Source organism: Podarcis bocagei (assembly GCF_964188305.1).
Source record: "Podarcis bocagei genome assembly, chromosome: 6".
Taxonomy (NCBI): Eukaryota; Metazoa; Chordata; class Lepidosauria; order Squamata; family Lacertidae; genus Podarcis; species Podarcis bocagei.
In genome coordinates, this window is record NC_138130.1 from 49,640,054 (window position 1) to 49,757,350 (window position 117,297).

The window sequence follows — 117,297 nt, forward strand, 5'->3', positions numbered from 1 at the left end:
CAACCCCACCAGGAGCAGAGGCAGTAAGATCAAACTCCTTGATGATAATATTAGCTATATGGCATGGTGTAATGTGAGCTGCGCTGTGGGTTAAGCCGCAGAGCCTAGGACTTGCCGATCAGAAGGTCGGCGGTTCGAATCCCCGCGACAGGGTGAGCGCCCGTTGCTCGGTCCCTGCTCCTGCCAACCTAGCAGTTTGAAAGCACGTCAAAGTGCAATTAGATAAATAGGTACCACTCCGGCGGAAAGGTAGACAGCGTTTCCGTGTGCTGCTCTGGTTCGCCACATGACCCGGAAGCTGTACGCCAGCTCCCTCGGCCAATAAAGCGAGATGAGCGCCGCAACCCCAGAGTCGGTCACGACTGGACCTAATGGTCAGGGGTCCCGTTACCTTTACCTTTAATGTGAGGTGCAGCCGTACAGGCTTACTACAGTCAACCTTTTTGGGATAACATAGTAAAACATGTTGCATAGCCCCCAACATTTTGGGAGGGCAATTCAGGGCACCCCCCACACCATCCCACTGCCCCCGTCACTTGCCCTCTTCCTGCTGCCAAGCCCTTCCTCACCTGCCCACGCGCCCCCTACCTTTGTCCGCTGTCCTCCTCTTCCTCCACAGCCTAGGGGGAGAGTCAGGAGATGCTGCAGGGACAAGCATGGCCTACTGGAAGGTTGCACCAGCCTGTGTGGTGTCAGGAGATGGAGCCACGGCAGAAGGAGGAAGAAAAGTGGTGATGGACAGGGTTTTCCTTCTGTTTTTTGGTCCCACACTCTGGTGTGAGCCAACTGACTCGCACCACAGCGCAGAACCTAAAAACACCCATCTTTTGGTCCTGGCATGGCCAGAGCACAGGAGCCAAAATAGGACATTCAGGATGTGGATCAGAAGCCAGGGCAGCTTCTGTCAAGTCTATGATGTCCTGCTTAAATCAGGACACTTGGAGGGTATGATGTTGCTGCTTAGGTAACAGGTGATCTCAATTCATATCCATTTTTGGTTGTGGAAGAGAAGCAATTAATTGGCCCTGGTGGAGAATCTGCAGAAAGACAGAGGAGGTTATATGATCCCTTGATATATTTCCAGACTTCCCAGAAACCTTTGATACTGCTAACCATCAAATCCTTCTGGCTTTCCAGGAAGAGTACCAGTTGGGTTTTCTGGTTTTGCTCTTATACCAATAGGCAGTTCTGTAAGGTAATTTTTGGACCAGCTTTTGCCAACCTGGTGCCCTCCAGATGTCTGGGACTACAATTTCCAGTGTTTCCCATGCACTTGGGCGTTTTATTGCTTGTCTAGGATTCCCTGATTAATGTGCATAGGTTTCTTGGTTTAATCTGTGTTATTAATGTCACTGTGTTTTTTATTAGCTCCATGCTGCACACTGCCTTAAGCATAATTGTGGAAGCCCAAGATAGGAATGTAAAGATAAATAAATAAGCTGAATCCATAACTTCATCTCGCTTCACCCTGCAGCCTCAGCTTTATAAATGGTGAAATGGCTCTGGTGTTTAAGCTCGTGCATATTGTGCTTTGTAAAACACTTCATGTGGTAAATACCGGCCTTGCTAAATGGTGGTGTTTTATTCATTTAATATACAGCAAGGTTGCACACTTTACAGGCCCAGAACAAGAGGCTGATAACTGATGAACAGGTTAGCACACAACTATTTAGGAAAATGAAAGTAATCACAAGCTTAAGGATGGAGTCTTCACTCCAATCCATAATCACTGGACATAATCTTTTACTCTTTAATGACCAAATACTACAGGCATAATAGAATTGCTTTTCAGAGTCCCCCCACACTTCTGACCGGATTAAACTACAACATGCTACTACTACCTTTTTATGTGCTTTACAAGCAATTTCTTACATTCCTGCTATCCCTAGAGAGTAGTTCTTAAATGACTCTGTTTCAGCCTCTGCAGTATTGATCCTGCATTCAATTCCCATATTGAAATTTGCCTCAGATTCATCTATTTAGCTTGGCACTGTCAAAATGCACTGGCAAACATTCTCCAGGGTGGCAGAGAGGAGTCTCCTTTTGAGCTCTGCCTGGGTTTACCAAGAACTGAACCTACATGCATAGCACTTTTTATTATTCTTGGTGAGCTCAGTCCCCTGACATTTGCCCTCATAAACAATGTCCTTAATGACAGAGCTTGTCATTTCAGCTTCAGCAGATATCCTTGCTCTGTCAGTGTGTACTCCCTCCTCTACTGGTGAGTGTTTAACCCTGATTTTAGTGGTGCTAATAAAATATTCCCATTTTACCAGTTCTCAAAATTCAGGCACTGACATAATCCTATATGCCAAATTTACACCAAATCAGTACAATCTTCCTGAAATCTATAGCAATGGATTACTGGATTACTGCAGTGCTCTCCATGTGGAACTTCCCTCACGCTTGATCCAGAAGCTGCAGTTTAGTGCAGAATGCTGCAGCATGATTGCTGACAGAATTGAGGCCTTGTCAGGATATAACACCTGTGCTCAGGGATCCGCACTGGTTGCCTGTATGCTACCAGGCCAGGTTCAAGGTGTTAGTATATAGTAACAACTTTGCAACTTGGGACCACTTTGCCTATAAAATCACCTTACCACATTTGACTGCTTCAATCTGTGGAACTGGCCCTGTTACAGATACCACATAATGCCTGTTCTTCATTTGTAAGAATGCTATCTTTTAGTGTTCTTAGGCTCTTTTCAGTGCCTGCTAATAACATTTTTTTGTTTAGACAAGCCTGCCCAGAAATTTAGAAAGTTGATGTGAGTTTTAATCTGTTTTTAGTTTGTTGTTATTTTAACTTTTTGGAAGTCTTAAAATTATGGTTGTTCATTCTTATTGTTAATTATATTATTTTGGGGTTGTTGTTTTTTGGTTAAGTACTTTGAGGATTGTTGTTGTTTTGCAATCAAGTAGTGCACATGTTATTTTATGAACTAAATACTGTACACAATAGCATACAGTTGTCTGAACACGTTTATTATTTATTTAATGAGTTAGTGAAATGGTCATTTACGCTGCTCTTTAACCAAAAACAAAACAAAACAAAAACTTCCTAGTAAGACAATCCCTGACCTCAGACCTGCATTCTAAAAAGGCATAACACAGAAGAAAACAGGGATGGATTGGGGGGGGGGCAAAACCAGGGCCCAGTCCTTAAAATTACAGTTCTTATCTCCAGCTAGGACAGAACCATGATGGCAGCCTGATGAAATGGCTGCAACTGGGTGACAGTTGAAGGAGGACTAATGGCATCTGGCATCAATAGAGGCAATTACTGCTTCTCTTTTCTCCTTGCACTCTGTAGCCTGATAGAATGGTACCAAACATGTAATCAAACCTCAGTTAGGAGCATAGGCATTAATTTCTAGGAAAGGTGCATCTTTGCCAGAAGGCTGTGTCTGCCTGTTCAACAGCCTTTCCTTAATCAAGAAGAAAAATATACTTGGGTAGATTTTGACCCGTTGTAATGGACAGTCAGGGAGACATGTCCCTACACAGCACATTTCCCCACTTTGAATTCCATTTTGAGGTGGTACATGACCCCAGTCAAGCTTGCAAAAATCTATCATTTGCCCGATAATAAATGTTGGAAATGTAAAGAAGCTGAAGGTACATTCTTTCACCTTTAGTGGACGTGCCCAAGGATTAAGGCTTTCTGGGAGATGATATATAATGAACTGAAAAAGGTATTTAAATATACTTTCTTGAAGAAACCAGAGGCCTTTCTCCTAGGCATAGTCGGCCAACTGGTGCCAAAGAAGGACAGAACTTTTTTTATGTATGCCACAACAGCAGCAAGAATACTCATTGCAAAGTATTGGAAGACACAAGATCTACCCACCCTGGAAGAATGGCAGATGAAGGTGATGGACTACATGGAACTGGCGGAAATGACTGGCAGAATCCGAGACCAGGGAGAAGAGTCGGTGGAAGAAGATTGGAAGAAATTTAAAGACTATCTACAGAAATATTGTAAAATTAATGAATGTTAGAATGACGTTGGATAGAAATTAAGTGGTTTTCAGCTGTAATACTATAAGGGAATATGAAAAATGGATTATTAATAGGCAAAAATTTAACGTTATAATATTTTAAGATTAATGATTAGGATAAATAAAAAGGGTAAGGATTTGCTGAACCAACAAACTGAACTGGAATACAAAAAAGGGAGGCGTGAGGAGGTCCAGGAAATAAGCTAACGGAAAATAAGTAATGGAAAGAATGAGTTGTTTTTAACCATTTTTATTTTGTATTTTTTAAATTATTTTTTTATTTTTACTTTGTAATACTTTGAAAATTTTAATAAATATCTTATGAATTCCATTTTGAAAGATTTTTATACACGCTAAGCTGCCTTCTGTTGTTTTCTTTTAGCGGCATTTTGAGGAGGAAGCTTGAACAGTAAGGGCAGCTTGCTTTGACCAACCTTAAAAGCGCTTGTTCTAAAAGTGCACAGAATATTGGGTAGGATCTAGCCAATGTTCAGTGCTTTTGAATCTCATTATTCAATGGGGAGTTTAAGCAGTGAGCTTAAATATATTCCATGGTAATCAATGGGACTTGGAAGTGTCTCAACTGTGGCTATTGTTAACAGAAATCAGTGCAAAACGAATGCTATTTAAAAGAGGTAGGAATGTGAAAGCGTTTAAAATATTTGGAAGCAACTATAAGCCTTGCGCAGCATGTGGCCACATTGATAACAGCTTGCCAGTGTGGTGTAGTGGTTAAGAGCGGTAGTCACGTAATCTGGGAAACCGGGTTCGTGTCTCCGCTCCTCCACATGCAGCTGCTGGGTGACCTTGGGCTAGTCACACTTCTGTGAAGTCTCTCAGCCCCACTCACCTCACAGAGTGTTTGTTGTGGGGGAGGAAGGGAAAGGAGAATGTTAGCCGCTTTGAGACTCCTGAAGGGGAGTGAAAGGCAGGATATCAAATCCAAACTCTTCTTCTTCTTCTTCTTGTTTTTAAACTTGAAATCTGATTAATAGCCAGTCTAAGTACAGCTATAAATGCACTACCTGCCCAGATTGCACACTTTCCTTGTTAATCGGTAGGGGCCCAATATTAGTTCCCGTTCTCTCTTTTTTGTTTAATTTTCCTAAAATGTTTTAAGGAAATAAACTGAAGGACAAAGTTATGAGACTAAAATATAGGGTTTTTTAAATCACACACCAGGCTCAGCATGCATTCTTTGGTGCTTTATTGCATTTCAAGGAGGCAGACTTAATGAAGGCATATTAAAGCAAAAGGCTATTATCTAGTCCTAGAGATCTCATTGATCTTGGCATCAATTTATTACAAGGGTTCTTGAAATTTAAGCTAATTAGATGAGAGGCCCTGCTCTCTCAGGGTAAACCCCCCCCTTTCTTTTTCTTTTATATTACAATCAAAGGCATAAATATGAAATAAGGGTTATTAGAGAAATTTCATGCCTACTCAAGCAACAAATAATCAGCACTGTCCACTAATGAATTAATAGTGCTACTGAACTGGAATTCCTGGTCTTCAACCCTTTTTGTTCATTCCGCAGTTCATTAGATGCAATTAGCATATATGCAGCACTCCAAAATATTCCTTTTGAGACAAGTGGTTGAACTTGTGCAACTGTGAAAGAGAATATTCTTGACTAGAGATGCCCACCCCAGAGCGATGCAATTTACCAAGGGACAGAGCAGGAGAAGGCAGTGGTGGGTTTTCATAAGCCTCAGCACTGCTTCTTTTCTTGCTGGGGTTGCACCTGGGAATACAATTCCAGAACCGGCAGGAACTGGCCCAATTTGTGACAATTCCACCCAGGATAAAGCCCTGGCAGGAGCTCTGGGAGTGGAAGATGCTGTGTGAGCATCCAGCCCTCTTAGGACAAGCTCTGCGGGTATAATACTGCTTGGTACAGGAATGGAGGGTTAGCACCTTGAAATCCCGTTGATTTCAATGAGAGAGTTAAGCACATCAGTGTGGCCTGATTCTATGCATGTTTCCTCAAAAGTATCATCTGAACTCAAGGGGACTTGAGCAAACATGTGTACGTAAGATGGTATCCTGACAAACATTTAACTTTGGCCGGATGACATCCAATCAGCACAAATTTGTCCTCCTAGTGGTGCAACAAGAAAACTGCTACCACTTTCGCAAGGCTAAGCAGGGTCCAGTATGGTTTCGAACTGGATGGAGGACCACGTGTCGGTATTCCAGCATTTCAGGGGGTTGGACTAGATGACCCTCAGGATCCCTTCCAACTTCACAATGCTATGATTTTAAGCCCTCTCAGATCTCTGGAATGCAGGACAATATTTCAAGCCTACACTGATGTCAGCACGGGTTCTGTTATTCCTTGGGGCATGCACCTGCCATGGAGTGTTAGAAATGGAATGCATTAAGATATATGAAGCACAGAATCCTCCGTAAGTCCAGCCAGCCTGCTGTTCCTAAGGGGCTACGTTGCATTTGCTGACCTTCCAGTCATCATATATGAGGAGTGTTCTTTGCTTCACTTTTGACACTGACTCAGACTTGCCTTGCCATATTTCTTCTACCAGAGAGCTGTCTCAGTCCCCTGGGCTATCATTTACCTTCCAACATTTTGCTCCTTTTTTCCTTTGACTGCAATTTTATGCTTGCTGTGTATGTTAATAAACCTTATTTTTTATTTTTATGATTCTATTTTTCAGTTTTTCAAATTAACAATAATAATAATCAAATACGATGGCATACATAGTTGTTTAGACTTCCCTCCTCCCCTTCCTTGGTTTCCTATAGGAGCATTTGCAAAACTGCATCTCTTCCTTAACTCCTTTTGTTTATTGCTCTTTATACTTCTTCCAAAGCCACCTTTTAACTGCTAGATTTTAAATTAATCCTGCTAATGTATTTAATTGTTTACATTCAAATAATAATAATCCACATATTCACAATAATCCCCCATTCTTTGTTGAAAGTTCTTTCTTCTTGATTTCTTAATCTTCCCATGAGTTTTGCCATTTCTGCATAGTCCATTAACTTTACTTGCCATTCTTCCTTTGTTGGGACAGAACCTTATTTCTTGGTTAACCTGCAAGTTCTGAACTGGGGCAAAGGGGTGGGTGGGGATTCTGACTAATCTTAATTAACACTGCATTAATGCTTTCATCATCTTGTCCAGTAACTAAGGGAATCCACTACATGGAATACATAGGCTTCACACCACCTTAAAACTGTGCTCCTAACACACAGAGGTAGTCCAGGAGGATGCCATCGTCAACAGCATCCAAAGCTTCTGAGAGGACCAGGAGAAGCAACAAGGTTGCACTCTCTGGTTTCCTTCTAAAAAAAGTTTGTACATCCAGGCAACAAAGGCCAACTCAGAGCATCTGCATCTGAACACCCACCCTCTCAATTATCTTGCCCCCCGCCAAGTGTGTATTGGTGACTGGGTGGAAGTTGGCACAAATCTCTGTTTTCAGGATGGTTTTTTTCTCCCCTGGAATGGCCACACCTGCATCCTCACACAACAGGCACCAACCCATAATGTGCTTTCACCACACCCTAGATCTACCCAGTCAAGAGAGCTGCAAAGGTCCACAACCCTGGGCCCCAGTAACTTAAATCAAACTCACAATCAGATAGGATGGCATATCAGACCCTTCAACAGACACTATCAGGGCCAGCCCTCAAATCCACATGGAGACAGGTGATTTCATCCTCAAAGCCCCTTGCAAAGTCATTACAGTGGGCTTCCATTAGCTTTCCATTAGTTTCATCCTCCGCCCCCAGCAACTCATCCACCTTAAACCAATTCCTCTCCTTGCTTTGCTCTGTACCTTTCACACTATGTATGTTAACTTCCAGCCAAGGAGCAAAAAGGATAGGCTGAAACTTTAAAAATTGGTGCTCGTGCTTGCCTTTCTTCTCTTCCGCCCCCTTCCCTTTTTCTTTATGTGTCATGTCTTTTAGACTGGAAACCTGATGCCAGGGACTGTCTTACTACTGAGCTCCAGGATGGAAGAGCACCTTTAATAAAGTGCTTATGTGGGTAAATAAAGCACTTACGTGCTTTGAGACTGTATTATGTCTGAATGCATAGCTGGGAGACCAGGGTTCAAATCCCCACTCAGCCATGAAGCTCACTGGGTGACCTTGGGACAGTTACTGGCTCTCAGCCTAACCTCCATCACAGGGTTGTTGTGAAGATTAAATTAGGAGGAACAGAACTATGGGGTCCTTGGAGAAAAAGGTGGTATAAAACTTAGCAAAACACAAGTTTAGAAATCTTAATCAGAAAGTGCATACAGTGGAACCTCGGGTTGCGAATGTGATCCGTGTGGGAGGCACGTTCGCAACCCGCAGCATTCACAACCCGCAGCGCCGCGTCTGCGCACATGCAGGTTGCTATTCGGGGCTTCTGTGCATGTGCAAAGTGCTATTTAGCACTTCTGCACATGCACAAGTGCCAAAACCCAGAAGTAACCCATTATGGTACTTCCGGGTTTGGCGCGGTGCACAACCCGAAATCGCGTAACCTGAAGCACCTTTAACCCGAGGAACCACTGTATCTAGTCATGATAATAAAGTTTTAACATCCAATATTAGTGTTCTGTTGGGTGTCTATGGTAAAGCCTTGAGTTTCTGAAAGTCAGGAATGAAAAAGAAAGAAAACAGAAGATATGATCTATTTTAGACTCTGCCTCAGATGCATCCCAGGAATAATGGCATGCTTTTTAACTGTTGTACCGATTATGGCTTTCCATATGTACAAAATAAGTCTGTGATACTGTGATCGACAAGGTCTTTGGCTTTACTATGAAGTCTCTTCTCCACATCCTTTATCCAGGTTCTCTTTATTCTGATGTCAAAACAAGCTTCCCCCAGTCAAGAAGGGCAGCCAGCCATCTGGAAAGCTAATGACTCCAATCTCCACTCTGCTAGCTTTCAATATTGTTGGCAGAGAATCAGAACTTCAGTTATCCTTCTGTTCTATAGATTTTTAAAAATGCTTTTAAAAGAGGATTTCAGAACACCATACAAAAGATTCTCAGAATAAAAATCGTATTCAAGTCTGGTATCTAATACACAGGTGTTAATTTTGGCTGTCTTTAGCTGCATTTTATTCCTCCTTCCCTCCAAGGATCTCAGGATGGCATACATGATGCACAACCCATTTTATCCTCACAACCACCATGTAAGGTACGTGAGGCTGAAAGACAATAGCTGACCCAAAGTCACCCAGTGAGCTTCAGGGCTTAGCAGGTATTTGGCCCAGATCCTAGTCTAATACTCTGACCACTACACCATACTGCCTTCACATTTGCATAAGCTAGCACACTTTCCTCCACTGCATCAAAAGATTATCCCCATGTGCCACATGCTGCTGAGGCATGGCCAAGATTAATGGTGGAAGCCCCCCATGAAGACATCTGGGGCAAGAGTAGCACCCATAGGGACCATTAAACACTAAGTGTGCAGCAGTGTTACAGCTCCTGAACTGTCCTCTCTTCCTCCCCAGCATCAATTCCAACACACAAAAATCCTTGAGAGTTCTTCTTCATCTGTTTTCTCCCTCTTCCTGTGTCTTGGCTTGTACATGGGAGCAAGCAGCTGAGACTCATGATAAGGGGGAAACTGTACCAAAGCATCTGTTTGGAAGGGCTGTAGTTCTTTGACACCTCCAGGCAGGGCCAGGAAAATTCACTGTCTGCAATCCTGATGACTTCTTTGACCAGCAAACAGCCCCACACAATCCAAAGGCCACCAGCTGCCAGTGTTCCTGTGCCACTGCTCCCATGGAGGGGACAGCTCTTTGAGGAGTCTCCGGGGTGAGTTAGGGGGCAGACCCATTCAAACACTGCTGGCCCTTGTTCAGTTTAAAGTGTGATCCCAAAACCTGCAGTTGTGAATGGCCCAGTATACATCAGCAGCTAAGACAAGGGAGGTTGTATGAATGCAAATTGGCTTCTGTATCTTGGGTTCGTGTCCAGCTTACCATTGCATTAGTAGAAGCCAGTGCAAGGAGGAAGGTTAACAACAGGAAGATTTAAAGGAACTATTGGAAACTCAAGGCAGTAGAGATATAAGATGATCAGAGCCCCCCTGAACTTGAAGCATGGGGAAGTCCCAATAAAAATTTATAATTTGGCAGAATATTCAGACTATATGATATGTATTTGTATAATTTGGAATATTTAATGTGATTTGATTGGATTGTTAAAATGGAAAATTTATATATATATATATATATATATATATATTTGCTTTCGTAGATTTTCACGGGTACAGGAATGCAGGTTTTGGTGTCTTCGGGTGTCTTCCCGTGTAAGAGTTGGGGTGTCTAGGCGACGTTTCGACGAGGTCTCACTCGTCATCTTCAGGCTGGTGCTTTCGGCTTCTTGTTACTGGAACAGAGCAGGATCTCAGTGTTTGAGTTCCTATAAATACTGTTGAGGGGGTGTGGTGTATAGCCTCCAACGTTCTGGGCAGAGAGGAAGTTCCCAGGTTAGTGTGCCTTTTCTTCTTTTGTTCATTAATTACTTGAGGGATATCTTGAGAGATTTCTTGAGTGATATTCTGAGTACCATTTAGGAGGGTCATTAGGTGTGAATTAGTTGCTAAAGCTTTCGTGTCTTGACCTCTTGAGCTTAGTGCAGTACAGCCATCTTCTCAGAAAAACTCTTCACAAGCTCAAGAGGTCAAGACACGAAAGCTTTAGCAACTAATTCACACCTAATGACCCTCCTAAATGGTACTCAGAATATCACTCAAGAAATCTCTCAAGATATCCCTCAAGTAATTAATGAACAAAAGAAGAAAAGGCACACTAACCTGGGAACTTCCTCTCTGCCCAGAACGTTGGAGGCTATACACCACACCCCCTCAACAGTATTTATAGGAACTCAAACACTGAGATCCTGCTCTGTTCCAGTAACAAGAAGCCGAAAGCACCAGCCTGAAGATGACGAGTGAGACCTCGTCGAAACGTCGCCTAGACACCCCAACTCTTACACGGGAAGACACCCGAAGACACCAAAACCTGCATATATATATATATATATATATATATATATATATATATATATATAGCCAGTGCAAGGATTCCCACTAGCATAATGGGAATCCCCACTCCCCATGTACCCCACACCATTCCCAAATCTGCTCTGGAGGGTTGGGGAAGGCCCAGGGCATATTTAGAAGGCACACAAGGGGAGGAGAGGGGGAGAAGTTTCTCTTGACTAAGGAAAATCCTTGCACTGACAGAACTTTGGCTGTATAACTTTGGCCAGAATGCAACCCTTGGTTATTTTTAGCATGTGGTTTTCTAAGCTAAGGTTGGAGGCAACCTTCATTTTTTTGAGAATCTCATCAGATAATAATTAACAACCAAGGCTGGTCATAGAGATACACAAACCTTTTCAAATTCTGCTTGCCATGCAGCTGCTATAACATCCACATATAACAATGTTGCTCATCTAGCAACTACTATGAAGTGATACAATCAAAATGTATACTGTTATACAAAAAAAACCCCACCGCAAATATAAATTCTGTGTACGTAAGTTGCACAGGCAGCATTTGGGGGGCGCAAAACAAGCAAAAATGTAGAAACAAGTCCTTCTAAAACATCCAAAATTGAAACGAACTCAATGACAACATCACAGTGATGCTGCTGACAGTACAAAGTTCCCTGTCTAACACTGTTGCAGAATTTGAAACTATTATTAACTGATACAGTTAAAATATAAACCGGTATACATAAATACAAGTGTAAATGTTGCAAACATAGCTACATAGGTTGCATTATTGAGGGAGTGGGTGGGCTCAGTGACATACTATTGTTCTCATAGTCTTGGGCTCTTAACACCTTTCTATGGTTAACTTGCTCTGAAATGATGTTGTTGGCATCTACAGTTGTTCCAGCTCTATGGTTCTTTGGTTCTATGATTATGTATTTAACAACTGCCAATATATTATGTGAACTCAGACATTCATTTTACACCTGTCTCCTGATTGCACAGAGGATATATTCTTGCTTTGCTTCACCACAGTCACTTTGCCAATTCTGAATGAGCATTTGAACCCATAAAAGGGGGGGAAATACAGTGATGCACTTTATGATAGGTGGAATAAAGCTGATTCTGTCAGTTCTCATCAAGTTGCTTATCTATTTGTGGCATTTACTAGCAGTTTGAGCTTGGCCTTACTTCTCACTATGCAAAAGAACTTTGAACATACTTAAAAGTAAATCATCACATCATAATAAATTTTGCAAAGAAAGCGGTTATCAATATCTCATTGATGTTGCAAACGATGGCCTTCAAAAGATAAGGAGATCATGCTTTAAAGAAAGATAGGTGGGCCTCTGAAAAGCTGATCCGATTCAAAGGACTGATATTCTGACAGCCAACAGATATCAGGAAGAGGCTCTGAATTTCAGGGTTGTGGGTTCGAGCCCCATTTTGGGCGAAAGATTCCTGCATTGCAGGGGGTTGGACTAGATGACCCTGGTGGTCCCTTCCAACCCTATGATCCTATGATAATAAGAATAGTTGGTGTGGGCGCTCCTCAACCTGCCTACCTGCCTACCAATTATATACCATTGATATATAATTTTATGGAGTAATACCACAAAATTATATATCAGCGGAAAGATAATTCAATAAAGAATGTAATGCAACAAGGTTTGTTCAGTTATCTGTATTCTATCAAAAGATATAGCCAAATAACCAGAAATAGGAGTGTTAAGAGAGCCAAGCATCTTGTTTTGGCTATGATGACTCTTAACACCACTTTTTTCTTTTCTTTTTAGTAATGCCATAAAATTATATATCAATGGAAAGATAATACAGTGGTGCCTTGGGTTACATACGCTTCAGGTTACATACGCTTCAGGTTACAGACTCCGCCAACCCAGAAATAGTACCTCGGGTTAAGAACTTTGCTTCAGGATGAGAACAGAAATCATGCTCCGGTGGCACGGCGACAGCAGGAGGCCCCATCAGCTAAAGTGGTGCTTCAGGTTAAGAACAGTTTCAGGTTAAGAACAGACCTCTGGAACGAATTAAGTACTTAACCCGAGGTACCACTGTATAATGAAGAATGTAATGCAATAACTTTTATGAAGAATTATTTTTTACAACATAAACAAGGAGGGCATTTGTCAGTGTGTTATTAATAATAATAATAAATAAAATGGTGTTATGAGCCATCAGACCTCAGAAATCCACTTTCTCCAAAAGCTTTCCACAATTTTGGCCACTAGTGTACATGAGTGGGAAGAGGCTGGGCTGATCTCGCCAGTTTGGGGACTTCGCCCTCTTCCTTTCCCGAGAAGGACCTGAGAGACCCGCTGTCTGGCCAAGAAAAGCAGCGCCCCGCCCCCTCTCCCGCCCCCTCCCCTTGGGCACCAACCTTCTGCCCTGATTGGCGGCGCCGGCGAGGGGGCGGGGCGTCAGAGAGGGAGACCCAGCTGGGAAGTTCCCAGGGCTGCCGCCGTGGCCGCTTTGCCCGAGTGGAGAAGCCCGGCGCGGGCGCGACGCTGACAGGACGAGAGGCGCGCGAGGAGGCTGGCGGCGCCCGGAGCTGCGAAGGGCACAGAAGCAGCAGCAGCAGCAGCCATGAGCGTCGACTGCGACGTGGTGGTGGTCGGCGCGGGCATCTCAGGTGGGTGAGCTTCCCCGCTCTTTGCCCGCCCGGGTGACCCTTGTGAGGAAACCGGCCTGGCAGTGCTGCGGGAGGCGAGGGCGGGGAAAGGGTCGCGCCCTCTGTCACGGGAGACCGGCTGGGCGCGTTGGGCACGATGGTGGCCCCGCCGGGAAAGGCGTCCGGGGTGAGGCGAGCTCGTGAGAGGAACTTGGTGGCGGAGGCTCCGGAGGCGCCTGGCCCCCGGCGGACAGGGACGCTGGCCCCGCCCCCTGTGAAGTCTGCCCAGGGCCACCCGAGGCTCGGCGTTGGCTGCCTGTCGCGGACGGAGCCGGCTTCTGCTCGGGGTCAGAAGGCTGGTCACGCCGCGCCCCACTCCCTTGGGGCTCGGGGTCCGGAGGAGCCACAGGGGGGTTGTCAGGCAGTTTGGCGACTGCCAGGACGGGGCTCCGCGAGATGGAAGTTCTTGCGAGCCGAGAGAGTACAAGGGGGTTTCGTTTTCGCATTGTTTCGTTGGTTTGTTTCTTGTCCCGCCGCGATCGGTTTTACTCTGGTCTGCCCATCCCCGCCCAGCGCGCTTTGCACCCAGACGGATCATATCAGCAGTGAGAGGAAGGGTTTCGCCAAAGCGGAGAGGACAGGACCTGAGCAGGTGCTAGGCATAGCTTGTTCCGAATAGGATTCCTCGCAAGAAAAGGGAAAAGTTGACAGCTATGGTGCTAGGGAAGACTTTCTCACTATGAGATTCTGTGATCCATTGTGTGTATGTGTTTAAAAGCCTTCACTGAGGGATAACGAAAGCAATACATTGAGTCGCCCCTTTAAAACACACACACAAATTACCAAAACTGTTGACTTGCAGCATTGCTCCCAGGAAAGCTGCTGGCACCTGCTGAGTTCCTCTTCTGTTTCTTTTCCTACCTGAGGCAGACACCTGCATTCTGATATGGAATACGTATATCTCAGCCAAAGGGGTTGGCATTTTTTTGGCCAATCCTACATGTGCCTACTCTCAGAAGTACGTCCCACTCAGTTTGGCAGTAAAGTTATAGTTGATTGGCAGGTCTTGTGCAACACACACACACACAAGACTAGACTCCGTGCATTAAGGAAACTGACAGGAAAATGCACTGGAAAGTGTGAGGTAGCACTTGTTTTGACACAGCCATTGAACAAATCAGAATCAATGCTCTTTAAATAGCTGGTATCATCTAATCCCCATGCAAACAAGTCTGGATGGATGCTCAGTTAACAGGTTGCTTGAAAGCACAGTGCTTACCCCTGTTGCACAGTATGTGCTCCCCAGCTACTGTCTGTTACATTAAAATTAATTCCCTTGGACACTTCAAACACAGGGCGTCTTTTTTTGAGAATAACTTGTGTGCTAGAAATATAACACTGGAAGAACTATAACCCACTTACTTGCCTTATAACAAAGAGACATGCTCCCTGCAGGCGCTAACAGTTCTGTCCTGTTTAACAAGCCTGCACTTGCAGAAATATAATCCAGCTCTTGTATTATATTTTCAAGGATGTTAAAAAATGAATGTCCCAAAGTGAACGCCCATGCCATTCAGACCTTATGTGGTGTTTTATGTTTTTATTGTTTATTTGAGCAGACTGTTCAGCACCCTAAGTGCTTTTACAGAATGGCAGCATGGGCGCTTTCAAAGCAAAAAATATACACATACATAGGAGGAGGAGTCTTTGCTACAGCCTGGAATTGTAAAATTAAGATGACAAAACACATCTATAGAAAAGTAGTATATAAACAGAATAAGGAAGGGCATGAGTCTGTGTACAAATACCAGGAAGTACGCCCTACTGAATTTCAGTACAACTTACTTCAGAGTTTGCATGCACAATTAGGCTACACTCTTGCACACACTTGCCTCAGAAGTAAGTACCTCTTGAATTTTGAAGGGAGGGGCTGCTTTTGAGGAAGTCCTCCTAGCATACGGGTGCAAAGCTTCCTTTATTTAGCTATTTCACTGTCAGACTTTTATTTATTCTTCATTTTTTTCTTCCAGTGCTTTAGATTAGAAAAGAAAGGATGTGTTAGCTAAGGGAGCAAACACACATAGTGCCAGCCTTGTTCCTGTTTTTCAGTAGCAGTTGGCTGTATCATATTGCTTTCTTGGATGCTTGCCACAGCGAGAGCATGTGGAAAACCTTTGATTGACCTCTCTCCAAGCCTCTATCTCAGGAAGCTACCAAAAATCAGACAGAGCCCTTCAGACTGAGAGCAGCATTATTATTCTAAATTAAAGGACAGAGGTCTCTTATTAAATAACAGTGGGAGTGGTGCTTATTTGTAGCTAGAACATGGCTGCTGAATTTGTTTTCAGGGCCCAGATCTCATGTGGAGTAAGAATAAAGATGGTGCCTCTAAGCACCCTAAGAAGGTACAGAGTGCTTTCCACATAGTCCCAATGAATAGCTACAGCCAGCCCCAAAACAACAGGTTTTAAGGCTGTAGGGTTTACAGAGCATAACTTTGAACAATCTGGAGTCACATTCCACTTCATCTGAGATATTAAGCATGCAAATCTCACGGATTGTAATTGGCAACCACACTTAAATGAACATAAAAGGGGGCCTGTTAGATCAGGCCAGTGGCCCATCTAAGTCCATTATCCTGTTCTCAAATTGGCCAGCCAGATGCCCATGGGAAGCCCGCAAGTAGGACCTGAGTGCAGCAGTACCCTCCCCAGCTGTTATTCCCAGCAACTTGTATTTAGAGGCAGTGGAGGTACATAGCCATTGTGGCTAGTAGCTTTATCCTCCATGAATCTGTCTAATCCTCTTCTAAAGAGAGTGCAGTGGTACCTTGGGTTAAGTACAGTGGTATCTCGGGTTAAGTACTTAATTCGTTCCGGGGGTCCGTTCTTAACCTGAAACTGTTCTTAACCTGAAGACCACTTTAGCTAATGGGGCCTCCTACTGCCGCCACGCTGCCAGAGCACAATTTCCGTTCTCATCCTGAAGCAAAGTTCTTAACCCGAGGTACTGTTTCTGGGTTAGCGGAGTCTGTAACCTGAAGCGTATGTAACCTGAGGTACCACTGTATAAGCGCTTCGCTTATTATTTGATTATTGACTTCCTCCCCCACATGGTGCTTGCCATTCCCGCGCCCCCCCCCCCCCAATCTAGTCAAGTGAAGTTCCACACCTACATCAGCAATGTCACACCCACTCATCTGGATAGAATAAGGCAGGATGTGCAAACAAAAAGTACAATATCACACCCTGTTGATGTTGGTAACTTACAGCAGCAGAGTAATGCTTTATTAGAATTAGAAGTCACCTGTTTTGAAGCAGGGTGAGGTCCAAGTTCCATGTTATAATGGGAGATCTGTTGTTGTTTTGTTAAATGCAGCTGGGGGAGCAGGGAATGCTAATTTGATCAGGAAGTGGTGCCGGGGATGGTGGCATTTAACCCTTTTCCAATTTAAATATTGCTCCATGCTGGAGGTGTGGGGGGGATGGGGGAGAAATATAAGTCCCTTATTTTCATGTCTGAATTTTTATTCAAGACAGAGCAAACGCCATGTGTATGTGATATAGATTGGAAGAACAGTTCAGGGGCAAGGGTTAAATACCTCAAGCCCTTTCTATTTATCCCCAATCAGATTAGTACCTCTGCTCTTCCATGAAAAAAAAAGCTTGGGAATCAGCTAATCATGGATCTTTCAGCCTAGCCTGTAGTTTGGCCTTGGGATAAGAATTCAGCCTTCTTTGTCATTTATGTCCCATAATTTCATTATTACTCTATGCTGTATTTTTATGGCAGCAATTATAAGTTCAGTGAACTGATGAAGGTCTTGAGACACACAGTACAAAAGATGGCCCCAGCCGTGAAGACTTGCAATCTAACATCTCAGTCCCTAAGCACATTTCACATGACCCTCCCCATGAACTTGGAGATGAGTATTTCAAATCACTTTTGAACATTCATCCATCAGAAGGGAGTTCCAGATTTGTCAGGGGCCAGAACTAAAAAAGTTTTGTCTTAATTGTTCTTTCCACTACATGGGGTGCAGAGCAATCTTGCCCACTCCCTCCAGCATCCCCATACATATTGGGTTAAGAGAACCAGCTGAGGTGCTTAATTAATAATAGTAAAAAACCCCTTCTCTCCAAGCATTACATATTTCCGAGAGTTCTTATCTGCCTGCTGTACATTTTATTCATGTATTTTGTGTGCTAGTTTGTGTTGGTGCAAGGGAAAATAAATGCATATAGAAAGGAGAATTCCCTGGATGCCAAGATCCAAGTTTGGGGCAAGTATCCTTGGGTGAGAGAACCCAAAAAAGTTTAAAAATCACAAAATGTGTAAAACCTATGCATGCTAATTAGGGTTGTTTTTTTTAAAAAACAACAACAACACAAGGAATCCCCATAAAAATATACAAAAAAAAACAAAAAAAATTACCAGGGATAAGCACCAGGAAATAGGTGCTGCCTATTTATTTATTAAAATACATACATTTATATTGTGCTTTTTGAAAATGAAGTGTTTTGGCCACTCATATCCCTATTACTGGTAACCCTTACAGCATAGTTGGCTATTGTTAGTAACTCTATATTACAGATGGGGGAGGTGAACTAAGAGTGAAGATGTGTGGCTTCCTAAGACCAATTCATGACTGAGGTGAAATCTGAACTAGGTACTTCTGACCTCATAACATTGACCACTAACCACGGATCTTAATAAAATGCATTAACTGGGAACTTGTATTGATCTCTGATGGGATATTGGATGATGGTATTCCTATCATTCATGTATCCCAACTTGAGTTGAGTGGTGGTATTGATTATTTCCACAGTACAAATAAAATGGAGGTGAATACTGGGAAATGTTTCAATAATTTTTCCTAGTTCTGATCCAGCAGCATCAGCTTGAGTCAATGTTATATAGCAGATCAAAGTACAGAGGAAGTTAATACAGGCACTTCCCCGAATAATATTGGCGAAGAAGGATCTGAATGCATTTGTGGGCTGCTTTAATCATGGTCAGGATTCTGTGATCTTGTATTTGTTCTAGGGGTTATAATGGAAGTATGTAAGCAACATCAAAAAGAACCCTGCAGTCAGGTATATCTCTGAGTAAATTTAAGACATAGGAAACTCTAAGCTATGTTCATAATTAGCATCATCTCATTTAGTACAGAGGACTCTGAGTATAGTAGTAAGTGGTTTGTTGCTTGGAACATCAAAAACATGTTGCCAAGACAAGTGGCTTCTCAAATTTGCTGGTAGCAGTGGGAAATGAAAGTGCTTCCTACCATATTTATCTATCAAACATGGCCAAGTAGTTGAGAAGAAAAAAACTGAATCCTATTCCATTTCATAGAATTGCTCATCCAGCTATATCATAATTTTAACTAGTTTTCAAATATATGAAAAACAGAAAATATAGGTGTGCTTTGTGAATTCTGCAATGACAGCAAATATCATATATGCTTTGCAGACAGGCAAAATACTCTTGGGTAGAAAATACAGACTATAGTTCCAGACACATGCTCTAAGCTTGGGAGAAAGCATAGCCATGTCCTTCTTTGATACATGGGAGGGCGGTGGAGGGAGAGAAAGAGAGAGAGAGGAAGGAAGGAAGGAAGGGGAAGAAGCTTCATTTTCTTCCTCATGGAGGTAAGGGAAAGTGACCTAGTTTAGGAACAGAACACACCCCTTATACACTAGCTAGCTCTCATGCATTGCTATGTTTGACTGCAATTTCCCACAATATCAAAGTCATCTTGAGAGAATACCAACAACTTTATTTACTATGCAATTACTTTGTGGGGTAAACATTCTGCCTATGGTCTTTGGGCTGTCCACAGTGTCTGTACATCCTCATGTCTGGTTTATCACTGGGAATTATAATCCCAAAAAGAAAGGGATTTTGACTATTGGTGGCTACCTAAAGATGCATTGGAAAAACAAGTCTAGGCCATGCATTTCAGTAAGCTGCTCTAACAAAATACCATTAAAACACAACTGCATATTGGAAAAGGGAAGAATGGGCAGGAAAGTTTATCCCTGGGGGGATTTTCAAAGTATTATCTGGCCCATATTGGCAGCTCCACATTTTACTTGGCACAGAGATTCCTGTTTGACTAATGAGAGCTGAAGTTAAGATGGGCCATTGCCAGATTTCATTTCTCAGTTGTGTGTAGGAATAATTAGATTCCCCATCGAGGAAGCAGCGAAAGTAAATCATGGCAAAAGTGCATCATTATGGTGGAGCTCTAATGTAATAAAGATACATCAATAATTAGCCTTATTTACCACTAACTGATGTGGACAGTGAATAAGAAAGGAGAAATGTTGGGAAATAAACGCACAAATAAAATGCAAAGACAAGACCATAAAGGGATTTTCTGTGTTTACTGTTCAGCGTTAACTAGCAAGGTGACTGCTCTAATGGGCCAATAACTTTATTTTTAATGCACCACTATAACCATAATCTCATGGAGGATGCTTGTGTTATCATTCTAGCATAAAGCTCATATTCGTGACTTATTTCTTTAGCTGTTCATTACTTTAGCAGTTTTAAAAAAATCTTGCTTAATTAGTAAAGAACTGCACAGGAAAATCATATAAACCACCTTCCTCCATTCTTAGAAGTAGCCATTGATTTTATTTATTTAACAAAATTTATATGCTGCTTGATTGCAGGGAGGCGGCTCAGGGAGTGGAAGGGAGCATGTGCACGCAGTGGCTCCAACAGCCCAGACACATGGAGGGGTCAGGCACCCTACCCCTCCTTCCCTCTCCACAGGCCCAGGGTCAGGGCATGCTCAGGCATCCCTAAGCTGATCCTTCTCCTCGTGGAGAAGGAGGCACTGCTGGCACCCCAGCCCCTAAGGCCTGACCAGGTGCAGCTTGCCTCCCCACGGCTCTGAGTCTCCTCCCACCTGCACAGTGGGAGCCCCAGCAGCCAACACAGTCCTTGGTGGGTTAATCCTCTCCCCTCAAAGCTGGTGGAGAGGAGTGCTACATGATGTTTCAGTGTATATTATACACTCCTTTGGGTTAGTGTCCCCTGCACATCATATATGAATAAGTGTTTTGACTTCCTTCTTGTCGACTTACACCTTGCTACATCTCTACAGGCTTTGACATAAATAAATACATTTAGAACAATTTCTAGCTGAGAGATACCTGCACATATTAAATAGTTATTGTAAGGAGTATTGCAACAACAGCCCAAGTTTCACATGTTTGGATCTGTTGAGTTGGTTCCGGTAGGGAACCTTGCAAATGGAATGCAGTTAACTAACAGTTTACGCATGTTTTTTTAAAAGTAATGCTAAGATAAAGCCCTCAGTCTACAGCTTGTTTACACAAGGGAAGTCAATTTAATGTGAATGGGGTTGCTACAGACCATATTCTGGTCTGCAGCCAAATGGATAGTTTCTACTTAGCACTCACAGTTCTTCACACACTTAGGATTTGTTGTGATGAGAACAAGCAGCTCTTGTAGAATTTTGCTGATGTTTTATTTTGACTTTTAGCTAAATTTGGGGGCAGCTGGGAAGAACTGGCTTGTAATCTTTAGCCTGACATTGGTTTATTTTCCTTTTTATCATACTGGATCGTAGCACAAATTGTATATATCGCTGTGCATCTGTGTTTGGATGCGATGAGATTGAGGGCTTTTTCTAAAAGTAGGTCAGTTCTGGTGCTGAATGTGGCAGTTGCAGTTTAGTGTCTTTGAATCCACTGTAGAATCAAACTGGGATGCAGCCACCCCCCCTTTTTGCAGCACCTCCAAGCTTGAGTTGAGTTGCTATGGAAACGCCTGGGCAAACTGTTCAAGTGGCTATGACTTATTTACCCTGAACAAATAATAAGCAGACTCTACTTTGCTAGGAGCTTGCGAATAAGTCAAATTTATGATATATGTGGTGGCAATGCAACAAGGTGAAGGTTTTTTGGGAAGCAATTTATAATGAACTTAAAAAAGTTTTTAAATATACTTTTCCCAAAAGACCTGAGGCCTTTTTGCTGGGAATTATGGGTAAGGAAATAAAAAATGAAGATAAAAAAATATTTCTCTATGCCACCACAGCCGCAAGAATTATGCTGGCACAAAACTGGAAAACAGAAACTATACCTAACGTAAGTGACTGGCAGGTCAAAATGATTAACTATGCCGAGCTAGATAGATTAACAGGCAGAATACGAGACCAAGACGACCAGAAATTTCAAAAAAATTGGAGTAAATTTTGGAAATATATTGGAACGGATATATAGGAGGAACTGGCGGTATTAGAAAAACTTTATCAGCTAATAATTATAAACTTTAATAAACTAATTACGCAACCCGGGATTTATTTGATACTTACCAAAAGGGTGAAGGGAAGTCAAAGGCTAAGTAGAGCCTAATGTTTATATTATTTTTTTGTATGATTGTACGCTTACTTTTTGTATAGCATGAAAATAGGATGAATAATTTATGTTAAAATGTTTATTTTTGTATTTGTTTGTCCTTTTTTCTTTTTTCTTTTACAAATTCTGAATAAAAATTTACTTGCGAAGTACAAATTTATGATAGTAATGTTTTGTTGTGACTTTTGGGTGGAAAGGCTTAATTTCGTCAGAAAATGCCAAGGTCTATAATAAATTGTAATGGCATGAAGGTTTTTGAAACTAGGACTATGTTTGGAAGACATGAGGGATACAGCTGAGTACTGTTCACCACTCCTGGTGAAGGAAGGAAGGAAGGAAGGAAGGAAGGAAGGAAGGAAGGAAGGAAGAGAGAGAGAGAGAGAGAGAGAGAGAGAGAGAGAGAGAGAAAGAAAGAAAGAAAGAAAGAAAGAAAGAAAGAAAGAAAGAAAGAAAGAAAGAAAGAAAGAAAGAAAGAAATCCCACCGTTCCTCCTGAAGTTACCCAGGGTGGCAAACACACAATTAAAGCATCTAAAATTCCAACACAGTTGCAGACTGAGAGCTATCTGTGCTAAAAGGTCATGTTGAAAGAAGAAGGGGTTGTATTCAGTGCAGTGCTTGCTCCCCCCCCCCCGGTAGTCTACAGCAATGTGCAGCATTGGGAAGCCAGAAGAGCAATGCAACCCCAGCTGCACAGCCCCACTGGCCACTACTGGGAGGGGTAAAGGTAAAATCCACCTCTCTCTGTAGCCAGACTCTACATGGTTGTGAGCTGTCATGTAGTCAGCTCAGAGGATATAGTCACCTGCTGTGTCCAGCTGCATTGGAATACATGGAACTCTGCAAAAGAGAAACACTGTGGCAGGCAAATGAATTTGGAAACAGAAAAGCAGCTGGCAGGGAAAGGATAAAGCCCCATCCACCTCTCTTCCTGATCATCCACTCCTGAAACTGCTTTTTGATTTTAAAGAAACATTACATGCACCTGTTTCTCACGTGTAGCTTGTTCCCCTCCCCATCATAGTTGGAGTCTTTGTTCTCCATGGAAAAGGCAAAGTAGTGTCTTACTACTTGGAGTCTCCAAGAACTAGTGAGATTCTGGAACAGAGAAAAATAAATGGCATAAGGATAGAATTCCAAAATTGCTTGCTTGGTTTTCCTGTTTAGAACTCTGGGTTGTTGTAAGACTGCACTGTGTCACATGAGCCTGAGGTCCTTTCTAGGCTTGTGATGCTAAGCCTTGAGACTAGACATATGGGGCTCCAAAGGGCTTTTCCTTCCTGCCTTTGTGCTAGCTGATAGTACAGAGAGCCAATTGCTGGATTACATATAAGACTGGCAGTACACCTATTTCCTTCCTCAGACTGTTGGGAGCGCTGAGATGTTTTGTGTACTTCCTCCTCACTCATAGTATATTCCTAGCCAATATATAGCTAGTTAACACTTTGCATATCCAGCCATTTTTGTATTTAAGAAGGTTTTTTTGTATTTTGAGGGGTTCTTTGTGCTACTTAGCTCCATCCTCATGCAGTTATACATTTTTAAAAAGGGGGTGGAATTAAACCCAATTTGAGGGTATCCATTTGCACATTGCCCTAAGGGAGAATATGCACCATAAAAGGGGGGGGGGAATAGGGCAGAAATTTGCATTAAATGTGCATTTGCGAATTTTTATGTGTAGGTACAAATTTAGAAATAATTGTTAGAATTTAAATTTAACTGCAGGCAAAACAATTTATTTCACTTTGAGATTACCCCAAAAGAGTTCATTTAATTTGTTTCACACCTCCCGATCAAATGAACTGTTCAATAATTTTGCCCTGCATCATTAGGTCAACCATCTTCAGTTCATGGCCCACAACTGCAGTGTGTGTGTGTTACAAGGTGGCCAGGGGATGGTGGTCTTTTGGGGTTTTTTTCTTCCTTAATCTAAACCCCAAAAGGCAAGCTGGGAGCCCAGCAACAGGTGTTCCCAAACCACAAATGACCTGGGAATTGGAAAATAACCCTGCAGGATTATGTACATTCCTGGTATATAGCCTTTTCTTTTCCCACATTTTCTGGGAATGAAATTGAGGGTACATCATTCTGCCAGGTTGATTCCCACTTTTCAGAGACATCCTGCAGCACAATACATATTGCTTCCCTTTAGGCATCTTGCAACACAATCCTAGAATACCTGCTCTGTAACAAACACCATTGACTTCAGTGGGACATAACTATGACTGCAGTCTTATATACACTTACTTAGGACAAAGTTTAAGTAAATTCAATGGGACTTACTTCTGAGCAGATGTGTGTGTGTGTCTATATCTATCTATCTATCTATCTAGTCTAAGTGGTTTGAATAAAAACATTAACATTCAACAGTTCAAAAAATTCATAAAAACCAGATTAAAACGATATACCAACTGAATGCTACTGTATATCACAAATCAAACTGAGTAGTGTATAAAATGGAAAATAAAAATTAAAAATTAACCGAGTCCAGGAAAGTTTGGGTAAACATAAAAGATTCTAAGATGTGTTTAAAGGTCATTACTGTCTTCACCTCACAGAGTTGTTCTGTTTGCACTTATTCAATAAACTTCCCCTCCCCTCCTACTCCCCCCTCCCTCCATGCACCCCACTTCCCAAATCTCTACTGGGGTTTCCCTGACCCTCTGGAGAAGATGCAGGGGGCTTGAGAGGACAGAGAGGAGAAGAGGTCCTGGCATGAAAGGAGCAACTTTGTTGGAGTCAACCCAGTACTTTTTAATAGTAGAGGAAATAAAATAAAATACTGTTTTGTCTTTGTTTTAGGTCTGTCGGCAGCTAAGTTGTTGTCTGAATCTGGAGTTAATGTTGTGGTTTTAGAGGCTCGTGACAGAGTTGGAGGACGGACTTTCACAGTTAGGGTAAGAAACAAGTAGCCAATAACCATATTTTATGTAAATGTAGCATATGACATTCTTGAAAGAGGGTGCCAATTCTGCAAAAGGTTCTGCTTAATCACAAAGTTGTGTAGAACACATAACTGTGGTTCTAAGTTTGCATGTGTGAATTAGGCCTAATTCTGAGGTGGAGCTTTGTTTGCTGCTATGAAATGTAAGCACTTCCTGGCTCTTCCAGTGTGGACCATCTAGTAGGTTCTGTTATTCCTGCATTTTTCCTCTTTTGACAGAACAAGCAAGTAAACTATGTAGATGTTGGTGGAGCCTACGTGGGACCTACCCAGAACCGAATTCTGCGACTGGCTAAAGAACTTGGCATAGAAACATACAAAGTAAATGTAAAGGAGAGAGTTATCCTGCATACAAATGTAAGAATTACATTTTCTACATCTCCTTTTGGCAGCAGTGTGCACAGGAAAACATTTGATGCATTGTAATATGAAGGACATAGATCTCTTTTCTGTTCGTTTATTGACAGCTGAGTGGAAATGTTTCATATGTATTCTTTTTCTAATACAGTGGTACCTTGGGTTAAGAACTTAATTCGTTCTGGAGGTTCGTTCTTAACCTGAAACTGTTCTTAACCTGAGGTACTACTTTAGCTAATGGTGCCTCCTGCCGCCGCACGATTTCCGTTCTCATCCTGAAGCAAAGTTCTTAACCCGAGGTACTATTTCTGGGTTAGCGGAGTCTGTAACCTAAAGCATCTGTAACCTGAAGCGTCTGTAACTCGAGGTACCACTGTAATAAATTCCCTACTGCATATGGGTGATCCATGAAGCACTGCTGAGTGAAGGCAATTGATCAGGACTTAACAGATTCAGGAACCTGAAGATTTACAGAACAAGTTTTTTTGTTGCCCTCCAACAAAAAAAATCCCCAAGCTCCAAAACACTCATAAGAACATAAGAACTTGCTGTGTCCTGCCAGTGGCCCATCTAGTCCAGTATCCTGTTCTCACAGTAGCCAACCAGATGGCAATGGGAAGCCTGCAAGTGCAATAGGACCCAACTGCAAGAGCACTTTCCCCTCTTGTGCCTTCCAACAACAAGCATTCAGAAGCAGAATGCCTTCAACCATGGAGGCAGAGCATAACCATCCTGACTAGCAGCCACTGGTAGCCTTTACCTCTATAAAACCTCCATGCATTTGTTTAATCCAGGCATAGGCAAACTCGGCCCTCCAGATGTTTTGGGACTACAACTCCCATCATCCCTGACCACTGGTCCTGTTAGCCAGGGATGATGGGAGTTGTAGTCCCAAAAAACATCTGAAAGGCCGAATTTGCCTATGCCTGGTTTAATCCTCTTTTAAAGCCATCTAAGTTGTTCACCATTACTGCCTCCTGCTGTAGCAAATTACATAGATCAACTTTGCTCTGTGTAAAGAACTATTTCCTTTTGTCTGTTCTGAATCCTCCAGCACCCAGCTTCTTTGGACAACCACAGATTTTAGGTGCTATGAGTTCTCGTGTTTCCAACAAAACAAAAATGTCCCATCTTGGTTTCAGAAATTAAAGAGAATGCTTATCAGTGGAGATGCTTTCGGTGGAGGAACTGTCTCCTCATTCCATAAAATAACACAATCTTTTTAAAAATAATAATAATGAATAATTAAATGACAATTACTAATAGCAGCAGAAATCCAGGTTCTCGCTCCTCCAAACATCCACTGAAATAAAAGGGTTGTAACTAGTCACCTAAAACTAGGAGGGGTTGGGGTTGGGAGAAAGAGTGTGTCAGTTTAAATCTTGTTTCCTTATATACACATTGTATTATTGCAAATCAATAACTGGATACAGAAGAACCGAACAAAACCCTGTACTTGCCTGTCTGTGCATCCTTTGCTTTGAGTGTGTTCAACGGGACACAGTGGGACTTACATCTGAAAAAACATGCATGAGTTTCCATAGTTACAAGGCGTGTTCTCCCCCCCCCCAATACACTGTAGACAAAAACAAGTTTTTGGAAGCTCAAATGTCATTTAAAAATAATAAAGCAATAGAGTGTGATAGCCAAAATTGTATGCAATAAAAAATAACTTCTGTCATGCCACCTTGGTTACGTTACATGCTGTTCCCAACCTTCAGACCATAATTCCAGTCACTGGTTTAAGCACAAGTTCACTGTTGAGTTTTAAATCTGAATGCAGAGCACTTAGAAGATACAGCAAAATGTTTATTTCTAACTTTTGAAGAGAAATTGCTTTCTTGATTGATGATGTTTTCCCCCTCCCTCTTGAGTTATATGGGAATGATCATGTTCCTCCATTCCCAGAAGGTGTGTATCTTGTGATTATGAGCTAAGAAAGGGTTGAGGACGTTTCTTACTTGGCTGTGATAACTGGACAAGTTTTCTCTTGTTTCTGTAAATCCAATTGGATTATCTGCTGAGTTACTTTGGATAAAAACTTGCAATAGAGCACTGCCACTCACATTTATCTCCCTGCCACTCTGAGCAGCAACACAGGATTAAATGGGGTGTATCTATAGCCCAAAAGTCTTCTGCAGTTTTCTTATTTGGTTTCCTTACGCTATGTTTATTTAGCTACAACAGTAGTTTTGGTGCCTATTCAAACACTGCATTTCACATCCATGCAATAGGGGAGCAGAGATCTAGAAGGGAGTTCAGTGTTGCAGCATCTGCCTTGCATGCAGAAGGTTCCAGGTTTAATCCTCAGAATCGTCAGGTAGGGCTGGGAATTCTCCCTGCCTGTAATCCTAGAGAGATGCTGCTAACCTGTGAGGACAGTACAGAGCTAAATAGAGCAATAGTCAGACTCTGTATAAGGCAGCTCCCTATGTACCTTATCAGATCCATCCTCCTGGGACCAGCGCTGTAGTGACCCTGCTGTCAGGAGGGTGACTTTGTGGCTCTGCCTCACCACAGTGGTTTTTATGCCATCTAGGGAAACACGGGACATGGAATTAATAGGCAAAGCCCTAATTTGTGCATGCTAGCCTGCTTCTCTACTGAAGTTTAGCAATTGGTAGGATGGGTGGGGCAGGTCTCTGTAGTATAAGAAAGCAACTCTATTTGCTTAGGAGATGAAGTTTTCAATTTTGGGTTTCTGTCCTAAAGACCAAACTGAGCACAGTTTGCAAAGGCAGAACTGTGAGAACAGCTGAAGGAAGAGAAGAAGAAGAAACTCTGTAGGAGATTTTGTTTCTGCAATACCTAGAGGTCAGAATACTCATTCCATAGTAATCATTAACCTTTATTTCTGAGGCAGTTGGACAATGAACTTGAGCTTTGTTTATTGCATTTATTATGTGTTCTTTGATTTCAGTTTGTTGGGGTGGATAAATGGGGTTGTTAGCTGATGCTTTTTGAATATTTGAAACGTCCTTCTAACCTGTGCAGATGAATTATATAGAGCACACTTTTAAATGTTGCTTTTTAGAGCCGTTTCAAGAGCCGTTTCAATCTGATGAGCTACATGGCATGAATGTAAAAGGGTTTACTCAAGCATGAATGCAAATCAGGAAGAGGCTTTATCTTGCCATAGCCTCAATCCAGCTTTTCCAATGTATTTTGCTGACATTCTGGACACACACGCCCATATCACAACTTGGGGACACAAAATTAAATCAATTGGTAGTAGATTCAGCAGCAAAAAATTATGCTCTTCTCACAAGACATGAGAGCATTCATGCAGTCAGCAAAAGGAAATGGCAGACATTAACCCTTTCACGCCCTTGTTCTGATCCCTATAGTCCTAAAGTAAGAAGAGTGGCATTCACTTAAGAATATTCATGAAATCACATAAATGACATATGATGCAGCAATATTTGCATCCAGTTAAATATTTATTGATTAATCTGTATGTAGTGTAAAGGGTTTGTTTTGGGATTGGTCTGGCTTATATTTGAATATTATATTATATTCTCACTAAAAGGAATACATTTCCTTTGATTTTGACTGTGGTATAACAACATGTAGAAAGTTTAATTCCACACACCCACACCCTGGAAATGGACATTACATTTTGGGATCTTCTCTATATGAAAGCTACCTTAACTAGCTTTGCTTATTGGCTGACGTCTTCAGAAAAATCCATCTTTTTCTATACTTTGTGTTTATGGATTTATTTCCAATTTTGTTTGTGGATTGTAACTGATATGGCTGCTATGGAGACCTCAGATCCATGTCAGGAAACAAATTCATTGTTCCATATATTTATTTGTTTCAGGGAAAGTCCTATCCATTCTGTGGTGCATTTCCTCCAGTGTGGAATCCTATCGTATATCTTGATTTTAACAATTTTTGGAGGACAATGGATGAACTGGGAAAAGAGGTATGCTAGAAACAATAAAGGGATACTACGTATCAATATCTGCAATATTTCTAAAAGCTCATGTGGAAAATCATTAGGGCTACATGAAGATAGCATTCAGTAAGAATCCATCAAGAATCAAAGAGAGTTCTTTATACTGTATAGTCATTGTGTAGACATTGAAATCTTCAATTGTGAAATGTATTGGCCAAATGAGTTGGTGTCATCTGGCATGATTAACAACCAAGTGTGTTTTACTTCAGGAAAATAAATTGTGCCAGAGGCACAGACCTGCCTTTCCGGCACTATCCTAATAATGAAATACAGATAGTGGAAATCTCTTGTGTGTTCAGCTTTACTGGCTCTGTTGGATGTGACCCAGCCTAGCTTCACTCTATTTTGCCCAGAAGCAGAGTTAGTGGTATATATTTTGTCCAAGCCAATTTTTCTTCTTTCCTTCCACCTGATAGTTTTTTGCAACAGCAGCAAAGAAGGGCAAAATAAAACAGACGTAGTGTTGGGGTGGGCGGAGCCCAGTGCCTTGAGAGGGATACAAATTGCCCCCTCCTCAGATATCAGGTGGATCATCTGATGGGCAGAGATGGGGCAATGAAGGTCTCTGCCCAGTTGATCTGCATGGATCAGCTGAGAAAAGGAGACTTTGCACCTGAACATCTGCCTTTAAGTGGTGTCTCTCTCTGTGTGTATGTACAAGATGCATGTGCAGCCCCTGGAGAGTTGGTCATGTGCAGCCCCTGGAGGGTTGGTTATGGTTGAATGGGACCCTCAGGCTGAAAAGGATTAGCCCCCACTGGGTACCTGGGTATAAGTCCTATTGGTGCTATCTGAGTAGACATGTATAGGACTGCACTTGAAATCTTAGTGAGTATTAAATGTACATATAGTTAACTTCAACAGCAATGGAAAATATCTACTAATAGCTGTCCTATCTCCAGCTGTTCTGACTGATTGAAACAATGTTCTACTGGTTCTGAATAGAAGAATTCACCTATTTAATTTTATTCCACATGGAATGTTCTGCATCTATGAAGCATGAAACACACGTGTGTGTGTACATATGTATGCGTGCATGCATACACACACACACACAGAGAGAGAGAGAGAGAGAGAGAGAGAGAGAGAGAGAGAGAGAGAGAGAATTGCATTAGCATGCATTTGGGGCTGTGGAGTGAAACTATTGCCTGAATGCCCTTTCGGTGCATGGATGGAAGTTCAGTTTTGACTGTGATGTATGTAGTAAGGAGAGTGACTTATTTCCCCACCTCCCACCTCTGGTCTTCAGATTCCGGCTGATGCTCCCTGGGATGCACCACATGCTGCAGAATGGGACAAAATGACAATGAAAGAATTCATTGACAAACACTGCTGGACCAAGTAGGTGATTTGATTCATTTTGAAAGTTTACCTTAATGTGATACTTGCTTCTTTGCTTGCTGCATGCCATATTCAGGCTACATACATCAAAGCCTTATTCATGTTGCCTCTCTCCTCTAGTCATAGAATAACCAATCACACATATACAGTGTTGCTAGAGAAATACATCTGGGAGCAGATAGTAAAAAATGTAGAATATACTTAAAGTGCGGAACATGCTTGACAGATTGACCTTAAGCATCCATCCTGATTTGCTTGTGCAAAGCTTATGCACAAGTTAGACAATACCTAGCCTTTGCTGAGCATTCATTCTGATTTCTTTGGTGGGCAATTATACAACAATGAGTAGTCATTCTGATTTGTTTTCAGGGTGTTCTCACTTCTTCCCGGTAAACATTGATCCACCTCACACGTTTCAGTGTTTTCCCCATCACTTCCATAAAATCTGGTTTTTTTAAAGTGCATTCATTGCATCAATGAATAATAAACATGAATACTGGAAGATGTATAGAAAACACGTTCCTGATTCTGAAGGTGAAAGGAGGGGCTTTGGGATATGGTATTATAGTACCCATTACCATTCCCTACAGTTTAATGGGTAGTTCCACTTGTTTCCTCACATCTCAATGTATGCAGGCATTGAGAGACAGGAATAGGGAGAACTGTGGTGAACTTCAAGGGAAGACTCCTCACATTGAGGGGTATCTGCACTGTGTGTGGTGGGGCAAAGCCACCCTCCTGCCATTGACGTCATTGCTGCTTATCTTGGCAGGGCCATGGTGAGGTTGGGACTACATGGTTGCACTGGCAGAGCTGCTGGATGACCCCAGCCCAACCCTGTCCAGACAAGGAGCCATGACGCCCCAGCCATGCCATGCCCCACCACACACACCAGTACTGAGGGTTCAAAAGAAAGACTTTTCAACTACATAAATGATGAGCTTAATGAGGCTCCCTTGGAGGGCAGAGCAAACATCACCACTAAATATGAAATACAGTTTTCCCCAAAGCAAATATTAATCATTGACTGCAACCATTGAATAAGTAAGGCTATAGTATGTTGAATCCATAGAATTTGTACATTCATATTGCTTTTGTAGACTAACAGCCTAGTTGGGAGCTACCTCAGATCATCAGCTGGTCAGTTCTGGTCTAGACCAATATTAATATGCTATCTGCAGTTTTAAGGTCTTTGCAATTAACAGAGAATTTGGACAATTTATTTTTAGTGGAAGTGATAACATCTAGGAACGTAATAAAGGCAATAAATTCTGAACAAATCAATAGCACTACAAAATTAATGAACAAAGGAGGAGCTGTCACTCATTCAAATGATCTTTCCTCATCAGATTAAGAAACACTTCACTTTCTTCTATTATTATTTATTAGATTTCTTGCCTATCCTTCACCATAAGGTCCCAGGGCAGGTTATAATGGCAGAAACAATAGAGTTTAAAACAAAAGAAATCCAACAATCAATAATAATATTTTAAAATCCTTACATTAATTTACAATTTTCAGGTAGGCCAAAATAATACTATTCAGTTATCAAAGCCCTGGATAAATAAGTGCATCTTCAATGCATGATAAAAACCAAATAATGATGCTGCTGGAGGCACACCTCTGTTTGGTTGGAATTCCACAGTTTATGGGCTACTCTTATCTCACATTGCCACCCCTCAAGCTTCTGGTAGTGACAGAACTACCAAGAAGGCCAATTAAATAGAATCTTTGTTTGGTTTCCTAATAATAATATATAAAAAAATTGTAGAGAAAAGTACTGTTGATAATAGCAAATTAATATCAATAGCTCTCAATCTTTGTTGTCTCTACCTCTTCATTGTATAAAGAACCACTAGGGATTTTGCTACACTCTTTGTTGATATCAACGTCACTTCGGAGTCACACATGGTCTCTGCTCTCTGGTTCCTGTGGTATGTGAAGCTGTGTGGAGGAACAACCAGGATATTTTCTGTAACCAATGGAGGGCAGGTATGTGAAATCATATATGGATTCTTCCTTGTGAGAAGAATGTGCTGTTGCATCTTCTCTAACTGATGGAGAAAGAGCATTTGGCAAGAACTCAATGTGCTGGAATAAACAAACAGAAGATCATGCTATTTTGGACATTTAGACTTGTGTTGAAATTAGATTAATATTATTTCCTCTCCCACATTCACACATCCCATACTATGGAGGCTTTACTGTGCTATTGTGATAATGATCCAGTTTAGTTTCTATGGTTACTAGCCAGTTACTGTGTTCTTAAGAATTCTGTATCTCATCACCACCACCTCCTGCCCAGAGTCTCTGGTTTAAAAAACATGCACCCAAAGTACAGTACTACTTATTGCCTGACATAATCACAAGGGTCTTTGGGAAGGTCCCTCAATTAGAGCAGAATTTATAAAATAGTTTTTATTATTTCTGAGAACATGAAAGTAATAAAGAGACACTATTTCAAGGAAAACTTTGTCAGGAACACTTCTGTCCCCAGTGAAAGCAATATTTCATAAATTGGAAACTTTATGCTTTCCCTGTGCTCATATCAATTGTGAATTCTCCTGACCTAGAAATGATAGCAAAAGACTGTCTATGATCACCTCTTTCATAATTTTACTAAATGTATTAGAGATACCATATCCCATAGAAGAAAACTAATATACTTTTGTTCAGATATGGTTTTGGTTCAGGGCTGACGCCAGTAGTCAGCCAGGTCACGCACATGTTGAAGATGTTTGCTGATTTTGATTACTTGGGAAATCCAGATTTCAATGTCTTTTTCTCTCAAGCTTAACTAAAGATGGACTACACCATTAAAAAATAATAATAACAACATTGTTATCTTATTTCTCTGATGGTGCTGGTGTTCCCAGGAGAGGAAGTTTGTTGGGGGTTCTGGACAGATAACAGAGAAGATAATGGCACTACTCAAAGGCACTGTGAAACTGGAGAGGCCTGTAATCCACATTGATCACTCAGGTGATAGTGTCATTGTGGAGACACTGAACCATGAGACATATAAGGTAATCCAATAAGAATAAAACATAGTATGCATTTAATAGGGGGCATGTCCGCTATAGCTTTTAAGCCAATGTAATCAGCCCCACCCTTGTGTGTTACTCTGCTTCTCTCAGTACTGAGGAAATCTTTGAAATCTATTTTATTGATCTATTTATGAGAGCTTCATCAGCCTCTGACATTTTCCTGTCCTCGCTGTCACTTCCTTCCTTCCTTTTATATTTATGTCACTGGACTGCCACTACAGTGCTCACTGCTTTTATCCTGTACAAATGTAAATGTCAGAATGATTTAAGTACTGAGTGAACATCTCTCAAAAGTGTGTAACATTTCCTCGTACAAATCTAGATGAAAAGCTTATGCCACGATAAATGTTACTCTTTCAACATTTAACAAAGCAGCGTTAGCCTTTAACTGCCATGGTTGCTCTTCTGGGATATGTGTCTTATGTTTTCCTGTTTACATTTTACAGAGCAAGTACATGATTAGTGCCATCCCACCAGCCTTAACCACAAAGATCCATTTCAAGCCAGAACTACCAACAAAAAGAAACCAGTTAATCCAGCGTATTCCCATGGGCTTTGTTATCAAATGCATGATGTACTACAAAGAAGCCTTTTGGAAGAAGTCGGGTATGTGTGCATCAGTCTGGCACAATTAAGAATTGATTCATTTATATCCCACTTTCTGCTTACAAAAACAGAGTGGACTTTGGCCTTTCAAATTTGAGTAGCACACTGTGCAAGGTCAACATTTTGTGCCCCCCCCCCACCTCTCACTTTCCGTTCTGCTCAATTCACATCATAGTTGCGGCGTTCCCTAGGCTTATCCATCTAATGTAGCAGAACCAGTTAAAGGTAAAGGGACCCCTGACCGTTAAGTCCAGTCGCGGACGACTCTGGGGTTGCGGCAGTCATCTCGCTTTACTGGCCGAGGGAGCCGGCAGCTTCCGGGTCATGTGGCCAGCATGACTAAGTTGCTTCTGGCAAACCAGAGCAGCTCATGGAAACGCCATTTACTTTCCTGTCGGAGTGGTACCTATTTATCTACTTGCACTTGACATGCTTTCGAGCTGCTAGGTGGGCAGGAGCTGGGTCCGAGCAACAGGAGCTCACCCCGTCATGGGGATTCGAATCACCCACCTTCCGATCGGCAAGCCCTAGGCTCAGTGGTTTAGACCACAGCACCACCCAGTTATGCTGCCCTAAATCTGCCTCTGGTAGAGCTCAAGAAAGCTAACAACATTCAAGTAAAACTGTAATAAGGGTGGAGTTATCAAGCATCTAAGTTTCGTCTGTTGGGTACACAAGTTATGTCATCCTGTCAGTATGTACAATCACTAGTGTTGATGCACTTTCCTTCTCTAACTCATATTAATCACAACATAGATATGCAGTGTATTATCTCAGTAACTGTGTTTAATAGAATTATCATTGTATATGACAAGGGGAGACAGGGAGGCATATCAATGAGTTTTTGAATATTGCAATGAGCAAAAATGTTTATTGTAAAGAATTTAAGATTAGAAAGTGCATTCCTTGGAAGTTTGAACAGGAAGATTTATGCAGCACAAGAGTTCTAAATGTGCAATGGCTAACAGGATACTTAATGTTAAAATAAATGTACATTTGTGCCTGGAAATAGTACTCCACACTGAGTATTTCTGGTGGCCATTCTATTTTTCCTTTCAGATTTTTGTGGCTGTGCAATGATTTTGGATGAAGAGGCTCCAATTTCAATCACCTTAGATGATACTAAACCTGATGACTCTGTACCTGCTATTATGGGGTAATGAAGCCTGCATTTATATATTAGATGCAAGAAATATTGACAGAAAGACTTGTGCAAGACCAGCTGGTGTGAAGTTATGGAATGTATGCTAGGTAACATTAGAGAACCCTATAGAAAAATGTATTTATGCCTTGCTATTAGTTCCATCATGCATTTCCTGAGCTCTGTCCTTCATTTCACACACATGCAAACATTATCTTTCAGCACTTGTTGCTGTGCCCACAAATCTCCACATACCACAAGGGAATCTACATCCCATTGCAGGAATCCAGTATTGAAGTTACCAATTTCTGAAGTATAATAATAATAATAATAATAATAATAATTATTATTATTATTATTATTATTATTATTATTATTATTATTATTATTTATTATTATTATTTATACCCCGCCCATCTGGCTGAGTTTCCCCAGCCACTCTGGGCGGCTCCCAATCAGTGTTAAAAACAGTACAGCGTTACATATTAAAAACTAGTTGCATGTAGCTCTTGCATATTGCTGTTCTTTTTTTTACATTTTGGTGGCATGTATTTTTTTCCAGTTGGTACCTTTATGTATGCAATATTGACATGTACTTTCCTCCCTGTTTAGCTTTATCCTTACAAGAAAGGCATTTAGACTAGCAGATCTTAGCAAAGAGGAGAGGTAAGAATAAGCAACTCCTAAACATATCTCTGATTTGTATTCCCTAACAATAATTAATTCTTTATTATTGTATAGTGGTGCATTTTTAAGATGCAGAAGTCAGATTTTTAAGATACATACAATCAAACCTAACTTCATGGTTGTTATGAGATAGCACCTTGGACAAGGTCACCTAACAAGCTGAGCTCTCTCTGGAAGAGGCGAAAGTCTGCTATCTTTGTGTATGAACTTCAGTTTAGTACAAAAAAATGTAGTCTTTTGAGTAAATACACTCACTGGAAGATTTGAGTTGTTCAGTGGTTTTGATAGTTGTTTGAAATCTTATTTTGCTATCCTATTAGTTTCAAAAACCTAGTGATTATGGATTTGGGTGCTTTCACATTTTGTCTATTCCTTTTCCTTCTTCATGTAGGAAGAAAAAAATCTGTGAACTCTATGCAAAAGTCTTTGGATCAGAAGAAGCTTTACATGTAAGGAAGAAGAGCATCTAAAATTGGTGGAGTATTAATTATTACAACTTATGGTTTAGCTATATGAACATTTGAGGTCTGTGTTCATATTATTATTTGTTTCTTAGGTGAAAAGGTAATAGATGACAACTATTTTATCCCTTGCCATCTGAATGAAATCCTTAAATGTAAATATCAGGTGATATCCAGTCATATTCAGAGCAGACCCCTCAGAATCAATAAGGGAAAAATGCAGAATTTCATGCCACAAATTAGGAGATACAGGTGTGTTAAGTAAATTAGCACAATCATTAGGGGGGGGGGAATTGAATGGAAGTTTTCTAGACATAGGGTATGTGATAACAATCTTTTTGAAAATGAATGAAGATCCTTCTATATTATATTAGAATGCAAGACAAAATAAGGTGCTGGAAAACTCCTCTTTTTGTAAAAGCATTCTTTTCTTTTTATTTGGAAATATATATTTTACAGCATGTAATTGATTAATGTAGTGTTCTTTTGTTTATTTTTCCTTGTAAAGCAAAATACAAATCTAACTTGAAAGCAGTGCTTCTGTTATAGGGAAATGTAATTTATCTAATATGACAGCAATCTTGTTAATGGTTTTGATTAATGTGAATGGTTTTGATTAATGTTAATGGGCCTAGGTAAAGGTAAAGGTACCCCTGTCCGTACGAGCCAGTCTTGACAGACTCTGGGGTAGTGCGCTCATCTCACTCTAGAGGCCGGGAGCCGGCGCCATCCGCAGACACTTCCGGGTCACGTGGCCAGCGTGACGAAGCTGCTCTGGCGAGCCAGCACCAGCGCAGCACACGGAACGCCGTTTACCTTCCCGCTATAAAGCGGTACCTTTTTATCTACTTGCACTTTAAGGGTGCTTTCGAACTGCTAGGTGGGCAGGAGCTGGGACCGAAAGACGGGAGTTAACCCCGCCCCGGGGGATTCGAACCACCGACCATACGATTGGCAAGTCCTAGGCACTGTGGTTTTACCCACAGCGCCACCCGCGTCCCTGTTAATGGGCCTATCTTGCATCAAATGAGTGACTAGCAAAAGAAGCTTGATGGCCTTTAATTACTTAGAATCTCAGAGGCAGAAAGAGGCAGGTATCTTTGAGGAATGTTGTTTGGGGATCTGATGCAGGAAGAACCATGTAGTGATAGTCAACTACCTTTTAATCAGAGTTGCTCCATTGATATTTACATAAGAACAAAGCTAGATTAAGTTTATTAATTTCAATAGGACTACCTATGAGCAAAACTTAGTTGGTAAAACTTACTTTTATTTTGGATCTATGTGGAAGCAACCATAATCTCAATGGCAATCATAACAATTTCTATACATCTAAAGATTATCAGAGCTTGTTTGCTTTTTTTATAGACTATCCAAAGCAACCCTGAGAGGTGGAATTATGCTTTCTTAAAACATGTTAACCATTACTCTTAGAACATTGTTTCAAAAGGCAACTGCCATTATTCTTTTGTACTGTTGAAACACTCTGTTTACGAAGCATTGCCTAATCCCTTGTATCCCATCACTGAAATCTTCAGAGGAGTCACTATTAACGACTGCCCATGGCTTGGATGAAAACAGCTCAAATCCACCAAGAGCTGTGCATTCAGCATTGTGGTTCCAATCTTATGAAATTCCCTTTCAGCTGAGGTCAGGCAGGCCCCCTCCCCCATTGAACTTCCAATACCTGTTGAAGACCTTTTTTTTTTGTTCCAAAAGACATTTTAATTGAAGTCTGGTTTTATAGTTGTAGCACATTTTTATATTTTCTGCACTGTATTCCTTGTACACAGTTTAGAGATTATTATAGTTAAGCAGTATATAAATCATTTAAATACCGTATTTTTCGCCCCATAGGACGCACCGGCCCATAGGGCGCACCTAGGTTTTTTGGGGGGGGAATAAAGGGGGGGAATTATTCCCCCCCAGGCGCGGGGCTGGGGCCCGAGCTTCCCCCGACCCCAGCCCCCAGAACAGGCTGCTATCTGCAAGCCTAGGGAGCCCGGCGCGAAGTCGCATCTGTCTTCTCAGGTTTGCGGGTATCTGCCCGAAGCCCGGGGCGCGCTACTCAGCGCACCCTGGGCTTTGGGATGCAGGCAGCTCTCCACAAGCCTTGGGAGACCGGCGGGAACTCCTGCAGGCTCCCAAGGCTTGCGGATAGCTTCCTGAAGCCTGGAGAGCGAGAGGGGTCGGTGCGCACCAACCCCTCTTGCTCTCCAGGCTTCAGCGAAAGCCTGCATTCACGCCATAGGACGCACAAACATTTCCCCTTCATTTTTGGAGGGGGGAAAGTGCGTCCTATAGGGCAAAAAATATGGTAAATAAAAATAAGCCAAATCAATAAAGTTTAGAAAAAAGTAGATTCTGTTCAATACTTATAGGAACAAATTAATGCAGACTTTTCCCATTTGCATGAAGACTCTCACTTCTTCCTGAAGGGGGGAGGAAATTGCAGGGGGGTCACTTCTACCAAGGACCCCACCCCTCGGGTTGAAGAGCATAACCTATGAGTCCATACCATGGGACTGCAACATGTGAAAACAATGCAAGTTCTGGAAATTAAAGTTCTGCTCCATTATTACCATTTCTTCATAGACATACTGCAAGAATAGTCATTTCTCTTACCTACCAATCTTCAAAGCACTCGGCTCTTCGGAGATATGAATCAGGCTTTGTGTTAGAGAAATGCTTGAAAAATCACAGCCTTGTTCATAGCCAGTAACAGTGAAACCCAGCTCAGTCCAAAGTATTGAGTCAGCACTGTGTAGTAGCATAACCTCCTTCTCTGATTTATATGAATTGTATTCCGTTTGTAAATTAACACACCTCCCTGTAATCCAGTAATGGAAACCTGGAAAAATATCCAGCATTTACAATGTAAATTCTGCCATGAATCAATGCCTTAAAAAACAAACAAAAAAACTATGTTTGATTTATTCCTGCAGCCAGTGCATTATGAAGAAAAGAACTGGGGTGCCGAACAATATTCTGGTGGCTGCTATTCAGCCTATTTGCCACCAGGCATTATGTGCCAATATGGAAGGTAAAACTAGCTAATAATATACTCTTGTTTCGTTGTTGCTAGCAGAAATTTGTTGAACTATAAAACCTTCTAGATATGAAGCCTGCTACACTTAGGCATACTAATACACTATCCTAGTGAGAAAAATGCCAGAAAACTGAAGCTATTGCCAGCAGGCAAAATAATAATATGCTGTAAAGCGCTCTGTAAAAGCATAATAATCTATTTTAAGGTTGTAGATAACATGCTCCTGATTTAGGCATCATTGAGGAGAAACAATTCAATTACAGTCATGGGGCTTAACTACAGATTACTAGCAAATATGTGGCTTATGACCTGTGAAGGAGAAGACAGTTGCGGGGGGCAGGGGGGGCAGTTTGGAGATTCCCACCCCCAAAATGGCCCACATATTTCCAGTTCCCTTTGTTTGATTCCTCTTAATAGATGTTGGATATATTTAAACCTCTGGAACTGGGGATTACTAGTGCTGAGGCAAAATGGGAAGGCTGCATTTCATACAGCATTTTTGTTTCTTGTAGAACACATCACCCACTCATTCCCTTGGTAATTTTTTCACTGTGTTAGGTTAGATGGCATGTCACCATTGGCTAGGCAACTGGACCCAATGTTCTCTCCTCCGGCTCTGATCACAATTAGCAGAATATTTGGGCTAGAATGTGGACAGAGATGCACATTTGAATGTGCAACCAAGTCCGCATCCTGCAACAATTAGTACTGCATAATTAGACGTGATAATTGGATGCAGGGCAGAGTTTTACTGCACAATACAAATTGACAATGACGCTGTCAACAGAACAGTCAAGGGTGGCACATTTGGGAAGCAGAGATGCTTTTCCTTTCCATCTGAAACAATAGCCAATTAGGGTAATGGCGTAATCATGAATGGGAGAGAAAAAATGAACAGTGAAATGGAAGGTTCTGTGAGTTTTCCAAACATTTGCACCTTCCCTGAAACAACTTTCCCAGTGTTACTGGCCACCCCAATCTCTGCCAAGCAGTGCATGAGATTTCAAAGAGGGTCTTGGCACTCAACCAGGGTCTATGTTCCTTTGGAGAAAATGAGACACAGTGGAGTCTGCAATGTCTTATATGATTTATTTACACATATTTATACCAGATCTGTAACAATAGCAAAAGTTGAACATCATGAATATTTGATGCTATACTGCCTGCTACTGTTCAGTAGCCTAAAGCTCTTTGCTCTCAGTGCCTACCAAGTGGGACCTATGTGTTGCAATGTTTGTTTTACAGGGTCATTCGTCAGCCGGTAGGTAGGGTCTACTTTGCTGGCACAGAGACAGCTACTCAGTGGAGTGGCTACATGGAAGGTGCAGTGCAAGCTGGAGAGAGAGCTGCCAGAGAGGTAAAGAGAGCCAGAACTCACTGGGCATCTTCATTAAAGACCTAAGTGATATAGCTGTACCAATGAGATTTTGGGTCTTCTTGGTATTCAGATCTCAATGTCACTGTGCTAAAGAGAGAATTCTCAGCAAATCAGAAGGACCAAAGAAGAACAATAGAAACTAACATTCTTTTATAACAATCAGCTGCTAATGAATCCCAGCTATTGTTGTTTAATGTATCCTTGAAATGCCTGAATCAAAGTTTTTATGTACAATAGGATTTTTTCAAACAGAATGCTAATTAAGCCAGAATAGACTTGAATGGTGTGGAGCAGCTGCTTTAATTTAAACAATAGCTCTTAGTAGTCAAATATGCACCATTCAGCTATCGAGTAAACCACTTCAGATGACTCAAATGATAAAGGTATTAGGTGTGTGTCAGTTAACTTCCTTGTGACATCTGAACCTCTTTTGTAAATATGTTGCGGTATTTTTTGTATAGGCTAGATATTGAGGACTTGGACCTATGAATCTTCCTGGCTTGCAGTATTTGTGGGAAGTAAACATGGAACCAATTCGTATCTCACCCCATTGTCCTACTGAATTATGAGTTGCCCTTGTGGTGTGTTTATTTTTCCACATGGTCTGGTTTTGCACCACCAACATACTGGTAATGTTTGATATTCGGATCATTTGGGATGGTCAGACAATGTGGTGCTTACCACATCAGTGGTGTACCTTCTGGGAAGCCAAGAGAGTTAGCATGGAAGTTAAGTGTATGATCTGTCTCTGATCTTAGACATCACTCTTGCAATGTGGGATTCTAGTATGTGGAAACAGTGTCTGAACACCATGTGCAATGCAGGAAATGGCCCTCAGTTGTCTTTATCTCATTTCTGCCTTCATGACTTGCATGGTGATGAAAAGAATTACTGTTAGTGGGATATCATTTTCTGTCTTCCAGATACTGTGCAGTATGGGAAGGATTTCAAAAAATGAAATTTGGGCGACAGAACCAGAATCAAAGGCAAGTATGATTTATCATGCTCTTTTTGTACGGCTGAACACAACATTTCATTGTCTGGCTTATATGACTGCATCACTATAATTTATTGCCATATTATTATGAGGATACTTGATAGAAAAATAGCCATGAACTTAAAATGGAAATCTTGGCCTAGTTTCTAGTATGTGCATTCAAGGTGGGCATATTTAATCAACAGAAGCCCAAACAGCCCTGCAGTCTCCCACTAGAAAAATTGCACATAAATAGTTTCTAGTTAGCTAAGTACGGTGTGAAGTTATTCCTGTGCTTTGCAAGTCTCTTGTTCTGCTCCTCAAACTGCCCATCTCTATCCCATAGTACCTGTCTCCACCTCCACCTCCTGATAGTCTTGTAGTCTCACTCATTTGCTGAGATACCAGATAGGGCTTCTTGTAGCTTTCATCTAGCAAGAGTTAGTTTCTGGCGCCCTGTTTAACTGCATTGTACAGTTGCTTTCTTTGTTGTTGAAATTGCTGTGCTCTAAAAATGACTGCACATTCTACCTAGGATGTCCCAGCTTTCCCAATCACTACCACGTTTTTGGAGAGGAACTTGCCATCTGTCCCAGGCCTCTTGGGGTTCCTTGGATGTTCTGCTTTCCTCACCTCGCTGGCTGCGGCTGGACTTCTTGCCTATAAAAAGGGACTTATCTTCCGAGAATGCTTCTGAAGAAAATGTTTCAATTTCGCCCTTCATGCTGGGTATTGTATTTTTATCGTGGGAACTGTATTTTTATCTGTTGCTTTTATAAGTGGCCTTGAGTGGGTGAGTTTTACCCATAAAGGTTGCCTATAAATATTTTCAATGAACAAATGTTGTTCTTGGAGAGAAGTATCAACACATCAAAAAGAGTTTTAGTGTCCATTTAAAAATCAAGCAGTAGTGAAGCAAAAGTTCTATTTTCTAGTTCAAGCCCCATGTTGGGCAAAAGGATCCTGCATAGCTGGGGAATGGACTAGATGACTCGCATGGTCCCTTCCAACTCCAGAATTCTATGATTCCTCACTTACTTTTATTGATTAAAGTCAGTGGCCTTTTATGCCTTATTCCTTTTGAGAACAAGCCAGAACAGATACTTTGCACATTTCACAATGCTTTTGGGAAAATTCTGTTTGACTTAATTTTTTTTAAAATCTCACAGTGAACAAATCAATGTTAAAAGCTTACTCTAGTGGCTCATTAAACTAGATGTTTATGCTGTCAAGTGCCTGTTGTACTTAGTCTACTGCCATTTAAAATGACAAAACTGTAATTTTGTAAATTTTGCAACTGTAAATGTAGCTATTATAAGATATGAGGTTCAGCAAGGATTTGACTAAAGAGAAATAACTAGCATTAAGTGCAAAAGCAAGGTAATAAAGTTAGCAAGATAGATAATTTAGGATTCCCAAGGCTCTATAAATAAAAGTGGGGTTACAATACGAGATGTGTGTAATTATTATACATGTACTACTTTACAGAAAAAAGTATAGAATCCCTCACTATGTTCTGAACACATAAGATGTTGCTTTGCCATTTTTGAAATAGGAGTAACTTACAAAGCCCTTAATTAAAAATAGGAACTAGGGAAGTAGAGCCACATTTGTGTAGAAAGCTAGACAAAATGTTTCCCTTCTGACACAAACAAATAAAAATAAATCAGCTAAATGAAAATGGGTTGTATTCTGCTAAGCGTCCTTATTTCTCATAACTCTGTGGGATAGCTTAAGTTGACAGACAGTGAATGGAATTAAACTAAGTTTCACAGAGCAGACCCATTGAAATTGATGGGCATGACTGAGTTAGAGCCATTACTTTCAGTTGGTCTGTTCTGAGTAAAACTTAGTTGACTACCCCCCAGAAACTGACTCATGGTCATCTAGTGAGCATGGTGGCTGGACAGGCATTTAAACCCTGTTCTCCTCAGCCTTACACAGTACTCCACGGGTAATCAGTGGCTACTAGCGACAATGGCTATACTCTGCCTCCACCATGATTCCTCTGAATACCAGTTGTTGAAAATCACAGGAAGGGAGGAAGGAACACATATCTTGTGTTCAGGTCCTGTTTGTGGGTTTTCCACAGGCATCTGATTAGCCTCTGTGAGAATATGTTGCTGGACTAGATGGACCACTGCCCTGATCCAGCAGCTTTTTCTTATGTTGTTAATGTCCAATGGTAATGTGACCAATGGTTCCCGGAAAAGACAATTTACTTCAGGTAATGTTATACAGGTATGTAGATAACTGACAATTTGGTGATAAGGGTATCCAAGTCTGTTGGGTGCTCCTCTCATCATTAACTACCTTTGTAAAATGGTAGATACGATTTGTGCCTCTTATCTGTGTAATTTAGTGAAATGTGCCTTTGAACATTCCTTGAATTGCCATTAAAGTATCCATTTAAAACACTCCAGATCATTCAAGCTGTGTCATTTTTATGTCTACTGAAGGGCAATTTGTCTGCTGCAAATTACACCCTCCCTGCAAATGCACATACGCACAGCTTTTAGGAAACATTTCAGAGCTCTGTAAAGGAGGACGTTGTGACAGCTCTAGATGCTAATGACCTCAGTGCAGGGAGAGGGGGAGGGAGGCGTTTGGACAGAAGGGTGAAACTCTCACAAGTGCAGCAATGGGTGCACACAGAATTTTGCTATGCTTGTGGCTCTCTGAATTGAAGCAAGCATGATATGTGCACAACTCTGGGGGAGTTGGGTGCTTGGATTCTTTCTTGGGGGTGGGTGTTTGAGGCCAAATGGCAATGTGGCACTCAGGAATGTCGTGGCACTCAGGAATGCCCCGGCTCTCTCTGAACTCAGCAGGAGCCAGGGCATTCCTCAAAACAATGCTGCTTACCTGTCTTCTCCACCAAGGCCAGGGAAGATGAACATCTATGACACATGCTGGATAGCCTCCCTCTCGACAGTGGAAGTGGTGGGGTGGGTGGAGGACCGCCTCTTGCACTTCTGCCTGAGGTGGGTGCTTCACCTCGACTCTTGGGTGGGCTGGCTTCGGCTCCAAGAATCATTGAAGAGAAGACATGACTTTGTATTCCCAACATTAGTATCCATTTAGAAGTCTCTCTCTTTGGTGCAGAAAGAAGTAAATCAGGTTGAAGCATAGCTGTCAACTTTCCCCCTTTCTTGCGAGGAATCCTATTCGGAATAAGAGAATTTCCCTTTAAAAAAGGGGAAAGTTGACAGCTATGGGTTGAAGTTCCTGTTGTGTGTTGTGGATCCAATGCAGAATGGCCTTTTGCATTGTACAGCCCACTTCTTCTGCAAGTGGATCAGCCTTTCTGGCTTGGGGCATTTAGGGGGAACCTTTTATTGGCTTGCGAAGTGGCTGTATTGTTCTGCAGCTGCTCTCTTCAATCACTTAACATTGCCTTGTGCTGTGTTCCAGAACTTCACACAGAGAAAAGCACTTCTCATGACTGTGGGAGCTGCAAATGGGATTTCGACTAAAAGACTTTCATTAAAATTGGCAGTGCCTTGCTGCTTGCTGACATGATGCTCCTGCTGGAAGCAACATCTTTCTTTTGCTGCAGAATAAATTTATACATCCAATTTCTTTCTACTTTTTGATGTTTCTGACAACCAGCTCAAACTTAACAGAAGTAAACTTAAATCTTTCTGTAAAGTAGATACAGTGAAGAACATGCTGAGCTTTAGCTGCAAGGACAAAACCATTCTTCTCAGAACACTGGGCTGAATCCAAGTACTGTTGCCATAGAACTGCTGTGTGTGAATAAGTGCCCTGAGTCAGAGAAGATGTGACACTATGGATCTGTTGTTTGAAAAGCCAGCAGTATGAGCTGGAACATCTCAATTTCATATTGTTTATCTCTGCGAATAGGGATATAAATAGCCTAGGATTTCTTTCATTAATTCTGTTGACTGGTTCTGTTTTTGCTGAAACCAGGCTATGAACAGGTGTAAACATTACAATTCCAAGGCCATTGCGTAGCATATTGGTTACTGGATTTATAATTGGTTGCAGACCATTGTGTTGCATAGTAAATGATGGCTTTAAAAATACTCTACAGTGACATTTCAGGGCTCCTCACACAGATCAGGATATCAAAGAACTAGAAAAGTTGCAAAAATATTGGCAACCATCAGTAGTAGACAGCATGGTTGGCGAGGGGAATGATGCTCATCTGACCTCTGGTTCATTACAGCCCTGCCTTTTATGGGGAAGGGAGAGGCAGTGGCAAGTTCAGCATGGTGCAAACACACTGCCTGGAACACTGCAATGGTCTGCACCTTGCTGACCTTGCTGCCAGCTCTCCATCCCATTATGTAGCAGTGATGCAACCAACTGGAGGTCAAATGAGTGGCATCACCCCACCATGGCATCTGCTACAAGCATCTAAAACAATCAGGCAGATGTAGCAATTTCTCTAAGAGGAAAAGCTATGATATCCAGGGATCTTTCATTTAGAAAAAGGCAACTTCATGAACTAAACATGCTTGAACTGGGGGAATTATAGTTTTGCAGGAAGGGACTTGCCTCAGCAACAGGTGAGGGAAGGGTCAAATATTCTCACCCGCCACCCGCCACCACCCACCTCTTCTCCACTTTGCATTTCAAGAGCAAGCTGTCAAGCTTTTACAAAATTCTTTGTTACCCAATAGCAGTGCAGACTGGGGTGGGGTGGGAGCTGTCGTACAAAGGGATTGGAAAGCCACCAAGAAGGCTTGTTTCAGACTCTCATAGAGACCAGTACTAAGACTCAGATGCAGGCTTGGCCCATTTGTTTTGCGTATTTACAGACGGGCTGGTGGCATCTGTTCATAGTTCATGTTCCCAGAGTCAGCTTCTTGAAAGGCATGGCTGAGTGTTTACTCTGTCAACACTGTGAAAAGGAGTAGGCAAATCAGTCTGTTCCAGTTCATGCCTCTTTCACATTTGTTGATGCATAAATCTGTCTTGTCCCTTTTCTACAGTCAACCATGTTTGAAATCCACGCTTTTAAAACATTTTAAACACATATTTTTGCACATACACGTTTCTAAACTTATTTTGATAGTCTCTCTCTTTTGAGCAGAGAAATGCACCAGAACATTCTGTAGAAGAGCCAGGGGACAACTTAGCCCCAATCCACACATTAATCTGGGAGGGAAGGGTCAGAATGGTTGCAGGTTTTTCTAGGACACCACTGATTTTTGTGGTGATGATTAAAACTATATATATCCAGCCCAGCTCTCTGAAGGGGAGGCAAATTGTCCTTTCCCTCATCAACTGATGGATAATTTGATGGATGGCGAGAGGATGATACTCATTTCCTTGGCTGATCCATGCAGATCAGCTGAAGAGGTGGGGCTCCGTGCTTCTCTGTGGACATGCCTGTAGACTTGCATGAGTGGTAACATCTACCACTGTCATGTAACCCCTAGCAGGTTGGCCAAGGGTGACAGAAAGAGTTAGTCACCCCTGCCATAAGCAACTATGAGTTAGCCACCCCTGCCATAAGCAACTATGAGAGCCAGTATGGTGTAGTGGTGTAATGAGAGCCAGTGTGGTGTAGTGGTTAAGAGCGGGAGACTCGTAATCTGGTGAACCGGGTTTGCATCTCTGCTCCTCCACATGCAACTGCTGGGTGACCTTGGACTAGTCACACTTCTCTGAAGTCTCTCAGCCCCACTCACCCCACAGAGTGTTTGTTGTGGGGGAGGAAGGGAAAGGAGAATGTTAGCCACTTTGAGACTCCTTAGGGTAGTGATAAAGCGGGATATAAAATCCAAACTCCTCCTCCTCCTCCTCCTCCTCCTCCTCCTCTTCTTCTTCTTCTTCTTCTTCTTCTTCTTCTTCTTCTTCTTCCTCTTCTTCTTCTTCTTCTTAACTAGAAAATATGAGTGATATCCACCTCATACAGTAAACCCATTGATATCCATGGATGTAAATGCATTGGGTATCACCTGTTAGGATTTCTATCTATCGAAGCTGCTCCAGCGAGTGGTACTATGATTGTATAAATCATGTGAGTGTCTGAGAGAGCGTGAGAAAGGAAGTCTGTATTATCTCTTCCTTCTGAGTACTATTGGAAGTTAGTTTCACTTCTGGGTGTGTCACAGGTTTCTGTACTGGTGTTCAGAGAGCACAGACGTACTGATGGAGTCTTCTGTATATAAGACTGTAAATAAAGTAGTTTTAGAACTACGATTGAATCTTTCTTCTGCTATGATATACCAGAAGACTGGCGTGCTCTTTTCAGGAAAGAAGGATCGATTATTACCAGCTACTCTGGACTGAAGGAGATTTACAGCCAGAGAGGGGCACCGAAGAGACACTCCGAAGACTTGGGAAGCTTGCAGCCTTCCCAGGGCATTTTTCCAACATCACACCTTGACCAAATCAATGCACCAATGGAATGCAGGGACTGCCAAAAATTAAAAACAACAAAAGACATTCAGTGTGGCAATGTTTATTCCTTTGAGTTGAACTTTTAAAAAGGTTCACAGCTGCCAGATAAAAATATCTAGAACAGAAAAAGGAACATAATAAGGGACTCAAGACGAGATAGCCACCACAGAGGCACTTAAGAAAACGCCACAATCATGTAAGGCACAAACAAACCATGACTGACTGAATCCATATCTCGATACTGTGATGTTACACTTGTACAAAACAGATACGACGACTAGTACTAGTATGTGATCAAAGGAGAAGAAAGCTCAGCTGCAGGTTAGATCAGTATAATTTATTTAATTTAAAAACCCCTTTTTAAAAACCTGCTTTGAAGATTTTCACTTTTATTTCCACTAGAACAGAAACCATTAATAAGGTTTCAGGGATGAAGGTGCTGGAAGGAATATTATGTTTAATCAATGGGTACATTTATTTAGGGAGAACTGTTAACTTTTAATTGCACTGTGCAAACTTGCCCAGGTCTCCTGCGGATTAGCTCTTCCAGTTTTCAAGCACACACTTTCCTAGTGTGTTGTAATTTTTCCTTTTCTGCGAAGCAAATATTTTATTTCTCCACACTTCAAAATAGGCTTAAACTTTAGAAGCCTGCCTCTGGACACAGTTCTTAAAGCACAGTAATATTCTAGACTAATGTTATGCTAGTTTCAGTTCCATAAACTGAACCTCTTGGGGGAATGGGACTTTCCAGAAGATGAAATCAGCTAGAGGAAGTAGAGTCCATCCCTTTAGGATAAAGTAGAGCCCTTCTCTTTCTGAGAGTGTTAATGAGCATGGAGGACCTTTCTGAAAAGTGAGCCACTATTTAAAAAATCACTGCAGATTTGGACAGGCCAACATCCAAGACGGTGAATGTATTAATTCTCATGTGCATGTGTTTTTGTGGCCAGAATGCATGCATATAAAGATTTTTAAGTGTTAATTTTTGAGTTTGAAAAACTGAAATTTTACTCATGGACAGCTTTTTAGTGTCCCAGCCTTTAGGAGATGCATGCTAAATGTTCTTCAGATATCACAGTATTGCAACTTTTCCTGCACTTCTTCATATCTGCTGCCAGGATATTCCTACCAGAGAAAACTTAGTTAAAATCACTGAAAAAAATATAAGTGTCATGCAGACACCACTGCTCATCCAGGCCCTGCAGAGCAGATCCCCATGCAGATCAGCTGGGGCCAGTACAACTTCAACCCAGTGTGGACATGCAGGGATCAGATCTCAAAGACAGATAAGAGTAGACGTACTTGAAGCTGGCTGCTTATAGGTATGTTAAGTTAATCTCTATGTGAACAGGTCAGCGGTTTTAAAATGTTGGCATTGGTCTTCTCTCCAGCACTTAATAATCTGCTTGATTTCTGCTGATAATTAGAATTCAGGTGTTATCTTGGAACAGGACATCTTGCAGCAAAGATGACATTGTTTCTTTAACAGGGTATTGCCAGAATATTCATCTGACTGGGTGCAGAGAGGGGCCCATTAATGAACTATGCACCAATTCTCACTGCCAAGTACAACAGCTGATTTTTCTGACCCCTTTGACATTTAAAACAGCAATACAATAGTTACAGCTCTGCAGTATATGAACAGATACAATGGCTTTCAAATGCATTGATATAAGGGGCAATTAGTGCACACTTAGCAGCACCTTTTTCTCTTCATTGTCTCCTGGACTCTCTACATTCCTTCCCCTCCAATTTTTGCAACCTTATCTTTAACCTGTAGGGCAGCACCATAGTCATTTACAGAAAAGATACAGTGAAATGTTACCGTGCGCCTCTTATTCAACAGCCTTCATCGACATCAATGGTGCACAGAGTCCTTAGTTCACTATGTCCTAAGTGTCACTTTCCCACAATTTGACATATTGATCTGAGTACTGCAATTGACAGTGGGGCATGCCTCTATGCCAAAATAGTTGAATTCATTATCCACAACACACACATGCACACATGTGCGCGCACACACACACCCCTTCAATAAACAAATGAAGTGATGAATGGATTGTCTGGCTCCCTCGAAAGATGCTGGCATTGTAGCCTGCTGCCCATTCCAGAATTGGGCATGTACACACACACACACACACACACACACACACACACACACCCTTTGGCGATGTGGCTCAACAAGGGCCATCCAAACTGTGGCACTAGGGTGAACTTACAATAAGCACCCTGGTCAAATAAAACACTGACCCAGACATTCATTAAAAAATATTGTAGCCATAGCAGCATACATGCTGTCTTTACTGAATCAGTGAAGTGCAGTTTTAAAATTGTGTCAGATTTCCAATCACATATCGCAGAGAGTCAAGTGGCACTGCACAGAACAAGCACTTACTTAAAAATGTCATCAAACTCCATGCTGTGTTATGTGCCTTACAGTCCTATAATGCCTTTCAGAGGAAGTAATTAAATTCCTAGTGTGAAGGGAAATCTCTGTTATGCCCTTCTTGTAAGCTCCACAGAGGCACCTAGCTAACCAATGGAGGCTGCAGTCCTATATCCACTTAAAAAGGTAAAGATAAAGGACCCCTGACAATTAAGTCCAGTAGTGAATGACTCTAAGGTTGTGGTGCTCATCTCACGTTACTGGCCGAGGGAGCCGACGTTTGTCCGCAGACAGTTTTTCCGGGTCATGTGGCCAGCATAACTAAGCCACTTCTGGCAAAACCAGACCAGTGCATGGAAAAGCTGTTTACCTTCCCAAAGAACCTATTTATCTACTTGCACTTTGACATGCTTTCGAACTGCTAGGTTGGCAGGAGCTGGGACCGAGCAACGGGAGCTCACCCTGTCGCGGGGATTTGAACCACCAACCTTTCGATCGGCAAGCCCTAGGCTCTGTGGTTTAGACCACAGAGTAAATCCCACCAAACTCAGTGGCACTTACTTCTAAGGCTTGCACTACACATTGATAGAGTACAACCTTAGATGGACATTTCATCTGAGGATCCAAGCAAGGCAACCTCTGTGTTCTTTTCCTGTAATGTTGTATGACATCATACACATTTTTGTCCATAAACAAGAAATAGGATGCTAGTTAAAGTATGATGCAAAACAGTCGGTTGTAAGTTAACGAAACACACCTCAAAAGATTAAGACGCTGTCATTTTATGAAGTCTAACACAAACAATTTATGAGGTGACAGCTTAACAGTTTGCATCTTCCTTCTCCCATCTGACCCTGATTTTGGTTCTGAACTCTCAGAGAAGTTTATAAATTCATGAGAATAAAACACGCTGCTCTTAAAGATGTTGGTCCTAGCCTTAGAGGGGGGATTGCAACATGCTGAGTGCCCAGTATTTGGCTTGTAAAACCCTCCTCTTCTCCTTTCCCCACATTATCTTAGGTATGATCAGCATTTATCAGCTCTGAAAGATTAATCACTTGGTAGATAAGAAGGTTGAAGAAAACATCATCCCTGTATTGACCCCAGTTCTTGTTTTCTCCTCAGCTAAAGAGGTGATTGGAGATGGCAGGCACTTTAAATTCTTTGCATGGTGCTGGAGCTTAGTGGTACCCGCACCATGTGTTGGCTTGGGGTTTTCCCATAGCAACCTTTTATACTTTTATACTGTTATTGTAAATTCATGCCCAGAAACCTGTTTCCATTCATGGATTGATGTAGAAGAAAGTTATATTGAAATATGTGGGACATGCTTCCAAGAAATGTTGATGAAAGAACAGAAGTTCAGCAAGTTCAACCTCTTGCCTAAAGGCAGGATCATTCATCCACCAAATCTCATAGGCCAACTTCCAGACCAGAGGTAAGACTTTAATGTGCAACCGATTTCTGTTTCTGAAAAGCAGTTGCATTCTCAGGTTCTGGCTACTGCCCTAAAATTTCCTCTGTACCCACGAGTAAACTGTGGAAAAGTGATCCATTATGAAAAAGGGAAAATATCTTCATAACAGGAGCCCTGGGATATTGTTAACAAACCTGTCTGTCCAAAGAATATAAACAAAAAACATAATACCACCCAAAGGAAGAGGATAGTAAATTCATCAGGCCAAAAGCTAATAAACCTTGGCATTCCATTTTGGTCAAGGGATGTAACTTGGAAGTTGTATAAATACAGTGGTACCTCTGGATGCGAACGGTATCTGTTCCAGAGCCCCGTTCGCATCCTGAAGCGAACGTACCCGTGTCTGCGCATCTGCACAGGTCACGATTTGCCGCTTCTGCACATGCGTGTGACGTCATTTTGAGTGTCTGCGCATGCACGAGTGGCGAAACCCGGAAGTAACATGCTCCGTTACTTCTGGGTCATTGCAGAGTGTAACCTGAAAACGCTCAACCTGAAGCATGTTTAACCCGAGGTATGACTGTATACATATGTAACTCCCAGGGAATCACAATGCCATTAGTAAAAGGTAATCCTAGTTTAGAAAAAAAATGCAAAACAACTCCAAGACTTGGAAATCTTTTTGTAAGAACATGACTCTTCCATAATACCCCAAAAGAAACATCATGTCTGTCCTATAGCTTGTTCCTCTGTCTTTCAAAGTCCTAAGAGATGCTCTCTCAAGTTAAATTGGTGCCTTCAGTTCACAGTGGCACACTGCATAGCCAGAGCACAGAGAAACAGCTTAATTCTTGCCAGAGGCAAGCAACAGACTTCCCAACAGATTGAAATCTGGCATTCTGAAATGCCATTCTAGTTGGCCGTCTTGATTTCATTGGAGCTACTTGAGCAGCAAGATGTTGCAGTTCCATTTTGTGGGTAAAAAATGGGCTTCAAGACCCTTCCCACAGTGTACTTCCTGTGTGCCATCTCATTAGAAACCAAAGCAGAAGCACTTTCACACATAGAAATAATAAATCATTTCAACCTGATGAGGATGTTAATATCAGATAGGAAGTAAACATAGATTTTGGACAACAGTAAGTGTTAGTTCCTACTGCAAATCCAGGAAGTGCAAAAGAAAGCTAGTATCATTTGTATACACTTTTAAAATAATGGATCTTCAAGATGATGCAAGTATGACAAGGTTCTTGAAAGGACCTTTCCCATAGCCTCAGAGGTAGACATGGACTCCATGTTAGTTTTAAGATACCTTTCCATATGATACGGTTTTCAAAATTCAAAATCAAGTATCTATTGCTGAAGCTGGGATCCTGAAAATCATGTTTTAATTTAAAAAATAAGTAGTAGTAGTTAAGTGTCCAGTACTCATATAGAAAAGCTTAGAAATGTTTGGGTGCCTGCATGTTTTTGGAAACCCAAAATCTAAAAGGGAATATCTAGGGAGCTGAACTCTTGTACCATGCACAGTTCTTTGTCCAGCTCAATATTATTTCCTCTCTTTTGCCCACATACTGCCGAAGTTCATGTTGGTCCCTCCCTGTGTGAAGTGCAGCACTGGTTTTCTTTCCTCAGCTACTCACAATGCCAGGCGTTTCTAAATGCTCAGGGTACACGAGTCTTCATAACACTGCAGTGGTCAGATTAAGATGACAGACAGGAATCTTTCACAATTCACAAAACAGCGTCAACAAGTTCCATGTGATAATCATCACAATGCTGTTTTGAGAGGCCATTGGCTGAGAGCAGGCTTTGGCTGTAGAAGCTCCCAGGTTACACCTCCAGCTTAAAGATCTAAGTTGATGGGCATCTACTTAAGAACCAGAACCTGTTGGTAGATATTACCTAGATGGACCAATTTTCTGATTCAGTATATGGCTGCTCCTTGTAGATTATCATCTTTGGTAATTTATTCCCTGATTTGTACAGCCAAAGACATGAGAAAGGAAAAGCAACACTGGAAATGACCCCTAACTAGGATTTGCACCTGTATTTAGCCTGAGTTGATAGGTTCCTTCTTCAGATGGAAGGATGTGTCCATTTTGGTTCTCTCAAGTTTCACATTTTCCCCGTCTTAAATTCAGTTCTCAACATTTTGCAGCAATTTGCCATGTTTTAAGAAATACTCACGAAAATTCACCGGCATGTTAGAGCGAATTTCTCCTAATAAACACAAAAGCTTTACGCAACTTTGGCTAATGTACACTTTTTAACAAACCTATTTCCCCATCTGCATTTTAAATGTTATCTTTTTTTTACTAACATCTTCCTCCTAATACCTGCATTATTGTGAACATTGCTTGATTGGACAAGTGCACCACAAAAATGCAGAGAACTGTGCTCCGATTCACATACTGTTTCGGAAAGTCCAAATCTGAGTGCGTAGTGATTTACACTTTTCCTCCATTCCTAGTTCTTCATAATGCCACAAGTCAAAGGCAGGAAGTGACAAGGGGGAGGGTGTCTAACCAGGAGTCCCAACAGCATCAATGCCCCCCAACCCCCTTGCACACTTTAATCTGGTCCTAGTATTTTTAATGACCAGATTAAGGCTTGGCCATGTAAAATAAAATATTTGCAAACACATAACTCAAGCCTTAAAAATGTGTGTTTTCATTCGTTGGGTTCACTCAGGTGTAACTGCTCTTGCATTCTTAGAGTTAACACATGGTTGAATAGTAGTTTGCCTATGTGTGCTAGAAAATGTGCCATGGAGTGGAATCCCTCAAAAAAAGAGACCCCTTCCAGCTTTTTGACAACCCTTCTCTGCAAAAAAACAAACCCCAAGAACAGAAACCAAAAAGTACTTCTGAAGAAATAGACCCCTAAATTTGTGTAGAATGTTGATCCTGGAATTTATTCTCTCATATAATCTCTTCATTTAATTATCATTCTCCCAAAACATTTGGAGGCAATGGAAATGTTCGATCAACTACTTTTCTCCCACTGTGCAATGATTTTTGCTTTGCCACTGTGGTGAGATCAACATAGTAGTTGATTTTGTAAAAAAGGAAAATGTCATGGCAATACACTGGGCTCCACCAGACCACTTTTAAAAAAATAACCAAAATAATAATAATAACAACAACAGCCCACTTTGTACTGGCCTCAGAAATACATATTGGACCGTTTTGCAAGATAAAGTTTCATAGGAGAAATACATGGGATAATTGTGAATTGCATTCATCGCTACCTGGCAAGAGTAAAATGAACCTGCAAATGCACACAAATCTGCCAATTCTTATTAGATTCACAGATTGATTTTCAGTTTTTCACCAGAAGTCCCCTTTTAAATGTGCAGAGCCCAACTGCAGTCGCTGATGTCAAGAGAGCACAGAAGCCAAAAAACTTGAGGAGTCCAGGTACAGAAGGCAAGTTCCTTTCCCAAAAGGTGGTAGTGATTGGCAGGGCTGGGACATCCTGGATGAAAGAACATTCACTATTAGTGTCAGGCAAATGTGATGTTCTTCTTAGGTGGCAATCTTAGTCACATCTATTTGGGTATAACTAAGAGCCATGGAATTATGCAGGACTTGCTTGTGACAAGGCATGCACAGGTTTCACTGTTAGTTACAGATCCTGTATAAAGCATGTCATGAAATGGTTGATAAAATTAATAATAATGCAGCGCTATTTCACCTTAAAGGAAGAACTGCAAACTTACGAGTGATTCTGGTTCTGACTTCCAAATTTCTGCTTCCGAAATCTTCCCCATTGAGTGCAATATCTAAAAATCAAGATAACATTTACATGGCTTCCTTTTATTTCCAAATAACTTGGTAAAGGCTTCCCAAAAATTATACACTAAATGCACGCCAAGGTTTCAGATCTTTCTGAAATGAGTGGGAGGTGCACAAATTCACACGTAAAGCAAATTTATCAGAAAGGTCCAAGATTTAAGGGCATATCAAAACAAGCTAGGCCAAACATCGCCCCCACAGATGCATAAATCCTGCATCTGCAAACCAAGTAAAGTTTCAACTGGCTTTAAAATGGACGGTTTCCTGGGAATAGTCCAAAATACTACAGGCCTCCCCTAATCTCCAATGTCGAATTTCAAGCTCTCTTTCCAATTTTAAAATGCATTGCATTATTTTAAGCACAGTTACAACCAGAGTATGTGTTCAGCAGTCCGCAGCCATGAGAGATCCAGCTGGTGAGACAGGGCCTGTTCAGTTGTGGCATCCATGTTTTGCAACCCTCTCTCAAGGGAGGCTCCACTTTATTAGAATTCCAGTCCATTTTCCTTTCTTTGGTCACATTTTGGGATTCATTTGACCACCACTACCCTTCCTTCTGTGATTTTATGTACTGACTTTCCCATTTTGGTGGCTTGATTGTTTTTGTTGATTATTTGCTTTTAATGGGTGTCTCTTAAATTGCTTGGCCAAACCGTGGAATACAAATGTTTTAACCAACAAATACAATTGCCCTTTATTCAGACATATCAGCAGTGCAATCCTATATGCCCCTATGAAAGAAAAAACCCCATTGAGTCCAATGGGGCTTACTCCTAGATCCGTGAGTATAGGATTGCAGCCTCACAAGGCCTTGTTACTCAGGGCTCACTGTACCTCTCTGACGGCTCTCTCTCCAGCCTGCACTGCACCTTCCATGTAGCCGCTCCATTCTGAAGCCGTCTCGGTGCCTGCAAAGAAGATTCTCCCAACTGGCTCACGAATTACCCTTTAAAAGAGGCACAGAATATGGAAAGCATGAGGGACCCATTTCTCTAATCGTAAGTCAGACAAGAGCATTCCTAATATCATTCTACCACATCAGCATTGCAACCTATGGCAGATTGCTTCTGGCCCCCTTTTCCAACTTTATGAAATCCTTTCTGAAGAGAGGAAAGGTGACTAGAATTGAGTAACAGTCTTCTGATACAGAAAGTTTTCAAGGCACAGAAATCTGAGTTCACATACAGAGCACCCTTGTTGAGCAAAGGCATTGAATTCCAACACTAATTACGTAATTTGTTAGCTTACTACTTTGATTTATTAGAGACATATTATAAACTCAAGAGTTGTAACTGAATGTTAATCAGAGCTGTTATGTATGCAAGGATGCTCAAGGCTAATGGCACTGATATAAGTATAAAACCTTTGCTTCAGATAATATGCTTAAGATATTTCCAAATAATAAATGCTTTATCTTGAGTGAGGAAGTTACTTTTACTGAACACCTGCAAACTCTCACCAACACTTAGACGTTCTAGTACCCCTTTAATTAAGGATGCACACTTTCACTTTCCTGGGATCTCTTGCATAGGACTGAGCTGTTTGGAGCTAATTAACTCATTAAAGGCATGGTCGCCAATCAACAACAAAACATGAATCTGATTACAGTTTTTATTAACTGCTGAAACAAATGCAACCCTCCTGCCAGTCATCGCGTAATCACAAGCTAGGGAATTGTGTTTCATACGTTATCATCTCCTCAGGTTTCTTACTGTAATGAAACATCCTTGCTTATTGTTAACATACCTTCCAAACTGAGTCATTATCCCTGGTGGGAAATAGGCTGTATAGCACCCCCCAGAATACTGTTCTTCACACCAGTTCTTCTCTTCATAGTGTACTGGCTAGAAAGGCAGAGTTAACAGGGTTAAAAGTAACAGAGGAAGCGTAAAAAAAACAACAGAAAACTTATTTCAGAGATCTGTGAGGAGTACCCAGTGTTTTCTCATGTCACTTCAAAATTTACACATCTATTTACAGCTAAAGCCACTCCAATTTGAAAATACAGGTCAGGTAGCACATTTAAAAGTGTAGGTAAAAATACTTTAAAAGAGAAAAGAAAATGGGTAACACACATAAACTTTAATCCCGCTCTGCCCCGCTGCTTTGTTAAAGGTTTCTTAGAAATGTATTATAATAAGGTACAAAAAATATAGCAAGTGCTTGCTGTTCTCAGTCCATCTTTGAAAAAATTGAAATGCAAAATACATCTTTGAAAACCCTCACGTGGTTGACTGAGATCCACATAATGTGAAATATTCCCAAATACTAACACTCAAAGTCAACCTACTGGTTTTCTGAGGTCATGGATTGTGTGTCCAGCTTCATGGACCATGACCTCAGAAAACTAATCCAAGATGACTAGTCTTATAAATCTTCCAAAAGATGTCCAAGAACTGTCCTGGAGCCCTAGAGGAAGATTTGGTGCCAGAGTACTGTCATACAAAAAAATTACTAGAAATCATCTGCTAAAGGAGGAGAATGCATGAATCCCTGCTAGTTGTATCATGAGAGCTAATCATTAATAAAAACAATATATATTCTCCTCTTACATGCAAGGCTTCCTGGGATCCCAACACCTTTGCATAGAGCTCACAGATCCTTCTTTTCCTATAGCAGAAATACAAGAAAATACATATTACTGAGCTTTTGTTTCTGAAACAAACTATAGTTTGCTCTGAATCTGGATTTTATCACCTCAGTTTTTAAGATTAATATTTACAGGGATTGGGGCTATACATTCTAAAGGCCCTCATAAACATCATGGGCCTGAGCCTGCTAGGGACCACCACCCCACACACAGTCTGCATACAACATCAGCAGCAACAAGGCTAGCCCTGTTGTTGGGCTGCTGGCCTTCTGAGTGAGACTGCCACCTGGGGCAGCTTACTGGAGTGTCACAAACAGGCAGCAAACATTATTGTTGCATTTTTAAAGTGAGGGAGGGGGAAGTGGTGCTTGTGGGATTTTCTGCCTTGGGTACCAAAATGACTCGGCCAGCCTTGGAGACTCTGCCTTTTCTGCTTTTCCTCAGGTAGCAAAATTTCTCTGGATGGCCCTACTGAGTAGCCACATGTGCAAACAGATCCTCTGTGTGCAGTTTGAATAGCTGGGCCTGTATGCATGGAACTCTTCCTTTAAAAGGCTAAAACAAAGCTTTGCCAATTTCCTGTTCATAGGAAGATACAAGCAAATGGAAATGACCCCCTTTCCTTTCCCCACCCAATGGCTGATCAGTGGGATTCTCACTTTTAAAAAATGCATTACAGGCTGCTCTGTGTCACAGTAGTTGCATCGTATCCCCTGTGCTTGCTATGAGCCAGTTTCACAAATGACTCACATAAACGGATTGGGCGCATACTGAAATTGCACAAAGGCAAAGGTGGAATCCATGCATGAAAAGAAGCTTTGATGCATCATTGGTGGGTCTTCTGGACATGTTCCCACATACACAAAGAGTGCTGCAGGAGGAGTTCCCCCATCCCCATGGATGCACAGCGCTCATCACCTGTTGCAAGAACAAGGCTGACTCCAGGCCCACCCTCTCGCACTATGTTGGTATAGATGTTATGACCGTCATTGCATATATCAATTTCTGGACTGGGGAGTTGTAGTAACTACGCACCAAATGAAATACTTTAAACTTAGCAAATATCAAACAGCATTAATTTGGAGACCATTGAAACCATCAAAAACATCATTACTTCCTTGACTCCATTTTGTCCTGGGAGTCAAAACCTATATGAAATATATTTGCAGCAGAATCATTTATTTGTTTATTTACAAAGAATATTTGTATGCTGCCTGCTCATGTAGAAGATGTAAAGCAGTGCACAAGATATACAAGCACAACAAACCACAAAACAATACACCCCCCCAAAAAACCCCAATAAAATGAATGGCTTGTCAAGAAAGTTTAAACAGCTGCATAGACCTGTTAGTGCATAAAGGTCTTTGCTGCTGAGCTTTACATGGGGCAACACTGGGAGTAAGGAGGAGGAACTTGACTAGCAGTGCAACCACCTGGTCTGGCTGTAAGTAAGAAATAATAATAATAATAATAATAAATTTTATTTATATCCCGCCCTCCCCAGCCAAAGCCGGGCTCAGGGCGGCTAACAACAATAAAATAATCAATCAAATAATCACACAATCTAAAAATATTTCATCATAAAAATTAATTAAATCAAATTGATGGCAACCAATTAAGTAGAATTATGTGCAGGTTGCCAGAGGAGGGAGTCAGGCTGCGCCCTGACCAAAGGCCTGGCGGAGGGTTGGTTGAGGCTGGTGGAACAGTGCTCCACTTGCCCTAGTGGGTCAGTCTCCACTGATTCTACCACCATATGAATGAATGAATTTATTATTTCGGTCACAGACCGGTTCCAGCTCACATACAAAATCAGGGAAGTCCATATGGGAATGGAAAGAAAGGAACATCTTGGGCTTCCAGAAACAAAATCCAGAGGTTTATTGTTCATACCTTTCCTCTGCGGTGAGGTGAGTCAATTTTCTGCATTTCCGAGCAAGGATAAAACTAAAATACAATAATATAGAACAGACTCTTACTTCTATCATCATAATAGAATCAATAATAATTATAGTTTAGATTAAGACCATATGATGCCGGTGGTTTTCAAACATGTCATAAAGTCCTCTTTCAAGACTTATGCAGACTTGCATGCAGGTAGCATCTTTCCACGCGGTGTGACAACACAGAAACACCAGCCATCTCACTTTGTCTCTCCTTCTATGACATTGTGGAAAAGGGGAAGAATGGATTTTTCTCATGGAAGCACCCAAGGGCACTTGACACCTGGTTGGCACAGCTTATGCACGGTACACACAGGAAATAAGAAACTCCACACTTGCATGTTACCAAAAAATGTGTGAAAGAATGAGGGACCCATTATTTCTCTTCCCGTACTTTACATAACATATGAAAAGGTATGCAGGTTATAAACTAAATAGGTGCAAACTCAAACATAGTAGACTGAGACAAGAATTCTTCTTCACAGACAGCTTTTTATACCCTACAGGACATATAAAGCCAATGTCCTCTTGATTTTCCATAAAGAATGATGTTCCAACTGTATGGTACAGTTGCTCAAGTCAAGCATGTATGGTACATGCTTAAGTCAAGACACAAATGATACTCTCTTCACATTTCATTTCTGATTCTCTTCCTCTCTTAAAAGACTCAGAAGGTGGCTTTTCAGTATTCCTTACCCAATTATTGCTGGAAAACTTCCATCGGGTTTAGTGTCATCTAGTGTCAAACCAATAGCTGCATCCTCATCTTCAATTATCATGGTGCCACAATAATCTGAAATGGGAGTGAAAAGTGAATCCATGTATCAGTAATCTAGGTAGTTCTAACAACTATGTCACTCTCATGCCTCTAAATAATACATCTTAACAACATCTCTTGACAACAGGGGCACCACAGGAACATTAAATTTAATGCAATGTATATGCAGCAATTTAAAAGTCACAATACACAGCTACTTAAAGTGGTTGGGAGAAACTACATAGTGAAAGGGCCTTTAGAAAGCCCTCCTAGTAGGTCCCAGGAAGAATTATTCCCACCTAGACTAATGTCCCCAAGATCACTTAACTGTGGATATTGATTGATTGATTGATTGATTGATTGTATTTTAGTTATTATTACACTTTCCTCCAATGAGCTCAAGGTGGCATGTGTGGTTCTGCCCCTGTCCATTTCATCTTCACAACAACCCTGTGACATAGACCAGGCTGAGAGAAAGCAACTGGTTCGAGGGTATCCAGTCAGCTTCTTGGCTGAGTGGTCCAGCATTCTAACCACTATACCAATTGGCCTTCTGGGAGATGCCAAGAGTTGAGCCCTAAAAGTGCCATGCACCACCATTATGTCTGGATTTCTAGAAGTTTCTGAGGTTCCTATATTGTACTCTGCAACTGTGTGAGGTAACAGCAGGCTTTAAAAAAGAGAGAGAAATGGATAGTTTTTGGGTGGCTGCCAGATTCTGGGTTACCATGGTAATTCTTCAGGCACAGAGAATATCGACAACTCTTTGCATAAGATCTTGCTCTCCATAGTGCACCACATTAATCATAAAGATAAAAGACGTAACCCCATCTTCAAAGCACCTTCCCCAGGGAGGGTCCAGTATCTTTTCGGCACTATTTGCTCAGGCCTTTTAGACTCCCTTTAAAATGCTGTCTTAGTAAGGGTTATTTTGCTGCCTTTGGTTTTAATATGCATTGTCTCTTCACGGCTGTTCCACCATCTTAATGTTAATGTTTGGTTTAATTGTTAGCTTTAATTGTTTGCTTTTAATTATTAGAATTATTAGTCACTTTGGGATTCAAGAACACACACACTTTATGCATCTATTTCAACATGTGGGTTGGATCCAGACTTCATCCATGCTACTGGAAGGGAATGGTGGTGGAAGACAACTTTCTCCACTTCCTCCCTTCCCCTGAAGTTGCCAGAGGATTGGGGGGACCCTTTGGAACAGCATGGGAGGGAGGGGAGTAATAATAATAATAATAATATCACCTCCCTCCCTACCATGAGCAGTATCAAAAACCTTCAGTGAAGGAACCACAGACAGCAAGATTGTGCCTGTCTAGCTCTCCATCTATGTGTCTGTCTCTCTAAGATGATGCTGAAGAAGACAGGATGAGAACAACATGTAAGGAAAAAGTATACTTTAGGGCAATTCTGCATGTGCCCCTTCCCTTCAATCAGCAAGAAATACCTTTTTTCCTCCAGAATGCTTCCTTGTAGTATACTATGCATTTGATGACTGATCCCATAGGAACCCGGCTGATCAACTGATTCCTCATTGAAGGCAACTGTGGGTTAAAGTGAATCTTCATACAAAGTGCAGGAGGGATGGCACTAATAACATACCGGGCCTTGAAAAGAAATACAAAGAAAAATCAACTCAATCTTCACAGGATACTTGAAACTGCTTGTGTTATTCTAGGTGACTTCCGGTTACATTTCAACGAAAATTTGACTCACAAAAGAGGATACAAATTTCTCATCAGGTTACAGGTCACAGAAATTTAAAGCGACAAGCAATTTTTCCAATGATGACAGAAAGGGACCTTTGAATTTTTCCAAATGGCTGAATAAATTGTTGAAAAGGCTCTTCGCAACACAAAGAACACAAGGGTAGTTTTAGATACCATTTAGATACCCAGGCGTCTCCTGGGAAAACAAAGAGGACAGCAGCCACAAGAAAGGAGTACAGTCACAACAGTCAAGAGAAATAATTAGAAGTAAGAAAGCACAATAGCATAAACTCATTAAGGAACTTGCAACCAGCATGCATTTAAGCTTTACACATTAGTAATTTTCCTTAAATTTTTTTTAAAGGGGACAGAAAGGGGGTAAAAAGGAAGAAATACTTTGGGATTCCTGCTTGCTATTGAATCCAGTGTGTTTTGACTATACACGATTTGGGTTTTATGCACTATCCCCAGAATGTAACTCCCACATGAGTTGACTGTACCAAATCAATTATTGCATAGAGATATGGCAATCAAGCCATGGCTTACACACAGTCTTCTACCCTTCCCTGCTTCCTCAGGGTATGAAGGGAGATTAAATCTTTAATTCCTGGTTTGCAGCAACCTGCTCACAATTTTGTTGTCCAAACCTGGCAAATCATGGTTTGTGCAAACTCTATTTGCTTCTAAACCACAATCCCAAACCATAATTTGATCTGTGTTTGAGATCTGCTTTGTGGGTAAACTATGAGGAAGGAATGAGGAAGGAAAGTTTATCATCTCCTCTCTCACAAACAGAGGAAGGAGAGGGGGAGAAAGTGTACAGGTCCAAGGCATAATTTGTTCATGTTTATAACAGCAAACTGTGGATATTTAACGCAGTCAATTGAACACAGTCGTTTGAACATTTTTGTTTGTTGGGATTCTTCGCCCAACTAACAAATGTCCTTTATATCCTCTTCTCCTTATATGACAAAAAGAGAATCCTTGTACAGTGGTACCTCGGGTTACATACGCTTCAGGTTACATACGCTTCAGGTTACAGACTCCGCTAACCCAGAAATATTACCTCGGGTTAAGAACTTTGCTTCAGGATGAGAACAGAAATCGTGTGGCGGCAGCGGGAGGCCCCATTAGCTAAAGTGGTGCTTCAGGTTAAGAACAGTTTCAGGTTAAGAACAGACCTCCAGAATGAATTAAGTTCTTAACCCGAGGTACCATTGTATATATTAGAACTGTAAGCTTTTAAATCACCTCGTATGCTTCATGATCCAGTGTCTCCACAATGACACTTTCACCAGTCTGATCAATGGAGGTAACAGGCTTCTCTAGTTTAACCAGCTCTCCTAGATAATCCATGATCTTCTCACAAATTTGGCCAGAACCTCCAATGAATTTCCTCTCCTGGAAGATAGAAAAAACACACAACATAGTTCATCAGACCAAATTGGTGGCTTAAAATGATACCCAGATGCAACAGATGAACCACAATAGAACCCCCTTCATATTAATATTTTTATTCTGGATGGGCTACACACCCCCAGCACCTTCACATGTTGAGCATGAAGGTCTAAAGGTGGCTTCTAGCCATGTTTGGAAGCCTCTGTACAGCTAAGAATCCTGTTATCGGGGCTTTCAAGCTAGAAGAGGCTACTAAGCACATTCAGCCCCCTTCAGACCTTCCAAATAAAAATATCAATGTCAGAGATGGTGTGGCCAGTGCATGGAGAACATGGAGGGCAGATTCTGCCCTCTGGAGACATTCAACCCTCACTCAATCAAGCTGAACGTCTGAAATTATTGCCATAATTGTTGAACACAAATAACGGGGGGGGGAGGGGTTCTAGTTCACTATACCTGGCCTCCATTGGTTGTTGAAAATATCCTGGATGTCCCACCGCACTGTTTAACATACCACAGGAACCACAGAGCGGAGACCTCATGGGGCTCAGAGGTAACATCGACATTGACAAACAGAGTAGCAAACCGCCTGGCAGCACTGCATGCAAAGCCAAAAGAGAGAAGGAAAATGTTGAGTCTGGCCTCTCCCCTGCCCCACCTTCATTATAGGTGTGGAGATGAAGGATTCTTGCTGGACAGCTCTTACTGCATGCACAGGGAGGGGTGGCTAATATCTCCATTCTCCCTTTTCATGAAATGGGGGGATCTCAGCTCCAATCATGGTGGGAGGGTGAGATTAGTCTTCCCTCTTCTGAGATGCCTTCCCAGTAAGAACTGGACTACATTCATGTCTGCTGAGTATTTAAAGAAAAACAAGATATGCCACTGTCTCCAGGGCACATCATGAGAGGACAACAAATGGTTAGTTAATTTTTAGGGAGGGAAAGAGGTGTTTTTCCTGCCTCAGGTGCCAAAATAACTTTACCAGACTTGGGTATTAATCACTTTAACATGGGGAGGGGGAATGCTCCACTTTGGCAGTCCTAAGTTCAACAGCTACTGAATGGCTGTGTGTGTGCACGCGCATACATGTACATGTATACATACAGTATGTATATGTGTGTATATATATATGCACACCCACACCCCAGTGGACTGCAGCTAAAGATTTCTATCATAGCTATAAATGCCCTGTTGAATGGTCCTTTGAACTTTTCGTTTACTATTCCACTTGAGACTATCAAATAATTCATGTATTGAAGGGAATATTTTTTTTATTAAAAACCCACAGCTTTATAATTTTAATTCTTTTATAAACCAAGGGAGCCAAGAAAATGTCAAATAAGTGAAAACCAATGAGAAAATATTATTCAAGCAATGTTATTTTTTTCTGATTAGTTCTTTCCAGAAACCAGCATGCCCCATTTGTTCCTACCTGAAAGAGCACACTGTGCTTAAGGAAAGTGTTGGCCTCCAGGGAAGCCTGACATTTTGATCTTTTTGTGCATGATTTTGACAGCAGAGTATTATTTCTAAATGATCAACCACTGAAATAGCAACAGTGCAATTGCATGTTATATTTATCACATGTTTTCACATATAAATCTGTTACTGTTCCTCACCTTCTTGAGATGCTTCAAACAAACAAGGCAATAAATAAGTGACCCAAAAAGGCTGAGAGTTATTTCCATGATATTTGAAAAGCAAAGGAGTGAATTAAATATTTCCCTGGCATATAGACTAATATCCTGTTATGAGAGAACCATAACTGGAAGCAATAGACTAGAGGCGAAAATTTCCCCTTGTTCGTGTTTTGATAATATTTAGTATTTTAAGAAATTAAGAAGAAACCATCTTGGCAAAGGATGGGGACAGGATACCAAAATCCCCCTTAATGTTATAACCACTGTAACCATCAGTGATCTGGACACAGAGTCAGAGGCTACAGGGGCACCAGATGGGGAGTCAGTGGAGGGCTCAGAGCTGATTGCTGAAGATAGGAGGCCCCAGAGAAACTTCCCTATAGTACTCTCATGGGCACCTTCCCCTGACCCTGAAGCACCAGTTGCCTCCCAGTGCACATCACCAGTCCAGCAGCACAGGCAATGCACCAGGAAGGAAACTATGGAACAGGTGAGAAGTGACTGTGCACAGGCCAGAGGGTTGGGTCTTTAAATCAGTAAAGCTCACTCAAGGGAGCGGAACCTGGAGGAAGCAGTCTGGAAACAGAGGCATAAAAGACCCCAGTCCGCTCCCAACCTTTGTTGGAACAAGTTGCTCACTTGGAGCTGTCCATGGTCCAGTTTTGATCTGCCTTGCCTCCTTCTCCATGGAATCTGACATCAGACCAAAGCAGGGCACATAAGTCCTGGTTTCTTTCAATCTACTGTTTCTGGCACAATGTTGGAAGACCCTCCCAAATCTCCCCCATGTCCAAATATTTGTTCAATATTTCAGAAGTGGGTCCTCAGAAGCACCTCTGAGCACACCATGCATCACATGCAGCTCTGTGGGTTTTGTCCTAAGTAACAGGAGTCTTCAATCCTAAATAGGTTAGTGGTACAACACATGCTTTCAATCTGTGGCATGCTTACAATCCTGGGAATATCCAGGTAAGGCTAGAAAAGACTGATATGAGCAACCCTAGAGAGCTGCTGCCAATCAACATAGACCAGGAGTAGCCAACGTTGTGTCCTCCCGATGCTGTTATACTATAACTCCCAACAGCCACAACGATGATGATCCCAATGATCAGGGATGATGGGAGTTGTAATTCAGCAACACTTTGGGCTGGATTGGCTATTCCTGGGGTAGACAATGCTGAGCTAGATGGATCAGTGATATAAACAGCTTCCCATGTTCCTTTGACTTCTGGCTCTCATGTTCCAATCAATCCAGAACTAGTGCTGTGCCAAAATATTTCTCCAGAGTTTTATTTCCCTGTGAAAATTGTCATTTTTCCCTTCCTCATTGTTCAGCATTTCTGTGGGTGTAGGATTTTGAGCATGCCTTATAGTTTAAGAGAGTAGTGGTGTGTGCATCTTTCCAGAAAACATTTATTCACCACTGTGCAGCCTCCCTGGCTGCCCCTGATTCCTGATCTGAAAAGCCCCATGGAATGAGTTATCTTATGATGTGTTCCCCTAGGCTTTAATTGAAGCATGGGTACCTGGGCAGGCTGCAGAGTGCAGACTACTGGTGAGATAATTTGCAGAATAAAAGAAAGGACACTCAAGTCCACCCATTGGCCACCTTGAAAGCAAGGTAAGCACATCAAAAACACTGTACCCTATCCATGAAAATTTCACCAAAATCTACTCTCGGTTTTTATTATTTTTGAATGCAATTTCTTAACACTTGATAGAGAACATTTAAAAAATGAGAGAGAAAATTAGCACAGCACTCATTTAGAACATCAGTGCACACATGCCATGGTAGAGACTGCATGCACGCACTCCATGTCTCTGGAAGGTTTTACTTCCATGCCTTTAGAATTAACTATACAGGGAAACAGATGGCTCCTTCTATTTTATTTGTATGTAGTATGGCCCTTGTGGATTCATCATTTGAAATATGTAAAGTTTATAGGAAATTATCAAACACACATAGCTTTCTGGCTGCATTAGAGCCTGCCAGACCTAACTAGGCACCTAATATATGTCGTGCATCTCATTCCAGCATGCTATGCCATATAAAGGCAAATTTGTTCAATTTGTCAACAGAATGGAAGAAAAATGGAGATTACCCTTCAGCTCCATTGCATCCTAGAGAAGGGAAGCCATTTCAAAAAACATAAATCTTGATCACAAAGGCAGATCAAATGCATAGAAGTACATGAAACATGCACATCGATAGGTTTCTAATAAGAGAGAGAGAAATGAGGTTCACCCAAAGGTCTTTCCTGGGGCTTAATATGAGATAGGACTCGGTTTGTGTAGGAACCATTGGTTTTAATTCATTTTTCTAGACCACATTCCCCTGGAAGCTGAAGAAGAGTGGGAGGTCTCACAACCCTCCTGGCTGAGCATTAACTTAGGAATGCTCACCGCAAAAACAAAAGTGTTAAGTCCTAGAAAAACAAACACAGAAACAGAAAAACAAAAAAGCCTAACACTAAAGCAGGGGCAGTGGGAGAGCAAGATCCACCCCTCCACAAGCCACTTCGACAGGCTGGCAGGGCCACCCATCTGTCAATTACCAGGTATCATATGACACCAGGTAATTTAAAACTTTCATGAAGAACTGGGAGCACCTACTGGGTCAGATAGGGAGACACTGGCAGACCACCTTAGCCCATGGCTTGTAGGCTCCCCACCACTGATGTGTGGTGCTGTCACTGAAGAGTTCTTAGAAATGACCTCTGGTAGAAAATGGGACTAACAAATTGACCAGAGTTGCTAAGAGAAAATAAATGAATCAGCTCCCATATATTTTTTAAAAAATGGGCTGTGGCTTTTCCGATGTTGCTTCGCCATTGTCCATGCTGGCCAAGGCTGCTTGGAGTTGGTACAAAATCATACTTTGTAAACCATGGGTTGCTTAACCCCAATCTATTTCCCTGTTGCTAGTTTTATGGTGGCAGATAACAGTTTAATTTCTAGGAGCATTTGAAGTCCTCTGAATTGCTGTTTGGGGGTTTGGAGTTTTCCACTGCTAGTCTGTTTTGTTTATTTGTTTTTTTACTGTTGCTAAACTCAGCAGAGCTTACATGAGTAGACATGCTGTATGATCACACTGTCAGAGCAATGTAGCCACATTTCCACATGCACATTATTTCACTGTATCTCCCAACTGTGAACACAATTCATCATTCACTATGATAAAGATTAATATTACTGTAGCAAATAGATGGCGTTACTTCTCAACTTAGGATGGAGGTGTTTCCTCTAGGTACTATTGCTATTGAGCTTATCAATATGGAATGTATAAAACTGCATCTCACTTTGTCCAGCACACTTTGTCTATCAATTCTTGCATAGTCATTTTGTCCCATTCCTCTGCATGTGGAGCCTTCCATGGCGCTTCATTGGGAATCTAAGAGAGAAAGAGAGTCACATCTCAAGAAAGAAGCCACAGATCTGTTTAGAAATTATTCACTCTCGTCACTGGCTCCATTGCTTTCTCCACAGGAGCGCCATACTAGTTCACTTCTAGACTACTTAAGACTTTAGAAGCAGAATACTAACAGGATTCTCTAGAAAAATAAACAAAAGAGTTTCATTTATCCATGACACCAAAGAGTTTTTACCTTCTGCAAAGCCCTCTGCTTCCCAGTTTAGTAAAAGAAAATAAAGCCTTTGTGCTATGGGAACATATTCTGCATATCAAACTGCAGTGTTCAATGGGCTGGACAGATTGTCTTTGAAAAATTTAAAATACTATATAGCATATTTTAAATTAATTAAGTCCTGTACTCTTTTTATTGGGTTTCCCCACACAATAACCTATTATTATTAAGTCTGCAATGTTATATACCCTTACTTGGGAATAAGTTCAAAATAGCTCATTGAGAAGGTATGGACACAATGCTATGGATAGAATACTGAGCTGAGCATCATGTGCATAATGGGCACAGGCAGTCACCTCTGGTGCAGCTGCAAGGAAGAGATAAAAAGCATTGTCTCCAATTTCAATTGAACATGGCCTGCCATTATATCCAAAGTAGATAAATGCTGTTTAGTTTGAACTTTGATTTATCCTAACAAGCCAACTTCCAACCCTATCTTATGGACCTTGCTTGTTCAGATAAACCATAATTTAAAAAACTAACTGAACTTCCTAGTCCAGACCTAACATCAAGCTGTGGTTAGGTGAAATGGAAGAGGACACTGGAGGAAGAGAAGGGAGATAGGAGCCTATTCATTTATTGCTAAACGTGAAGACTCATTCTGGGTTTTTGTTTTTTGTTTTGGAATAAGCCATTTAGAACTATGAAATGGATTGGCTTTTATTTGTCTTGCTTTATTTGCGCATTTTTGGAATTAATTCTTATGCTGTTTATAGCTTATATATTTATTTAGTCCTGCATAGTTCAATGAGACCTACAAACAAAGACCTACAAATAAATACTGCATAGGATTGCAGTATTTATTGTTTGTTAATTTTTATTGTATAAATTTATATACCACGATTGTTTTTATTACAAAAAACTCTCAAAGTGGTTATCTTGATTATTTCTTTATCTTGAAATTAGATTTGTATGTCTGCTTCCCTGCAAGTTACTTGACCATTTCTAGATAACAGAAAAATACCAACCCAGCAATGCAGGAAAGGGGTCAAAGGCAAATTTGTAGTGCAAAGAGGTGTGAGAGAGAAAAGAGTATATTCTGGAGCAGGATGGAGAGCTTATGGCAGGGGTCAGCAAACTTTTTCAGCAGCGGGCTGGTCCACCGTCCTTCAGACCATATGGTGGGCCGGACTATATTTTGAAAAATAATAATAATGAACGAATTCCTATGCCCCACAAATAACCCAGATGTGCATTTTAAAGAAAAGCACATATTCTGCTCATTTAAAAAAAACCTGGCAGGCTCCACGAATAACCCAGAGATGCATTTTAAATAAAAGGACACATTCTACTCGTGTAAAAACACACTGATTCCCCAACCGTCCGTGGGCCCATTTTAGAAGGCGATTGGGCCGGATCTGGCCCCCGGGCCTTAGTTTGCCTACCCATGGCTTATGGGCACTGAAGCTCAAATGAAAGGCTTCTGATAGATATCACCAGTAGGACAATAAGCTGGAGTTTACCTCCTTCCCCATTTCATCCATTGTCCTCCACAAATTGTTGTAATCCAAATAGGCAATGGGATTCCACATTGGAGGGAAAGGGCCTTTGAACGGATAAGATTTGCCCTGCAAAACAGAAGAAGCAAGGAAAAAACCCACTCAAATCCATTTGTTTATTTTCCTCTATTTTGATTGAAAAAAAGATGCAATTCAATACAGAGGATCCGTTTTAGAGAACAGATCTCTCAAATGAATATACAAAACAAGTCCTTGAGATTGCCATTAAAAAACACACACATTCTGTCCAAGTTGATGCAAATAACTCTTCTTTGAATCATACATGTAGGCAGCCAACCAGGGCAAGAGCACCTCCTCCACCTTTTTGGCACTTGCAGCTGACACTGGAAGAGGAGGAGAAAGTCCTCCATTACTCAACTGGCCTTCTTGAAACTCCTACAGACCATCTTTGATGAGCTTTCTAAATGGCAATGATAGGCGCAGCTTGGATTTGTATCATACTAGCCAAGCAGTTTCCTAAGATGGAAAACTCTAAGCCAATCCGTACCTTATACCTTAAAGGCCTTTGGGGAAGGGTCATAGCTCCATGGTACAGCACCTGTTTTGCATGCAGAAGGTCCCAGGCTCAATCCCCAGCGTCTCCAGGTAGGGCTGGAAGGGACCTCTGAAATCTCAAAGAGTTGTTGTCAACAATACTTAACTAGATAGACTTCACTTGGTAGAAGGCAGCTTCCTATGCTCCAAACCAACTTATTTACATATCCCCCAAACTTCCCTTTAACATATAGCTCAGCAACACTCTGTCTGTGGCAAAGGTGAAGGAGGGAGGTCTGCCTCTCTGACAGCCCTTGGAAAAGACCCAAGGACTTCCAACTGCTGGCACTGCTGCTGGTGAATGCAGGATGGATGGAGACCTTTGGGCAGGGGGTAAGACAGGAATTCTTCTCCGGTTTGGATGCTAAATCTGAAGCAGAATAATTCAGGAACTCATAACACACATCAGTGAGCTTTGCTGATAGCCTCATTTATTAGTTTAAAATATTCAAGGCATGCACATAAAGGACATAGCATTAGAAATGGACACATTAGCTAAAATCTGTACTGTAAGTCAGTGCAAAAGGATTTAGGCTAAGCTGGCCTCCCTGCTTCCATCAAAACAGCCAAACTGCCACCCGCTTTTGTCTTAATTGGATTGTAGATTATGCCGCTTGTGTGCATGTAATATCAAATTTTAATAAGTATTTGATTAAGTGTCCAGTTAAACTGGCAAATTAATTGAAATGAACTGCTACACAAGCAAGATAATATGATTTTGAATGTTAATAGATTGATCACAACAGGAATCATTTGATAGGAGAGATTTTGTGGATCAGTGTTATGTCTCATTTTATTTAGTGTCTTTAACAATAATCTTTGGTGAAAGGTAGCCAGCATATGTAAAGTGTGCAGCTGTTATAATTCATTGCCTTTGCAGCTATTTCTTTAAGAAAAGCCCCTGAGAGGCTAGAAATATCAACTGTACATACAGCACATAAAAAGCAGATGCATTTTTTTATTAGCTTAAAGTCTTTAGAAATTGAATTCAAAGGAAAGTAGTAAAAGCAAAACCATGGAGACAAGGAATAGCAAACCTGGCCTGCTTGAAAAAGTACACAGTATTGGAAAAGACAAATTGGATGACCTGAAATAATATGTTCTACTTTACTGGAAAAAATACAAGTTCTTGGAACGTCTTACAAGAATTTTATCTGTCTAGCACAGTTTGTGGAATGAAAACCACCTTAGATGCCCCTGTGGGTGATCTATTCCCAGAAATGAGGAGGGGCTGATGAGGTTGAACATCTTAAAATTTTTATTTCATGATGTATGGCTGGACGCGGGTGGCACTGTGGTCTAAACCACTGAGCCTAGGGCTTGCCGATCGGAAGGTCAGCAGTTCGAATCCCCGCGACATGGTGAGCTCCTGTTGCTCGGTCCCAGTGCCTGCCCACCTAGCAGTTCAAAAGCACGTCAAGTGCAAGTAGATAAATAGGTACCGTTCCAGCGGGAAGGTAAACGGTGTTTCTGTGCACAGCTCTGCTAGAAGCGGCTTAGTCATGCTGGCCACATGACCCGGAAGCTGTCTGCGGACAAACGCCAGCTCCCTCGGCCAGTAAAGCGAGATGAGTGCGCAAGCCCAGAGTCGTCTGTGACTGGGCCTAACAGTCAGTGGTACCTTTACCTTTACCTTTACTACCTCTCATATCGTTGTGCCTCTGAATACCTGAGTATCAAGTAGGGAAGCTCTTTCTGATATCTGTTTGGCCACTGTGGGGACAGGATGGGGCTCTGGTCGGATCCTGCATAATTCTTTTTATATGCTCTTATTTTCAGCTTTTAGACAAGGCCTTAGCCCATGTTCCAGTGGCTGGGGAAAACCTGAGAAGGATGACAACATCTTAAGTCATCTTGACTCTAATGTTTATGCTTTAATTAGAACAGGTCTCCAAAGAAAAGTTTGAAAATGAAAAACGAAAGCAATTTCACCCAGTCATTTAAAATCCATTTAAGCTGTTCTACTCTGATCTCTGCACATGGAAATGGCCATTTATTTTGTGGAGCATGTCAAGGATGAGAATAAATCAGAGTATTTAACTCTTACACATGTATTTCCAGCCATAAAAGAGATGCCACAAAATTGAATGTGTTCCAATACAGCAATCACGTACTTTGGGGCTAATTAAGTCTGAATGCTCCAGCTGCTTTGCATATTTTATTCATAAACAAGAAGACAGCAAACAACATTTTAATAAACAGTTCCAGAGCAGGAATGAAAATGAACAAGGCTTGAGAGAGCCTTGCAAAGTTGTAATTCAATGGTTAGAGCCAAGGAAGAAGGTAGGCTATGCACTTTACATAGAGACAGATTTGTGGCTTTGGTTAATATTTTATGGGAACCAAAAGAGGAAGAGAAGAGGAAACTTAGAGAAAATAATAACCTACCCTCTTAATTAAGAAATATATACATGTTTGCAGATAAGATATTCATCACCTGTTGAAGAATACATTTTGAAGTGATTGAGGTGCAGAAGGCAAAAAACCCATATTTTTATTTCAAAAGTCCCCAGACTACCACATGCCCTATTCATATTCATGAAAGTGTATGTAAAATTATATTGCTTTCCTCACCCCACTTCTATGAGCAGCAAGTAATTGCCTGCATTTGGTTTCCTTTGGAGGAGCCCACTGGTGACTTATGCCGTTTTGTGATGTATGAATTTATTTACAACTACATAGGCCACATCTCCAGCACAGAATCATCATAGTCCAACCCTCTGCAAATAAGTTTTCCAAATCTAAATACTGCGACCAGAGTAGCCCATCTTCTCCACACTACAATGGGCTAAGCAAGAACACAGATACACCATACCCAAGCATACCATACCCAGAAGGTCAGTCTTATAAAAACAATTGTGCAGCTGTAACTTATTTGTTGCATTGGAACTAGGTATCTTCCCCCCAATGCTTTGTCGCTTGATTATTTCTCCCCACTAGGATTCCTGTGAGGGCAGAGCAGAATGTGGTTGCGTGAATATCACCATCACAAGCTCCTCCCACTGGATAGGGACCATGACTTCATTAGTTGAGTGACACAAACGTCTTGCCACATACACCCCACTATGTACATTTTAATTATCTGAAGGAGCCTTCTCTGAATAAAAAAATGTGTTGTGTGTGGGGTGGGTGTGAATGAGAGGGAGAGAGAGAATAATCTCTTAAGAAAAATCGCAGTGGACCCTCCTATTTGCCTCCCCTCAGTTGCTTATTCCATAGCATAATAATTATTTTCTAACATACAGTCCATCCTGGTCTGAAATTATTTTGTTAATTGGTATTAGAAGTAATTCATACCCCTTGAATTAAGAAGCACCTCAGTTAGTGAACTTAATCAACTCTCATGTATTCACCATCAGAAAAGAAACAGAAAGATTTTTATACAGTGCTTTTTAATGAGAAAAATAGTACTGGTACCCACCATGAAGTCATTACAGTGAGTGCCACATTTTAACATATGGGGGGAAAGGTGCTGGTTGCATACCCTTGAATACCCCCGGAAAAATGGAACTGGTTTTACATGACCCTCATTAAAACTTTTAAAGATAACGTTGAGGTGAATCCTTTACATTTCTTGCAAAGGCACCCACTAATGTTTTAATCTGAAAGTATGACATCATTCCCATATTGGATCGTCAGACAGGCAGTACTTTTCTCTGTGGGTACACGGGGGTACGCATACCCCTAAACATTTTGTGGATCTTTGAAGTTTTGTCCATTTACTGTATTTATTTTCCCGGATTTGAACTATAAAATGGTGATTTTCTTGAGTCAAAATGAGAGTACCCCTAAACTTTTTTTTTTAAGAAAAAACATTTTGCAGGTATGCAAAATCCTGCAAAACCCTTGTTATTTTTAAAAATAAATAAGGTAATTATTATTCCAGTTATACAGATGTAAAGTAAGCTTAATATGGTGAATGACACTCTCATATCTGAACTAGAAATGAAGCCCACATCTCCTAGGTGCAATCCATTGATTACAATGCCTTGGTGCCAGTTAGCAAACAACACTAGAGCAATAATTTGTCTCATATTTATTGATTAGTACACCAATAAAACATCACTTAAGGGCCAAAACACATAAAGCCAGCCCCATGTAGAATGCTTAACATCCCACACATATCCCATCATGCACTTGCTACATGTCGGTGGGCCTACACGTAGTATTACCAAGCCAGTAATTCCTGGCCTGCTGATGTGGTAATGATGGAGCTTAAATGGTAAATGTACTTAAATGCTCTGGGGTATGCATAGAACATTTACTTAAACAAACATTTTACCTGTAATATGCCATTATGTATGTTATAGTGGTTTTTGCTTGGAAAACATAGACTGGTCATAGTTCTCCTTAATAACTCTTTGCTCCTATCAACATATATTGACCTTTTGGTAGACACTGTTTTGTTTGTTACTTTGAGTGATATTTAGCTTTTGTCATTCCACCTAAAGGAAAGAACTGCTATAACCTAATCTATACTGGATTGTACTCAAGGCAGCAAAGCCTCAGATACCAATTGGCTCGAATGTTCACAAATATTCCAACTGCTCAGAGAACTAAACTGTCAGAATGGAAAGTTGTCTGCCTGCCTGGGATTAAATACTGACCCACAGGTCCTAGGAAGAGAAGTAGTTTTGTGGGCCAGACTAAAAGGAAGGGGAGCCAAGGGACACCAGACCTAGACACAATGGGACTAAGAGAAATGTGCAGGTTAGGCAGTAGAGTAAGAAACAGGAACATGAATGAAAGAGCTATTTGGGGGCAAATGGACGGCTGAACTTCACATTTTGAATTTTGAACTTGCCCACCATATTTGCAGGCTGCTGTTGCTTCTTTGATGCACAAGATCTAGATTCAATATTCCTTCCTTACAGCAAGCATTCTGCTCCAACCACAGGTCTGAACACCCAATGCAAAAGTGAATGACCAGTTCAAACGTGAGTCCATCTGTCTACTTCTACCTTGGGCACATTTGCAATATCTGGGAAGCCAGAGGGTTTATAAACCATTTCCGTTCAAGGATGATCACTATCTGCTCTTATTGCAACTGTAAAAGTTAGTGAGATACTGCCAAATACAATGTAATGTAATAACATGATGATTAATATTTCCGCCCTTATCTGACATACAGGTAAAATGGTCCAGGCGGTCGTCATCATCAACCCTAACCTTTCCCCATTCAAGAAAATGAATCTGAATTTGTAATATAGTAATCATGCTGGCCCATGCTAAATCATTTAGCATTATATGCTGAGATGGCCTTTGAGACATAATTAGAAAGCTATCCAGACATTAAAATCTCCCAGTATAACCAGGTCTGCCACTGGGCATTCATCTAAGAAAAGACCAATTAGGTTTTCTTCCAAGACTCTCTCAGATACAGCAGAGCTGCTACTGGGAAGCTACACTTTCACAGCACTGAGGGGAAGGGACACTTAAAATAATAAGATAAATATTGCTACCCTTTACTGTAAATATCCCAACTAGATTATGCCAGCATGTTTGAACTGCCTGAAATTCTGCATCTAACAGAATTTTGCATATCTCTTTAGAAGGCATTAAACACTTCAAAACCCAGGAAATAACAGCCACCTCATTGCTTAATTCTGCATCTTGAGTATATACCTGATCAAATTCCAACAGGGTATCACTACAGTTAATGATATTATTTAATACTGCAATAACCCATCAAATTATTTTGATTCCACAATCAGATTAGATCACTTGATCCAGTCAAACTCCCAACTTCTTGCAGAAAGAATGATTATACATAACCCCAGTTAGGCTTAAACATTGATCTTTATCCTATTTAGGGATTCCAATAAAGATGTTATGAGCCACCATCCTAATTCCAAAAACATACACATTCAGAAAAAAGTTCTAGTCATACCTTGACATGGTGAATGAGATGTTCTACTTCATTCACTTTATAGGTCTCTAGTCCCAGCTCCTTAGATAGTCGCAAGACACGGTTTTGTGTTGGCCCCACGTATGCCCCTCCCAGGTCCACATATTTGACATGCTTATTCTGGCAGAGAAGGGAACAAAGGAAACATTCTTGGCAAATGGCTATCAGACAAAACTTGTGATTCTCCATTTTTGCCCTCAATTCTGTGCCATGGGATGAAAATATTTTTTAATGTTGATGGAAAAAGAGTTTGTCATATATCACACACACACACACACACACACACACATACACACAATACATACACATATACATACATACACACAATTTCTGCAGCAATGCAGTACATGGGCTGAAGGCTTGTGGTGCAGAAACCTGTTGATGCGAACTGGGTACAAGCCTGGCTAGCATTTTGGTGGGAGACTGCCATGGAACCCTATGTACCACACCTTCCATGATGGAAAGAAAGTTGTGATACAAATGTAATAAAAAACACCATGGGAGAGGAGTTTTCAGCTACCCCACCTCCTGCCGCTGGAAGCCTTGTAAGAAGCTACTGCAAAAGGGGAACTGTGAACAACATCACGGGACTGGGGTTTCTAGGACCAGGAAACAGTGTTAAGACTCTCTTGTTATTTTTGCTGTTTGCCAGGAGGTGTAACACTGTTAATGTAATGTTGCTATACAGTACTGCAATGTTTTTTGGAGTTGCAATATTTGCTATTGTGTTGCTGTTTTATTATGTTATTATGAAATAGTTTGCAATGTTTGATTTTGAAATGCATTATTGTTTTCTTTGTTGTGAGCCAATTTGAGCATCATTTTGTGATGCTTTGTGAATGAATGAATAAAAGAGGTAAGACAGGAATACTTACTCTGACCGTGAATGTTCTGCCTCCAACCCTGTCACGGGCTTCCAGGACCACAACACTCAATCCTGAGTCAAACAGCAACTTGGCTGCTGACAGACCTAAAGAGCAAACAGAAGGATGCATTACGCTGCCTCCACCACGCAAAGTACTCATAGCTACATGAAATAAGAGTCAACCTTGAAAATGGATTTCATTAAATATTTCAGAGGTTTAAACCACCCAGTTACAAAGACTGAATAGTGAAGTGCTCCTTAGCCAGTGTTAAAATGCCATTATGGAATCTGGAATGCTATTGCCATGGATGGACATAGTCAATTGTTCATCAGATGGTGTTCACTTGAGAATACATCATTGTCTCACTCACGTCCTGCTTACAGGCTTTTGCATGGGCATCTCATTGGCCACTGTGAGAACAGAATGCTGGACTATATGGGACCTTGGCCTGATCTTGCAGGCTCTTCTTATGCCCTTATTGTACATAATTCAGGGCAAGGGCTTGGGAAGGTCTTTGGACTCCAATGATGCAGCGTGACAAATGAGAGCACTTCCTAGCTATGCCACCTTTCTTATCCATTTGAAGGAGAATAATCATTCTAATATATTACATGGCAGGAAACTAAAAGCATCTCCCATACCTAACCCTAATAATATTTTCACACATACACAATAATAGGGCACATGCTCTCTGGCATATTTTTTCTTGTTTTATGGTTGATATTTAGCAATATATTGAGAATACCTCTCTCAGCTTCAGTTCCACAAATGGAAGTTAAACATGCAATTTTATGAAGAACAGTGAAGCAATCACATAAAAATATTCTGTGCTGAAGTTCTATGCAGTATCTCACTGCATACTCTCTTAACAGCTTTTATTTTTGTTAGTTCCAGTTCCAGTGCTACAAAATGTTACTTTCTTCATTGCATTACCCTATAGATCCATATTTTGCACAGTAAACCATGGCTTGGCATGATGTCCGAATTTAGCCATTGTGTGCCCTGCGGCAACTCAGCAGCTTTAACTCAAATTTCTCCAAGAGTTGCAGTGGTAGCAAAATTAGTAAAAACAACTAAGAATTGACAAGGATTGATCTTATTTGCACAAAGGGCACTGCAACATTTAGACAGAGGTGAAGCAAGGGAAATGCAGTAAGCCTTCATAAGTAACTATGGCAACCTGCTATAAAATTGCATCCCCTTAAAGACTGGCTTCTAAGGGCTTTTACAATGGAAATTTAATCTGCAAAGACTGCTTCCCTATCACAGAATAATCTGTATTCAAATTACTGTCTGACTGAAATGTCAGCAATCATAATTATTAACCAAGCTCAGATTTTGGCCTGTTGGATTCCTGGTGGTTCATCTTTCATCAATCAGAATTTTAGATTCAATCATTTATCTACCCAAAACACCAGAAAGATAAAATAAGATGAACATTACACGGGTTCTCTCAGTTAGGCTCACCTTTAAAGATGAACTTTGTGCAGTTATAAAATATGAACTGTAAGTGATATTGCTGTATACGAAGGGAACTTGACAGAAGGTTTGGTTAGTGAAGTATATACACATGTGATCTGACAATATCCATTCATTCCCATGGCCAATATTTTCTACAATTTTAACTCAACAATCATCTTCTCCATCCATCCCTTTGATTGGAAGTTTCCTCTCTGCGCCTTTTGCTTGCCCATTTGCCTCCATGGCTTAATGAGCTCCATGGCTCATCCCAAACCAGCTTCTTCTGTTATGCCACAGGGCCTTATTCTTAGCATCTGTGACCTATTGGTGGCTGCAAACTCCTTCACCAACCCCAAACAGGTGGTGAAATGAAGTCAAGGAAGGCATCAAAAGGCATGCTGAATGGCACTTTTAGAAGCAGCTTTCCAAGCATGAGCCCCAAAGACTGGGACATTAATGAATTAGACTAACAACCATTTGCAACAACTAAGATGCTTGATTTTGGGGCCAAGAACAAGCAGTTCCTCTCCCCCCCCCCCTTGGATTAAGAGCCTGTCTGGAATTTCATCTTTCCAAACCATCCAAGGTCAGAGTCACAGAGATGCTTCATACTTTCCAAAGCAGCCTGGGGGGGGGAGGAGAATACAAACCAGTGGTCCTTCCTCTTCCCACGCTTCTTGAGAAGGTCAGAAATGGCTCCCAGGCATCTACCTCTGTAAGGAAATCTGTCTGCTTTCTGTCCCTACATGTGTAATGCATTCACTTCTCCAAGGAAAGGGGAGCACACAGGGACAGCCAAGGAGATGCTAAGCAAGTGTGGGAGGAAGTTCATTTGTGTGTGTGTGTGTCCCCCAGCTTGTTCTGAACATCCAAGTTTTGCCCACAGATAAAAATAGAAGTGTTTTCTAAAAAGCGCAGTCAGACAGTATACAACACTTAAATGTCTCGAAACGTTAAAAGACAGTTTCACGCAGAAGACTTTCCTCCAGATTGTTTTCTCTCCTAAGTACTCTAGAGAACAGCCACTTCAAGCCTAATTTGGAACTCTGAAGTAATTTCACAACTAAATCATACTTAGCAGAATATCGGCTGCTCAAGTGAGACATTAAGAACACCTCTAAAAATTAAGGTGAACTGGGAAGCTACACTCTCACAATTACCACAGTGGTGAAAAGCTTTACATAGTCAAACCACAGAAAGCACAATAATTGATCATCAAATAACCATTGACTGTGGAGCCATTGAGTTTATGTCCAATTAGGTAATGTACCCACTTTAGATATGCACTGGGAAACTAGTTTGTGTTCAGCTACAATTACTGGTACCTGTTTGGTAAGGCTGGTCACAGATATTTTTGCAACTATTCAGAATAGGTCATAGTCAGAGTAGTCGCATTGAAAGTAATGGATAAGAGCAACTAAGGTTAGTTACTTCAATGAGTCCTACTATTAGTAAAGCTTAGTTAAATGCAGCCCAATGTATGTACTCCATATAGGACTGACCTGCTTTAATTAATGAACCTAAGTTAGTTTTGTCCATTAATTTCAATAGGTCTATTCAGAGTATGATTGAGTAGGATGACACCCTGTGTTACTTACTTATGAGGCACCCTCATTAGCATACTTAACAAATGCCGCTTTCGGGAAGTGGATAGGCCAGCCCCATGCAGCTGTTTTTTCTTTGAGTTCAGATCAGTTTAGTCCATGATCAAATCAGACCCTTTTTATTTGCAGGCTAACTTGCAAGTCAAGCACTTTCTTGAAAGCATAAGCACAATAAACTTTGCAGTTCACTAGAATATACAGAGACAAACAAAAAATTATGTGATGCACAATGAAGGAACTAGAGAGGGTAAGCCTCTTTTGTTCACAGCTAGAAAGCAATTTCCCCAAGCTTAGATCTCCTTTCAAAGCCTCAACATTCTGCTTATTGCATTACTTTGCCTGAAACTTGGATTTAATAGCATTGGGGTCATTAGAACAGTCAGCACAATATAAACAATCTGATTACTGAGTTTCAGCTGAGATATTGAACTTGGCATCAAGTACTTTGATCTCTGTTCTTACTCACTGTCAGTCAGCAAAATTCTGTTAATAAGGTAGCACTGAAATTGCTCAACTGAACAGTTTCACACGCCTTTGATTCTTCATTTCGTTTTTTTAACTTTGACAGATTGTTTTGGGGTCGTAAATTATCTCTGTGTTTAACTAAAGTCATGCAGTAGTTGAGAACTCTGGAACAACAGTGTTCTATGTGGACTGTGGTGTTTTTAAGGATACATGGTTTATTTACACATCTAGACAACCTGAGCCTACAATGGAGGGGTTCGCAGCATTAACACCCCAAGAGGGCCTTGCTTCCCCCATAGCTGCAGCCTTGGATGGAAACAGAAATCAGACATCACTCTGTCTCTCTCAGGTCTGGTGTGCTGCTTAAATTCTGTCTCAGATCACTGACAAATTTATATTCATGGCCCAATAAGATGATAAGAATGCAACCGCCCTGTTATAATATTTAAAGATTAATTAGTGGTAATTAGTGGCAATTAATTATCTCACCCAGTTATATCCAGTTTTCTTTCTGGAAGGAAGGAAGGCTGTGGTCTAGGAATACACTGGGAGGTTCATGAATTAGAGAAGTGCTCTCCTGTGAACAGAGTTGGTGCTATTTGAACAAACCCAGCCACCACTCAGTACACAACTCTAACTTTGACAGATTGTTTTGGGGTTCTAAATTGTCTCTGTGTTGAACTAAAGTCATGCAGTAGATGGGAACTCTGGAAAAACAGTGTTCTATGTAGATTGTCCTGGTCAATGTCTATGGCACATTCGGTATTAAGTATGTAGAGTCCATGCAGACATTCAACTGAACATGGTGTATGTTGGAGGCAGAGCCTGTTTTCAATAATAATAATAATAATAATAATAATAATAATAATAATAATAATAATAATAATAATAATAATTATTATTATTATTATTATTATTATTATTATTATTATTATTTATTTCTACCCTGCCCATCTGGCTGAGTTTCCCCAGCCACTCTGAGTGGCTTTCAACAGAACATTAAAAACAGAATAAAACTTCAAACATTAAAAACTTCCCTAAAGAGGGCTGCCTTCAGATGTCTTCTAAAAGTTAGATAGTTGTTTATTTCCTTGATGGGAGGGCGTTCCACAGGGTGGGCACCACTACAGAGATGGCCCACTGCCTGGTTCCCTGTAACCTCACTTCTCGCAGTGAGGGAACCGCCAGAAGGCCCTCGGTGCTGGACCTCAGTGTCTGGACTGAACAAGGGGGGTGGAGACGCTCCTTCAGGTCTACTGGGCTGAGGCCGTTTAGGGCTTTAAAGGTCAGTACCAACACTTTGAATTGTGCTCGGAAACGTACTGGGAGCCAATGTAGGTTTTTCAGGACCAGTGCTATATGGTCTTCACGGCCACTCCCAGTCACCAGTCTAGCTGCCGCATTCTGGATTAGTTGCAGCTTCTGGGTCACCTTCAGAGGTAGCCCCACGTAGAGCGCATTGCAGTAGTCCAAGTGGGAGATAGCCAGAGCATGCACCACTTCGGTGAGACAGTCTGTGGGCAGGTAGGGTCTCAGCCTGCATACCAGATGGAGTTGGTAGACAGCTGCCCTGGACATAGAATTTACCTGCACCTCCATAGACAGCTGTGAGTCCAAATGACTCCCAGGCTGTGCACCTGCTCCCTCAGGGGCACGGTTGCATATCATCTGCATACTGATGAACACCCAGCCCAAACCCCGATGATCTTTCCCAGTGGCTTCATATAGATATTAAAAAGCATGGGGGAGAGGACGAAACCCTGAGGCACCCCACATATGAGAGCCCAGGGGTCTGAACACTCATCCCCCAAAACCACTTTCTGGACACAGCCCAGGAGAAAGGAGCAGAACCACTGTATAAGAGTGTAAACAGTCCAAACATTTGCATAGGTCTAGGGAACACGATATTTAGTGGTAAAGGCCACACAGGTAAAGAAAAAAACTTAAGCCACTTTCTATCTTCACTGCTCAGGGTTACAATATCTAGTTAGTCGTCCCTCAGAGATATTGGAGGGTGAGATGCCCAGAGACAATGCACCATTTTGAGAACACAGCTTTTTCTTCCAAAACAATAAGAAATGTGTTGCCATAAAACCTGAATGTATTCTGTTGCTTCAGGTAATTTGACCTTCATAGCTGTATCAAAAAGAGATTGTGCAAGTTGTCATACTAGATATTTCCTTGGCAGCTACCCAACGCTGAAACCAAATTGTTATTGTAGCATTATGAGCTATTTAGGCAATTACAGCATGTTGCACAAATTGTTTAATCAGCTGCTTCAGAGGCTGCAAACTCTGTAGATTGGATTCAGAGCCTTATCTGAAACTTGATATCATGTATAAAGAGGAAGTGCAGGTGATAGACAAGAATGGGCTTAATGCTGTGCTAGAAAGGAAGGCCTGTGAGGCTCAAATCTAAAAGAACAAGTTACCAGAGATGCTAGACAAACTATGTGCCCATATGAAATAAGAATGCCGTTCACGCCATTTATGGCAGGGATGAATTTGCCACAATCCTCCTCCCCTGGAAAAAGAAGAGAGGTGGTATCTCCCTAGGGGAGGACAATGGTCTGAGGGCAATTTTGCCCAATGGGGAGAGAGGTGGTGACAGGCTATTTAGGCCTACTCCACCTTGCACACTTCCCTCTTGTTTATTCAGCACCCTCCCTCCATTTTGCAGCGTGGGCCTACAGGCTAGTCATCTGTTTTCCAGGGGCGGAGTAGGATTTTTTTTGGAGACTGTAATTGGCTCCTGGTCTTCTCTTTTTTTACTGACCCCACACTGTAGTGGTGTTTCTTAGAGTGGTGTTCCTTCAGTTTGGTTAGTTGGCATGTATTCTGGACAGGTGAGAAGATTTCAGAAAGAACAGAACACGTACCTAAGGCCATGTTGGGTTGTGGGCATCCCTTGGTCACTGTTGTCAGGCATGGCTTGCAGGTGCTGAGGGTGGGGTGCCCTTTGGCCTGGCAGACACAGTGAGGTGAATGCTGGTCAATGGGCCACAGTGTGCCTGTTTGGCTCTTACACTCAAGGTCCAGGCAGCAGGGAGGGAGGAATATTAGGAAACCTCGCTGCATGGACACAATGTGCAGCTGTTAACTTGCCCAGATGATGAGGATAGAAATTGCCCCCTCTATTAATGAACACCTGCCCAAAATTAATTAATTTGATTTGGTTACATTGGCTGAATGTGACTAGTTAATTTGTTTTGCAGATCCGCAAGTTGTTATATTTAGTAAATATAACCTATTTATCCACATTTGGTCGTCTTGACACTTCTTCTTGGTGTGCTGGCAAATTAATATACTGCATAGATATTCTACAGCAGGAATGCTTGATCTGTGCTTTTCACTAAAGGAAATAGTCTTGTACAGCCACATTAGCAGCATTAGTGAAAACACAGCATACTTGCATGAGCTCTCTGAAACTACCAGATACATGAGGTTGTGTGAATTTTCATAGTATGGGTACTTGTGACATCACAGAGATGCCTAAAATTGAATGTTTCTACCAGAATCTGGACATCAGCAATATAAATGGCAATATAATTGGAACTGATGCAAACTGTTGGGTAGCTTATTACCCACAGAGTGATAATTACCGTACCTAGTTTCCATTCCAAGCACTGGAAAGGTTTCCTCACCCACCGGTACCCTTAAGGAAAAGGCAAATTAAGCAGAGATCAAGGGAGCAATCAAAGATACCCCACAGTTCAGAAGCAGTCTGTTACCCATGACCAGTTGGAGGAAGGTGTGTGTGTGTGTGTGTGTGTGTGTGTGTGTGTGTGTGTGTATGCTACCACAATCTCCCTTGTTCTTGTTTCCCATAGAATGAAGCACAGTGGAGACTGTGGTGTTTTTAGGATACATGGTTTATTTACACATATATACAACTGTTTGCAGCATTGACACCCCAAGCAGGCCTTGCTTCCCCCATAGCTGCAACCTTGGATTCAAACAGAAATCAAACATCACACTGTCTCTCTCAGTTCCTAGTGTGCTGCTTAAATTCTGCCTCAAATCACTGATACTCTCTGTTCTCAACTCTGCCTTTGTCCTTCTAACTATCCACGAGTTGATGGAAGGCCCCACTCATATGCCATCTCACACAGAGGCCCTTTCCTTTGCTCCCCTTAATGGCTCATCACCCAGCTGACTGCCTCACCAAGAAGCTAGCCTCACTTATAGTTTAACACTTGCTGGATCCAAGGGTTAGAAGGGTCCTTGTTCCCAATCACAGTGCTCTCTCTCTCTCTGGGGAAGGTGACAAGAACAGTTCATTTTGTTAAAGAAATACTCTTATGAATTATTTGTAAAGAGAATGCAGCAACTAAATCTTTCAAAAATGTTGCCTGGCTACCTTACCTAACAGCACAAAGTGATAATAGTGTGAGGGTGTTTACACAGTGCACAAACATTGTGAAGGCTCTATTTGCTGTATTGAGCAAGTTTAATGTTACCTGGAGTTTTGCCTTCAAAATGCAATGTCAGCCTTTGAACAGTAGCCATTAAAAATGCTGACAGATTTATATTTATGGCCCAATAAGGTGATAAGAATGCAACTGTCCTGTTATAATTTCCCCAAGCTTAGATCTCCTTTCAAAGCCCCAACATTCTGCTTTATTGCATTACTTTGCCTGAAAATTGGATTTAATAGCATTGGGATCATTAGAGCAGTCAGCATAATATAAACAATCTGATTACTGGGTTTCAGCTGAGATATTGAACTTGGCATCAGATACTTTGATCTCTGTTCTTACTCACTGTCAGTCAGCAAAATTCTGTTAATAAGGTAGCACTGAAATTGCTCAACTGAACAGTTTCACACGCCTTTGATTCTTCATTTCATTTTTTTAACTTTGACAGATTGTTTTGGGGTCCTAAATTATCTCTGTTTTTAACTAAAGTCATGCGGTAGTTGAGAACTCTGGAACAACAGTGTTCTATGTGGACTGTGGTGTTTTTAAGGATACATGGTTTATTTACACATCTAGACAACCTGAGCCTACAATGGAGGGGTTCGCAGCATTAACACCCCAAGAGGGCCTTCCTTCCCCCATAGCTGCAGCCTTGGATGGAAACAGAAATCAGACATCACTCTGTCTCTCTCAGGTCCTGGTGTGCTGCTTAAAATCTGTCTCAGATCACTAACAAATTTATATTCATGGCCCAATAAGATGATAAGAATGCAACCGCCCTGTTATAATATGTAAAGATTAATTAGTGGTAGCGGGACATCTCACCCAGTTATATCCAGTTTTCTTTCTGGAAGGAAGGAAGGAAGGAAGGAAGGCTGTGGTCTAGGAATACACTGGGAGGTTCATGAATTAGAGAAGTGCTCTCTCCTGTGAACAGAGTTGGTGCTATTTGAACACACCCACCCACCACTCAGTACACAAATGAGTTTCACAGCTCACATCAGCCTTCCTCAAGCTTATGCCCTTCAGATATTACTTGGACTGCAACTCAAAACATTCCGGCCTCTTAGCTGAGGCTGATGGGAGTTGGAGGCCAGCAATAACTGGAAAGTTGCCCTCACCATCAGGCTGCAGCCAGAGCCATGAACTGAACTCTATTTTTGAAAGAAGGCTAAACCTGGAAATGGGCAGGGAACCATGGCTTCTCTCCACACATTTAAGTACAGGTCCTTCGTAGGTCCTTCCAACATGTTTCCTAGCTACCTTGCAGTCACCTAACAGCACCAGCAGATAACACTGTGAGGATGTTTTGGCAGAGCACAAAGCCACTTTCAACATTGTGCAAGGTTCTATTTGCTGTATTGAGTACGTTTAAGGTTACCTGAAGCTTTGAGTTGAAAACCCGAAATCAGTCTTAAATTTAGGTGGTTTTAATAATGACAGAGTTGCCCAGCATGCTTCTGGTGACTGAAGCTTATTAAGTCCATTCTTTGAGAGAGAAATGTCAGCATTAGAGTCAGATACATCTACTTTCCAAAATATATATTACACTACAAAAGGGTTTTAGGAAAGTTAAATGCTAAGTTCCTCTTCCCACACTGAATGATAAAAGACATCTGATGATATTCATGCCTGGGAATCTGTATGTCCTGAGCCAAAGGGACAATTTGCTTAGAAAATGTTTTTTTCTCACATTATTTTTGGAATAGCCAAAGTCAAAACATTAGGTCCCTTATACTGGGAAGTAAATATGTACCTAATTTCGAGAAGCTGGAGATGGCGTTTGTAAGTGGTCCATGTTTCACAAGCATACAGTAAAGTTGGTAGTACAATAGCTTTGTAAATAAGCATTTTGGTTTCCCTGTGAATGTCCCGGTCCTCAAACACTCTGCACTTCAATCGGGAGAAAGCTGCACTCACAGAGCTCAGGCAATGATGGATTTTGGCATCAGTGTTGACCCTTGTGGAACGATAACTGCCTAGGTAGGAGAAGTGATCGGCATTTCCCAACGTTACACCATTGAGTTGGATTTGTGGTGCTACAGAGGGCTTATTTTGTACTTGTTAGTGCAGCACTTTGGTTTTTTGGATGTTGAGCGACAGACCAAGCTTTTCATAAGCTTCTGTGAAGATATTTAGGATGGTTGGGACATCTCTTGGGAAGACAGGCAAACTAATATCAGTGTACTGGATGAAGCAAAGATCACCAGTGTTGAAGCAATGATTCTTCAACATCTGTTTCGTTGGACTGGTCATGTTGTGTGGATGCCTGATGATCGTCTTCCAAAGCAACTACTCTATTCTGAACTTAAAAATGGAAAGCATAATGCTGGTGGTCAACAAAAGAGGTTTAAAGACTCTCTCAAGGCAAATCTAAAAAAATGTAGTATAAACACCGACAACTGGGAAATACTGGCCTGCAAGCACTCCAATTGGAGAACAGCCTTTACCAAAGGTGTCATGGGCTTTGAAGACACTCAGACTCAGGACGCAAGGGAGAAATGTGCTAAGAGGAAGGCACGCTTGGCAAATCCACACCGTGATCAACTCCCGCCCGGTAACCAATGGCCCCATTGTGGAAGGATGTGTGGATCCAGAAATGGCCTCCACTGTCACCATTGTTAAAACCGTGATTATGGAAGACAATCTTACTCGGCTATGAGTGATTGCCAAAAAGAAGAATGTACCTAATCTATGAGGAAAAACACACACTTTTCAATTTCCTTCACAACAGTCCAGCAGTTACTCTTCACCCAGAATGATGTGAATGATTACCATCTACTGAAAGCTTCCTGGACTTTTTCTTTTTGCCTCGGTTCAGTGAGTAAACATCCTTCCCTTAAAGGCATATCAGGATATGAGCACATGGCTAGCTTGTTCTTGCTGTCTGGATGCATGGCAGCTGGTTCAACAAACACAAATACAATATAAGTTGAAGTAAGATTGTGGTGCAGTCCCCCAACTAAACTTTTTCAACAGCTCATGCATCCATGTTTCCTCTATTTCTCATCCCTTCCCATAGCTCAGTCAGTAGAGCGTGAGACTCTTAATCTCAGGGTCATGAGCAAAAGATTTATGCATTGCAGGGGACTGGTCTAAATGGCCATTCTATGAAAACAGTAAGAGAGAGAAAGTTGCCCCAATACACTTTAATCAAACCTAAAGGTTTTAAGCCTCCAATATACATTTAACTCTTTCAAGCCATTCCCATCACCTCTGAACATCCTGCCTGCTACTGCCTCAGGCAGGTCTTCAGAGCATAAAGGCTGAATACACCAGCAGGCATTAAAAGCACATTATCCCCCCCCCTCAAAAAAATAATCCTGGGAACAGTAGTTTGTTAAGGGTGCTGGGAATTGTTGCTCTGTGAAGGGTAAATTACAGTTCTGAGGATTCATTGGGGGTAAGCATGTACTTTAAATGTGCTTTGAATTAATGGTGTGCAATGCAGCCAAAGTCTACTAGAGTGGGGTAAAGGTAAAGGGACCCCTGACCATTAGGTCCAGTCGTGGCCGACTCGGGTTGGGGCGCTCATCTCACTTTATTGGCTGAGGGAGCCGGTGTACAGTTTCCGGGTCATGTGGCCAGCATGACTAAGCCACTTCTGGCGAACCAGAGCAGCACACGAAAACGCCGTTTACCTTCCCGCCGGAGCAGTACCTATTTATCTACTTGCACTTTGACATGCTTTCGAACTGCTAGGTTGGCAGGAGCAGGGACCGAGCAACAGGAGCTCACCCCGTTGTGGAGATTCAAACTGCCGACCTTCTGATCAGCAAGCCCTAGGCTCTGTGGTTTTAACCCACAGCACCACCCACGTCCCTACTATAGTGGGGTAGGAGGAATTAAAGTGGGACAAGGGTTGAAGTGTCTGACATGCACCTGATACTACTAAGCAGAGCTGTTGAATGAACGAAAAAGTGCATACTATGCTTTGTCATTCACCTTCAAAAATGATCCTTTTGTTCTCTTAGCATCTGCTGGAACATTATAGGAGCATGTAAATCTGAAATTGCAAATCTTAACTTCAAAGACTTTTTTGTCGGATGTTGCTCATTAACCCTCACGACCCATATCAAACCTCTAGCCTCCTTCAGTCAATATAATAAAAGGATTTGTGCTTTCAGAAAAGTGTTAGGTGTTATAGGTGGTAACCTGTTGCTTTGATAGTCAATATTTATGCCAAAAGTGAAATACAGAAGATTTGAAAGAGCTGTAATGGTAGACAAAGTTTCTAAGGAGATTTTGCCACAGAAGTCAACCTTTTACTTAAAAGTTCTGACTTGGTGACTGCTGATATTAGAGGCAGAAAGAAAAGCCAACTCTTTGCCTACGTACGTAGAAAGCATTTAGCTCAAATTGGCAATAGAATATATGGAGAAAAAAAGGCCAGTTCTAGTTTAGAGAACAGTAAATGCATGACGTTAGGTAAGCAGGTTCCTTGAAGTTTTATAGCACATCATCATGCAGACTACAAAGTAACAAACCCTAATATGAAATAATAATATAAGCCTAACACAGAGACAAATCAGCAAACTGTCACCATTTCCAGCTGGTAGGTTAGCAGTGTATAAAACAGATCCAAAAGCAAAAGCTCTCAGAATATTGAAAATTCAAAATGCTGGGTGGGGCGGGGGGACCTAACCAATTTTTTGCTTTTAAAAAAGCAGACATCCTCTACTGTAACAGAGAGAAATAAGATTGGAAATGTAATAAGACTGTGACACTACCAGTGCAGTACTATGCATGTCTACTTAGACGTGAGCACCACTGAGTTTGATGGGACCTACTTCCAGGTGGAACCCTTAGCTGGGAATAAATTCAATTTAACTTAGTGGGATTAACTTCTGAGTAGGCATGTAGATGATTGCACTGTGACTGACCTAGAAAAATACCTTGCTTCACTTCAGATTGCTGCCCCACCCTAATCTACAGTTTTTAGGCAGGAACACCTCAGCCCCCCAAAAAATATTCTGTAAAGGTAAGAGCAGACAGCTATCCATTTTTTCCCCTACCCCTTAACAGTGTATAAGTTTTAAGCCTCATTCCCTCCTTAAATGCCTTAAAGGCATCTCTCCATCCTTTCCCTTCAATAAGCCTTTTCTTCCTCACTCTAGTGCTTCCCTTTAAGAGAAGAGGAAAACAGAATTATGGAAGTAGCATGGAGGTACTTTCCTCACTGCTCCTTCTGCCTGCCTCTTTTGATCTCATCATCACCATCTCGTGTTACTACTGATGCTACTGTGGGTACAAAGAGTGGCAATTTATTTGGGTCATGTTACTAGTGGTGGCAACCAGAATGGATCCACTAGCTCCAGCGGAGCTAATAAATAAACACACAAAAGGGATCTGCCTCAAAAAGTCTCCCTTCTAGCCAGATCTCCACTCTAACCATGCAATTCATTATCACCTTTAATTAATTAAAGGAGCCCAAAGGAGCCCAGGGCAAGCATTCCTAGGCGCTGATTTGGTGCTTCCACATCAGGGTCTGGGGCAAGACAGTCAGCCTTCCTTGCCAATGACCCCTTTGGATCTAAGATGACACGCATCTGGGTACCACAAAACAAAACACGAAATTATGGGCACGGCCTTGGGAGGGCTTCTGCCAAAATAAGGTGCCACCGGCATTAAGCGAGGCTAGGATACCCCCAGCCTGCAGCCATCCTTGTTGAGGGAGCCAGACAGATCGTCCCTGGTGAGAAAGAGCAGTCGGGGGACGGGGGGAGACTCCAAGGAGCGGCCGGCGCCCCTCGTCTGATATGGAACAGGCTGCCCGGGCGGCTGCTGCGCAAGAGCGCGTTATCAAACCATTCAGAGAAAAGAGCAACATAGTCTGTGTTCTGGCGGGGACGGGGCACCCGGCAGCTTCGCCAGTCTCCGCGAGGGATATTAGTGTTTCCCAGCCAGTTTAACCCAACAAATATAACCCAGCGACTGGCTTGGGGACAACCCTGGCACGCCCCGAGCGAGGCGCACGCCCCTTCTCCCTCCGGCGCGGAGATGCTTTCGCGCTCGCCCCGCCACTGACCTGAGATGCCTGCCCCGATCACGACCACATCGCACTTCTGGCTGCTCATGGTGGCCGCCTTCTCTCTGCTCCTCGGCTGGCTGGTTGTTCTTTCTGGCGGCCGCCGAGGCTCCTGGAACAATTGCCAGCCGGCGGCAGCAGCAGGAGCAACAGCGCTAGCTCGGCGCCGCCCCTTCGTTCGGCCTGGAGGGGGCCCCGCCCCCTGCTTTCCTCCTGCCAAGGCGGCTGATGGAGCAGAGGCTCGCCATGGAGCAGCTCACCCTTGGTCGACTCTCTCTGGCCAAGAAAGAGACAGCAAGAAGGCAGCAGCTTCTTGCCCCGGAGCAAGAGCCAGGGCCATTAAACAGGTGCCACCTTTATTGGCAGTGGGGACAGGTAGCAGGTAACCCCTGGGCCTGGGGGGCGGCCTGTGGCCAAGGAGGTCATGTAGGCAGGGGCAATAAGGTCATATGTGTGGGACCAGGAGGCAAGACACAAGAGCAGGGACAAGTAGTTCTGGCTTTCATCCCATCGTTCTCTCCCTGGCAAAGGTGTGGGCTGGAAAGCACAGCAGCTGTTTAAGCGCTTAGCACCTATCTCAACTGAAAAGTGTCTCACCTTGGTTTAGGAGGGGTCCCTGCTGTCACACTTTCTAGTGCGGGTTGATGTCACAATAACCACACTCAGAAGTAAGTCCCACTAAATTCCATGGGGATGGCACTCATAGAGGACTACAGCCTGAATGTGTTAGTTAGTTGTTGTTTTTTAATGTTTATTTGCTTTTCTGTTTTATCGTATCATCAATACATAATATGTTACAGTCAAACACTTGGTAGTAAGAAGGAAAAAAAGAAAAAGAAAGGAGAATGACAGAATTATAATATATATATATGTGTGTGTAAGTAATAATAGTAACATAACTTATTCCTCCAATTTAATGTGTTATTTTTAAAGGTATCATGCACAGCTGTTAAGAAGCCCAACCCAGATTACCAAATAAGCAGAGTAGGCACTGGCCTATGGGCCCCATTCCTTTTAGAGGCCCCACAACAATGGATCAAAATAAATACTGTTTCTTTTGTGTAGTAAATTTGGTTTATTAAAATTGTTGGTTGGTAAAATAAAAAATGTATTAGGAGATAATTTGTGAGGGCTCCCCAGAGATTTTGACTGCCTAGGGGTCTCCACAGGGTTTAATCTGGACTTTCAGACCTGCGGAAAACTATTATCACCCCAACTTATTTACTTCCATGGCTTATTCCACCAAGTGGGGAAACAGGACGTGCTGCCCCTGATCCATAAGCTTCCAAGGCACAATGGTCAAGTTGAGTTTGCAGAGGGGAGATGCCAGTCCTAGTCAGGTACAGTGGTACCTCAGGTTAAGTACTTAATTCGTTCCGAAGGTCCGTTCTTAACCTGAAACTGTTCTTAACCTGAAGCACCACTTTAGCTAATGGGGCCTCCCGCTGCTGCCATGCCGCCGGAGCACGATTTCTGTTCTCATCCTGAAGCAAAGTTCTTAACTTGAAGCACTATTTCTGGGTTAGCGGAGTCTGTAACCTGAAGCGTATGTAACCTGAAGCGTATGTAACCCGAGGTACCACTGTATTTTAAAAACATCATGGAAAGAGCATGTGGAAGGACTAGGATGGTCACATTCCCCAAAAGTCATTCCCTTCAGGTTCCAAGCACAACCCCACTTTAAGGGAAAGATCCAAAGGGGGAGGGGTCTTCATATGTTCAGCTGAATGCACTTAGAATCCTCACTGTGACCATGAATTGTGACTATGTGTACTATTTCTATATAGTTTGGAAGAGTGTCTAAATAAGACTTTGATCATGTAGTGATCTGGCTTGGAAAGTGACCTTACTTCAGTGCCACCAGAGGCCTGCTTCAGTGATATTTTCATCTGGTTAGACTCAGGGGGGAAAAGAACAAAGCACCCTTCTCCTCCCTTTCCCATTCATTGCACCTGCATGAAATGATCCTGCTCAAACAAGACTGTTTTTCAACTAGAAATCACTTCCAGATCTGTAGGGTATTAACAGGCTGCAGACCGGCATTGCTATCAGGCTGGCTTGGGTGCTTAGCAACAATCTAATCCGCAGCATCCATCCCCAGGGCTGTGGCTCACATTACATTGTCAAGATACAGATGCTCTTTTGCCAGACCCACCCATGTCTGCTGCCTGGCAGAAGAGGGAGTCGCTGCTCCTGTCAACCCAAGCAGGAGCATGCTGAGCAGGACCCAAGCAAAGCAATGGGGCAGGTATCAGGACAGGGCACTCTGCAGATGGCCAATCAGTGCCACATGCTCATTATTATGAGATGAGATGAGGTTTTAGATCACGCTTGAGGATATCTTTATGTATCTTTATGGGGAGTCCATATCTTGTAAGATTTGCTGGAGTCAAGCAGACCACATTATGAGCTGTGTGCTGTTTACTCAGGTCCTCTTGGAGAAGAAAGAGAGAGCAGGGAGAAGCTTCCTTAGAGCAGCTCAGAGAGTATTTGCTCATCTAGCGCAGTATTGCCAATAATAATAATAATACTTTTTTATTATTTATACCCCGCCCATCTGTCTGGGCTTCCCCAGCCACACTGGGTGGCCTCCAACAAAATATTAAAATACAGTAATGCATCAAACATTAAAAGCTTCCCTAAACAGGACTGCCTTCAGATGTCTTCTAAAAGTCTGGTAGTTGTTGTTCTCTTTGACATCTGGTGGGAGGGCGTTCCACAGGGCAGGTGCCACTACCGAGAAGGCCCTCTGCCTGGTTCCCTGTAATTACTACTGTGACAAGACAATTTTGAGGAAGATATGAATGCAGGAAGTGCCTTAAATCAAATCAGACCATTGGCCCATAAGAAGTTGCTTTATACCAAGTCAGACAATGGTCCATCTAGTTCAGAATAGTCTACCCAAAGGGATCATCCATACTTCCAGTTGTCTGCTTGTCCCATGCTTTCTAGGCATGGGTCCAAGCACCTTTCTCCTGGAAAACATGCTCTTCACCACTAAATTGGAACAAATGGAAATCTGCAGGAAACCCAAGTGCCATTTGGTCCAATTCAGTGTCAAGCTGCAGGTTTTCCCGAGGGGAAGCAGCAGGGCAAACAGAGGTGTGGGCAAGCCCTGACTGTGGTGCTCCAGAATTTCAGACAGGAGTCTTTCGTAAGCCTACCCAGAGATGCCTTTTGGATGCAAAGCATGTTCTCCGTCTTTGAGCTACAGTCCACTCTGATCACCTGCTACCCAGTCCCTTTTTAACTGGAGATGCCAGAGATTGAAACTCTTTAGATTCACCCCTTTAAAAATTGGCTGCAGTCTAAGCAGCTGTTTTAAGAGCAGTGGTTTACGCTCCTCAGCCTGCTAAAATAGCCATTTAATAGTGCACTCCAACTTCCCTTTCCCCCCTTAGCAAGTACATGAATCCAAGTGCCACACAATCCTAATAACTTCAGACATTGGTAAGCCATGCTCAGACAGGTGACTGTGCTGAATAATTTGCTGCTCTTCAGCCAATTCCTTCAATTATTCCTTCCCTATGTGACATTCTGTGTTTCCTAAACATTCAAAACCACAAAATACTCTGTTTAATCCAAGACACTGATAGACAAGATTAAGAGTTGAAGAGTTAAGGTTTTTCAGCTAATTCTCAGTGAGAGTTCCCACATTCTACTTCTCCTTTTCCTCACTACTCCCCACAGATGTTTTCATGTATTTTAAGAGCTACTTTTTCTTCTAAATGCTTTAAGTAAGTAGTATCCGTATATTGTATGAAAAGTTTTATCCTCACTTATGTACACTGGGCTGGAATAATATGCTGAAGAACAGTTAATTAATAGAATAACACTGCCCTGGAATCTTGAGCAGTTCAGAAATTTGTATTTATAAATAAAGTAATTAAGTGAATGGCCTTGCTCCGTTGCATGAAAGCATTCAGATCCATTCCCCCTGCAACGTTTCCAGTGATGGATGACTCTATAGCTTCTTCTGACTGAGCTTCGATACCTAGCTGTTGTCAGGATCCAGGGCAGGGATAACCAGTGGCATTTAGTTCTCAAGATGGTAAACCAAGGTCTGAAATTTTTTATATGCATTAAAGTAGTCATAAAGTTTCAGACAGAGTTGTTACTGGTCAGAACAGTTTCTGTTTAATCAACACTTCGTTAACATTGGTTTAATATTATTATAATCCACTGTGGATTTTATGACTCAATAAACAAAACTGTGCGTCTGCACAGCCTGCAGCAGCTTTTCTTCCTCAACCTGGCATGCTCTCGAAAATTTAAGTTCCAATTCCCATCAGCCAAGTCAGGGCAGCTGTGCTGGTTGGAGCTGATGGGAGCTGTAGTTCAAATCTTATGGAGGGCAGCAGACTAGGGATGGCTAGCCTACAGTTTCCCATGTATTTGATTTACATGGTCAATAAGGCTCAGGAGTTGACATGTCACACTGTGGTTATATGAGAGGAAAACATGGCTGCTCCAGTCTGTAAAATTATTTTTCTTTTATATTGTCAATGACATCTACAGTGGTACCTCAGGTTAAGTATTTAATTTGTTCTGGAGGTCTGTTCTTAACCTGAAACTGTTCTTAACCTGAAGCAGCACTTTAGCTAATGGGGCCTCCTGCTGCCGCCGCACTGCCGGAGCACGATTTCTGTTCTCATCCGGAAGCAAAGTTCTTAACCCGAGGTACTATTTCTGGGTTAGCGGAGTCTGTAACCTGAAGCGTATGTAACCTGAAGTGTATGTAACCCAAGGTACCACTGTACATGTAGTTGTACAGTGTACAACTACACGTACCCTAGCTTCTCTGACATAGGAATGGAGGAAAATTTCATTCCATTTCTGAACTGAGCTAATGCACAATTCCTTGCTGGAACCTGATTATTCTGTGAATTTCACTCCAAATTTGGTAATGCAATTCTAAGCTCTAAGCTCACTCCAGCTCCTTAATAAGGGGGTAGTGCATACTTTAGAGGGATAAACATACAAAACTGCATATTTTAGGGGGGAAATGTGTACAATTTAAATACAATTGTTGCTGTAGTCTCTTTTTTGGAAAAAGAATAGCAGAAAATGGGATGGACATATGATTACTCCTGCAAAACTGACACATGCTGGAAATAGGCTGATCCATCTGTCCCCAGTCTGGCATGATTATGATGCTTCCTAAGATTGAAAGGAAGAGAGGGGGTGCATCAACCATCTACTGTCAAATAGCTGCCCTTGTTGATTTTGGCACAGGCGACAGGGCTGCCATTCGCTATTAATCTTTCTGAGCAACTACTGCATGTTAAATAGTGTAGCATTATCTTTAAAAAGAATGACTGGTTATCTAGGCATTTGTGTACAATTTGGCTGTATCCATCATTCTATATGAGCCTGCATAGAGCAGTTGCTAGAATAATTCATAGAGATCATAGCAAGCCAGATTTTCCATTCCATAAAATTCTGTTTCTAAGTCATTTACTATGGGTGGGGAGAGCAGGGATGATGTTTGGGCAATCCCAGATAGCTAAGCAGTCCCCTGAACAATGGGGGCATGGAGAGGCTTCTGGGAGAAAGAAGAGGTGGAGGCTTTCCTTCTGTGAGTGTCCTCAGATCTCCAGATCTTGGGATCCAAGTCTCTGGCCCAGCTCACCCATAATGCTAAGCCAATCCACGGCTCAAAATGAATGAGCAAGCATGCGGTCTCCTGGAAAGTAGATCGTAGCTGCTTTTCTCCTCTTCTAGTCCTGCTGCAACTGCACTAAGCCACGGAACAAACCTTGGTTGCAGCTCATTGTTTTTCTAGAGCAAAACAAACCATGTACTTTGGTTTGGCTGTAATGCTGAGCTGGACCAAAATGTAGCCGCAGATAAACCAGGGCAGGAGCATAGCGACAGCAATCTCTGCTCCAGGAACCTGCACATTTCTTGTTCACACTGAAGTTAAAGGGTATCTTTTGAATAATTTTACAGGACAAGAGACCTCTATATCTTTTGAGTACGTTTCTTTCTTTATGAACTTTCTCCTTTTTTATGTCTCTGAAGGGCTTCCCTACACTACTCCAATGCATTATATATTTTGCTCAGAAGTATGCCTTTAGGGTTATTTCAGCTGCAAACCAAGATGGAGAAAATGTCATTTGGAATATTGCCTGGTGATTTCAAATACCCCAAGCTCATTATAACAGTAATTACTTCTTGTCTTCTAAAATGTCAAGAACTAATTGGCCACTAGAAGTAATATGCTGTAAGTAAATAAAGGTGACTGTGTAGCTTCCAGACTATGGCCGGGAAGGCGGGCTGAATTTGAACATGTCATATTTTGCAGGAACTAGTAAATGTTCCTTAAAAAGAAACACAGAGAGTGAAGCCCAACCAGAGGAATGGCAAATGTTTTCTTTTAACCGTGGTTACACAGTGCCTGGATTCATTCAATGTCACCAAACTATTCTAAGAGTCAGGCTACAATTTATGTTAAATGTATTTTGGCATTTCTCACTGGAAGGACAGATCGTGAAGCTGAGGCTCCAATACTTTGGCCATCTCATGAGAAGAGAAGACTCCCTGGAAAAGACCCTGATGTTGGGGCAGATTGAGGGCACAAGGTGAAGGGGACGACAGAGGACGAGATGGTTGGAGAGTGTTCTTGAAGCTACCAGCATGAGTTTGACCAAACTGCGGAAGGCAGTGGAAGACAGAAGTGCCTGGCGTGCTCTGGTCCATGGGGTCACGAAGAATCGGATATGACTAAACGATTAAACAACAACATTTTGGCATTTGTTTATTATGTGGTGGTTGTTTTTTAAAGCAGCCACCTAAGGTCCTGGTCTTGAATAGTCATGCAGTATGGGTTCTTAGTCCTTCCCCTAAACAGTGATCATTGTGAAAATCACACACCACACCCTGAAGCTATTTGGCCCATGAGAGATCCTGCTATTAGCAGCCATAGCAGATTTCCTCTAGGGCAAAGAGGAGCTTTAGAGTAGATTTTCCGCAGGATACCAGCAGTGGGATAGTGGTGGTAAGTGAATCCCCATCACCTGCACTGTGATTCAGCCCAGATCAGGACTACTCCAGTGTGTGTGTGTGTGTGTGTGTGTGTGTGTGTGTGTGTGTGTGTTTAAGGCACACTCATATACATAGTCATACATTTACAATAACTCATATTTGATCTTAGGGCTATGCATTAACCATTGCCAGGGCTATGCACATTCATTATTTGAGACACCATTTTGGTGTATCTTATTCAGAAGCTGTATCCTAACAGATCAATCCACAGTGTCCCCATGTGTAGAATTTCATTTGGGGCCCTTGTATTTTTTATATTACTACTACTACTACTACTACTACTACTACTACTACACATCCAGGATGATTTGTGCTCATGATGGTATTGAGGTAGTTATATGTGACCCTGCCTTTTCTCCCCTTTTAAAAATATACTATTTTATTTTCAAAGTTTACATTAATCCAAAAATTCCAAATTGTAACTTAGAATAAACTAAATACAGCATACAGCTGTATATATTCATTGCGTTTGTTATTCTTACACAGCAAGAGAACCCATTTCCCCATAAATATATGAGGTTGATTCTCCTACAGCAGGTTAATTTAATCATTGCAACCATAGACCAAATATTTTTAATTCATGCAAAACTAGAAGGAGGTGAGGGGTTTTTTGTATTTGCAATTACTATTTTTGCTGGGGGGATCAAATTAATTTCTAGCTCAGGATCACTGTCCATAATAACATCTTTTTAAATAACCCAGCAAAAAAATCTCAGAGTCCAAAGGAATATAAATTTCTGAGATAACGTTAGATACAGAGTTCTAGAAGGTTTATGATTCCACTTTCAATGCTGCTTATGCCTGAAAATGTTTCAGGGTGGACATACTGCTTCTGTGTGTGCAGTTGTGCATATCCTACAACTTCCTGCTGAAATCCTCTAACTTTTCATGTCACTTTTTCTTGGGGGGCAGGTGGAGTTTCTGCTTTTATTGCGCTGCAGCACAAGAGTGCTCTCCTAGTGGCAACAATGCAGTATCATTCTGGAAGCACAACAGAACAACAAATAAAGTGGAACGATATGTAGACGATCAAGTTTAATTCCACCACTAAAGCACTATTATTGCATCAATGACATGTTGTAGAATACAAAAAAACACAAGGTAAGAGGGGGCCTTGGTGTCTTCACCACTTGAATAAAGCTATACCACCGGTCCATAAAACCAGCAACATAGCTTAGGTAGCTTCTTGTCTTGTGCAGTTTTCCACTCACAGTTACACCATTCTTGTATCAAACCAGCATCCTCATCCTCCCGGTGCTTTGAAAGACTAGTAATCTTGAGCAAGATTAATCCGCTGTAGATGTGTGCCATAGACAGATGCAATTATATCTATGGGGATGATTGTAGCCAAATGAAAATATTCAGCTGTTAACATATAAGAAGAAAGAACTAGGAACAGTAGCTATTTGTTACCTGTAGCAGTGATAGAGCATTCATGCCTTTATTTATTACTCTTGTTTCCATTCCTCTGTGCTAATCATTTAAATAGTTTGCCGCTTCAAACACTCCATTTGTTCCAAATGCTTCAAGGTGCATCCTTGAAATGATATTCTAGGCAATTGTGTTATCTCAGCAAACATTGTTTATCATTAAGAGTGATAAACGGCTGTGAGAATGCTGGGATGAGTAGTACGCAAGGGTCCTAATAGCCTTTTTGTACAGAGAACGGGTCCGGGAGACATCATTGTAGCAGCAAGCAGGAACAAAAGGGGGGTCTCCTTTCAATATTCAGCAATGCATTAGCACCACCTAAAGGTGGATTGTATGTATTCCCATTTGCAATTACTGTGAAATATGAAATACCGTAGATTTAAAAAAATTAAAAAATGTCCAGTAGCACCTTAGAGACCAACTAAGTTTGTTCTTGGTAAAAGCTTTCATGTGCATGCATTTGTGTGATATGCCCAGTTTCCTTCCAGTAAAATACAAGTCCATTGGCAAAAAAGTCTTATTTCTTTGACTAGTCATGAGAACCTCCGTACAAAAAGAAAGCAGAATTTTCCATCCTGATTCTGTGCTTTCTGCATGAACAATATCATTTTTCTTCATGCAGCAATTGGCTTGGGTGTCAGATAGATTTACTCACCATCCTTTCAGTTTTGCTTCTTGTTTTCATTTTTAATCCATTTTATTTCCTTATTATCTACCATGCACTTGGACCCCATAAAAGATACTGCAACCTTAGCGTAGCAACTCCAGAGTTTCCCCTGCCATAATTATTGCATTTATTTCTAAATCATTAGTTTATTCTTAAATATATGACAAGTATTGATATTTATATATAATGCAAAACATGCTACAAACCTATCATAATGGTATGAAAATAGAATAGCAAATACATTCTAAGACTGAGTCTAATCATTTCTTATATTCGTAGTACAAATAGAGTACATGGAATTGCTTCTGAAGACTGCCTGAAAACTTCAGTTAGTTTCTAATGCAGCAGGTAGGCTTCTAATTGGGACTGACCACTGAGAACACATTTCACTGGTTCTTAAAGAACTCCACTGACTCCTGGTCTGCTTCTAGGCATAGCTCAAAGGGTTGGTGCTAACTTGTTAATCCTTGAGTTCTTGGTGACTTGAGGGAACGTCTTCTCCCACCCTGAGTGCCCCTATCATCAGTGGACAAGGGCTGTAGCTTAGTGGAAGAAGAACTGATTTGCATGCAGAAGGGTCCCAGCTTCAGCCTCCCAACATCTCCAGATAGGGCTCAGAAAGACCCCTGCCAGAAAGTCAATATACACCATACTGATCTAAGTGGACCAATGATTTGATTCAGCGTAAGGCAGCTTCCTGGGGATGCGGGTGGCGCTGTGGGTTAAACCACAGAGCCTAGGACTTGCTAATCAGAAGGTCGGTGGTTCGAATCCCCGCAACGGAGTGAGCTCCCATTGCTGGGTCCCTGCTCCTGCCAACCTAGCAGTTTGAAAGCACGTCAAAGAGCAAGTAGATAAATAGGTACTGCTCCGGCGGGAAGGTAAACGGCGTTTCCATGCACTGCTCTGGTTCGCCTGAAGTGGCTTAGTCATGCTGGCCACATGACCCGGAAGCTGTACGCCAGCTCCCTTGGCCAGTAAAGCGAAATGAGTGCCACAACCCCAGAGTTGGTCATGACTGGACCTAACGGTCAGGGGTACCTTTACCTTTACCTTTAAGGCAGCTTCCTATCAGTGCTGGATTTAGGGCAGTGTGGGTGGTTCCCCCAAACAGGGCACCGAGCCAAGGGGGCACAAAACTGAGATGATCAATAACTGAGAAGTTCCATTTGGGGGCACCAAATTTTGGCTTCACTCAGGATGCCATCTTACTAAAAATTACCAAAGTCCTCCCCTGTCCCTGTGTTCTCTTTGGTTATCCTCCTCTGGGTGCATCCAACACCCAAGGTGAAGCAGATGGTATCTGGAAGGGAAGCCTCAGGGAAGACTCAGCTAGTACTCAGGTTGACAACTTTTCAGTGTCAAGTAAGGAGTTTTATAGTTCCATAGTCTTTGTAACTTGATAAGATTTTATGCTGCTCTTTTTATTGTCCTTTTATTGACTGTTGCTTAATTATTTTTTGTTTTATAACTTCTTAATGTAAGCCACCCAGTCTTATGGAAGTGTGTGTGTGTGTGTGTGTGTGTGTGTGTGTGTGTGTGTGTGTGAAAGTAATTTTTACCCATACAAAACTTGGTTAGAAGAAATAAGAAAGCACTTAATTAAAATGGGCACAGTCTTTCAACCCTCATTTTGCAGCTCCTGCAATCATACAAGGAAGGCCAAGCATCATGCAAGGCCAAGCAACAACGGATTTTGGAAAAGCCATTTTGCTTTTGTAGCATTTATGACTCACAGAAGTGCACTTATACTCACTCAAAAGCTGTTTAATCTCCTGTACTATAATAGCTGCTCTGTTTGAAAGGCAGCAATTTATTACATACTCACAGTGTACCTGTTTCATGAGATTACATATTTATGATGTTGCTTGTTCAAACTAACATTCTTTAAAAACAAAACAAACCCACAGTGTTTTAGTCTTGCCCATTTAGGTTGGTTGTTTTTTGTTTTTGTTTTAATAAAGGTCAGTGTGGTTTTGTAATCATGGTTTGACTCTCTAGCAAAGCACCGATCACTGGAGATGAAGAGCCTTTACCTCTGAAAGAAATGGTCCATGTTAGCCAATCATGACACCTACTGGTTAATTGAATAAAACTTTTAACAAGCCTTGAAAGAAAGCAATAGATAGAAAAGAAGTCTAAGAAAACTAGCAGATAAAGGAAGATGTTTCAGAAATATGAGAGTTAATTGTACGGAAATTTAAACTTTTGAGATTAATTATACATATAGCAAGAAACAAGATGCCCTCAGAAGAAGTGAGGAAGGAAGGGGAAACACATTGAATAGATCTAAAGTTTTCAAAAAAAATCATGCACCAAAATCTGAATACAGTTCCAAACACATCTATGGCTGATGAGGTTTTTTTGTTTTTTTGTTTTTTTGCCAACCTTGGCATCATCAGCCATAGATGTGGTTAGAACAATGTCCACATTGTTACACTACATCCCATTGCACTACCGTCAACCTGAACCCCAACAGCAGCAGCTACCACATATCTCTATGCAATTTCCACCTCCCCACCTGCCATGCAAACCCCTTCCTTTCTTCCATCTTACCAGAGAATTGCTGAAGTTCCTAGAATAGCTCTAATGCACACAGAGGCAGAGGCAGGACAGCATAACCGGTTCTGCCACACTGGACACTGAGCCTAGGGGGTGCTTCAGGGCATCACATCATAGTTGTTTTATGGCAAGAGGTGGGCAGTGTGCCAAATTTTGACATGGTGCTGCTGCTGAAACTTGAAAGGCCAAAGTCCACCCTTGATGCACGAGTACAGCCAAGACTGACTCTTGCAACTCTCCAGCATATGTTGCTTTGAACCAGGTCAACGGAGACCCCAGTCATTAATGAGCATAAGCCAGGGATGGGGAACATTTGGCCCTCCAGATGTTGTTGGACTGCCACTGCTATCATCCCCGCCCAGTGGCCATACTTGCCTGGGCAGTTAGAAGTGGCAGCCAGCAATACCTGGAGAGCCCCAGGTTCCCTATCCCTGATTTAAGGGCCAGCTTGAAAGCTATTTACTGAGTCATTTAAAATCAACCTCACAATAAGCTTACAGCCCAGTTGCTGTATCAGTATAGCCTGTTAACAGGCAGTGCTGCTAAGTCTAATGCTTGGGGAACTCCAATGCAAGTTTGGTTTCAACCTTAGCTCTCACCAGCCATTAGAACAAATGCTGCTTTTAAAGGAGTCTTTGCCAATTTGCCCCTCCTACAGCCTAATGAGCAGGCTGCCCTTGGCCACGGGCACATCTGAGTGGCCATGCTGCTGCTTTTTCATCTTTAAGGTGCTTCCTAGATCTCCAGTTGAGCACAACTGGGGCCAGTCCTACCGTTAGGAAGAATGAGCTGCCTCATGCAATTAATTTTGGGTGTCACATAAGGGGGAGCAAGTTGCTATTTCATTTATCACTGTTGTATTTTATTCTATTTTTACTGCCAGGGAGGGAAAGAGGCACTTGTGGGGGTTTTCCAGCTCGAGTGCCAAAATAACATGAGTGACTGTGCGTACTTTGGTTTGGTGATGGCGTGGAGAGGTACCATTTGTTGCTCGCAAACGTCTTGGGCCAGCCTTCACCATAATATCCAATGCGCAGTGGCATTTTGGATCCCTTTCCCCTATGTACCTATGAAACACGCAGGCTGTGACACAAAACATCCTGCTCCCTTTTAAGGTGGAACGGAAATATCCTAACATGGCCCTGAGCCTCAAAAGAGGGCATCAGGGCCAAGAGGTCTTGTTGTGAGCGCCACCTAGGGAGGCCTGTTTTAGCTTGCCACTTCTCTTGTTGTTGACTAAATGAAATCAGGCAAAGCTTGGGAGAGGAGAGGAGGATATTGAAAAAGAAGCATTGGCAGAGAGGTGCTGCAGATAAATTCTGCCTTGAAGGAGTCAGAGTGAGAACTTTGTGTTCTGAGGGATTCTGTTTTGAAAGTGTGGTTTCGCTTAGGCTCCACAACTGATTATACAATTTTCTGTCAAGGTTGCCAAGTAAACAGGACTCTCCAGAGCTGTTTCTGTTCTGACCAGTTGATCATGGCCTTGTTCCATTAACTTTTTGGGCAGAACTAGAGATTATAAGAGGTAAGGAGCTGCTGTTGCTGCTCTCAGCATCTTTGCTCCTTCTTTTAACATCTACCGCAATATAACATGTAACCAACCTGTTCATGGCATTTCCATGCCCCGGTTAGAAAGTGGTATGAGATGATGTGGGGGGGGGGGATGTGTACAATGCAAAGATGTTAAGTCACACTGGGGATGGGCAAATCTGTTTATTTCAGCTACTCTGTTTCTCGTTTAAGTTCTCCACATTTCCATGATATTTTTTTTTGGGGGGGGGGAGTCCTCATGAAAATTCACCAGCATACCAGTGTGATTTTATCCTAATATACACATTTTTGTGAAGCAATTTCTCAAAATATAAAGCATTTTCATGTGTTATTTTCACTAATATATGCATTTTTGCACACATTTCTTGACTGGAGAACTGCATTGCAAAATTGGAACAAGTGTGAATTTTGAAGGAAAGCTGCTTTTCAGTTCATAGATCATTTCAGGAAGTACAAATTAGTTCAGTTGACCATCAATTGCATCTTTTTATTTATTTATTGTTAAATATCTATATGCAGCCCTTCATTTCTCAATTCCTAGATGTTTTGCAATGAATTAAAAACATAACAAGAGCACCATAAAAACTTCAAATTAATGCCTGGCTTTAAAAAAGAAAAATCCTCAGCAAGTTCCCCCATGCCTGGGTGCATAAAAGAGTTTTGTTTTGTTTTGTTTTGTTTTACCAAGCTTGTAAAGGATAAGTGTTGGCACCAGGCAAGTGTCCTTGAGGGGGGCATCCCAGAACGAAGGTGCCATAGCCATAGAGACTCTTTTTTATGGTTGCCGGCCTCACCTCCGCTGGGGAAGCCCATGGAGAAAAACCTCAGCTCATGATCTTACACTGCAAGTAGGGTGGCAGGAGATTAGGTGCTTTTTCAGGTAACGGAATCTTAAGCCATTTAGCGCTTCAAGCACCAGCGTACCACTGAAGCTCTTTCAACACTAGAGTAAATAATAGGAACAAAACAAGCAACGCTTGTCAAAAGTCTGGCCCTTCTGCATCCGGTGCTAATTGGAGCTTCCAAATTATCTTCAAATGTAGCCCTAAGCATAACACATTGCAGTAATCGAACTGGGAGGTTTCTGGAGCATGAATAACCTTGAGCCAGAGAGCTCTGCATTTCTTAAAATGTCTTACTCTGCCCTTTGACTGTCTCCATGACTTCTGAGAATTGGAACTTCTTATGGTCATCTTTTAAGACTTTCTGTTCTTCTCCTTCTCTATCTCTCATTGGTTTAGAGACACCAGTAATGCATTAGTTGTTCTTAGCTGTGCCTGAAAAGAAATCATGTGAAATGCCCTGGGGCCAGGGTTTTTTAAAAGAATCATTTTGCTTTGAAGCTTTGCAATTTCTATTGGCGTAATGTAAGTTTAACACAAACAACATTAAAAAATATAACTGTGGATAATTTTCATAGCTCTTTGCAGACATGTACAATCCAGTTGGAGCTGCAAGTGTGCACAAACACAATTATCCACACTAAAGGGCTGTCTGTCACCATAAGGAGGCAACCTGAAGGGGCAGGGGGCAATGAATTGGTCCCTTTCTTGTCTGCCTCACTGCCTGCCAGCCAGCCCTCCTGCTGCTACTATGACCAGCTACCCATCAAGTAAGGCTTCCACCTCTCTAGCCACTCTGCTCACTCTGAAGAGGCCAAAGGAGTTATCAGAGCAAAGCATTCTGGGTGAGGTGGCCAGGAGGGTACCTGGACTGCCACCATGGTTTGCCACAGTGGCTAAAGATGAAGTCTAAAGTCACTTTGAATTCTTAAAGTTTAAACAGCATTTCTAGCTGCAGCAGCAACACTACAGGCACTCCCCTGGCCACTTCACCTAGATTGCCTCACTCTGAGGAAGGACCACCTCAGCCCTTCCTCAGAGTAAGGCAGGAAGGGAGACAGAGGAACTACCACTGGGGCTGCCAGTAATGTTGTGGAGGGAAAGCCAATGGGAGCTGGGGAGGATGTGTGGGCAATAACTATGGTACAGGCGAGAAGGAGTTAGGCTCTAGCAGAGCCTCCAGCTGCCTCAGGTAGAAGAATCTCTTGCGACAGCCCTAATGGCCCAGTTTGGATATTACATCCAGTTAAAGTTGGCTTGTTTCAAACAAGCCATATTTAAGATTAACCACAGGTCGCTTGGGATGGCACAAGAAGCTGTGGTAAAGCGAAACTGATGGGGGAGCCCAAGGCTGACTGCAGCTTGTTCTCATAATACAAAGCTATGGTTTATTGTGGTGGCTAAATATGACCAATGAATGTCAGTCTGTGTTTTTCTCCTCTTGCTTCCCTGTCTGCCATCTTCCCTCCCCCTTCCTCCTAGTGTGACAGTTCCTCCTGCTTTTCCTCATTGCAGCTCCCTTTGGTTTGGCTTCTCAACTCTCAAACCTGGTCTGCAAATTCCCATGGATCATCCCAGTGCTCCACCAAAACTCCAGTTTCAGCCCTACTATGACTTGCATCTTTAGCGTCTCCACCCCCATCGTTCTATCTACCCGGACACTGAGGTCCAGCACCAAGGGCCTTCTGGCGGTTCCCTCACTGCGAGAAGCCAAGTTACAGGGAACCAGACAGAGGGCCTTCTCGGTAGTGGCGCCCTCCCTGTGGAATGCCCTCCCACCAGATGTCAAAGAGAACAACAACTACCAGAGTTTTAGAAGACATCTGAAGGCAGCCCTGTTTAGGGAAGCTTTTAATGTTTGATGGATTACTGTATTTTAATATTTTGTTGGAAGCCGCTCAGAGTGGCTGAGGTATAAATTGTTGTTGTTGTTGTTGTTGTTGTGTTTGGCTGCATATTTAGCTTCTTGTGCCTTTCCCTCAAGGTCAGAAGTCATATGTTTGTGAAGGGAAGATCTCTACCTTCTTCTTTCACTAATCTCCCTTTGTCACCTTCCACCACTGCAACTCCTCCTCCACCCAGTATGGAGGAAGGGATGGAGTTGGCATCCCACAATTGTATCTAGTCTAGCCAGAAGGGTTAATTCATTTCTCTCTCCCTTGTTACTATGCCGCACATGCAGCATATAGTTGCTACTGTATACGTTAAGGAAAGTTAGAGGATTTAGAAGGATTACCTATGCTCACTGGAGTCTGGGATATATTAAATCTTTGTATTCATTTTCAAACACCTGATCAAATGTCTGTTGAGGCTGGCTGTGTTAATCCTTAAAGCCCATACTTTAAGATTTGTGCTTTGTTTTTCACTTGAGATTTCACACCGTGGTTTTTTAAAAAATCATTTTAATCAACTGACCCTGTGAAGGCTTATTTTTGTTAGAGGGAAATGGCAAATATCTTGCTTTCTAAAATGATATGTTTATGAAATGGCATGTTTAGGATATTTGTATTTCTAGAAAATGCAGTTGCGGATTAAAAGAAAAGAAATTTAGCCCACAATTACCGGAGAATATATTGTACTCAATTTCCTCACTGCCTTTTCTTCAGTGGCCAGCTAATCTGCACACTACCCTTGCCACCACTTGCCTCCATTTGCCAGCCCTGTTTCTTCACATAGGCACATTTAGCCTTCCTTCACGAGAAGGAGGCGGGGTGATGATGAGCTTCATCCACTGGAGGAAGTAGCGACTGGGCTTCTGTGCCCTTATAGAGCCTAACCATAACTTGCAGTGACGTTCGGGTAGGTCCACCAAAATGAATAACACAAGGAGTCATTTGGAACACTGGTATTTTAGCCATGCCAGTGAAAAGAATGTGCAATCCTAGTCTCCTGTCCCCAAATTATCTACATCATTGCACAAGATCCTGGGTTATATCCCCCCCCCAATCATTTTCTACTCAGGGTAGCAAAACATTTTGCTCTGGCCCTGAGCTCATCCGCTGCCTGCAAAGGTTTTTGAAGTGTTTATTCATACAGTGTCCAATACCCAGGAACAGTGCTAGCTATGAGATTTGGGGAGTCTTTGGACAATGCTCCCCTGAACCTGGAAAAGACTTGCCTCTGACCCCCTTGGATGTTTCATGATAAATATTGTCACCAAGACTGACAACCTTGGTGGGGCTGTGATATCTTGGCTCTTCTTGGGTCCCAGGCAAATACCTGAACTTGCCACCCTCTGGAGCCAGCTCAGGTTAGAAGTGTGATCTTTATAGGTGAGTTGTCAATTTTTCAAAGATCTACTGAGTCATCAAAGGAAATCAAAACGGTGTCTTCCTGTGCACCGTTGTTCCAGTCTCCTGCTGTGACTCTGAATCTATGATGCCTTTTAGCTATTCTCTGTGCACCTCTGTTGTATTTCCAAAAACCCTCTGCCAAGGAAAGCTGTCCTCCTGTTATTAGGACTCTATCCTGTTCTTGCTGTGCTCAGTTGCAAATCTCCCGCCAGCTTTAATGGCAAACAATCACACACTGTAGTACATTTTATTTTACAGAAAATGATACATTGTCATTTGTTCCCTCCAAGCAGATGTTTTCCTCCTTCTTTATCAGATGTTGCTTCATTCATAAGTGTGAAGGCAGTAATAAAAAGGGGCCCAGGTGCAAATAGAAGGACATTGGAACATCCCCAATTACAGCCAGAACTTTGCCTTTTAAACATCTCTCTTGACTAGTCACAAAAATGCTACCTTTAACTATAGCACATTTCAGTGCCTGGCATAAAAATATTGGCAGGATTTGCCATGCCTCCAAACACCTATCTGGAATTGTGCAATGTTGCCAGTTGGCAATTCAGCCAATGCTCGTTTTGTGCAATTTAGGCTTCATTCCCCAAATGGCTTGTAGCCCCACATAGTGATAAACACAGGTAGGCACAGAATCTCTAATTCATGAATGGGTCCTAGAAGATAATTCAAAGGAAGTGTTAAGTATGTTCCATGTTTGTTGGTGACAACTTTAGCAGAGGCGGTTATAGGGTGGCACAACCGATGTGGTCACACTATGCTGCAGGGGGCACTAAAACAATGTTGTTGAACGGAGCGCGAGAGGCGGTCATGCCAATTTTTAGCATAAGTGCTGATCCAAAGCCTTTGTTTAAGTTAATGGGATCAACAAAGGCAACACTTTCTGTCCTTGTGTTCCCTGAAAAGAAGTTGAATTAGCCAGATGTTAAGTAGAGACTGATGCACAAGGAAACATCCACCACTAACCGAAAAAACCACATTGCGTTCCCTGTATTCACATGTGAAATAATCTTTTCATTCAGCCTTTCCTAGCTTTGTACTCTTAGTACAGATGTATTGGACTACAATTGTCATTACAATTGGTCATGCTGGCTGTGAATGTCCTGCCTGGGCCTCAACTCCTGAATGAGATATGGGAGGTGTCCTTAAAGCTATAATCACATTTCTCCTCACAGAAGTTGTAGTCCAACAAGAAGTGGAGGGCACCAGATTGGAGAATCCTGCTTTAGTTGTTTTCTTTCTATGACAGCTGATCTGGCAAAGCAGTTAAGCATGGAGGGGAGAACTTTAAGCAGCAAGCAGTCCCACCAACAAAGCAACATTTGTGCTGAAATTATTCATACAAATAACTGCTTCGCTGGACCCATGCCCTAGCCTTCAAAGTTTACTAGACGTTTAAATGAGCATTGTGTTCTGGGACATCACAACCTCCTCCTGACAGATCATGATATAAAACATTTTACTGCACTTCTTACAAATAAACAATACCAGTGAGGAACTTGGTTATATTATATGCTGTGCTCAGAGTTCCCATCTCTGACCAGTTGGCCTTCAGAACACTCCCGACTCTCGTGAAATTGTTAGTTTATCTTACTGAAATTTAACCGTCCTTTTGCTGGACAGAAAGCTAATACCATCCACATGGAACGGCAAGGCGTTTGATGAGAGGTGTGCATGTGGAAGAGACTGTTGTTGTCAAGCTACATGAGCCGAAAGGAAGAAGGGGGAGGCTAATGGTGGTTTCACACAGCCAGTTTTCTCATGCTATCAAATGATTTGTTTTTCAGACCCCATGCAGAACAGGACCATGGGAAAGGGGTTTGGTATATATTCAGATCATGCGGCAAGATTAGTTTAGAAAACTGTATTTTGGGGGCTTGCCCAGATAGTGTTTATACAATATCATCAGGATGTGTTCTGCACAGGGACCAGTTCTCTTGTCCCCCAAATCGGTAGAACTCTGGAATATTAACTAATATTACATGGCAGTATCCAGATGTAGCCTAGCCTTCACAATGTCCAACCACATGTACGTGGTTAGGGCAGTCAGTCTCCTTAAGAACAGGAATTTATTGCATTGAATCAAGAATGTGCCACATAGACACACAGACTCATAGAGTTGAAGGGACCACAAGGGTCATCTAGTCCAACCCCTGCAATGCAGGAATGTTTTTGCCTAACTTGGGGTTCAAACTCTCTTGCTCTACCAACTGAGCTAATGCAGCAGCTCTTAATTGCTCTGAGTTCATAACGATTGACTGTGACTAGAAAGTAGCATTATTACTTTCATCCTAAGGTCCCACAGTGGGTAACAACTATTGAAAAGACAGCCTGTAAAACAGTTTAAAGCAACTCCTTTTTAAACAGCATCTCATATCCCTCGAAGAAGAAGAAGAAGAAGAAGAAGAAGAAGAAGAAGAAGAAGAGGAGGAGGAGGAGGAGGAGGAGGAGGAGGAGGAGGAGTTTGGATTTGATATCCCGCCTTTCACTCCCCTTCAGGAGTCTCAAAGCGGCTAACATTCTCCTTTCCCTTCCTCCCCTACAACAAACACTCTGTGAGGTGAGTGGGGCTGAGAGACTTCAGAGAAGTGTGACTGGCCCAAGGTCACCCAGCAGCTGCATGTGGAGGAGCGGAGATGCGAACCCGGTTCACCAGATTATGAGTCCACCGCTCTTAACCACTACACCACACTGGCTTTCTTTGGACAGACATCTCTTCAAGTTGACTTCTTACAGCCACTTAAGCCCTGCTGTTAGTTTTAGATCATCCGCCAATTGCATAGGCACTCATCCCTTTGTCTTTTAAATGTGTAGTGTCATCATCCTATCACAGCTTTATTCCATTGACCTGAAAAACCTTTTGCCACATGTCCCACATTAAAAAAAAAACTTACAATGAAAGGATAGACTCTAAAAATCTACACCCCGGGTGTCGAAGGCCCAGGTAAAGAGTTGTGTTACTTAAAAATAGGGAGGTTTTGGAACTGGAAGGTTGGGATAAAATTTATAGATGGCATGGCTATTTTTTTTATGGGAAAATACAAGTACATAAAATATTTATGAATCATTTAGTGAGAAAGGCCTTGTTTGAAGAATAGGAGAGAACAAAGGAGAAAATTATAGAAAAAACTCCATGGTGGACCTCCCCAGTAGAGGCAACCTCCACACTTAAAAACAATGCAAAAAAATTGTGGCCAATCTATAAAGAATTGGTGGAAGAAGTGAATGAAAATCCTAAATTAAAAGAGTATGAAGAATTAAAAAAGATGGCTGGAAATTGGTTGGAATATTTAAATTGGCTGGAATATTTTCAGTTGAAAGCAACATTTGAGAAAGATATAAAGAGTAGAGGATTTGAAAACGAAACCAATTAGATAAGGAAGTTTTACAAAATAATAAAAAACCTCACAAAAATGTATAAACCATTAAATAATACACAAACAGTTCAAGAAATTAAAAGGAAAAATATGCTAAAGTGGGAACAAGATGTAGGTTACGAAACTGATTATAACGATTGGGGGGAAATTTTGGACAAAAAATATAAATTTTATGGCCTGTTACCAATTAAAAGAAAATTTTATGAAGATTCACCATAGATGGTATTTGTCTCCAGACAGGTTGGCAAAAATGAATAAATCGGGTAGTAATGAGTGTTGGAGGTGCAACAGAATGCCTGGCACTTTGTATCATATGTGGTGGTTCTGCCCTGAAATTAAGAAATTTTGGAATATGATACATGAGGAAATTTTTAAAAATTGATAAAAATATCATACAACAAAAGAGCAGAATCATATTTATTAGGAATCTTGAATGGAGACATCCTGAAAGAGAAAATAAATATTTTCCTGTATGCAACTGCAGCAACAAGAACGCTGATAGCCAGCCATTGGAAAGGAAATCACATCCCAACCAAAGAGGAATGGTTGAATAAACTATGTGAATATTTAGAATTAGCAAAGTTAACTGATTTAAGTAGACAAAAACCAAAGAGTATAATTCAGAAACAATGGAAATGTTTAAATGATTATTTATACAGACAAGGATCAAATAAAAGGTTTTGGTTGTGTTTAGAGTAGACTTGTGAGAGACCCAGAGAACTTAGCGGCTTGATTAATTAAAAGAGATTCTTTGGGAGAGAAAAAAATATGGAATAACAGATACAATTATGTTTAAAATGTCTATAGGAAGTGCAGTGTAAGCGGTGGAAGTCATTCAATGAAAATTTATTACTATTTGTTTATTGAAAAACATGTAGAATAAATTTGGAAGAAATTCTTCCTACTTTCTTCTTATTATTGTTCTTCTTTCTTCTTTTTCATTCTTCTTTCCTCTTCTATATTTTTCTTTTTTATTAACAGCATTATGGAGGATTTTGGATATATGCATGTAATTGTAACAGTTTGTTAATTTATTTTGATTTTGTAATAGTTAAAAAGGTAAAGGTACCCCTGCCCGTACGGGCCAGTCTTGCCAGACTCTGGGGTTTGTGCGCCCATCTCACTCTATTGGCCGGGGGCCAGCGCTGTCCGGAGACACTTCCGGGTCACGTGGCCAGCGTGACAAAGCTGCATCTGGCGAGCCAGCGCAGCACACGGAACGCCGTTTACCTTCCCGCTGGTAAGTGGTCCCTATTTATCTACTTGCACCTGGGGGTGCTTTCGAACTGCTAGGTTGGCAGGCGCTGGGACCGAACGACGGGAGCGCACCCCGCCGCGGGGATTCGAACCGCCGACCATGTGATCAGCAAGTCCTAGGCGCTGAGGTTTTACCCACAGCGCCACCCACGTCCCTTTTGTAATAGTTGTATTAAGCTAATAAAATATTTTTTTAAAAAAAGAGTTGTGTATTGAAGCATTCGCTTGAAACAGCAAAGTGAAATTTCCAGATGCACTTTTGTGGGGAAGGAATTCCACAACCTTGGGACTGCAGTAGAGAATGTCCTCTGCTGGGCAAAATCACCACAACTTTTGAGGGCAGCTGAACTACCAAGAGGGCTCCTTCTGCTGTTCTCAATGGAACCATTTCTGCATCTTCAGCCCAGCCACCAAAGGAGGCAGCAGAAGCTGAGGGTGCAAGCAGGTCAAGCCTGATGCTGGCCAGTGGATCCCAGGCTGGCTCCATCATCAGGATGCCTCATTTGGGGGCTTTCCGCTGGGCTTCACTGGTGAGGATACTGCCAGTGGCCTTTCCACCCACCCACATGCCTTGTGTGAGGACTCTGGCAGCAGCCAACATAATGTAGAGTGGGGTGGATCAGAACCTAAATTTACCTGATAAAGCATCAAAATCGAGATGTGGAAAATATGGAAACAACGAGGAGAGGCAGGACTGAGATGTGGAGATATGCTTCAGAGATCCAGACCGTGGGGAGCTCCGAAAAATTAATAATTATAATTTGGACTATAATTTGGTCTTTTTTATTTTAATTGGAGTGTTATGATTGGATATATTAATTGGATGTTTTTTTATTGGAAAATCAATAAAAATGATTTTTATTAAAAGAACCTAAATTTACCTGTTTACACTGTATAAAACTTAATAGCGTTCTAGGTTTGTTGTTAAAAATCGAGCATCAGTTAATGTTTAAACAGCTGGGTTAATGCCCTTACAATTCATTGGATGCAGGAAAGACTTTGGTGCTGTAACAAGAATATGGTCATGATTATTTTGTAGCAGAAAAGGAAGGAATCTATGAAGGAGTATTAATAATACACAAATATCTTTTGTGTGTCCTACTGTGGTGATAATAGTTCTGGTATTGTGGTAGCCAAAGGGAATATGAAAATACACACAGTCCCAAGTTCTTTTGTCTTACTATAAATACTTTCCTAAGTTGGTTCTGGAGTGAAAATGTTTCTTTAAATTCTCCTTCTCTTTTTATGCAGGGCTGGGGAGAGAGAATGGAACAACCACATGCTTTTCTATTGCGCATCATTATTCAGGGGTTTTTTTTTTTGCTTCCTGGAAAGATGATTCCTTGGAAAGATGATTAGTGCCTCAAAATCTAACCGGTGGGTGGAGAACGGATGGAGATGCTGAACACAGCGGTTAGCTGAGATATATAACATTGCTACAGTGTTTGAATAGCAAGAAATTTCATTTCCTGGGTAATATTATTCAGCTACTGGAACAGTTTTAAGAACACCCACTACAATTCTAGGCTACTAATGATCAAGAAACTCAATGGAAGTCTTGGTGTAATATATACATGCATCAAATATGGGACAGCTTGTATTAGGTATTGTTGAAACTGAAAATAATGGTTCTGGGGTGTGTGTGTGTGTGTGTGTGTGTGTGTGTGTGTGTGTAAGTAAAATAATAATCTATGAGAAAGCATTATGCTGGTAACTGAAGGCCTCTGGATTTAATTCCTTGAGGAAATGCAGATGTCATAAGGTTTCACGTTATTGAGTCTGTATATTTGGGGTCAGCAACCATTTCCCTTACTGCCCAGACCCTAATCAGAACAAGATCCCTTTCAGGCGAACCTGACTAGATTATCTCCTTACCCTTTCTGACTCAGTAGTTCTGGTCACCTAACCTCACAAAATGCAATCTAAAGCTGGAGGAAAGTTCAGAAAAGGGCAATCAAAATGATCAAAGGGATGGAGTAACTCCACAATGAGGAAAGATTACAACGCTTTTTAGTTTAGAAAAAAAGGTAAGTAAGAAGGGACATGGCTAGGGATGTCAGAGGGCATCATTTTCCCATTCCACCCTGTTTTTGTCACATGCAACACTACGGTTTATCTTCCACCAAAAACTACACTATTTGTCTCACTGCAGTGGTGAAGTAACATAACTTGCATAACCTACGCAATTAATTATGTAAGTTACATTATTCCACCCCATTAATTCTAGTGCAAAGGAAACAATGCATATGAGGAAGGGAGATGTAAACAGTTAGGTATCATTTGTGGACTGAAAGCAACAATAGCAGTGAATACTGATCAGTATTCTCTGGATTGCGTTCTGGACATGGAATGAACAAGCAAACATTGGCTCCAATTTCCATTTCCATCAGAGTTCTCTGACACCCATCAACATGCTCAAGCTGTAGAAGATTAAACATGGTATGGAGAAAGTGGGTAGAAAGGTATAATTCTAGAACCCAGGGGGCATCCAATGAAGGTGAATGTTGGAAGATTGAAGATATACTTCTTTACCCAGTGTATTGTGAGACTATGGACGTCTCTCCTACAAGACACAGGGATGGGTGTCAACATGGATAGCTTTAAAAGAGAATTAGACAAATTCATGGTTAAGTCTCTCGGTGGCTATGTTCCATACTGCCAGAAGCAGTATGCTGCTGAATACCAGATGCTGGGAATCATAGGTGGGGAGAATCATGGAATCACAGAATTGTAAAGTTGGAAGGGATCACAAGAGCTGTCCAGTCCAACCCCCTGCAATGCAGGAATCTTTTTTGCCTGTTGTTGGGCTCGAACCCTCGAAC

At 41.7% G+C, this 117,297-nt stretch overlaps 2 protein-coding genes across 2 annotated transcripts; one reads left to right on the plus strand and one right to left on the minus strand.

Moving 5' to 3' along the window:
• Positions 1–13,453: 13,453 nt before the first annotated feature.
• Positions 13,454–44,373, plus strand: LOC308588660 (amine oxidase [flavin-containing] A-like). Its single transcript, XM_081197189.1, has 15 exons — positions 13,454–13,634; positions 24,811–24,905; positions 25,172–25,309; positions 29,133–29,237; positions 30,520–30,611; positions 32,462–32,603; positions 33,488–33,637; positions 34,105–34,264; positions 35,324–35,420; positions 36,018–36,071; positions 36,484–36,541; positions 39,499–39,596; positions 40,848–40,959; positions 41,904–41,966; positions 42,492–44,373. The coding sequence occupies exons 1-15, from the start codon at positions 13,589–13,591 to the stop codon at positions 42,651–42,653; spliced, it is 1,572 nt and encodes a 523-aa protein (XP_081053315.1). The 5' UTR covers positions 13,454–13,588; the 3' UTR covers positions 42,654–44,373.
• Positions 44,374–54,357: 9,984 nt separating this feature from the next.
• On the minus strand, positions 54,358–92,585 carry LOC308588661 (amine oxidase [flavin-containing] B-like). The gene is made up of 15 exons (XM_081197190.1): positions 92,440–92,585; positions 78,474–78,568; positions 77,581–77,718; positions 71,100–71,204; positions 69,292–69,383; positions 64,806–64,947; positions 64,203–64,352; positions 62,690–62,849; positions 61,170–61,266; positions 60,424–60,477; positions 58,493–58,550; positions 57,687–57,784; positions 56,775–56,886; positions 55,865–55,927; positions 54,358–55,620 (listed from the first exon to the last, which is right to left on the minus strand). Exons 1-15 carry the CDS (start codon positions 92,486–92,488, stop codon positions 55,465–55,467), a joined length of 1,569 nt encoding a protein of 522 aa, XP_081053316.1. The 5' UTR covers positions 92,489–92,585; the 3' UTR covers positions 54,358–55,464.
• Positions 92,586–117,297: the final 24,712 nt, after the last annotated feature.

Bases quoted from the DNA above. Each gene is read 5' to 3' on its own strand.
- LOC308588660 (XM_081197189.1), top strand. From the start codon at position 13,589: ATGAGCGTCGACTGCGACGTGGTGGTGGTCGGCGCGGGCATCTCAG. The intron at 25,310-29,132 runs GTAAGAATTACA...TATTTGTTTCAG, and splicing joins GAGTTATCCTGCATACAAAT to GGAAAGTCCTATCCATTCTG. The intron at 41,967-42,491 runs GCAAGTATGATT...CATTCTACCTAG, and splicing joins CGACAGAACCAGAATCAAAG to GATGTCCCAGCTTTCCCAAT.
- LOC308588661 (XM_081197190.1), bottom strand. From the start codon at position 92,488: ATGAGCAGCCAGAAGTGCGATGTGGTCGTGATCGGGGCAGGCATCTCA. The intron at 77,719-78,473 runs GTAAGTATTCCT...CTTCTCTGCCAG, and splicing joins GCAGAACATTCACGGTCAGA to AATAAGCATGTCAAATATGT. The intron at 58,551-60,423 runs GTATGAACAATA...TTTCTGCTATAG, and splicing joins CACCTCACCGCAGAGGAAAG to GAAAAGAAGGATCTGTGAGC.